Raw genomic sequence first — 144,179 nt, 5'->3', positions numbered from 1 at the left:
ATAAAATAAATAAATCATACAGGTGATGAAGAGGATACCAATTTCCCCAGTATCAGATTTTCTCTCACTTTCTGTAAGACTTGAGGAAACTTCTGGGTTATCTCCTACAAATTTCCAGGCCTCTTCCTCTGAAGCAAACTTCTTGTACCTTGCCGCTGGAAACCGATCTACTTGTTCTTTACATTCTGCCCTAGAAGGAAAAAAAAAAAAAACTACTTTATAACAGGCCTTTCACAAATTTTACCTGCTACCCATGAGGTCTTCAAAATGGGTCACTCTTTCACTTTACAAATAGCACTATAGCAAAGATCAAAATCCTGGGATATTTTTTCAATATTCATTTAATTATGATGTGATGGAGATGCCATAAATGCATTGGTTGATGTGCAAAGAAAAAAAACACCCAGCTAAATCAACAAAAAATGGTGAGCAAAGTAGATTTTTATTTTTAAAAAGTCATAAAAAAAATTAAAAAAGTAAAAATTTGACATCTGGTATTGTACGGACCAGTTATCTGGGCAAGAAAAATGAAAAAAGTAATATAGTATAGTAATAAAGTAATCCATTAATATGCTTGGATACAGCACTCTGAATAGCCAGCTTCTTTAGCAATGACCTTTTGTGGCTTACCCTCCTTGTGGCGTGGGTTAATGACTGCCTTCTGGACATCTGTCAAGTCTGCAGTCTTCCCTATGATTGTGGAGCCTACTGAAACAGACTTAGGCTATGTGCCCACGATGCAGAAATGCTCCAGATTTTTCCTGAGCGTTTCTGCATCTCCCTGGCAGAAAAAAACGAATGTGGATTTTACATGCGTATTTCCTGCCAGGTAGAAGCGTTTGTGAAGCGTTTTGCACATGCGATTTCGCATGCGGGTTGTCAAGCGCTTTTCCAAGTGATTTTAGCATCACTTGGAAAAGAACTTGACAACTTGGTCACACTATATAAATCCATACAACCGGCATGGATTTATATCGTGTGACCAAGTTACGATGCTGCATCAATAGTAGAAAAAAAAAAAGAATAAAAATGGTGAAAATAAAAAATAAACATTATTCTCACCTTCCCATTGCCCCCGGTCTCCTGTATGGTGCGTCTGGTGTCTTTGGCGGCTCGCAGTGGTGTAAAAGGACCTTCCATGATGTCATTCAGTCATGTGACAGGTCACGCGGCCGCCGACGTCAGCAGTCACATGACTAAATGACGTCATGGAAGGTTCCTTTACCACCGCGAGCAGCCGAAGACATCGGAGAAGGAGACCGGGGGCCATCAGAAGGTGAGTAAATGTTTATTTTAATTATTTTTTAACTACAGGTACTAAGGTCCGCAGGTCTGGAGGAGAGTCTCCTCTTCTCCAGACCCAGGTACCATCTGCGCATTGAACCGCATAATATCCACATGTGCAAGTGTAGTCATGCGGATGTTATGCGGTCCAATACAAGTCAATGGCAGCTAAAACGCCGCGATTCCGCAAAATTAACGTTAGTGCTGCGGATTTTGATAATCCGCAGCGGAAAGTTCCGCAGCATGTGCACAGCACATGAGGATTATCATTGGGGAACATTGCAGACCTCCCACCAAGCGTTTCCGCAGCGTTAGGGACCTTTTTAAATGGTTAGGAACCCTTTGCAGGTGTTTTTTTGTTAATTATGCTAATTTACTGAGATAATGACTTTTGTGTTTTCATTGGCTGTAAGCCATAATCATCAACATTAACAGAAATAAACACGTGAAATAGATCGCTATTGGTAATGGCTTTATATAATATATGAGTTTCACTTTTTGTATTGAAGAACTGAAATAAATTAACTATTTGATGATATTCTAATTTTGTGAGAAGCACTTGTATGTCCCACGAGGAACGGTTAGAGATTTTGGGAATGTTTATCTTGCAAAACAGAAGACAGAGGAGACTTAATAGCGGTCTACAAATATCTGAAGGGATGTCACACTGTAGAGGGATCAACTTTATTCTCATTTGCACAAAAAAAGACTAGAAACAATGGGATGAAACTGAAAGAAGATACAGATTAGATATTAGAAAACACTTTTTGTCAGTGAAGGGTGATCAATGAGTGGAACAGGCTGCCACGAGGGGTGGTGAGTTCTCCTTCAATGGAAGTCTTCAGAGGCTGGACAGACATCTGTCTGAGATGGTTTAGTGAATCCTGCACTGAGCAGGGGGTCGGACACGATGACACTGGAGGTCCCTTCCAACGCTAATATTCTATCCCTCTATGATACAGAATAAAGCTACCACATCATGTTTACAGCATCAGTAAATGCCATTCTGATAGTCAGTAACGTTTTTTTTTGTTTTTTTTTTAAGAAGGTAAAAAAAAAAAAAAAAGGCTGCACAATTTTGCATGTTAACATCAGTACAGTGTGGCGATTAACACTTTTATAACTGAGCCAGCTGCATGCCAGCGCATACACCTGGTGTGTCTATACCCATACAATGAGGGGGAGAATCTGCAGCTGCACATCCCTCCTCCCAGGTCTGCTATTTACTAAATTCCTAAAGACAGATTTAAAGGGGCTGTTCACTTTTAAGAAAATATTGGTCCTCGGGTGCCGTTTGGTATAAGACAGGCCATGCTATACTCCTAGTGCACCAGCAAGTCTCTGCCCCTGCCCCCAGTGTCTACAGCATGGAAGCCATGTTCATAATGCAGCAGCCAATGAGCTCAGTGGCTCTGCCCATGTAGACGCCGTTCTCAGAGCCGCTGAGCTCACAGACCGGCCGCCACGCTGTCGACATGTCAGTGGCGCAGCTAATGTCAGACACCGGGAGCAAGGGCAGAGACTCATCGGTGGACCAGAGGACGGTAAGTGTAATAGGTTTGATTTATACCAGACCATGCCCGGGAGAGTGAGATTTCCTGTAAGATGACCAGCCCCCTTTAATAGCGGCTGAGGAAGTTTCTATACATGTATAGAGAAGGGAACAGGCGGCTTCTGGCAGACAAGGCCTGGTGGCTGCACATCTTGCAACGGTGATGACAATTTTTCCATGGAAATTATATTACAAGGCTATATATGTTCACATCTTTGAACTTTACCAGTAGGTTCACTTTAAGGGCGTGTACACATTACTTTTTTAGTGCGATATTCCAAGAACACTGCCATGTTTTTGCAAAATGGAAAGAAAAGATATTGGATACACATTGTGTGAACATGGCATAAATGTTGTAGCTACAAAAAGCAAAGTACCAGGGACAGATCCATGGTATGACTGATACCAGCAGCACCATACAGACCCCACTGACTTGTAATAGGGTCCACCAGGCGTCTATCACTCCATGGTATTCGATAGCCCTGGGAGCAGTGAGTTATTTCTTACCAGGTCATGTAGACTCCGGGATTGCGTCCTTTCCGCACGGCATAAAACATTCTGGCGACTGAACTCCGGGCACGAGATAGCGCCGTACACAGCAGGTGAGCTGTAGATAAGACACCTGTTGAGATGTTGAACATGTCCTACTGAATGGGCTATGCTGTACCAGCTGCGCCAAGGGGCACACGAACACCGCACATCCTGCAGAGCGAAGGCAATCGTCACCACATGTTCACAATAAAGTCTCCATGTGCCATAAACACAAACAAGAAGTGATTACCCACCTATAAGACAGGTAAATTTGAGAACAGTGGGAATCTGACCATTGAGACCCCCACCGATCACAAGAATGGGGCACTATCGTACGCATGTTAGACCGCCACTCCATTCATTCTCTATGGGCCTGCCGGAGACAGCTAAGCAGTGTTTAGCAGTCCCCTAGAGGATGACTGAGTGGTGGGCAGAATACACACTTCCGCTTTATTCAGATGGGAGAAAAAAAAATGCCCCATTCTGGGGGTCAAAGTGGTTGTACCCCCAACTAATCTAGAAGTTATTACCTATACTGAAAATCCTTGAAGCATACCAGTATATGAATACCGGCACAATAGTAGTGTCAACTTAAAACTGCCCATATACATTCAAGTAGGCCAACCCTGCACATTGGCCAAAAATGTAACATGTATGGAGAAGTGTAAAGGTGCCCAAACAGATGTCACAGATGCCAGCTGAATACTTGCCTGGCAGACAGCAGCCCCTCCCTGCTGCTCCATACAAATGAATGATCAACTCCTCCATATAATGACAAATTAAAGGGAATGTCACCCCCTGGGAGATATCAGACCTCTACTATGGCCATACAGGGTATAAAAAAGTAAATCTATACTTACCTTTATGGCCCATAGTAGAGGTCTGATTGCAGATAAAAGCGCTTTAATCAATTCTTTTTTCCACAGGCTTGGTGTCCGGGGAACGCCAAGAAATCCCCGCCTATGAGCTTATTATTCCCCTAAATCGCCGCCTATATGCTTAATTATCATATCCCTCCTCCCCTGCACGTCACAGGGCCCTGTGATGTGCACTGTGCTCCCTGACTTCCTGGGCATGCGCAGAGCGCCGCTCACATACAGCACGCTTTGCTTCATCCTGGCCCCGTCTGGATTTTGTGCAGTAAAGGGAATCTGTAATAACGACTTGAAGAGCCGGTGACGGCAATGTGAAAAAACAGTTACTTTACTTAGCCTCATACAAGTGCACTGGTAGAGCATATCCATGCACTAGCAGCTCGTCACCCTTCACTTCTCCATAGGTGGCGCAGTCTTCCTGTAACCTGATTGACCTTGGATACAGAATCTATTATGCTGTGTGAGGTCATCTTTGCCTCTGGCTAAATCTTGCGCAAGTGTGGCATTCACTGGCTAAGGCTATGTGCCCACGATGCAGAAATGCTGCATATTTTTTCTGCTTATCCCTTGCAGGAAAAACGCATGCGGTTTTTACATGCCTTTTTCCCGCCAGGTAGAAGCATTTGTCAAGCGATTTTGCATGCGGTTTATCAAGTGCTTTTCCAAGCGATTTTAGCATCACTTGGAAAGTGCTTGACAACTTGTTCACACTATATAAATCCATGCAAAAGGCATGGATTTATAGCAGTGTGAGCAAGTTAGTTTACAAAAAAGAATAAGAATGGTAAAAAAATAAAGATTATACTCACCTTCCGATGTCCTCCCGGTGTTTTCGCTACTCCGTCCGGTGTCTTGGGCGGCTCGCGGTGGTGTGAAGGACCTGCGGTGACGTCATTGAGTCATGTGACGGGTCACATGACTCAATGACGTCATGGCAGGTCCTTCACAACAGCGTGACCCATACAGCAGACCAGACGGAGGGGAGAAAACACCGGGAGGACATCGGAAGGTGAGTATAATCTTTATTTTAAATTCTTTTTTTTACAGTTTCTATGGTACCCAGGTCTGGATGAGAGTGTCCTCTCCTCCACACCTGGGTACCATCCGCACATTAAACCGTGTGATATCCGCTTGTGCAGATGCAGTGATGTCACGAGGTCCAATGCAAGTCAATGGAGGCGATTAAGCTGCGTGTCCGCAAAATTAATGGACATGCTGCGGATTTTTCCGCAATGATAATCCGCAGCGGAAATTTCCGCAGCATGTGCACAGCACATGCGGATTATCATTGGGGACGATGGGGCACGTATTACCAAGCGTTTTTTAAGCTTTTTCGCTGTGGAAATTCCGCGGCAAAAACGCTTGAAAAACGTATAGTGGGCACTCAGCCTAAAAGAAGAGCATAATACGCGACTCTTTTTCATAATTTTGGGCAGAGTACACCAGTTAGTTTGATGCAAATTGTGACTTTTTGCACTGAAAATTTGCAATTACAAACCAAGATAAAAGAGGATTCTTGAATTTGCACAAGTTTCATAAAAAGTGTGTACCGTATGCGGAGGAGAGGAAAGTAACCATGGACTGAAAACAAAATCGATAATTGTGAAATTGCAATCTAATGTGCATAACTTCTGGTTGTCTACCGGAAATGTTGCAGACCGGTTCCCCTTAGGCTGGAGCTGCACGGCAACACAGGTCTAAGACACTGCATAATTCAAGCAGCAAGATATGTAAAGGTACGTGCACACAGTCAGAAATCGCTGTGGATTGGATGCAGTGCACTTTTGCTGCGTGCAAACCGCAGCAAACAGATGTTACAGCATAGTGGATGGGATTTCAAGGGCCAGGAGGAAGGGTGGGGGGGTCAGGCGAGGAGCCTCAAGGGCCGGGGGTCAGGCGAAGAGCCTCAAGGGCCGGGAGGAAAGGGGGGGTCAGGCAAGGAGCCTCAGGGGCTGGGAGGAAGGGGGGGGGGGGGGGGGGGCAGGCGAGGAGCCTCAAGGGCAGGGAGGAAGGGTGGCCGGGTGAGGAGCCCCAAGGGCCAGGAGGAGAGGGGGGTCAGGCAAGGAGCCTCAGGGGCTGGGAGGAAGGGGGGGGGGCAGGCGAGGAGCCAGGCGAGAAGCCTCAAGGGCCGGGAGGAAGGGGGGGGGGTCAGGCGAGGAGCCTCAAGGGCCGGGAGGAAGGGGGGGGGGGTCAGGTGAGGAGCCTCAAGGGCCGGGAGGAAGGGTGGCCGGGTGAGGAGCCCCAAGGGCCAGGAGGGGGTAGAAGGACCGGGTAGGAGTGTAAATTTTTTTTATTTTGAAAGGTATGTGCACACAGTCAGTAATCGCTGTGGATTGGTTGCAGTGCACTTGTGCTGCGTGCAAACCGCAGCAGCCAGATGTTACAGCATTAGTGGATGGGATTTCAAGGGCCGGGAGGAAGGGGGAGGGGCCTCAAGGGCAGGGAGTTAGGGTGGTCGGGTGAGAAGCCTCAAAGGCTGGGTGAGAAGCCCCAAGGGCCAGGAAGGGGTAGAAGGACCGAGAAGGAGTGTAATTTTTTTTATTATTATTATTATTATTAAACTTTTGATGGCCTTTTAAAGATGCCGACGGCCTCCATTTTGCTGAATGCATAAGCGAAATACAAAATCCACATGTTGGTGACTGTAAATCTCTGTAATATTGAATCGCATTTGCATAAGGAGCGACCACCATCATGTGTGACCCCGACAGACCCCGGAGCCATCACCGCACTCCCGGTCCTACCGCCCTGATACAGCGGATAAGGCAGACTGTGCGCCAGAGGCCTCCGCCATAGAGCGCGGCCTTATGTACTGCAGCAGTGATCTGCAGGTTATCGCTGAGAACCTACAACCCTCCTCATACACTGACAGGAGCATGCTGGGAGTTGTAGTTTCACAAGCCCTCAGTCTGCCAGACCGCACAGTCTCGCTCCCGGGCTCCGGTGGAGCCGCCATCATTAGCCGTCCTAACTCCCTGCAGATTCCCGTCCCGGTACCACCGGCTGCTTTCCCCGCACATTACCTCCAGTGTGCTCCTCCCGCAGTTTCCTGATTGGCTGCCAGTAGCAGCGGTCAGCTGACCCTAATAAAAGTTCGTGCGAGCACGCTGACTACGGAAGGAGGAGAGAGTCACATCCGTGCCAGACCGCGTGTAGTAGCTGTGGACAGTGCGGCGGGCGGATTATATACCTGTCTTGTACACATATATATTACACTATATCTCAGTGTTTAGCTGCAGGGAGCGATCGGTGTACGAGACCCAGTGCACAGTCCAGTGAGAGGAGCAGTGTGACTGCTGCATCCTACAATCAGGCAGATTTACTGTATAATGAAGTTACAACTTTTGTTTGCTCTTATTGAATGACAAACTACCAATATAAATCTGCCAATTCAATAACAGCAAGCAGAGATCTTACTAAAACCCAAACTATAAGGAATTGTGACACAAAGCCGAGGAGATAATTGTGTGAGGTTTCATTAAAAAACTAAAAGGTTATTCACATTGTAGGTATTTATGGCCCAGTAGCCGCGAGGGGAAATCAGAGACCTTTTTCCGCATCCATCAGATATTACACAACTGCCACAGGCTGTGCCTCAAATGTCCGACATGGGAAACCCTCTGTAAGGAGCTTTCCTGCAGACACAGATCCCTCTTGTCTGACAGTGGCTCAGTGGTTAGCACTATTTTGTAGCGCTGGGTTCAAATCCCACCAAGATCAACATCTGCAAGGAGTTTGTATGTTCTTCCCGTGTTTGTGTGAGTTTTCCCCCACACTCCAAAGATAAGGCCTGTAGATTGTGAACCTCAATGGGGATAGCGATGATGATGTCTGTAAAGTGCTACGGGATAGTAAATAAATAATAAATTGGTGGTAGTTTGCTAGGACACCTCACCCTGTCCCCCATTGAGGGTGGACATATCATTAGTGCAGCTGCACAGGGGCCCAAGAGGTAAGGGGCCCATTTTCACCTCCAAAGCAGGAGGAATTGTGCACTATGAGATTGCAAAGGGCCCAGATGTTGTTCTTGCACAGGGCCTCTTCTTTCTATGTCCGCCAATGCCCCACATGATCTTGAGGACAGGGTCATATGGGACAGATAATGAATACATCTGTTTTTGGCAGTCCACACAGAGAACAAGGATCTCCCACTCATGAACAGTGAAAGGGGTCGCTGTAGTCACCCTTGCCCTAGGATCATACATTGCATGGATCACTGATAAATGTTGGCTCCATTAAAGGGAATGTGACATAAAAAATGTATTTTCAATAATTGATATAAGGTAAAGTGTTAATGTATTAATTTATAAAAAAAATTAACATTTTTTAAAATGGTATAAAATCTGAAAAATAATTTAAACAGTTGATAGTTTACACCTTTGACACTAAGGGGAGCAGCTGCTGAACTCCGCCATGAAAACCTGGTGTAATGCTAGCTCACATTATGTCTATGACATTATGACCCTGCTCACATTTACAGAATGATGTATTACTGATGATTCTGTATATATATTACTTTGCAGTCTGCTTGTCTAGACAGGATATTAAATGACCTCAAAATATGCACAGATACAATTCTATGTACAGTGGGTACGGAAAGTATTCAGGCCCCTTTAAATTTTTCATTCTTTGTTTCATTGCAGCCATTTGGTAAATTCTAAAAAGTTCATTTTTTTTCTCATTAATGTACACTCCGCACCCCATCTTGACTGAAAAAAAACAGAAATGTAGAAATTTTTGCCAATTTATTAAAAAAGAAAAACTGAAATATCACATGGTCATAAGTATTTAGACCCTTTGCTCAGGCACTCATATTTAAGTCACATGCTGTCCATGTCCTTGTGATCCTCCTTGATATGGGTCTACTCCTTCATTGGAGTCCAGCTGTGTTTAATTAAACTGATAGGACTTGATTTGGAAAGGTACACACCTGTCTATATAAGAGCTCACAGCTCACAGTGCATGTCAGACCAAGAATCATGAGCTCAAATGAACTGCCCAAGGAGCTCAGAGACAGAATTGTGTCAAGGCACAGATCTGGCCAAGGTTACAAAAGAATTTCTGCAGTACTCAAGGTTCCTAAGAGCACAGTGGCCTCCATTATCCTTAAATGGAAGAAGTTTGGGACCACCAGAAGTTTTCCTAGACCTGGCCGTCCAGCGAAACTGAGCAATCGTTGGAGAAGAGCCTTGGTGAGAGAGGTAAAGAAGAACTCCAAGATCACTGTGACTGAGCTCCAGAGATGCAGTAGGGAGATGGGAGAAAGTTCCACAAAGTCAACTATCACTGCAGCCCTCCGCCAGTCGGGCCTTTATGGCAGAGTGGTCCGACGGAAGCTTCTCCTCAGTGCAGGACATCTGAAAGCCCGCATAGAGCTTGCTCAAAAACACACGAACGACTCCCAGACTATGAGAAATAAGATTCTCTGGTTTGATGAGACGAAGATAGAACTTTTTGGTAATAATTCTAAGCGGTATGTGTGGAGAAAACCAGGCACTGCTCATCACCTGCCCAATACAATCAAAACAGTGAAACATGGTGGTGGCAGCATCATGCAATGGGGGTGTTTTTCAGCTGCAGGGACAGGACGACTGGTTGCAATTAACCGGTTCCCGACCGCCCACTGTAGATAAACGTCGGCGCTTGCCGGGCTCTGTGCAGTGCCGACGTTTAAAAACGGTGGGTGGTCTCGCAGTGCTCAGGACCCCCAGGGTCCTGCAAGCACTGCGATTCCGGTGCAGAGCGTTAGCTCTGACAGGGTACATCATCGGGACCTGATTAGATCAGGTCCCAGTGATGTTAACCCTTTGCTGTCTTCTATATGCTGTGATCTATAGTGATCACGGCATATAGGAGACAGCAGGAACAGAGGGGGTCGTCATACTTACCTCCGAAGACCTCCGTTTCCTTCCAGGACCTGGGGTTGCTATGGCAGCTGGAGGTCACATGACCGCCTCCAGCTCTGCCATATATGGTGTCCTTCCTGTCTGACTTCAGCCTGTATGTAGCTGAAGTCAGACAGGAAACTGACTGAAACAGTCAGTGAAGATCTCATATAATGTAATATATGTGTATTACATTACATGAGATCAGTGATCAGAAAAATAAAAATTAATGTCCCATACAGGGACTAAGTAAAAATGTAAAAAAAAGTAAAAAAAAAGTTTTTAAACTATTAAAAAAAAATCACAAAATAAATAAAAATAAATAAATAAAATATTAAACCAATAAATCCGTAAATTATTACAAAACCAAAAAAAGTACACATATTTGGTATCGCCGCGTCCGAAACAACCCGAGCTATAAAACTGTCACACTAATTAACTCCTTCTGTGCACACCGTAATAAAAATAAATAAAAAACGAAGAAAAAAAATATGCTTTTTCATCATATCGCCAAACAAAAAGTGGAAAAAAATGCAATCAAAAAGCAGAATAGAAATAAAAATGGTACCACTGAAAACGTCATCTTGTTCTGCAAAAAAAAGCCGCCATACAGCTCCATCAGCCAAAAAATAAAAAAGTTATAGCGCTCAGAATAAAGCAATGCAAAAAAAATATTTTTTTTTCTATAAAATTGTTTTATTGTGTAAAAGCGCCAAAACATGAAAAAAATACAGTAAGTGTAGTATCGCTGTAAACGTACTGACCCGAAGAATAACGCTGCCTGATCACTTTTACCACACGCAGAACGGCATAAAAAAAAACTCAAAAAACAATTCCTGAAGTTTGTTTTTGTTAACTTTACCTCCCAAAAAACGGAATAGAAAGCGATCAAAAAATGTCACGTGCCCAAAAATGGTTCCAATAAAAATTTCAACTCGTCCCGCAAAAAACAAGCCATCACATGACTCTATCGGCCGAAATATGGAAAAATTATAGCTCTCAAAATATGGTGATGCAAAAACTAGATTTTGCAAAAAAAAGCGTATTTTAGTGTGTGACAGCTGTCAGTCATAAAAACCCGATATAAATCTGGTATCTCTGTAATCGCACCGACCCAAAGAATAAAGTAATCTAATCAGTTATATCACACTAGGAACGGCATAAAAAATAAATAAAACAAATATTCTTCACCTGCTACTGATTTGTTTATTATGTCTCCCAAAGATCCCAGTAAGGCTCTGCTCACATTTATCCTGTGTTCTGCGCTGAGCACTTACACCAGAGTTTCCGTGTAAATCTCTGAAATACGTGATTCAGCCAGAACCCATGACGGTAGATTCCCTGTAATGAGACAGATATAGGCCACTGTGGACGCCGTCTAGCCTGGGATCCCACGGTGTCATTTGTTTTAGGCGTGCATAAAAGTGCGGTTGGCCACAGTTTTGTGCACTTCTGAAAAAAAGGACACCACTAAACAGAGGCCAGACGGAGTCCAGAGTAACTCTGCTGCCTCATTACAGTGAATGGATCCTGCAGGGGTTTCATCTGAATTACATCACTTGGAAAATTAGATGGAAACCCCGATGTAAGTGCTCAGCCTAGAGCGCCGGATAAATGTTACGTAAAATGTTCCCAATAAAAGCTTCAACTCAGTCCTCAAAAAAAGCTAGTCCCCACTCAGGTCCATCATCTGTTAAAAATATAAGGGACTTCCAAGTTACTGGTAGCAGAAAGGCTCTGGAAAAGCAAAATGGTCCTTGCCCCCCAAAAGAAATTCAGAAAATTTTGTGCTCCCAAATCCAAATGCCTATTCTACAATAATTTGTTCTCCAATTGTCAAATAGCGCTCCGTCCCCCCCAGATCTCGCCGTATGGCTGAGCGGTACGATACAGCCACATATGGGGTATTGGCACTTTTAGAAGAAATTGTGTGACACATTTCGGCACCATTTTTACCCATTGCCCTGTGTGAAAATGTAAAATCTGAGGGTAAAACATTTTTTTGTGGTAAAAATATAATTATGCTTTTTTCACTGCCCAATGGTATAAATTTAAAAATTAAAAAATGCTCACTACTTCCCTAGATGAATTCCTTGAGAGGTGTAGTTTACAAAATGGGGTCACTTGTGGGGGTTTCTGCTGTTTTGGCATGTCAGCGACTCTTCAAATGTGACATGGCGTCTGTGCCTATCCCAGCCAACATAGCGCTTCTTTCTCTTCCGAACCCTGCCGTACACCAAAGCAGTGATTTTCACCCACATATGGGGTATCGGCGTGTTCAGGAGAAATTGCACAACAAATTTCATGGTGCAATTTTTCCTGTTACCCTTATGATAATACAAAATTAGGGAATGAAAAACATTTTTTGAGGGAAAAATGTGAAAATTTTATTTTTACGGCTCAATATTATAAACTTCTGTGCAGTAGCTGGGGGTGCAAGGTGCTCACCACACATCTAGATAAGTTCCCTAAGGGGTCTAGTTTCCAAAATGGTGGCACTTGTGGGGGGTTTCCACTGTTTAGGCACATTAGGGGCTCCCCAAATGTGACACGGCGTCCGCTAATTATTCAAACAAATTTTACATTCAAAAAGTCAAATGGCGCTCCTTCCCTTTCAAACCCTGCCATGCGCCCAAACAGTAATTTGCCTCCACATACGGGGTATCGGCGTGTTCAGGAGAAATTGCACAACAAATTTGATGGTGCAATTTATCCTGTTACCCTTATGATAATACAAAATTAGGGAATGAAAAACATTTTTTGAGGGAAAAATGTGAAAATTTTATTTTTACGGCTCAATATTATAAACTTCTGTGAAGCAGCTGGGGGTGCAAGGTGCTCACCACACATCTAGATAAGTTCCCTAAGGGGTCTAGTTTCCAAAATGGTGGCACTTGTGGGGGGTTTCCGCTGCTTAGGCACATTAGGGGCTCCCCAAATGTGACATGGCGTCCGCTAATTATTCAAACAAATTTTACATTCAAAAAGTCAAATGGCGCTCCTTCCCTTTCAAACCCTGCCATGTGCCCAAACAGTAATTTGCCTCCACATATGGGGTATCGGCGTGTTCAGGAGAAATTGCACAACAAATTTCATGGTGCAATTTATCCTGTTACCCTTATGATAATACAAAATTAGGGAATGAAAAACATTTTTTGAGGGAAAAATGTGAAAATTTTATTTTTACGGCTCAATATTATAAACTTCTGTGAAGCAGCTGGGGGTGCAAGGTGCTCACCACACATCTAGATAAGTTCCCTAAGGGGTCTAGTTTCCAAAATGGTGGCACTTGTGGGGGGTTTCCACTGTTTAGGCACATCAGGAGCTCTCCAAACGCAACATGGCGTCCGCTAATTATTCAGACAAATTTTACATTCAAAAAGTCTAATGGCGCTCCTTCCCTTCCGAACCCTGCCGTGCGCCCAAACAGTGGTTTTCCCTCACATATGGGGTATCAGCACGGTCAAGAGAAATTGCACAAAAAAATTTGGGGTCCATTTTTTCATGTTACCCCTGTGAAAATAAAAAAATTGGGTCTAAAGTAACATTTTTGTGAAAAAAGTTAAATGTTCATTTTTTTCTTCCACATTCCAAAAATTCCTGTGAATCACCTGAAGGGTTAATAAACTTCTTGAATGTGGTTTTGAGCACCTTGAGGGGTGCAGTTTTTAGAATGGTGTCACTTTTGGGTATTTTCTGTCATAAAGACCCCTCAAAGTGACTTCAAATGTGATGTGGTCCCTAAAAAAATGGTTTTGTAAATTTTGTTGGAAAAATGAGAAATCGCTGGTCAACTTTTAACCCTTATAGCTCCCTAACAAAAAAAAATTTGGGTTCCAAAATTGTGCTGATGTAAAGTAGACATGTGGGAAATGTTATTTATTAACTATTTTGTGTGACATATCTCTCTGATTTAAGGGCATGAAAATTCAAAGTTTGAAAATTGCAAAATTTTCAAAATTTTCGCCAAATTTCCGATTTTTTCACAAATAAACGCAAGTGATATCGAAGAAATTTTACCACTATCATGAAGTACAATATGTCACGAAAAAACAATGTCTGAATCAGGGGAATACGTTGAAGCGTTCCAGGGTAATTACTTCATAAACTGGCAGTGGTCAGAATTGAAAAAATTGGCCCGGTCACGAAGGCAAAAACAGGCTCTGGCGCGAAGTGGTTAAAGGAAACATGAATGCGGCCAAGTACAGAGATATCCTGGATGAAAACCTCTTCCAGAGTGCTCTGGACCTCAGACTTGGCCGGAGGTTCACCTTCCAACAAGACAATGACCCTAAGCTCACAGCTAAAATAACAAAGGAGTGGCTTCAGAACAACTCTGTGACCATTCTTGACTGGCCCAGCCCGAGCCCTGACCTAAACCCAATTGAGCATCTCTGGAGAGACCTGAAAATGACTGTCCACCAACGTTCACCATCCAACCTGACGGAACTGGAGAGGATCTGCAAGGAACAAGGGCAGAGGATCCCCAAATCCAGGTGTGAAAAACTTGTTGCATAATTCCCAAGAAGACTCATGGCTGTACTAGCTCAAAAGGGTGCTTCTACTCAATAGTGAGCAAAGGGTCTGAATACTTATGACCATGTTATATTTCAGTTTTTCTCTTTTAATAAATTTGCAAAAATTTCTACATTTCTGTTTTTTTCAGTCAAGATGGGGTGCAGAGTGTACTTTAATGAGGAAAAAAAATGAACTTTTTAGAATTTACCAAATGGCTGCAATGAAACAAAGAGTGAAAAATTTAAAGGGGTCTGAATACTTTCCGTATCCACTGTACAGTCATGGCCAAAAGTTTTGAGAATGACACCAAAATTAAATTTTCACATGATCTGCTGGCCTCTGGTTTTTATTAGTGTTTGTCTGATGTTTGTATCACATACAGAAATATAATTGCAATCATATTATGAGTACCAATAGGTTATATTGACAGTTAGAATGAGTTAATGCAGCAAGTCAATATTTGCAGTGTTGCCCCTTCTTCTTCAAGACCTCTGTAATTCTCCCTGGCATGCTCTCAATCAACTTTTGGACCAAATCCTGACTGATAGCAGTCCATTCTTGCATAATCAATGCTTGCATTTTGCCAGAATTTGTTGGTTTTTGTTTGTCCACCCGTCTCTTGATGATTGACCACAAGTTCTCTATGGGATTAAGATATGGGGAGTTTCCAGGCCATGGACCCAAAATCTCTATGTTTTGTTCCATGAGCCATTTAGTTATCACCTTTGCTTTATGGCAAGGTGCTCCATCATGCTGGAAAAGGCATTGTTGGGCGCCAAACTGCTCTTGGACGGTTGGGAGAAGTTGCTCTTGGAGGACATTCTGGTACCATTCTTTATTCATGGCTGTGTTTTTAGGCAAGACTGTGAGTGAGCCGATTCCATTGGCTGAGAAGCAACCCCACACATGAATGGTTTCAGGATGCTTTACAGTTGGCATGAGACAAGACTGGTGGTAGCGCTCACCTCTTCTTCTCCGAATAAGCTGTTTTCCAGATGTCCCAAACAATCGAAAAGGGGATTCATCAGAGAAAATGACTTTGCCTCAGTCCTCAGCAGTCCACTCCCTGTACCTTTTGCAGAATATCAGTCGGTCCCTGATGTTTTTTCCGGAGAGAAGTGGCTTCTTTGCTGCCCTCCTTGAAACCAGCCCTTGCTCAAAGAGTCTCCGCCTCACAGTGCGTGCAGAAGCACTCACACCAGCCTGCTGCCATTCCTGAGCAAGCTCGGCACTGCTGGTAGTCCGATCCCGCAGCTGAAACAGTTTTAAGATACGGTCCTGGCGCTTGCTGGTCTTTCTTGGGCGCCCTGGAGCCTTTTTGACAACAATGGAAGCTCTCTCCTTGAAGTTCTTGATGATGCGATAGATTGTTGACTGAGGTGCAATCTTTGTAGCTGTGATACTCTTCCCTGTTAGGCCATTTTTGTGCAGTGCAATGATGGCTGCACGTGTTTCTTTAGAGATAACCATGGTTAACTGAAGAGAAACAATGATACCAAGAACCAGCCTCCTTTTAAAGTGTCCAGTGATGTCATTCTTACTTAATCATGACTGATTGATCGCCAGCCCTGTCCTCATCAACACCCACACCTGTGTTAATGGATCAATCACTAAAACGATGTTAGCTGCTCCTTTTAAGGCAGGACTGCAATGATGTTGAAATGTGTTTTGGGGGTTAAAGTTCATTTTCTGGGCAAATATTGACTTTGCAAGTACAGTAATTGCTGTTAAGCTGATTACTCTGTAGCGCCGGCGTCCCTGCCCTCTGCTAGGCAGGGACGCTGTTCCCCTCACCCCTCTGCTCCGAGCCCGGCGTCCTCCTCCCGCTCTGCTGGCAGCGCGCGCTCCTTCCCGGCCACTGTGCTTAGGGCGCGCGCGCTCCCTCCCTCTTAAAGGGGCCGCGCGCGCCGTCCTAAGGAGTCCCCGGCCAATGGCCGGAGGACTTCACCATATATAAGGCACCTCCTCCAAAATGGAGGTGCCCGAGCAATGTTGTTGCACTGTTCACTACTCTGCTTCAGCCCTCAGGTCCCGTTGCCAGTTACCTGCCAGAAACCTGCCAGTTTGCTGTCTGTTTCCTGCCTGACATTCCTCCTACCTGCTTGCTAGCCTGAGGTCCGACGGTCTGCCTTCCTACTCCTGTCAGTCTGTCTATGGACCAGCTTGCCCGCTCACCTGGGAGCGCACATCTGCTACCTGCCTGTTAGCCTACCTGGAGGCTCCGCCGTCACGTGCTGTGACCACCTGCCATTCCAGAGACTCCTGCCCGCTCACCTGGGAGCGCACATCTGCTACCTGCCTGCTAGCCTACCTGGAGGCTCCGCCGTCACGTGCTGTGACCACCTGCCATTCCAGAGACTCCTGCCCGCTCACCTGGGAGCGCACATCTGCTACCTGCCTGCTAGCCTACCTGGAGGCTCCGCCGTCACGTGCTGTGACCACCTGCCATTCCAGAGACTCCTGCCCGCTCACCTGGGAGCGCTCATCTGCTGCCTGTCTGTTGGCCTACCTGGAGGCTCCGCCGTCACATGCTGTGACCACCCGTTTATCCAGAGACTCTCGCTTGCTCACCTGGGAGCACACATCTACCATCTGCCTGCTAGCCTACCTGGAGGCTCAGCCATCACAGGTCGTACCTACCCTTTACCCAGAGACTGCCCCGGTCACTTGCCGTGATCTCCTGCCCGTTCATCCAGAGACTGCCCCGGTCACTTGCCGTGACCTCCTGCCCGTTCATCCAGAGACTACCCCGGTAACTTGCCGTGACCTCCAGCCCGTTCACCCAGAGACTGTCCCGGTCACCTGCTGTGACTGCCTGCCCATCTTCCCTGGTCGCCACCCGCTCCCTTACAAGGACCGCCCCCTTGTATAGTAGCTCAGAGGTTCCGCCTCCCAGACCCGTTACACACTCTTTGACATTCAGGAGTATATGCAAATTGCCATTACAAAAAATGAAGCAGTAAACTTTGGAAAAATTACTATTTGTCTCATTCTCAATACTTTTGGCCATGACTGTACTTATCTCTGTACAGGACAATTCCTTGTGTATTTTTTATATTCTCAAAAATTGAGAAAACACAAAATAATTATCAACACCTTAAACATTCCTATAGCTTTCTCTAATAAAAACAAAGCTTTCTCTAATAAAATCAACTACAATGAACATATTTAGCAAGAATAAATAGCACCTGAACGTCATATTTTGTGATGGTCGCTGACACACCCTGAAGATTATGCCAGGAAAAAAAAATATATATATTATGGCTACTGAAATGTGGAGAGGCAAAAATGGAAAAAAACAAAACAATGAATCATTCCCACAATGAGCTTTTGGTGAAATTTTCTGCTCAATTTCTACACTAAGGCTGAGTTCACACGATGCGTTTTTCATGCGTTTCCGCGGCGTTTTTGCAGTTGCGTAAACGCCGCGGAAACGCATGAAAAACGCATGGTAGAAGGGCAGCAATGTTCCCCAATGGAAATCCGCATGTGCTGTGCCCATGATGCGGATTTTTCCGCAGCGTAAACGCTGCGGTCAAAAATCCGCAGCATGTCAATTAATTTTGCGGAAACGCTGCTCTTTTGCCGCCATTGACTTGCATTAGACCGCATGGAATCCGCATCACTGTATATGTTGATGCGCTTTTCATGCGGTCTAATGTGCGGATGGTACCCGGGTGTGGAGGAGAGGACTCTCATCCAGACCCAGGTACCATTAAAAAAAAAAGAATAAAATAAAAAATATATATATTCTCACCTTCTGACGGCCCGCGCTGCGTCCTGCCGGCTTCCCGCGCACTTCGGGGTTGAATGAAGGACCTTCGCTGACGTCAGAGTCATGTGACGGGTCACGTGACGCTGACGTCGGAAGGTCCTACAGTCTTCACTGCCGGCAGCCGGGACCGATGAAGCAGGACACCGGGGGCCATCAGAGGGTAAAGTATTATTTTTTATTTTTTGACATCACACACTATATAAATCCATGCTGGTTGCATGGATTTATATAGTGTGAAGTTGACAAGCACTTTCCAAGTGATGCTAAAATCGCTTGGGAAGCGCTTGTCAACCCGCATGCGGAAATGAAAGTGAAGACCGCTTCATTTCCGCATGTCCCTGGCAGGAAACCGCATGTACAATCCGCATGCGTTTTTTCCTGCCAGAGAGATGCAGAAACGCTCAGGAAAAAATCCTGAGCATTTCTGCATCGTGTGCACATACCCTTAGTAAGTAAAATAGGATACTTGCATTTTTTCAAAAATACGCAGCATAAAAAAGTCACCCAAAACTCATCATAAGAACGTAGCCTAAAAGAGAAGGAGATCCAGCTTCTGGCAATGATTATTAAAATTTGAACGTTTATTGAACCATACTGAAAATCCTTAAAATGCAGTGCAACAAACAGTGAGCAAAAAACATGGTGACGCGTTTCAAACGCTGTCTGTGTTTTTTCTCAAGGCCTGATGGGAAAAATCTCCCAATTACCCTAAATCCACATTGAATGAATCAAATTGGATAGAACATAAAACCAATCCTTCTCTTTATTAGGCCACAGCTCCACTATCAGTATTTGGTCAGTATTTTTTCTCAGGAAAGGGAGCCAAAACCAGGTGAGAAATCAGAGAAAATGTATAATAGAAATAAGTCACCAATTCTGCATTTATCACCCACTCCTGAGAAAAATACTGACTGAATACTGATAGTGGGGCCGTGGCCTCATCTTCAATGTTTTATCAGGACGTTATTCCGTGCACGCTGCACTACAGGAATGGTGAGCTAGTTAACCCTTCCCCCTTTTTTCTAAAAAAAAATTGACGCAAAAGGACATAATTGTACATTCATGCTGGGGTCCCCATGGATGTACAGACATGGGAGATGCTGGCTGTGTTATACGGTCGGCATAAGCAAGTATCAGTGGCAACTGGAGCTTTCACCAATTGATGTTGCTTAAAGGTATATTCCCATCTCCAAGATCCTATCCCAATATGTAGAAGGTATTTGCTAATATTATTATTACATCTTGTACATACTGGGATAGAATCTGGGAGACAGGAATACCACTTTAACTATTTAGATGCTGCTGTCAATTACTGATAGCATTGAAATGGGGTGGGTGTGCCCCTGCTCCCAACTGCACCACTCTCACTGTGACACTATTGGTAAGAGCCAATGGGTTACCATTAGTATTGAGCGAGTATGTTCTGGTAACCCTTTCGCCGAGTACGCTCGGGCCGAGCTCCAAGTATTTACAGCTGCTCGATGATATGCTTGAATCACTCCCGTGTGCATGATTTGCGACTGTTTGACAGTTTTATTACATGTGAGGAATGTCTATTTCTTACACATTCCTCACATGTAATAAAGCTGTCAAACAGTTGCAAATCATGCACACGGGAGCGATTCAACCATATCACCGAGCAGCTATAAATACTCGGAGCTCGGCCCGAGCGTACTCGGACAGAACATACTCGCTCAATACTAGTTACCATTAATGATGAGCGCAAGTGCTCGATACTTGAGTTTACCTAGGCTGCTCAGGTATGCACCAAGTATCATGTTAGAGGCCTGTGGGGACTGCCTGACATATACGTGCAATCCCTGCATGTTTTGTGGCTATCAGCTGCGAAACAGGTGGCTGTGGGGACTCGAACATGTCACTGGAGTACCCGAAATACTCAGCACCCTGTTCACACTGGAGTAACGAGCATGCTCACTCATCACTAATTGTAACCACTGAAACAATAAGAAAGAGATCAGAAGTTGGGTTTCTCTGTAATCGCACTGATCTGAAGGATCAGACTCCCATGTCACGTCTACCACCCAACCAACGCTGGAACAATGAAAGCTAAAGACCAATGCAGGAACAGCCCTACTTTCACCATTTCATCCTACTGGGAATCCTTCCCTGTTTTTTAGTCTATTCTAAGGTAACATGAATGGAGTCATTGAAAACTACAACTTAACTGGCAAAAAACACACCAAGCCCATGTCACCCAGAAAATACAGAAGTTATGGCTTTTGTGGAGGAAAAAATACTAAAATACAACAATTAAAAATCGCCAGGACCTGCAGGGGTCACATGAAATAATAGTCCTAGTACATGGCTGTAAGGGAATGTGCACACGATCAGGAACCGCTGAGCGCTTATACAGCGTCAAACTCACAGCAGCTCCTGATCGTGTGCACATTTCCTTACTGTACACTGACAATTTCCCATACTGCACTTATGGAAACAGCCAGTATGGAGCCCCTGCCAGTAGTCAGGGCTTCCTGACATGTACTGTAGCTTTATGAGGCGAGGGCTCAAGACACGGTCCTATAAGCGATTTCCCCAATCACTTCCGCCCTCACTAGCTCACTCACTTCCGCCAGTACTACAGCGTGAGGGCGGGGGACAACGGAATGACGTCGGCGCCTCGCGTTTCCCATGATCCTTTTCGCTCTGCCGAGATCTGGGCCGCTCTCGCGGGAACTCGCCCTCTTCCTAGGCCGTCACTGAGAGAGGACGGTGAGTGCGGCGGCTCCTCCGGACACAATGTCTCGCTTATTTGTTTCTTCCTTTGGTCCGAGGCACGAAATGGTTACACCGGCCGGCGGTAAAGGCTCCCTTCTTCCCGTAGAGGCGAGGCTGTGACTGCGCAGCGCTGTGTGCGGGGCGGATGGGGCCGGATGGCTGTACATGGAGTGTGGCTGCCGGAGGTGCTGGCGGCAGCGCTGGGAGGTCACGTGGTGTGTGCTGGGCTGCTGCTCCTGTATAGTGGCCGCTGTATACCGGGGGACGCTGTATTACCGCTCTGTATAAGTATGTGCACCCTCCTGCCATCCGAGTTGCTGCTTCATTATAGGGCTAATATTGGTGTGCAGTATTCCCAACCCCCCCCTCCACCAACGTGGATATCCCGCGGGGTCGCTCTCGCGGGCTCTGTCCTTGTGGCGTATGGGAGCGTAGCGTCTTGTGGCGCAGTGACGTACAGTCCCGTTCCACGACGTTGGAGATCATGTCCGTCCCCGGTCTTCCGGCTGGTGCGGACGACGTCCTGTATATTCCTAAAACTTCCCAGAGCTCTCGGGCGATTACTGGGGAGATAAACCATGCAGGATACACGGCTCTCGCGTGGTCGGATGGTTACGTGGCCGCTATTTGCTTCGCACCTTTACTAACGTGTCCCTCTCTCTTTCTTACAGAAAGGCCATGTTCAGCACGAGCGCCAAAATAGTCAAGCCGAATGGCGAAAAGCCGGACGAGTTTGAGTCTGGCATCTCCCAGGTGAGTGCTGTATCTAGGTGACTTGAGGCCACTTAAAGGGGTCGTCCATTGCTGTTCACGTCTGTATCTACACGTACCTGCTGGGTTGCAGGATGATCAGCAGAAATTGAGCCCCCCCCCATGTCATTTAAATAAAACACACAACGCGTCCCATGTGTGAATTTATCAGCTCCTGGCAATGTGATTTGTGCTGGACGACCCATCTCCAGCGCAGGCTCTCTCGCCATGATCTTTACATGTGGAGGAGTAGTAATCTTGGTATATAAGAAAGGTGCATGAGACTGGTTGGTAATGGGGTGTTTGCAGTGTGTCCCACTGCCCCCAGAAAAAGTGCTTAGTCTTCACCTGCTGCAAGTACACGCAGTGGATACGGTTTTTGTTGCCTCGTCAGTACCGCAAGAACCGTGCAGCACATGACCGCTCCCCCAAAAAAGTCATGATAGGATATGTTTCATCAGGGGCAAGCCCCTTTCACAAAGCCTCCACTGAGATCCCGTCCCCTGTACCTCTTGCCAGAGCTAGTGGAGATGTAAAGAGCAAAGCCTTATTGTAGCCAGAAGGTTAGAGGACCCCTGTCTGCTTGTAGAGAGGGGTCCCATCCTCACAAACTCCATATCCACTAATAGTAAAAACAAAAAAAAAGGAGGGGGTTTCGAAGGCGCATGTGTCGGTGGGGGGAGTTTAATCCATATTAAGGTGAAGAAAGGCGGTGAATTTGAAAGATTTTAGTATTTGCTGCAATAATGATCCAACACTCAAAGTGCAAACAAAGTGCACACATGAAAGGGATAAAAGGTAAAAACATGCTAAATTTGAACTGTTTAAAAAAAATCTGCACATATCCTCTGATAGGGTTTCTCTGCAGGGCACCACTTGGGTTTGGAAATCCTCACATGTCTAAGGCTATATTCACATGTGGCGTTTTTGCAGCACTTTTTTTCTGCAGCCAAAACGTTTACTATTGGCAGTAAAAAAAACTGTCTAAAAGTTTACTGCATTTTTTTTTTCTTTTGCTGTGGTTTGTCTATAAAGTTAGTTTCATTCATCAACAATGCAGTACAAATGTTTTGCTGCGTTCTTTGCAGCATTTTTACTCGCTATGCTTTTTATAGGTGGGAAAAAAACCAAGCGTGTGCATGAGGTTTCTGAAATCTGATTCAGATACAGCCTGTACGGTAAAAAGCAGCTTTTCTGCAGGAAAAAAAAAAATTGCTAAAGTGGCAGGTGTGAACAGGAGTGTCAGACGATTTGCTTTCTTACAGATTTTGTTGAACTACCACTGCAGATGTCTTTATTGCTTGACTTTAATGATAACCCAACGTGGATATCCCGCGGGGTCGCTCTCGCAGGCTCTGTCCTTGTGGCGTATGGGAGCTTAGCGTCTTACGGCGCAGTGACGTACAGTCCCGTTCCACGACGTTGGAGATCATGGCCGTTCCCGGTCTTCTGGCTGGTGCGGACGACGTCCTGTATATTCCTAAAACTTCCCAGAGCTCTCAGGCTGTGACTGGGGAGATAAACCATGCAGGATACACAAATGTCTTTGTAGGATGACTTGTGTTTTGCTCTGATGTGACCCACAGATAATTGATGGTTGCCCTTCTTCCTTCTAGGCTCTGCTGGAGCTGGAGATGAATTCAGACCTCAAAGCTCAACTAAGGGAACTAAACATTACTGCAGCTAAGGTACAGCCCGATCCCTCGTCCTGACTGTCTCCAGGGTCTCCCATCCAGAGAAATGGCCAGATTTGCGCTTTAACCTTTGCCAACATTCTAGGTTTCTCTCATTGATAATTTCCTAAACCTATTCCCGTGCATTGTGACGATTACCTACAGTGCTGATATATCTGGTATTTAGTAGCGGGCACTGTTGCCTCTAGACCTGAGATGTTGGCAGTGTGAGCTGCTCTGTAATTCTGTCCTGTAGAAAAGTAATAATGGCAAATGTGTCCTGCTATGTTGTATAGACTTCATGGTTATAAATAAGTGAGTGGTTTGTGGCCACATGTTTGCATAAAAGGCTTAACCCAACGTGGATATCCCGTGGGGTCGCTCTCGCGGGCTCTGTCCTTGTGGCGTATGGGAGCGTAGCGTCTTGCGGCGCAGTGACGTACAGTCCCGTTCCACGACGTTGGAGATCATGTCCGTCCCCGGTCTTCCGGCTGGTGCGGACGACGTCCTGTATATTCCTAAAACTTCCCAGAGCTCTCGGGCTGTGACTGGGGAGATAAACCATGCAGGACACACTTTTACTTCTATTTTAAGATGCCAAATGTCTGTGGCGCAGTAATGTACAGGCCTGTTTTTAAGACCATAATTATGGAATTATTTTTAAATTGTTTAATGCTTTTTCTTAAAGAGGCTTTCCTGGATTTACAACTAAGCTTTCGGCCTGTTTCACATAGCTGTATTAGAGGGGTTTTCTGGATTTGCAACCCCACAGACTTGTTTACTCACCATCTCCAGGTCCAGCGCTAAGTCTTCGCCTTTCCTCCCAGTGTGTTATTGTCTGGCTGCAGCACTGTTGACATTAGCGCTGCAATCTGTAAGCTCCACCTGAGTTGGCAGCATGATTGGCTGCAGCGCTTTCAGCGTAGATGGCAATCAGTGAGTGCAGTTGCTCATGCCATCAACTCAGATGAAGCTTACCGATTAGCCACAGTGTTGTCAATGTTACATCAGTGCAGCAGACAATAACACACTTGTAGACAGTGGCTAAACTCTGTCCTGGACCAGGTGAGGGTGAATAAAGTTTTTTTTTTTTAATCTTTTTAAACAAACTGCATCTGTGTATAGTGATTTTCCTGAAACTGGGAAAAAAAAACTTTTAATGCTCCATACAACCTTGGATCTTCACAGTATCTCTGTACATCAGGCATAGGCTTTTCCATCAAAATAGTATTCTAGTGGCGCATAGTGAGCATTTAACTCAAAGATTTAAAACTGGCAAAGAACAGATAGCAATTTACTATTACTGACGAGACGTCGCTCCCTCAGTCCTGGAGCTGCTGACTGACAGTGTTCTCACTATTGCTGTGCATAGGCTGAAATCTGTCAGTCAGCAGCTCCAGCCCACCGGACTGTGCATATCATGACCATCTTATCGCTTTGGGGAGCATGGCGCTGTAGCTTTCATTGTCTTATTTCTGGCAGGAAATTGAAGTTGGAGGTGGTAGAAAAGCAATAATCATCTTCGTTCCAGTCCCTCAGCTGAAATCTTTCCAGAAGATCCAAGTCAGGCTGGTGCGCGAGCTGGAGAAAAAGTTCAGCGGCAAGCACGTGGTCTTCATAGCTCAGGTGTGTGCTGCGGGACAATGGAGGGTTCTCATCTGGTGACTTGTACATCTAGGGGGCTCGGTGCTTGTGCACACTGGCTATTTTTCTCAGTGTCTGTTTGGATTTCCCAGGTGGTAAATCTGCTGTGTATCACAGAAAGTGAGATCTCACAATCTAGTCCACACACACAGGAGAAATTTTGCTGCTTAATTTGATTTTCTCTATGGATTCGACTGCAGATTTTTTTTTTGCCTTAACATTTTGTAGCGGAGGCGTCTCATGTCGGCAGTAGGGCTTCCCCAGCAGTTTTGTCTTTTCAGATTTGGAAACTGCAATAATTAGTTTTTCTCTGGCAGCTCTGTCTCTTCAGAAATGCTGGGATGGTAAATTCATCTTTTTAACTATTCACCCAACGTGGATATCCCGCGGGGTCGCTCTCGCGGGCTTTGTCCTTGTGGCGTATGGGAGCGTAGCGTCTTGTGGCGCAGTGACGTACAATCCCGTTCCACGACGTTGGAGATCATGTCCGTCCCCGGTCTTCCAACTGGTGCGGATGGCGTCCTGTATATTCCTAAAACTTCCCAGAGCTCTTGGGCTGTGACTGGGGAGATAAACCATGCAGGACACATCCAGACATTAAAATGTGCTTAAAAATGAGCTGCTCTTTATCGTCAGACTCTTACTTCTCATCCCTGGTGGCCATTTTTGCTTAATTTACAACAGAAAGTGACTCCGTACTATTTGTCGCTTTTCGATGTGTTTCAATCTAGTCGAAGCACCCTAGGTGACCAACAATATGGCTGTAATTTTGCTTCACTTTCGTGAAGATGGCTGATAAAATAAGATGCCGTAGGTAAAATAAGGAAATGATTAGTGTTGAGTGAGTATGTTCTGTTAACCCTTTCGGCGAGTATGCTCGGGTCGAGCTCCGAGTATTTACAGCTGCTCGGTGATACGTTTGAATCGCTCCCGTGTGCATGATTTGCGACTGACAGTTTTACTACATGTGAGGAATGTCTATTTCTTACACATTCCTCACATGTATTAAAGTTGTCAAACAGTCGCAAATCATGTACACGGGAGCGATTCAAACATAATACCGAGCAGCTGTAACTACTCTGTGTTCGCCCGAGCATACTCGGCGAAAGGGTTAACAGAACATACTCGCTTATCACTAGAAATGATGAATAGCAGACATGGATTACGAGAGTTCCTCCATGTAAAGGAAACGTGCCTGCAGGTTCACGCTGTCCTACACACATGTGGCATCACAAAGGTATTCCCGTCACTTTCCCATTAAACTCTACTTCTGTGGTTTCATTAAATTTTTACTACTTCCAACATTGCATCTCCATGGCGGAGAGTAAGGTCACACTCCTACATGCCAGGTTTGGTCGACTTTCCCTTTTTTTTTCTGGGCACCATGGGGTAAAGGATGACTTTCATTGCTTGCCATTGAACATATAGACAGTCTTTGCAAACAGTCTGTAATTATTCATTGCCCAGAAGGTATGACCTGACACTGGGGGAATTGAGGACCCTGATTTTGAATCAAGTGCAGCATTTGCTTTAATATGTAATTCTATTAGTGCAGATGTGATTTTCTGTGATGTTCAGCAGGCATTCATTACTTATGTTATCTGCTCCTACAGAGAAGGATCTTGCCCAAACCAACAAGAAAAAGCCGCACGAAAAACAAGCAGAAGCGTCCCAGAAGGTAAAGGATGATGATGGATGTGGGCACCTGAGTTGTGCCTGTCCTCAGCTACCGCGGTCTGCGTGAAAACGCCAAGTCACAATTTTTACACACCCTCGCGTTTGCACAAAAGAATGTTACTTCGCAAAGAATTTTTCGCCTAAACGAGCTTTGATAGTTTTTTTTTTTTTGTATGGGAAGACTGATTTTCATGATGTTTGTTTTTTGTTATATTTTTTTTTCATCTCCCCATATACAAAAAAATAAAAGCTTCTTTTTTTGTATTAGTCAGTGAAAAAAATGGAGATCACGATGATGACACGTGTGGCTCATTTTGTAAGCACCAACGTGGATATCCCGTGGGGTCGCTCTCGCGGGCTCTGTCCTTGTGGCGTATGGGAGCGTAGCGTCTTGTGGCGCAGTGACGTACAGTCCCGTTCCACGACGTTGGAGATCATGTCTGTCCCCTGTCTTCCGGCTGGTGCGGACGATGTCCTGTATATTCCTAAAACTTCCCAGAGCTCTCGGGCTGTGACTGGGGAGATAAACCATGCAGGATACACTTGTAGTTTATATTTTAAGCTAACAAAGTTCTGTCCAAAAGTAATGACGGCTTTGTAAGTTTACGTTGGGTAATTAAAATTTGTGCTGTAGTTTTGGCCATTTTAATGCAGTTTTGTGGTTCTGAATATTTGGGTGCTAATTTGTTCTTTAGAATCAGATTGTTTGATTTGTTTTTTTTTTTTCTTATTTAGCCGTACCCTGACAGCAGTACATGATGCCATCCTTGAAGATTTGGTGTTCCCAAGTGAAATTGTGGGCAAGAGAATCCGTGTGAAGTTGGACGGCAGTCGGCTCATCAAAGTCCATTTGGACAAGGCACAACAGAACAATGTGGAACACAAGGTAGTGGTTGGAATTGGGTTCAGATATGGTCACTGGGTCTTCTATCGTCCGATTCATGATGTGGTCTTCGATTGTAGACTTATATTTGTATTTTATACACTGCTCAAAAAAAATAAAGGGAGCACTTAAACAACAGAATATTACTCCAAGTAAATCAAACGTCTGTGAAATCAAACTGTCCACTTAGGAAGCAACACGGATTGACAATCAATTTCACATGCTGATGTGCAAATGGAATAGACAATAGATGGAAATTATTGGCAATTATCAAGACACCCTCAATAAAGGAGTGGTTCTGCAGGTGGGGACCACAGTCCACATCTCAGTACCAATGCTTTCTGGCTGATGTTTTGGTCACTTTTGAATGTTGCTTGTGCTTTCACACTCGTGGTAGCATGAGACGGACTCTACAACCCACAGAAGTTTCTCAGGTAGTGCAGCTCATCCAGGATGGCACATCAATGCGAGCTGTGGCAAGAAGGTTTGCTGTGTCTGTCAGCGTAGTGTCCAGAGGCTGGAGGCGCTACCAGGAGACAGGACAGTACACCAGGAGACGTGGAGGGGGCCGTAGGAGGGCAACAACCCAGCAGCAGGACCGCTACCTCCGCCTTTTGTGCAAGAAGGAACAGCAGGCCACAAATGTGCATGTGTCTGCACAAATGGTTAGAAACCAACTCCATGAGGGTGGTATGAGGGGCCAACGTACACAGATGGGGGTTGTGCTCACAGCCCAACACCGTGCAGGACACTTTGCATTTGCCACAGAACACCAGGATTGGCAAAGTCACCACTGGTGCCCTGTGCTCTTCACAGATGAAAGCAGGTTCACACTGAGCACATGTGACAGAGTCTGGAGACGCCGTGGAGAGCGAACTGCTGCCTACAACATCCTTCAGCATGACCGGTTTGGCAGTGGGTCAGTAATGGTGTGGGGTGGCATTTCTTTGGAGGGCTGCACAGCCCTCCATGTGCTCGCCAGAGGTAGCCTGACTGCCATTAGGTACCGAGATGAGATCCTCAGACCCCTTGTGAGACCATATGCTGGTGCGGTTGGCCCTGGGTTCCTCCTAATGCAGGACAATGCCAGACCTCATGTGGCTGGAGTGTGTCAGCAGTTCCTGCAAGATGAAGGCATTGAAGCTATGGACTGTCCCACCCGTTCCCCAGACCAGAATCCGATTGAGCACATCTGGGACATCATGTCTCGCTCCACCCACCAACGTCACGTTGCACCACAGACTGTCCAGGAGTTGGCGGATGCTTTAGTCCAGGTCTGGGAGGAGATCCCACAGGAGACCATCCGCAACCTCATCAGGAGCATGCCCAGGCGTTGTAGGGAGGTCATACAGGCACATGGAGGCCACACACAATACTGAGCCTCATTTTGACTTGTTGTAAGGACATTACATCAAAGTTGGATCAGCCTGTAGTGTGTTTTTCCACTTTAATTTTGGGGGTGACTCCAAATCCAGGCCTCCATTGGTTAATAAATTTGGTTTCCATTGATGATTTTAGTGTGATTTTGTTGTCAGCACATTCAGCTTTGTACAGAACAAAGTATTCAATGAGAATATGTCATTCATTCAGATCTAGGATGTGTTATTTCAGTGTTCCCTTTATTTTTTTTGAGCAGTGTATATTTGGTTTAGATCGGTGGTTGCCTGTGTCGTGAGGAACCCAATGATTGTTCAAAAGACTTTTTGCCGAGGCGCACAGTGGTCTATAGGTCCATGAACCTTTTTACACCACTCCTACAGGAGCTCAGTAGTTTTATTTGGTCTTTTGAACAATTGGTACTGATCCTAGAACCCGGACCCCCACTGATCTACAGCTCATTTAAAGAATACAAAAAAAAACACTGATCCCATTTCGTTATTTGGGTGTTTTTTGTTTGGTCACTTTTTTTGTCTTGTGGTATTTACTGACGTTTCTTGCATCAAACTCCTCCAAAATAACGCAAATGGTTCATGGATTTTGCACAAAGTAAAAATAAAAAGGTTTTGTTTTTTTTTGTCATCTTTGTAGCTTTTTGAGCAAAAAGTCACAAAAAAGGACTTTTTGAGAAACACGCATAAAATCACTCCAGGGTGGTACTGAGTAAAGTTGTGCCAGATTATGGGGAAAAGCCGCATTTAATGAATTGGGCAAAAATACCTGACTGCAATTGCTAAACTGCCCACAAAGCGGGAAACAAAAATAAAAAAACACAATGAGATGTATAGAATGAATTGGGCGCAAACAAAAACCAAAAGCACAAAACTAGACAACAAAACAGGCGCAAATGCAATGATGAATTGAGGTCTCAAGTTTAGTTGCCTTTTAAAGGGAGTCTGTCACCAGGTTTTTGCCACCTAATCTGAGCACCATGATGTGAAGCCAGGGACCCTGATTACAGTGATATATCACTTACTGGGCTCCTTGCTGTAGTTTTGATAAAATCAATTTTTTATCAGCAGGAGATTATCACTAGAGGGCTAGCAAACCTGCTGCCATGTAGTCCTCCATATTCATGAGCTCTGTATAATCCCGCCCCACCACTGATTGGCAGTCTTCTGCCTATGCACAGTGTACACAGATCTGCCAATCAGTGGTGTGAGTGGGGTTATGCAGAGCTCAGCATCCTGGGAATTGGTGGATCTGCAGCAGATAAAACGGATTTTATCAAAACTGCAGCAAGCAGCCCAGTAAGTGACACATTGCTGGACAGGGTCTCTGTCTCTGCATCATACTGTGCTCAGATGGGGTGGCAAAAATGGGCGACACATTCTCTTTAAACCACAATGCGACCAGTCACCGATTCCACATTGCTAATCTCTCAGCTTTCCCAGGCGCTGTAATTTGGCCAAATCTACAGTAATATATTTTCCATAACTCCTTGACTTATTTCTGCTAAAAGGACTTGTCTAATACTTCTAGAGATGGGCAGCATTCACACAACCGTATAGCTGCCAAATTTTATGTGGTCAGACCGGAGATTACGGCTGTAACATGGGCCATTATAATAGGGTCGTGTGAATCTAGCCTCCTAAATCCGGGGCCTTTTAGTAACTAGGTTTAGTGTGGTGTCTGACTGGAGGAGCCAACACATTGATAAAAACTACAAAATCTACTGATTTTAATGGCAGCTGTGATTCTTGGTTTGTACAATAACTTGCTACCTGGTTTCTTTGCAGAAATTTAGGGAAAAAAAACCCTGCCCTCCTCTGTACCCGGATTACCGGAGGTCCTAACGGGGATTGAGCCTTGTGCTTCTGCAGGACCTTGTAAAGGGCGAGTGAAGCTCATCTGGGTTGTAAAATTTTGCTTTCCCAGAAATTGAGACATCTGTGTTTTCCTACAGCTTCTTTGCCATTTCTAAATTAAATTTAAGCATCTAAAATGGTCATTTTCTCATTTTTATTAATATTCTGACCCCAAAGATATCGGCATTATTTAAATGTAGTGCATTTACCAGTCATTGAGGTTTGACGTTGTCTGTAGCGTGATTATAGAGAAAGTGTAATCTTAAGTGCAACAAATAAAGTCATAATGTTATGTCCCAACGTGGATATCCCGCGGGGTCGCTCTCGCGGGCTCTGTCCTTGTGGCGTATGGGAGCGTAGCGTCTTACGGCGCAGTGACGTACAGTCCCGTTCCACGACGTTGGAGATCATGTCCGTCCCCGGTCTTCCGACTGGTGCGGACGACGTCCTGTATATTCCTAAAACTTCCCAGAGCTCTCGGGCTGTGACTGGGGAGATAAACCATGCAGGACACAGACTATGAAACCTTTTTATGAATCTTTTTTTATTATATATACAGTCTTTATTTTTTGTAATAACCTGTTTTTTCTTCTTCCATTTAGGTTGAAACATTTTCTGGTGTCTACAAGAAACTCACAGGCAAAGATGTGGTTTTCGAGTTTCCAGAATTCCAGTTGTAAAGTGCAAATGTTCTAATAAAAAGTACTTGTTATGTTGGTTTCTGTTTCTTACTCAATGCGGTCGTCCTGGCGTCGGGCACAAATACTTCTTGTAATTTTCCTGTTTTCTTTCTGATGCAAAATAGCCAACATAAAATTAGCGGAGAGCCAAATATATGAAGGAAATCGCTAGTATTGACCTCAAAGTAAAGAGCATCTGAGCATCGCGGCTTCATTTGTCCTAAGAGATGAGAAACTTGCTTTGGCCGACGTCTTGCTCTTCGGTTGTGCCGGCCATTGATTAATTTCTCAGAATTATTACCTAGGGACTTGCTGTATTCTGGGATTTACTTGCCCAAGTCTAGTGTTTTAGTCCAGTGATAGTTGGATCAATACGGTAAGATGGAAGTAAGAGCCAATATGGTTGTATTTTTTTTTTTTTTAAATCCATATACCCACAGCTACATCCTGTGATGGAGTTGCAATTATTGCCTGTGATTTTTTTTAATTTGTCTTATGTTTTGAATGGGTTTATAATTCCCTTCACCAATGTGGATATCCTGCGGGGTCGCTCTCGCGGGCTCTGTCCTTGTGGCGTATGGGAGCGTAGCGTCTTGTGGCGCAGTGACGTACAGTCCCGTTCCACGACGTTGGAGATCATGTCCGTCCCCGGTCTTCCGACTGGTGCGGACGACGTCCTGTATATTCCTAAAACTTCCCAGAGCTCTCGGGCTGTGACTGGGGAGATAAACCATGCAGGACACATCCCTTCACTTGTTTAACCCCCTTAGATGCCACAATCAATAGCAACAGTGGTATTTACATGGTTAACGGAGGGGAGGAACGCTTCTTTCATCTGCATTTGTACCCCTGCAGTGCAATCACACTAGGGTTGCTATGGGGTCTGCCAGCTACGCCATAAGCAGAGTTTAACAGGCACGTCAGTGTAAATCTGACAGTTCTGATGCATTGCTGTATGATAGTATTGCTGGATATTAAATCAGCGTGTAATACATTAAATTCCCATAATGAGAAGTAAAAAAAAAAAAAAAAAAAAGTTTCACCATTAAAAATGCAGGTTTTTAAGTCCAAAACAAAATTACATGTAATTCATGTTGTGACATCTGGTCCCCTCTTTTCCTAAGCCTTAAGAAAAATGATGAGGCCAAAATTGAGTTGTTTTTCTTCAATATGCCACACAAATTGGAAAAAAAAAATTACCAATTTGTAAATGAAAAATTGTATCACTGAAAATGTTATTTAATCCTGCAAAAATAAAGCCCCTGAAATATAAAAATAAAATGGTTACTTCCCTCAAACATGCTTATCTATATTTTTTTTTTTTTTGCAAAAAATATATTTAGTGCATAAAAGTAATAAAACATTATAAAAATAAATCTGGTATTGCTATGTACCTACTGACCTGAAGAATAGAGTTGTCTTATCTCTGTTTTCCTGCAATGTGAACTGTGGAAAATATACAAATTCTTCCAATTCCTGTTTTTGTTCATTCAGAATAAAATGCAGTAAAAAAATATAAACCCCATTTTGGTTGAAATAAAAGTTTAAACTTTTGATGCAAATCAAAAAAAATATGTAAGCTCTTATATAACTGTGCTGTGTGGGTAGAAAAATAAGTTCTTTCTCTCAAAATATGGTAATGTGAAAACAATTTTTGGGTTTAAAAAAAAAAAATAAAGATGGGTTCAGTTTGCAAAAGTAGCAAAGAAAATTAAAAATCTGGCATTGCTGTACTCGTACTGACCACAAGAATAAAGTCTGGTCACTTACTCCACACTCTCTGAAGGAAAAAAAACAACACATTTTTTGAACTTCCTCCCCCAAAAAAAAATCTGTATAAGGGCGTGATATGAATGTATAACTCAGACGAGCACTCTGACAAATGTTATATAATGGGGCAGTGCAAATATATATATTTTTTTCCCCTGTGTTCCCCAAAGAAGGCTCAGAGTAAAGGATTTTTTTTTACAGTGAGTACCAAAAATCTTTTATCACATACTGCATCTGTGTGGGGGAAAAAAAAAAATCGCTGCAAGATGATGTACAAATTGGATCACACAGACCCTTTGAAGTCTATCACTCAGACAATGGAGAAATTAAGTTCTTTGCACTTTTGCTGCGAATCTGATCACTGTAAACGGACACTCAAATCAAGAGTATCATTACCATAATCAGATTCTCTTCAGAGAGAATCGATGCTTGTGTGACCCCGGCTTATGGCTCTTCATAAAAAGCCATCAAAAATATGAACATCAAAATGCTAGCCATGTAAACTTGCTCATCCCTCAAGTGCATCACCACTCAGTCATGCATTTGCCAATGGAAACACAAAGGCTCTGGAAAAGTAATGTTGCTCCTTTAAAAAAAAAAAAAAAATCCATAAAATCCGCACTCCTGAAATCAAACGGCCCCACCTCTCACTTGATACTCGCAGTGTCACCAAAGCAAAATTGGCGCCCACATTTGTCATTGCTTTAGCGCTGAAAGCCCACCGAATTTATGAGGTCTGCCTGTTTTTAGTTTGTCATTTTTGGGGGTTTTCACCTACTTAATCATTTGCAAAAAGATTTTTTGAAAACTTTCTGAATTTTTTTTTTTTTGCAAATGTACTCTAGTCCTCCACTAACGTAACGTTATCCATGCCAGAAAATGTTTGCTGCATTTCGTAAAAGATGCAACTTTTTATGCTTAAATTGAAGAAGGTTCTTCACCGAAACGTGCGTCGGGGTGACGCCAACAGCGGTTCATTTGGTGGCCTAGTGACGATCCAGGTATATCTTTCCCAAATAATTGGACATACATATATAAGTAATATAGATGGTGTATCTTGGGAATGTTAATATTCAGCATGTTGGGTATCCTGGATGTCATATGTGGACTTATATGTATTATGGGGATGTAATATTTTCTATTCTTGAGTTATTCAATCGTGTGGCTATACTATTGGCACCAATAGGATACTAATATTGTTGATTGAATACAGATATTTCCATTTTTCCCCATAGTTATCCGCGCTATGTAGGCTTACCATTTGTGGCTGTTGCGTCACATGATTTTACTATTTTTTGTGATCATGGTCTTTTTAATTCACATTTTTTTGGTCTTGGCACTCTGTTTTCAGGACATGTTTCGTATGTGTATTTACATGATGTGATATTTTTCAATAAAGAATTGTTTTTTACATATGAACAAGTGTGACCATCCTTTTCTCTGCTTTGCAGAGACCCCCTCTTTTCTATATTTACATGATGGTTTGTTCTTAGGTTAAATCGTATATATAATAACATGGGTCCATTTGGACTTGATATATTTCAACCTTGTTTATTGTGTTGGTTTTTCAGTCTCAAATTTTAAATTGTTGCAAAAATAATGATTTGAGCCCATAGTTATTACTCAGCATAGACTCTGCAAAAATACTAGTGCATGTCCTCATCATCTCCCGCCTCGACTACTGCAGCCTCCTGCTTTGTGGCCTCCCTTCTACCGCTCTCGCACCCCTCCAATCTATCCTAAACTCTGCTGCCCGACTAATCCACCTGTCCCCCTGCTATTCCCAGGCCTCTCCCCTCACCAATCCCTTCACTGGCTCCCCATTACCCAGAGACTCCAGTTCAAAACTCTAACCCTGTCATATAAAGCCATCCACAACCTGTCTCCTCCCATATATCTGACCTAGTCTCCTGGTACTTACCTACATGCAACCTTCGATCCTCACAAGATCTCCTCTACTCCCCTCTTATCTCCTCTTCCCTCAATCACATACAAGATTTCTTCCATGCATCCCCCACTACTCTGGAACTCTCTACCCCAAGACATCAGACTCTCAACTAGCGTGGAAACCTTCAAAAAGAACCTGAAGACCTACCTCTTCTGCCAAGCCTACAACCTGCAGTAACCACCACTCCACCACATTACTGCATGACCTCCTCTACCCCCACCTACTGTATCCTCACCCATCCCTTGTAGACTGTGAGCCCCCGCGGGCAGGGTCCTCTACTCCTGTACCAGTTACTGACTCCTTTTGTAAGATTATTGTAATTGTTTTTGTATGTACACCCCTTTTTTCACATGTAAAGCGCCATGGAATAAATGGCGCTATAATAATAATATCTTGTAAGAAACCAGCATGGGGCGATTTGTGACTCTTCCTCTTGCCATCATCTGTGATCTGCGTCTGAGAAAGTTTGTAGAAACCACCCTTCATGGACATCTGGTCCCTGCAAGAGTAGGTCCTGCATTTCTGCTTGTCATTAAAGAGAATTTGTCAGCAGGTTTTTGCTATGTAATGTGACAGCAGGATGATGTAGAGACTGAGATCCTGATTCCAACGATGTATCACTTAGTTTACTGGGTGCAGTAGTTGTTATACAATCACTGTTTTATCGGTCGACCATGACGGCACCACGAGAGAGGGGATCCGCCCACCAAGGACAGGAAACCTACAGGCTTAAAAGGGGGCGGCCCTCCCTCTCGCCTCAGTTTGGTTTCCTGTCCTTGATGGAGGGAACCTATTGCAGGCTCGTGGAAGATCTGGATGGCGACGGCTGTCGAGCAATGCCCCTATCTGGGATCTGCAGCTCTAGCGTTCTCCCTATGCGAGTGCACCCCTGTCTGGGAGAGGCACAGCATTTTTTTGCACCGGATATGCAGGGGAGCTGTGCCCCTATCTGGAGTGGCAGCCCTTTTATCTGCTTCAGCCAGATTGCGCTTTCTGTAGAGGAGTCTGCCCTGGTTGGGATCCGGATTGCAGTGGGACTGCGCCCCTATCTGGGGTGGCAAGCCCACCATCGCCCTGGAGATGCGAGTTGCATGGGGTGTTGTCCCCATCGACACCCGGCGGAGGTCGCGCGCCGGGTCTGAGGCCGTCTGCGAACCTCCGCCCTGACCAGGAGCGGGCCACGGGAGAGCGGCGCCCCGTCCAGAGGTAGCAGGCCATGGGCAGGGCCTACCTGGGAGCGCCGGCGGTGTATGAGGCATCCTCGCGTGAGGCTCGAGCGGGCACGCACTTCCGTCCTCCTGTAAGTCGCGGCCTGATGACGTCACCGCGCCTCGAGGACATCATGTGACCGGGACCCGGAAGTCCGGTTACCGGCATCTGTTTGTTAGTGCGGTATTAACCGCGATGCATGCGTCCCTGAAAAAAAAAAAAAAAAAAAGTCGGCAGCTCCAGTTCCGTGCATAAGTGGAGAAGCTGCTGTGGATCTGCGCCCGTCTGGGGTCGACAGCTCCAGTTCGGTGCAGCAGTGGAGAAGCTGCTGTGGACCTGTGCCCCTGTCTGGGGTCGACAGCTCCAGTTCCGTGCATCAGTGGAGAAGCCCTGCCTGGGATTGATCACCCCAGTATTGCTCAGGCATGGACGGATGGAGAGGAACAGGCCTGTGACTCGTTACTGCCTCCGAATCCGTACAGCTGGTGGTGAGTGATCTTCGTGAGTGTTTACCTTGATTATGGGGCCCTTTCCTTGTTATGGATACTAGGAAAGGCTGAAGGATGTTTGCGCAAAACTCAAAAATGGGTGTGTGCGCGCGCTCTGTAAGACCCCATCTGGGCCAAGGGCATCGTGCTTTAAAATTGGCTTCAGGACGGAAGCTGGACCTTAGACCTCTAGGCTAAAGTGAGCCACATGTCTGGGCCGCACAGAGCCTCATGATTGGCCTTCAGAATTTACCACAAAAATGAGCCTCAATCTGCTCAGTAAATGTTAAACTAACACTGAGGGTTTTACTGTTGTCCTCCAGTCTGTTTACTCCATCCATAGGACGGCACATGGTGTTAATACGGCACATGGTCTCTGTGAAGGTCTGCTGTCCAGCTGCGTCTCATCAGTTGGCTCCTTCGGGTGGGGCTAGTCTGATTACTCTTTTAAATATAAATCTGAGCGCAGTGCCTCACAGTGCCTTATAAAGCCTCTTTGCGCTTCACAAAAAGCACATCATAGTGCCTCATAGCATAGCGCTTCATAGCACATCATAGTGCCTCACCTCATGGCACATCATAGTGCGTCATGGCATAGCGCTTTATAGCACATCATAGTGCTTCATGGCACATCATAGTGCCTCATGGCACATCATAATGCATCATAGCATAGCTCTTCATAGCACATCATAGTGCCTCACCTCATGGCACATCATAGTGCCTCATGGCACATCATAGTGCGTCATAGCATAGCGCTTTATAGCACATCTTGGCACATCATAGCATGGTGCCTCTTGGCACATCATAGCATGGTGCCTCACGGCATAGCTTTCATGTCACTTAATAGTGCCTCGTGGCACATAGCGCTTCACAGTGCCGCATAGCGCTTCACAGTGCCTCACAGCGCTTCACAGTGCCTCATAACGCATGTTAGTGTCTCAAAGCACATCATAGTGCCGTATAGCGTCTCATAGTGCTTTATAGTGCCTCATGGCATAGTGCCTCGTAGCACTTCATAGCGCCTTATGGCTCTTCATAGCATAACATATCATAGTGACTCATAGCATACCATAGTGCCTTATGGTGCATTCATAGTGCCGTATAGTGCCTGTTAGTACCTCATAGCGATTCACAGTGCCTTTTAGTACCTAATGGGGCCTCATAGTATCTCTCAGTGCTTCAGGGTGCCCCTGTGTCTTGTAGTGCTTTTATAGGGTGTCTGTACCTCATAGTCCCTCTTTGTAAAGGTACTGGGAAAAAAAAAATAAAAAAAATGAGGAATTTGATTGAAATCTGGTGGCGGAGGGGTGGATCAAGGTCTATTTAACTGGCCAGGCACCACTGTTCAGGTCTTCCCAGCTTCATTCTTCCTATCATGGAGTTTGATAGTGAACAGCAGCAGCAGCTACTGCAGCAGCAAGTTGAGCAGCCGCCATCTCAGCGGCAGTTTGGGGAGCCCCAAAAGGTGCATCGCCCGCGTGTTTCTGGTAATACCCGGTCCTCAGGAAAATGAGGTTCGGTGTCTAAGGCCAGTCATCACGGCTCCAGCAGGATGGACGATTCTGTAGCCTCCAGGGATGATCCCCCGGCTGAGAAGGGTCCTTCCTCCAAATCGGTACCAGCCTTTTGAGCCACCTGGATTTCGGAATGCCATCTCCTTTCCTTAACGGCCCTCTACATCAAAGGAAAAGAAAACAATGGGGTCTTCCGGTGGTAGATCTCTTTGCCACAAGGCTAAATCGAAAGACCAAGCCATTTTGCTCCCTAAATCCCAGAGAAAACCCCCTGGCAGTAGACTCTCTCCAAATAGCTTGGGATTTCAGTCTGGCCTACGCCTCCCCCCCATTCAATCTCCTTCCCATGTTTCTAAGAAAGATCAGAGAGGACAAGGCGAGGGTCCTTCGGGTCGCCCCCTTTTGGCCCAGGAGGCCCTGGTTCTCATGCCTGAGGAACATGTCCATCTCTGATCCTTGGGTCCTACCAGAAATCCCGGATCTCCTCAGCCAGGGTCCGATACTCCATCCTCAAGCTCCTGGCCTCCACTTGACGGTGTGGAACTTGAGAGGTCCCTGTTACAACGCAAAGGATTCTCCTGAGATCTAGTGACTACACTAATGCATAGTAGAAAACCTGTCACGACCAGGATTTACGCTAGAACTTGGAAAACATTTTTTTTTTAATCTTTCTCTGGTTCTACAGTTGGTACGGGAGCTCCAATTAGTAAAATTTTTGAATTTTTACAGAAGGGCCTCGAGATGGGGTTAGCGACAAGCACCCTTAAAGTCCAAGTCTCTGCATTAGGTGCTCTATATAACTGTGACTTGGCAGGGAATTACTGGATTTCTCGCTTTATCAGAGCTGTGTTTAGATCCAGACCGGTTATCAAAAGCAATTTAGTACCCTGGGAACTAAATTTAGTTCTAAAAGCATTAACCGGTTCACCTTTTAAACCAATAGAGTCGGCATCTCTTAAGTCCATCTCCCTTAAAACAGCGCTTCTAATAGCTCTAACATCAGCTAGAAGGGTTAGTGAGATCCAGGCTCGGTCTTCACCTTTCACCCAAATCCTGGACGATAGAATAATTCTTAGAACGGACCCGGCATATCTCCCTAAAGTAGCTTCCCGTTTCCATAGACTCCAGGAAATAATACTTCCCTTGTTCTGTCCTAATCCAAGTAACCAAAAAGAAGCAGAGTTCCATACCTTAGATGTTAGAAGATGTGTGAAAGTACCTGTCGGTCACCCAGGCCTTCAGGAAAGATAGTTCCTTATTTATCTCCTTCCAAGGGGTGAGGAAGCGGCTTAAGGTTACTAAATCCACCATAGCTAGGTGGATCAAGGAGGCTATTACTCTAGCCTATGTCTCCAGCGGTGAGGAAGCGCCACAGGGGTTGAAGGCTCACTCTACCCGGGCGGTGGCAACCTCATGGGCGTGGAAGACTGGTGTCTCGATGGAAGACATATGTAAGGCTGCTACCTGGTCTTCTCCATCTACCTTCTATAGGCACTATAGACTGGATTTGGGTGTTTCATCCAACCTCACATTTGGGAGAAGGGTGCTCCAGGCTGTGGTCCCTCCCTAGACTTTTTGGTGCTGTCATGGTCGACCGATAAAGTCATAAGTTACTTACCGGTAACGGGATTTTTCGGAGACCATGACAGGACCCTTATATTCCCTCCCTTCACCTTATGGGAGCACTCCTCCTCTATTAATTACAACCTTTTCTCACTTACTGGTGTTGTATAAAAATGTTATTTTTATGATTGTTTTGCTATGTCTACTAACCTGGCGGTCCTCTCAATGCTCTGTAATCCAAACTGAGGCGAGAGGGAGGGCCGCCCCCTTTTAAGCCTGTAGGTTTCCTGTCCTTGGTGGGCGGATCCCCTCTCTCGTGGTGCTGTCATGGTCTCCGAAAAATCCCGTTACCGGTAAGTAACTTATGACTTTCTCAGCTGCAGAGCTAGCAGATGCTGAGCCCTGTATAACCCTGCACATACCTCTGATTGGCTGCTTTCTGTTCTCAATCAGTGCTGGGGTAGGGGTTGGACCAGGAGGCACAGGTCACCTAGTCCTCTAGAAATAATCTGTTGATAAAGCACTGATTTTATTAAAACGGCCTAAAAAGTGACACATCCTTGGAATCAGGGTCTCTTCCCCTATGTCATGCTGCTCTCAGATTACATAACCTGCTGACAGATTCCATTAGACTAGTCCTGGATATGCCATAATAATGGCATACTGTGCATGGAGAGTTACATCTCCGGATCCCGAGAAGGACAGAAGATGCCCGAACAACCTGAGAAAGTGGAAGGTTAATGTCAACGGATATATGACTATAAATAATTGCTTCTGACCAAAGGATCAGAAAAGTTCTAAAACAGTTTCAGCCACTTTTGCTGTACAAAAAAAATATCTTAGGCTATGTTCCCACATGTTGTGTTTTTATACGTCAGAAATCTGCAGCAAAACTGCTCTCCGGCAGGAAATTGGCTGCGTCAAATACGCTGGTTTTCCTGCGTTTTTTTTCACTGTTCTTCTGTCTCTATTTATGCATGTACATAAAGTTCTGTGAAAAAAAACACATTCTATTTTGCCATCAAAAACGCTGAAAAAATGTACCTGCATTTTTTCAGCATTTGTTTCACCACCCATTACTTCCTATGGGTGAAAAAACACTGAAAGAAGTGACATGCTCTGTTTTCCAAAAACCCAACCAAGGCACAAAATACGCAGCAAAAAACAAACAAACCAAGATGTGTGAACAGAGAATTCTGGTTTCTCATAGACTTTGCTGGTACTGCAAAACGCAGCTGAAAAATTGCATAAAAATCTGCAGCAAAATACACTGAAAAACCCAACATGTGTGAACATAGCCTAGGAAGAAAATGTAGAGATGAGCCATTTAATTTGTAGGACCCTACCAAGTCAATAGTCCTTGACCGCCAGAAGGGAGCCTTACAACCCACCTCTTACCTATTGTACTCCATGGTGTCTTCTAATTTGCAGACATGGCGTGATTTCATCATTTCAGTGTGACGCACGGATGACGCAGTACTGAAAGGATCGTGCAACATTTTACTCAAAAAAGGGGCAAATACATTACAATAGAGAGAAAAAAAAGTATTTGAATTTGTCAAATCCGCCAGAGCAAAAAAACGCAAATGATGAACAGAGCCAAAAGGCCCCATTTATTAAGACTGGAATTTTGTACGCCTGTCTTGATGAAGAAAGCGCAGGAGTAAGATGCAACAAATTCATTAAGAAGTGTGCGGATTTGCTGCTTTTTTTCAACTAACGTGCGAGTCCACTCGAAATGTGCGCCAACCAGGGGCAGTTTTGAGGCGTAAATTATGTTGAATTGGTTGGTTTCATCACACCCAAGCCTCGTCCACTTTGCATACATTTGGCAGAACTGGGCAAAAAAGATGCCAAAAGTCAACAATGCAAACAATGAGGAACAGTTAGAGAATTGGGAATATTTAGCTTACAAAAGAGAAGACCGAGAGGAGACTTAATAGCTCAAGTGACGTCACAGTGTAGAGCAGTGGTTCTTAACCGGTGTTCTATCGAACCCTAGGGGTTCGGCGGAGCCTCCGCCACGGAGGTCAAGACACACCTGACTCATTAAGTAAATTTGTGATGACACGCCCCGCTTGGCCATCACTTGCTACAGATGATCACGTTACATTAATTGGCCAGTCAGTGCTGCGGGGAATTTAGTGTGCTCAGTAATCCATACTAACTATGTCGAGCAAAAAAAGAAAGTGGTCGGACGAATATGTACAACATGGATTCATATGTATCACGGAACTTGATGGGAGTCAGCGTCCTATCTGCATGATTTGCAATGCCAAGTTGAGCAACTCTAGTCTCGCACCGGCAAAACTGAAGGAACACTTCTTGAAGCTGCATGGAGATGGGGAATACAAGAACACAACGCTTGCTGAATTCAAGGTGAAAAGAGCCAGATTCGATGAAAGGGCCACTCTGCCTGCTCTTGGATTTGTACCCGTGAACAAACCAATCCTCACAGCATCGTACGAAGTTGCTTACCTGATCGCAAAGCAGGGCAAGAAGCACACCATCGGTGAAACACTCATAAAACCAGCAGCGTTAAAGATGGCGAATCTGATACTCGGAACAGCAGCCGAAGGTAAATTATCCCAAATTCCTCTTTCAAATGACACAATCAGTGACAAAATAGAGTGCATGAGTAAAGACATCTTGGCTCAAGTAGTCGCAGATCTAATTTCAAGTCCGGCCAAATTCAGCCTTCAACTCGACGAGACCACAGACGTTTCTAATCTAAGCCAGCTTGCTGTTTTCGTGCGCTATGTGAAAGACAACATGATAAAAGAAGAGTTTTTATTTTGTAAGCCTCTTACAACAACAACTAAGGCAGCCGATGTGAAGAAGCTTGTGGATGACTTCCTCAGAGACAACAATCTTTCATGGGATATGGTTTCTGCAGTTTGTACGGACGGAGCTCCAGTCATGCTGGGAAGAAAGTCTGGTTTTGGTGCGCTAGTAAAAGCCGATGCACCACACATCATTGTTACGCATTGTAATCTGCACAGGCATGCGTTGGCAACAAAAACCTTGCCTCCAAAAATGGCAGAAGTATTAAAAACTGTAGTGGAATGTGTGAACTATGTGCGAAATAGTTCTCTGAGGCACCGCATCTTCAGAGAGCTGTGTAAAGAAATAGGCTCTGAATTCGAGGTACTCCTGTACCATTCTAATGTTCGGTGGTGATCCCGGGGACAGGTGCTGAATCGTGTTTTTGCCATGTGTGTGGAATTAGCCCTGTTTTTGCAAGAGCACCAACATTGTCATGCAGATTGCTTCAAAAATCCTGAGTTCATTCTCATTTTAGCGTACATGGCTGATATATTTGCAGCTCTAAATCCTGTCAATCAGCAGATGCAGGGTGGTGGAGTCAACATCATGGAAGCAGAAGAAAACCTGAAGGCTTTTAAAAAAAAACCCCACCGTTATGGAAATGACGAACAGAGAACAACAACTTCGCAAACTTTCCCCTTCTGGACGACTGTGTAAGTAAGATCGAAGATGTGTCTGGAATCGGAGACATTTCTGTATCCATGGAACTGAAGCAAACAATTGCCACGCACTTAGATGAGTTTGCAAAGTCTCTCGACGGATATTTCCCTACAAGAGAGTCATATCCAGCATGGGTGAGACAGCTGTTCACGTTTGGTGTTGAGACAGCAGATGTCAATTATTAATACCTCGGCAAAATCATTGAAATTCAGCAGAGCCAGGTTCAACAGCAACTCTTCAGAACAACAACACTGTCAACGTTTTGGTGTCGACAGTTAGAAAAGTACCCAATTATTGCTAAGAAAGCCCTGGAATTTTTTTTACCATTTGTTACAACATATCTCTGCGAACAATCCTTTTTGAGGATGCTGGACATAAAAACAAAGAAAAGGAACAGACTTTGCTGTGAAAATGACACGAGAGTAGCACTTGCCAAGGTGAAGCCACGCACATCTGAACTGGTCTCTCAAAAACAACGGCAGAAGTCACACTGATTTGCAGGTATGTAATTTGTTGTGAGTTCATGCACTGTGTTGTTGATCAAGGTGATGTTCATGCACGGTTCATTTTGTGTACCAGTAAAAAAACATATACCTATGTCTTGAATTTGTAAAAAAATCATATTTGATTTATCACTAAAGAAGGGTTCGGTGAATGTGCATTTGAAACTGGTGGGTTCGGTACCTCAAACAAGGTTAAGAACCACTGCTGTAGAGGGATCAGCTTTATTCTCATTTGCACATGGAAACGGGAAGCAATGGAATGAAACTGAATGGGAGAAGATACAGATTAGAAAAACTTTTTGACAGTGAGGGTGATCAATGATTGGAACAGGCGGCCTTGAGAGGTGGTGAGTTCTCCTTCAATGGAAGTCTTCACACAGAGGCTGGACAGATATCTGTCTGAGATGGTTTAGTGAATCCTGCATTGAGCAGGGGGTTGGACATAATACCCCGGAGGTCCCTTTCAGATCTAACATTCTATGATTCTATGAACAATTTTGCGACATTTCAAGCTATTTTTGTGCTGGAATTCTGGCCTAAGCTGCCTGACGATTAGGGGAAAATCTTCAAAAAATGTTGTGGCTTTCTTTGTGTCAATGATGTTTTTGTCAAAATACAGCACGCTCTGGGTTTTCTGGGATTTTTCCCCTTTGATGTCTATAGTAGATCTCAACTTCAGAAAGTTTGTTATAAATGGAAAAAACTTCATGAGATACTCTTACTGTGTATTCTTGCTGCATCAAAAGCTGCATCGTCTTAGGCTATGTTCACACATGCAAATTTTCAGCTGCGTTTTGCAGTACCAGCAAAGTCTATGAGAAACCATAATTCTCTGTTCATGGTTTTTTTTGTTGCGTATTTTGTGCCTTGGTTGGGTTTTTGGAAAATAGAGCATGTCACTTCTTTCAGCGTTTTTTCACCCATAGGAAGTAATGGGTGGTGAAAAAAAAACGCACCAAAATTTGCATCAGCGATTTCGATGACAAAATAGAATGGGGTTCTTTTTTTTCACTGAACTTTATGTACATGCATAAATAGAGACAGAAGGACAGTGAAAAAAAACCGAGCAAAACCTGCCAGAGATTAGGTTTTGCGGCAGATTGTGAAGCTGAAAAACCCAAAATGTGTGAACCGCTTCTTTAGTGTGTGATATATCCCATCCTCCATATTGCTGCATGAGAAAGCAGAGTTTATGAAAACGGACAGTGGGAGCTGAAAATTCAAGAATATTCCAGGATGATTTTTAGTTTTAAGGAAATTCTATTAAAACAGACACCGCCATCTAGTGGCCAGAAAGGTGACACAACAGCAGATTAACTAGTTCAGGACTGTGCTATTTACCCCTGTTCCTCACCAGGCACACTTTCAGGTTTTGTTCGTACATGTGGTTTAAAGAGCTGTAAAAATTTTGTCTCGTTCAGATATTCAAGTAACTTTTGTGTCTTTTTACGTTATACATGGGGCTTCATTTTTATGTCCTTGTCATATTTTTTTTTTTTGTACGGGGATGGGGATAGTAACATAAATTTTATATTGACAGTGGCATTTTTATTTATTTTTTACCTGTTATTTTATGTCTTCATTTATTTTACACATTGTGCCCCCCCATAAGGAAATAAATATTTTTACTCCTCATATTTCCCCTGTAACTGGGGCTGGTATATTGGCAACAGTTACAAGGGAAATGCAGTCTCCTGGATGCATGGCAGAGCTGTCTGGGTCTCCTATGACTAGCTCCCCGTACATGGCGATCATATGACTGGTGTGTATGGAGGAGGAAGCGCTATCAGCTCTTCTTTAGCACTGTTTATGCAGCGAATCGCAAAGGCACATATATTAATAAACCGTCTCTGCCTTCTCTATGGGGACTGTCAGAGACAGCCGGATCCCCAATCCTGCAGCACAATCACTCCTAGCGCTCCTAGAACATCATTGCAGAGTAGGAGTCGGACCGCCTGGACAGTTAAAGAGGTATTCCCATCTCCAAGATCCGATCCCAATATGCAGTAGGTGTAATAATAATAATATTAGCAAATGCCTCCAATTAGAAATGTAATATAGTTTTTCTGATTAGCTATGTTTCTTTTCTCATGTGCAGGCATTGCAGGACCTTAGGTATCCATGATTATGACCACTAGCAATTAGCTGTCACTATATCAGTGGTCGTAACCATGGATACCTAAGGTCCTGCAATGCCTACACACGAGAAAAGAGACAGTGAATCAGAAGAACTATACTATATTTCTAATCAGAGGTATTTGCTAATATTATTAAACCAACTACATATTGGGATAGGATCTTGAAGATGGTAATACCCCTTTTAAAGTCTCTGGATGGTCTTGAAGCAGTTAATATAGCTACAATATAAACTTTGTATAAGAAGAAAATAGATAAATCACTGTGTAACAATACTCTACAGTCCTTTTGGTTGTGGGTCATCCATATTGTCTCTCTAAATCCCTTTGCCATGTGTGTCAGGTCTGATAACCGATTCACACCCTTGAAGGAAAAATTTTGTTTCGATTTCTCTTTTGTTCTTTCCCTTTCCACTTTTTTAATTAATAAAAATAAACAATTTGCGTGTCTATATTTGAAAGCATTCTTACTTTTGCAGCATTCTAACTAACTAAACAGAACAGACGCTGGCTACTCATACACGGCTGAGCTAGCCCCAGCTCGGTCAAACCAAATGGCTATTGTCCATAGCAACTACTGATACTTGCGGTTCTCCGTACACAGCCGGTACATTTAATCATGATCACATGTCAGTGCGGGCTCACCCGGACAGGTTAAAGTCCTTTCTCCCAGAGCAGACTTCAAACACTAAAGAGGCTCGATCCCACTAGTTGTGGTAGCCCCTGAAGCCTGAGCTCCAGCAGATTCCAATGCCAAACAGAAGTGTTCAACTCCGGGCACATTTCACACTGAACAGGCTGCAGCTTCCACATGGTTCTCTGCAGCGCTCACAAACAGATTGCTTAGTGCTGTCTCCATTCAGAGAGTCTCGGCCACGTCTCTCTCCCATCTACAGCTCACATGTTGGCTGGCCACACCAGCAGCACACTCGACTCTGCTTCATTCAGCAGACTTCCACTACCTCAGGAGACTGCCACTCCATGAAGCTACTTCCTGCTTCTTAGAGAAACCCTGCAGGTGGATCTAGTCAAGAGCTACTGAGCTAGGATTTAACCATGTCCTTCCCAGCTATGCTACATCCTCTGTACTGCCCAATTTCTATACTGTGCTCCCTAATCACACTCCCCCTCCTCGGCATACTATACCCTCCTTGCTGTCGCCTCACACTGTCCCCCCATGCTGCCCCTTCTCCATACCACACTGCGCAGTCTCTATTCTGTGCCCTCACATTTTTCTCTTCCCATACTGTCTCCTCACACTAATTCTCTCAATAGTTTCCTGACACATCCCCCACTGCTCTCCATACTGTTTCCGCACTCATCCCCCCTCATACCACATACTGTGTCTGCACCCATCCCCTCTCGCTCCCAATACTGTGTCCTAAAACTTCTTCCCCGTTTGCTCCTCATACTGTGTCCGCATACACTCCCCCCCCCCTTGCTCCCCATACTGTGCCCACAAATATCTTCCTCCTTTCCCCTAATTACAATAAATCTTCGGTGTCTTCAGCTCCATTGGAGCACTTACCATTCCAAATTTCTGCCCCCTATGCAGCGTCGAGGAGTGACTTGAGCAGTATGATAACATAACCTGATCACTCTGCTGACGTCGCCCTGATCTGGAAGCGCCAGCGGTCAGGGCTTCATTTGTGCTCTCGACTGAAAGACGTGAGTACAATTGATCACTGGGAACTCTCCGGCTCAGAGAACTGCCGACTCCCACTACGCGGGGTAGTAAAATGCAGCCGCCGGGGAGACACCTTGGACTGCCGCATCAGGCGGCCCGACAATGCTCCCCTGCTGGAAGTGCTCGGGGCAAATGCCCTACCTGCCCTCCCCCAGATATGCCCCTGATTACAGATATCTGTGCTGCTGCGTTGGGCTATCTCGTTCCTACATCTGAATGTGACCCTTCAACCTCTCGACCCTAATTTTCCAGCAGAGCTTTTTTTTATTTCAGCAGCGGTTTCCAAGCTGAAACTACCAGAAGACTTGACCGACTGCTTCTTCTAGCAGCTTCACAGCTTTTGAAGCCTGAAGCGGTTAAAAAAAGTTACAAAACACTGAACATGTGCAGAGCAAGTCATTTTGACATTGCAGTGCATTATGTTCATTCTTTTTGGTGGGTCTTTAGTGCTTTTTTCAGGTGATATTCAGGCGGAATCCGCCTGAAAAAGACATCGTGTACACATACCCTTATATTGTGATTTTTTTCTTTTTTCCACAAGCTGCACTTTTAGTTTTCCTTTTAGATATGTGACTGGCATCTTTGTTCGGCATTTCCTATTGTTAATATACATAGGCAGACTTTGCATATGACCCTCTGGAGGGGAGTGTGAGCTGGATCGGTACCTGTTTGCTATTCACAGAATTCTAGGAGTGTAGAGGAGCAGTGGAGGCATCTACACCAGGGTTGTCAACTTGACTTTTTATGTTTTCAAAAAATCACTGACAGACAATATTTTTTATTGACACAGTGGAAACCATAATAAATCATTATGACTATCAGTGATACATATCTACAGCCCATAATTCTGATATAAAGACATCAGCTGCATTCACTGTAAACAGTAAAATGATAATGTATACAGCTAGTTTTGACTGTAATTGTTTCTTCAGCTTAAAAAAAAAATTTGGCCGCCTTCATTTTTTTTATGGACAGGGGAAAAAAAAGTGTCATATTCTTATGGACCATCCGAGAATTTCTGAACGCTGATCTACACCTCATTAGCTAATTTGGGTTTTCTATTCTAAGGTATGTAGAGTTGCAAAATGTGCAAAGAACTTTTGTTCATAAATCCGACTAGTTATATAAATAATAGGTCACTATTGGTTTATGTTCTGGTTTTATCATTAAAAGCATTTTCTGCAATCACGATGGACAACAGGCCTGATCTTCGCAAATGTATTTGATAGATAACGAGCTGCGATAAAGGAGAATATTGGCTCCGCTCTATCACTTTCTCTGCCTGGGTCTTATTGAAGTCAGTGCTGATCTCATCCAAACCTTGCGTTTCATCGACAACCCATTGCTCCTTACAGATGAGCTGCAGTGGGTCACATCATGGGCCATTCTCTTCGTTCCCACACTTTTTTTTGCCTAATTATCCAGCAAAGCAGCTGAAAAGTTTCAAACGGGAAGCAGTTTACAGATAACACTTGTGACTCCTTGAGCTCCAGAGCTGAAAGCATCTTTTTCAATTAAGATCTGTCAGCCTTCTGTAAACAGCAGCAATGAGGTTCATACGCCTTATGAGACAGAGGACAGTTCCAGACCCAAATCCTCACGGGAAATATCAGGTAGGAAACTTGCTCAACTTTTCTTTTTTTTTTTCAATTCACTTCTTCTGCCTGTATTTCTCCGTCTTTTCAAACATGAGGCTTTTAGGTCATCTCATTTTAATTGTTTCCTCCAACCTGCAATAATACATGCATAGCAATGATCATCGCTCCCATCATTGCAGCAATAAATCTTGGAAGCCAGAATCAGATCCATATCTTGATGCTTCGCACATATGTACCAGACAGAGACGACCAACATTTTGGTTGCAATTGCGGGGAAAAATTGGTTTAAGGTCGTGGGCTCCCATGATAGAATTTTTGTGACAATTGTAGAGTTGACAATCATAGAGAATGATCTTCACATCAAAGCTATAGAAAGTCACGAGTCAAAGTTATAAAACGTAGACATGTTGGGTGGCTTTTTTTTTTAGTGCAGTTTTTTTTAAACAAAAACTAGGAAGGGGTTAAAAGAAAAAGTGAAGAATTTACTTATATTCTATTCTTCCCTTTATTTGCTATCCATTCATATCATTGGCTTAAAAAAATTGCTCTAAAAGTGGCGCAAATCAACTGTACCTACTATGATACGAGGGGGTGAGAAGAGCCTAAGGAGTATTTCCTTAGATTTCAGTTTGTATATGACATTAATATGAGGCTACTTGTTTGGATATATTTATAGAAGTAGTTTTTGGTGCAATTTTTGTGAAAAATGTAGCAATTGCGGCAAGTCAGCACCATTAAGTAAAAAAAAAAAAAATCCTGTAAATGCACCATTATTTTATGTTGGTTGTTTGCATTAGGGCTCGCTCACACGACCGACGGGTGCAATCCGATAAAAAAGGGGATTCCACTTCAACCAATGTTAATAAATGAGGCTGTGCAGAGCTGCGGATTTTTTCTCAGCCGCAAGAAAAATATTGGATTTTTATAGATAGATTGCAATTCTGTAACATAGAAACCTGTAAATTATCAACTGCTAAGTAAAAAAAGGATTGCACACAGATTACAAATGAGAAAAAATTGTCAAACTTTTCTTAATGCAAATCAGACCGATTTTTTATTTTTTATATGCTCGTGTGACCCCGGCCTTAGCCAAAGTTTGGCAACTTCTATCAAAAAAATCAGACATGTTTCTTTCTTCTTTTTAAAAAAAAAAAAAAAAAAAAAATGAAAAATTGAGATGTTTTTGGTCTTACACATTTTTAGCAGAAAATAGGATATGGCCATTACTTTCTTTATATTGTAGAATTCAGAAAATACTAAATATCTACATACTGCCACTTGTGAATGCTGCCTTATACACAACCACTATTTATGGATGTTACATGCAAGATGCAAAAAAAAGCCTAATTTATCCTAATATCAAAAGGCTTTTATGCTTTTTTTATATTCACAAAGCTGAGCAGCTATTGTGGCGGGTGCACTTACTAATGTTTATTATGCAGCAGATGGAAAAGATACGACATTCTATTCTCCTTGTGTTTGCAGGATGCAGAATTTCACCGAAATTACCTTTTAGGTTAGTTTAAATGTTAAAATTTCTAATTAGTATTTCTACAGCAGAAAAATTTCTTGCAGCACAAAAAAAAGTAGAAAATGTGCCCATGAATATAATTAGCACTCAATTAATTGTAGCGATCGGAGAATTAATTTGCAGGTCAATCAGCCAGTTCAGTAATCTGTGACCGCCGGAATTCTCGGTTCTTCTTCTAATTAGCCGCGCTAATCATTGCATCATGACGCACGCTCAACGTCACCCCAGTCCAGCTAATCAAAGGAAGAGCCTGGGATGTTGGGTGGTAAGGAGATTCGTATGGCTTCTGTCCAGTGGTCACAGATTACTGATCTGGTGGACCTGCGTCCTGCGAATCGAAGTCCTCCTATCTCTACTTAAAGGGGTTTTGCAGCCAGGAATTTTTTTTTTTAAAAAAACAGCATAAATTGTTTTACTTTAAGAAAAGAAGCCATACTTGACTGATCGCGAGCTTATTACTCAGCTGGTTAAGCCATGTTACAGACAAGGTACAACTACGTAGGCTAAAATGGATCTACAGGTGCTTCTCACAAAATTAGAATATCATCAAAAAGTTAATTTATTTCAGTTCTTCAATACAAAAAGTAAAACTCATATATTACATAGAGTCATTACAAACAGTGATCTATTTCAAGTGTTTATAGCTATTAACCCCTTAAGCCCCGAGGGTGGTTTGCACGTTAATGACCAGGCCACTTTTTACAATTCTGACCACTGTCAATTTATGAGGTAATTACTCTGGAACGCTTCAACGGATCCCCCTGATTCTGAGATTCTTTTTTCATGACATATTGTACTTCATGATTGTGGTAAAATTTCTTCGATATCACTTGCGTTTATTTGTGAAAAAAACGGAAATTTGGCGAAAATTCTGAAAATTTTGAAATTTTCAAAATTTTAATTTTTATGCCCTTAAATCAGAGAGATATGTCACACAAAAGAGTTAATAAATAACATTTCCCACATGTCTACTTTACATCAGCACAATTTTGGAACCAAAATTTATTTTTTGTTAGGGAGCTATAAGGGTTAAAAGTTGACCAGCGATTTCTCATTTTTCCAACAAAATTTACAAAACCATTTTTTTAGGGACCACATCACATTTGAAGTCACTTTGAGAGGTCTTTATGACAGAAAATACCCAAAAGTGACACCATTCTAAAAACTGCACCCCTCAAGGTGCTCAAAACCACATTCAAGAACTTTATTAACCCTTCAGGTGCTTCACAGGAATTTTTTGAATGTGGAAGAAAAAAATGAACATTTAACTTTTTTCACAAAAATGTTACTTTAGACCCAATTTTTTTATTTTCACAGGGGTAACAAGAAAAAATGGACCCCAAAATTTGTTGTGCAATTTCCCCTGGGCACGCAGATACCCAATATGTGGGGAAAAAACACTGTTTGGGCGCACGGCAGGGCTCGGAAGGGAAGGAGCGCCATTTGACTTTTTGATTGCAAAATTTGCTTGAATAATTAGCGGACGCCATGTTGTGTTTGGAGAGCCCCTGTGTGCCCAAACATTGGAGCTCCCCCAAAAGTGACCCCATTTTGGAAACTAGACCCCCCAAGGCACCTATCTAGATGCATAGTGAGCACTTGGAACCCCCAGGTGCTTCACAAATTGATTCATAAAAATGAAAAAGTGAAAAAAAAAAATACTTTTTCATTTTTATGAATCAATTTGTGAAGCACCTGGGGGTTCCAAGTGCTCACTATGCATCTAGATAGGTGCCTTGGGGGGTCTAGTTTCCAAAATGGGGTCACTTGTGGGGGAGCTCCAATGTTTGGGCACACAGGGACTCTCCAAATGCAACATGGTATCCGCTAACAAATTGAATGGAAAATCGGCTCAAATTGTTAGCGGACACCATGTTGCGTTTGGAGAGCCCCTGTGCGCCCAAACATTGGAGCTCCCCCACAAGTGACCCCATTTTGTAAACTAGACTCCCCAAGGCACCTATCTAGATGCATAGTGAGTACTTGAAACCCCCAGGTGCTTCACAAATAGATTCATAAAAATGAAAAAGTGAAAAAAAAAACACTTTTTCATTTTTATGAATCAATTTGTGAAGCACCTGGGGGTTCCAAGTGCTCACTATGCATCTAGACAGGTGCCTTGGTGGGTCTAGTTTCCAAAATGGGGTCACTTGTGGGGGAGCTCCAATGTTTGGGCACAGAGGGACTCTCCAAATGCAACATGGTATCCGCTAACAAATTGTCGGCTCAAATTGTTAGCGGACACCATGTTGCATTTGGAGAGCCCCTGTGTGCCCAAACATTGGAGCTCCCCCACAAGTGACCCCATTTTGGAAACTAGACTCCCCAAGGCACCTATCTAGATGCATAGTGAGCACTTGGAACCCCCAGGTGCTTCACAAATTCATTCATAAAAATGAAAAAGTGAAAAAAAAAAACACTTTTTCATTTTTATGAATCAATTTGTGAAGCACCTGGGGGTTCCAAGTGCTCACTATGCATCTAGATTGGTGCCTTGGGGGGTCTAGTTTCCAAAATGGGGTCACTTGTGGGGGAGCTCCATTGTTTGGGCACGCAGGGGCTCTCCAAACGCAACATGGCGTCCGCTAACAATTTGAGCTGATTTTCCATTCAATTTGTTAGCGGACACCATGTCGCGTTTGGAGAGCCCGTGATGTGCCTAAACAGTGGAGCTCCCCCACAAGTGACCCCATTTTGGAAACTATACCCCTCAAGGATTTTATTAAGGTGTATAGTGAACATTTTGAACCCAGAGGTACGACACAGAATTTGTTTACATTAGGTCATCATATTCAATAAGTTGTCATTAGTCTTGAGCGCAAGTGCTCGCTACTTGAGTTGGCATCGGGTACTCAGGTATGCACCATGTACAGTGTGTGCTTGAGTGACATGCTCAAGTCCCTGCTCCGCATGTTTCACGGTTATTAGACACCCAAAAAAAAACATGCGGGGATCGCTCGTGCATGGCAGGCAATCCCCGTAAAGTTTTTTTGGCCGCGAAGCATATGGGGCAGAGACTCGAGCATGTCACTCAAATACCCACGATACTCAATGCATACCAGAGCACCCAATGCAAACTCAAGTAGCGAGCACTTGCGCTCAACACTAGTCGCCATATCGTCATCTTTTTTTCTTACTTTTGAAAAAAATCCCAACCCTAACCCCAACCCCAGCCCTAACCGTAGCACAACCCTAACCGTAGCACAACCCTAACCCTAGCACAACCCTAACCCTAGCACAACCCTAACCCTAGCACAACCCCAACCCCAAACCCAGCCCTAACCCTAGCCCAATCCTAACCCAAGAGTTTATTTTTGACGCCGTTCCTCGTGCGGTATAAGTGATTAGACGACTTTATTCTTCGGGTCGGTGTGATTACAGCAATACCAGAATCATATGGGGTTTTTATGACTGACAGCTGTCACACACTAAAAGACGCATTTTTTGTAAATCTAGTTTTTGCATCGCCATATTTTGAGAGCTATAATTTTTCCAGATTTTGGCAGACAGTCATTTGACGGCTCATTTTTTGCGGGATGAGTTGACGTTGTTATTGGTGCCATTTTCAGGCACGTGACATTTTTTGATCGCTTTCTATTCCAATTTTTGGGAGGCAGAATAAACAAAAACCAACAATTCAGGAATTGTTTTTTTTTATTTTTTTTTATTCTGTTCCGCATATGGTAAAATTGATAAGGCAGCTTTATTCTTCGGGTCAGTATGTTTACAGCGGTACCACATTTATATTGTTTTTCTATGTTTTGCACTTTTACATAATAAAAGCAATTTTATAGAAAAAAATTTTTTTTAGCATAGCTTTATTCTGAGAGCTATAACTTTTTTATTTTTCGGCTGATGGAGCTGTATGGCGGCTTGCTTTTTTGCGGGACGAGATGACGTTTTCAGCGGTACCATTTTTATTTATATTTGTCTTTTTGATCGCGTGTTATTCCATTTTTTGTTTGGCAGTATGGTGATAAAGAATTGTTTTTTGCTTCGTTTTTTTTTTTTTTTACCGTGTTCACTGAAGGGGTTAACTAGTGGGACAGTTTTATAGGTCAGGTTGTTCCGGACGCGGCGATACCAAATATGTGTACTTTTATTGTTTTTTTTTGTTTTTTTTTATAATAATATTTATTGATGGGTACATTATATTTTTATTTTTGGTGGATTATTTTTTTTATTTTTTTTTTAATATTTTTGCAATTTTTTTTTTTTTTTTTTTCCACTTTCTTATAGTTACATAGTTACATAGTTTATAAGGCCGAAAAAAGACAAGCGTCCATCCAGTTCAGCCTATTTCTTGTGCACTGCAGCTATTCCGCAGCGTTGATCCAGGGGAAGGCAACAAAAAACCATGAGGTATAGGCCAATTTACATCATTGAGGAAAAATTCACTTCCCGACACCAATCTGGCAGTAAGATTAAATTCCTGGATTAATTAACTAAGCATAAGATGTAATTTTATTGTTCTCAAGAAAGGCGTCCAGGCCTCTCTTGAACTCTTTAAGTGAGTTGGACATCACCACTTCCTCTCCCAGAGAGTTCCAGAGTCTCACGGCTCTGACCGTAAAGAATCCCCTTCTATGCTGGTGCAGGAACCTCCTTTCCTCCAGACGCATAGTGTGCCCCCTCGTCTTTGTCACCATCCTTGGTATAAACAGGTCATGGGAGAGATCTCTGTACTGCCCCCTGATGTATTTATACATGTTTATGAGGTCTCCCCTAAGCCTTCTCTTTTCCAATGTAAATAGGCCTAATTTTGACAACCTCTCTGGGTATTCTAGTCCCTCCATTCCCTTTATTACCTTAGTCGCCCTCCTTTGTACCCTCTCTAGCTCCAATATGTCTTTCCTGAGCACCGGAGCCCAGAACTGTGCACAATATTCTAAGTGCGGCCTTACCAGCGCTTTATACAGAGGAAGAACAATCTTCTCATCATATGCCCCTATTCCTCTTCTGATGCATGCCATGACTCTATTTGCCTTCGCAGCTGCTGCCTGACACTGGGCACTCCAATTTAATTTGCTATTAACCAAGACGCCCAGGTCCTTCTCCATGTCAGATTTCCCCAACGGTTTCCCATTTAATATGTATCGGTGACTGCTGTTTTTCTTTCCCATGTGCATGACCTTACATTTATCGGCATTGAACCCCATTTGCCATTTTTTGGCCCAACTCCCCAATTTATCTAAATCCTCCTGTAGCTGTGCCCTGTCCTCATCTGTATTAACTACTTTACAAAGTTTAGTATCATCTGCAAATATTGCTATTTTACTATGCAACCCTTCCACTAGATCATTAATAAATATATTAAATAATATAGGGCCCAAGACAGACCCTTGAGGCACCCCGCTAGTAACCCTGACACACCCTGAGCTTACTCCATTGATAACCACCCTCTGCTTTCTATCACTCAGCCAGCTATTTACCCACTTGCACACATTATCCCCCAGACCAAGCATTCTCATTTTATATACCAACCTTTTGTGTGGCACGGTATCAAACGCTTTGGAGAAGTCAAGGTGTACAGCATCCACTGACTCTCCCCGGTCCAGCTGTGAGCTCACCTCCTCGTAGAAGGCCATCAGGTTTGTTTGGCAGGAGCGATCCCTCATGAATCCATGTTGATATGGAGTTAGACAGTTATTATCATTAAGATATTCTACAATAGCATCTCTAAGAAATCCTTCAAACAATTTACCCACAACAGACGTTAAGCTGACTGGTCTATAGTTCGCAGGGTCACTTTTAGACCCCTTTTTGAATATTGGTACCACATTTGCTTGGCGCCAGTCTAGTGGGACAGTCCCTGTCCATAAAGAGTGCTTGAATATAAGATACAGCGGCCTGTCTATCACATTACTTAATTCTTTTAGTACCCGGGGGTGTATGTCATCTGGGCCCGGTGACTTGTCTATTTTGATATTATTTAGGCGTTTCTGAACTTCCTCCTGGGTTAGGTGGGTGATATTTAGCGGAGGGTTTACTTTATCACTCTGCATTTCCTCCGATAAATTGTTTTCTTTTGTGAAAACAGTGGAGAAGAAGCTATTGAGTAGGTTTGCTTTACCCTCATCGCCCTCTATGATTTTACCCAGGTTATTTTTCAATGGGCCAACGCCATCAGTTTTAATCCTTTTACTGTTTATATAGTTAAAGAACAGTTTGGGATTCGTTTTACTTTCCTTGGCAATTAGTCTCTCTGTCTCCTCTTTTGCTATTCTTATTTGTTTCTTACAGATTTTGTTTTTTTCCCTATAAGATATTAGCGCTTCCTCGCTGCCTTCTTGTTTAAGTTTACCGAAAGCCCTTTTTTTGTTTTTCATTGCCCTCTTGACTTCCTTATTTAGCCACATTGGCTTCCTCCTATTCCTAGCCCTTTTATTCCCTTAAGGTATGTACCTTCTACAGTGACTATGTAGGACTGTTTTGAAAATGTCCCATTTTCTATCCGTGCTCCTATTACTAAAGATACTATCCCAGTCTATAAGGTGAAGGGCATCTCTTAGCTGATCAAACTTTGCCCTCCTGAAGTTCAGTGTTTTTGTGACTCCCTTGCTGGGCACCCTACTGAAGCACATGTGGAATTGTATAATGTTGTGGTCACTATTTCCCAGGTGCCCCCCGACCTTCATCTCAGTTATTCTGTCTGGCCTGTTAGTTAATATTAAGTCTAAAAGGGCCGTCCCTCTAGTTGGTTCCTGCACAAGTTATGACAAATAATTGTCTTTGAAAATTGACAGAAACCTGTTTCCTTTCTGAGATCTACAGCTTTCGGTTTCCCAGTCTATATCGGGGTAGTTGAAGTCCCCCATAATAAGCACCTCATTATTTTTTGCTACTTCGTCTATTTGTCTCATTAATAGACTTTCCGTGGCTTCTGCTATATTTGGTGGTTTATAACAGACTCCTATGATAATTTTATTATTGTTTTTTGCCCCATGTATCTCCACCCATAAGGACTCGACCTCCTCATTTCCCTCCCATACATCCTCCCGTATTGTAGGCTTTAGACACGTCTTTACATATAGACAGACTCCACCCCCTTTCCGACTTCTTCGATCCCTTCTAAACAGACTGTAACCCTGTAAGTTAACTGCCCAGTCATAGCTTTCATCTAACCATGTCTCGGTTATTCCCACTATGTCATAGTTACCTGTAGATATTTCTGCTTCCAGTTCATCCATCTTGTTTGTCAGGCTCCTGGCATTTGCTAGCACGCAGTTTACACGATTTTGTTTTGTTCCAATCTTCTCCCTGTGGATTGTATTAGAAATTTTCTTACCTCCCTTCCAAGTATCTTGTCTTGGACCTTCTTTGTCGCACTTCATATCTTTCATTAGTATGTTCTCTGGTTTCATGTTCGTGTCCGGCGTTTTTCTTCCCATCCCCTCTTCTTCTAGTTTAACGCCCTCCTGATGAGTGTTGCGAGTCTCCTGGCGAATGTGTGTTTCCCGGGTTTGTTGAGGTGTAGTCCGTCTCTGGCAAGGAGTCCGTCATAGAGGTAAAGTTTATATACTTTTTTACTTTGTCCCACTGTGGGACTTTCACTTTTTTTATTCTGATCGCCTGCATGGCACAGGAATGCAGCACCATCCCTGTGCCATGCAGGCTGTCAGCGCTGGAAAGGGAGAAGATTGTTTGGAGATGCACTGCGCATGTCCAAACAATCTTCCTGCTGTCTGGTGACCCGACATCGAGTCGTCATGGCAACACCCGGGAAGCCTTTGCAGACAGCGCTGGAAGCCGGAAGAGGAGGTGAGTATCTGCGATCTCCTCCCCTTGCCCCCGCAATGCTGCGATCGACTTCGATCTCAGCATCGCGGGGGTTAATGTGCTGCCGCTCCCTGCACATAGTATCGGGTGTCAGCTGTGACAATCAGCTGACACCCGGCGGCGATCGCGCCCGCACAGCCTGTGTGCGCGCGCGATCGCCATGACGTACTAATACGGGTCTGGCTCTTAAGTCCCATGGCACAGACGCGTATTAGTACATCAGATGTTGTTAAGGGGTTAATGTTGATGATTATGGCTTACAACCAATGAAAACACAAAAGTCATTATCTCAGTAAATTAGAATACTTTATAACAACAGCTTGAAAAATGTTTTTAAAATCTGAAATGTTGTCCTACTGAAATGTATGATCAGTAAATGCACTCACTACTTGGTCGGGGCTCCTTTTGCATCAATTACTGCATCAATGTGGCGTGGCATGGAGGCGATCAGCCTGTGGCACTGCTGAGGTGTTATGGAAGCCCACGTTGCTTTGATAGCAGCCTTCAGCTCATCTGCATTGTTGGGTCTGGTGTCTCATCTTCCTCTTGACAATACCCAATACATTCTCTATGGGGTTAAGGTAAGGCGAGTTTACTGGCCAATCAAGCACAGTGATACTGTTGTTTTTAAACCAGGTATTGGTACTTTTGGCAGTGTGGACAGGTGCCAAGTCCTGCTGGAGAATGAAATGTCCATCTCCAAAAAGCTTGTCGGCAGAGGGAAGCATGAAGTGTTCTTAAATGTCCTGGTAGACGGTTGCGCTGACTTTGGTCTTGATAAAACACAGTGGACCTACACCAGCAGGTGACATGGCTACCCAAACCATCACTGATTGTGGAAACTTCACACTAGACCTCAAGCAGCTTGGATTGTGGCCCCTCCACTCTTCCTCCAGACTCTGGGACCTTGATTTCCAAATGAAATGCAAAATTTACTTTCATCTGAAAACAACACCTTGGACCACCGAGCAACAGTCCAGGTCTTTTTCTCCTTGGCCCAGGTAAGACGCTTCTGGTGTTGTCTATTGGTCATGAGTGGCTTGACACAAGGAATGAGACACTTGTAGCCCATGTCCTGGATACATCTGTGTGTGGTGGCTCTTGAAGCAATGACTCCAGCAGCAGTCCACGCCTTGTGAATCTCCCCCAAATTTTTGAATGGCCTTTTTTTAACAATCACTCTGTTTGTAATGACTCTATATAATATACGAGTTTCACTTTTTGTATTGAAGAACTGAAATAAATTAACTTTTTGATGATATTCTAATTTAGTGAAAAGCACCTGTATGTTGTATGGATCTGTTATGGCTCACCCACAGAAATCGATAAGTTTCTACTGTACGTCTGTCTGCCTACAAATTTATACAGATTGGTGTTGAGTGATTGTGCTTGTTTAACCCTATAAACAAGCACGATCGGATACTCACCAAGTAGTTTCGGCGTGCTCGGCTTCTCTGTTTGATCCGTCACGGCTGCATGTGTCGTGACTGTTAGACAGCTGTGACACATGCAGAGATTGCCTAAAAAAACAGGCAATCCCTGCATGTGTCACAGCTGTCTAACAGCCGCGACACATGCAGCCGCGGCAGATCAAACAGAGAAGTCGAGCCCAATCTGTTAGTACCCTTTAAACGAACACGCTCGCTCAACACTAATACAGATGTCATATTCCATCAGGTATTCTTTCCCAGAAGCAATGTATTTCTTCCAGGGAAAAATATGGTGACGTGTAGAAGCTTTTTACGGTTAAGTGCAGGGGCTTCAATTATAACCATGAAAAAAACTCATAAAAATCATATATAATATTCACAGCTTTACACCAAATTACACCTAAAAAATGCAAGACCATAATGGATCAAGTCATCTTCACAACCTCTACAGGACAGATACCATACAAGTAACTGGACACCATCTTACCGGTCTTCAGGAGCCAGTGACTGTATTTTGGATCTTGTGATTGTTTTGTTTCCTCATGTTGTACCTAGATAAATCTATCTCTTGATCAATTTACAACATATGGCTCAAAGAAGAGTGACCCCATGCAGGAACCTGTATACTACACTGCCCCTATGATTCCTTAGATTATTATTACTATGTGTTGGGTTAGCCTTTTTGGCCAACTCATCAGGGGCTCAAAAAGGTATAGGGAAAGAAGGCAGACAACCAAGCAGGACCTGTTACGAATCGTGGTTCTGTGCTCCCACCTGGTAATGGAACGGGTCCGGTACGGTGCTACTCAGGTCGCAAGTGCCCCCATTGCCCCGACCCGGGAAGTGGAGTTACCACGCTTGCAGGGAAATTGTCCCAGTCTTGTGGAGTGTCAAATTCTGGTATTGTGGGATGTGTGAGGACATGGGACACCGTATCCCTCACTGATTTCTTCGCCCAGGGAAAATGGGACGCTGTCTTCCCTGATTGCCAAGCAATGCAGGATGCTGTTTTGTTTGGCAATAAGGAATGATGGGATTTTGTCCAGGCTGCTGTTGAAGATAGCAGGGAGGGGCTGTCTGGGGATGATTGGGAGGTAGTCAGCACCTGATCTTTAGGTGGGCTATATAATCCTCCTCCCTGCTCAGTCCTTTGCTGTTTATTGCTGTTTCCCATGTGCTTGGTGGTTTGTGGTGTTAGCATTAGATTTTGCTATTACAGCAGGGTTTTCTCATTTTCTCCCCCATTCTGTATGTTTGGAGCAGAGACACTTCAAATGAAGTCTGAAGCATCATTTAAGGTAGTTCTGGCATCTACATTAAGTTTTGCAGTACGACCTTAATAAAATTTGCTGTGCCACCTTAAGGCTATGTGCCTACGATGCAGAAAATTTCTGCAGCATTTCTGAATTTCCCTGGCAGAAAAAACGCATGCAGATTGTTCATGCGTTTTTCCTGCAGAATACATGCGGATTCACATGCGTATCCACATGCGTTAACGCATGTGTTTCCGCATGCGGACTGACAAGCACTTTCCAGGCGATAGCATCACTTGGAAAGTGCTTGGCAACTAGGTCACACTGTATAAATCCATGCAAACGGCATGGATTTATATAGTGTGACCGTAAAAATAAAAAAATAAAAGCTATACTTACCTCCGATCCCCCGCCGCTTGTGCTGTCGCGCTCCTTCCTGGTTCCTTCCTGGCTTGCCGGGCTCTCGCGAGACAGCCTGCATTCACATGACCGCGACGTCATCTCAGGTCCTGGAAGGAGAAGTGCTGCAGGGGCCGCCGGACAGGTGAATATAAACTTTATTTATTATTTTATTCTTTTTTTCACAGGTACAATGGTACCCAGGTCTGGATGAGAGTCTCCTCTCCTCCAGAACTGGGTACCATACGCAAATTGAACCGCATATAATCCGCTTGTATAAATGTAGAGACACGGATTCTATGCGTCTCAATGCAAGTCAATGGCGGCGCTTCCGCTGCGCTTCCGCAAAATTAATGAACATGCTGCAGATTTATGAGCGCTGCAGAAACGCTGCGGAAAAATCCACAGCATGTGCATTGACATTGCGGAATGCCATTGGGGACCATGGGGTGCGGATTACCATGCGTTTTTGATGCGTTTCCGCTGTGGAAATTCCGCAGCATAAACGCATGAAAAACGCATCGTGTGCACGCAGCCTAACACCTCCTTCCTTCCCCCTCACACACAAATCTCTGTCTTCCTTGTTGTAAAGGCAGAGAGATGGAAGGGGTTTGCAGGCTGCAGATACACTGAGTGAAGCCTTTTTACCTGCACTCAGTAACTCAGCTGTAAAGTAAGGTTTTCTGTGTGTATATTTATTATGTGTACACTATGTATGAGCACTTACACTTATGTATAATGTGTATAGCTGTGAGTGAGGGGGGCTTCTTCAGTAAGGGGTGATATGGAGGATGGAGCCCTCAATCAGTTATGGGTGACTGTGGGTCCCCTATCCTCCACACCCGTATCACTCCTTACTGAACGAGAGGCCCCACACTCACACTGACAGTTATATACGCATTGTACATTCATACTCCGTATACACATGTATACACTTTCACTTACTGACAGCTGTGTTGGTTGAGCTATGGGCTCTCAATCAGTTATGACCTTATAGGTCAGGGGTCCTCAAACTTTTTAAACAGGGGGCCAGTTCACGTCCCTCAGACCATTGGAGGGCCGGAATATAGTTTTTAAAAAAAACTATGAACAAATTCCTATGCACACTGCACATATTATGAAGTAAAAAACAATACAAGAACAAATACAATATTTAAAATGAAGAACAAGTAAAGTTAAATCAACCGGTATTTCAATAGGTAGGTAACTGTACCCAATAGGCAGCATAGGTCCTCAATAGGCAGGTAAATGTCCCCAATAGGCAGCATAGGTCCTCAATAGGCAGGTAAATGTCCCCAATAGGCAGCATAGGTCCTCAATAGGCAGGTAAATATCCCCAATAGGCAGGTAAATGTCCCCAATAGGCAGGTAAATATCCCCAATAGGCAGGTAAATATCCCCAATAGGCAGCATAGGTCCCCAATAGGCAGGTAAATGTCCCCAATAGGCAACATAGGTCCCCAATAGGCAGGTAAATGTACCCAATAGGCAGCATAGGTCCTCAATAGGCAGGTAAATATCCCCAATAGGCAGGTAAATGTCCCCAATAGGCAGGTAAATATCCCCAATAGGCAGCATAGGTCCTCAATAGGCAGGTAAATGTACCCAATAGGCAGCATAGGTCCCCAATAGGCAGGTAAATGTACCCAATAGGCAGCATAGGTCCCCAATAGGCAGGTAAATGTCCCCAATAGGCAGGTAAATGTCCCCAATAGGCAGGTAAATATCCCCAATAGGCAGGTAAATACCCCCATTAGGCAGCATAGGTCCTCAATGGGCAGGTAAATGTCCCCAATAGGCAGGTAAATACCCCCATTAGGCAGCATAGGTCCTCAATGGGCAGGTAAATGTTCCCAATAGGCAGCATAGATCCCCAATAGGCAGTATAGGTCCTCAATAGGCAGGCTGTTTCCCCCTTATAATGCCATATGCAGGCTGTTCCACCCCTTATAATGCCCCATGCAGGCTGTTCCCCCCTTATAATGCCCCATGCTGGATGCCACCTCCCATATAATGCCCCATGCAGCATGTCACTCCTCCCATATTATGCCCCATGCAGCATGTCACCCCCCATATTATGCCCCATGCAGGATGTCCCTTTCCCCCCATATAATGCCCCATGCAGCATGTCACCCCCCCATATAATGCCCCATGCAGCATGTCACCCCCCATATAATGCCACATGCAGCATGTCACCCCCCCCATATAATGCCACATGCAGCATGTCACCCCCCCCCATATTATGCCCCATGCAGGATGTCCCTTTCCCCCCATATAATGCCCCATGCAGGATGTCACCCCCCATATCATGCCCCATGCAGGATGTCACCCCCCCATATTATACCCCTTGCAGGATGTCACCCCCCCCCATATAATGACCTATGCCTCCATACATTAAAAAAAAAAAAAAATCCAATACTCACCTCACTTCACACTTGCTGCCGCTGCTCTACTCTGGTCTGGACTCCAGCGTCTCGGCGTCGTCGTCCCGCTCTGCGCTGCCTGTGACAGCACTCGGGAGGGCGCGGTGTAAAGACTTCACCGCGCCCTCTGACCTGAGACGTCACAGGAAGAGCAGAGCAGGAAGACAGCGGATCTGCGGAGGCACGGGGAGAGGTAAGTATCCGCCTGCCGGGGCCCTGAGGAAGCGAGGGAGAAGGGCGGGCGCTGACACCGCTCTCCTCTCCTCCGCCCATAGCCCGGCGGGCCGGATAAAAGTCCTCCGCGGGCCGCATGTGGCCCGCGGGCCGTAGTTTGAGGACCCCTGTTATAGGTGATTGAGAAACAGAACTTTTCATGAATAGTTTATAATGGCGGAGAATTAGAAAAAGTTCACTTTTTATATTAATAAAGCCATAACTGGTTAAGGGCCCCCTGCCATCCCCTTTCTCGGTTAATAAGGGCTCTTTCACAAATCAGATTTTTTGGTGAGTGTGCTATCCATAATTTTGGCAGAGAGATCACAGACCTACAGTGGGTACGGAAATTATTCAGACCCCTTTAAATTTTTCACTCTTTGTTTCATTGCAGCCATTTGAAAAAATTCTAAAAAGTTCATTTTTTTCTCATAAGGCTATGTGCCCACAATGCAGAAATGCTCAGGATTTTTTCTGAGCGTTTCTGCATCTCCTTGGCAGAAAAAACGCATGCGGATTGTACATGCGTTTTTCCTGCCAGGGACATACGGATGTGAAGCGTTCTTCACATGCATTTCCGCATGCGGGTTGACAAGCGCTTTCCAAGCAAACGGCATGGATTTATATAATGTGACCTTAAAGAATGGTATAAAATAAAAAAATAAATCTATACTTGCCTTCCGATGGCCCCCGGAGTCTTGCTTCGCTCCGTACTGGCTGCCAGCAGCTCGCGGTACACTACACTGAAGGACCTGCCGTCAATTGACTATGACGTCAGCGCAGGTCCTTCAGTCCACCGCGATCTGCCGGCAATTGAAGACAAGGAGACCGGGGGCCATCAGAAGGTAAATATAATATCTATTTTTTATTTTATTCTTTTTTTCACAGGTTCTTTGGTACCCGGGTCCGGAGGAGAGTCTCGTCTTCTCCAGACCCGGGTACCATCCGCACAATGGAACGCATGTTATCCGCATGTACAGATGCAGTGATGAAGAATCCAAGCGATTCAATGCAAGTCAATTGCAGCGAAAACGCAGCACTTCCGCAAAATAATTGGTAGTGCTGCGTTTTTTTCCGCAATGATAACCCGCAGCGGAAGTTTCCGCAGCATGTGCACAGCACATGCGGATTATCATTGGGGAACATGGCAGACCTTCTACCATGAATTTTTTAAGTGTTTCTGCAGCGTTTTTGCCGCTGCGGAAACGCTTAAAAAACGCATCGTGGGCACACAGCCTTAAAGTACACTCTGCACCCCATCTTGACTGATAAAAAACAGAAATGTAGAAGTTTTTGCAAATTTATTAAAAAAGAAAAACTGAAATATCACATGGTCATAAGTATTCAGACACTTTGCTCAAACACTCATATTTAAGTCATATGCTGTCCATTTCCTTGTGATACTCCTTGAGATGGTTCTACTCCTTCATTGGAGTCCAGCTGTGTTTAATTAAACTGATAGGACTTGATTTGGAAAGGCACACACCTGTCTATATAAGACCCTACAGCTCACAGTGCTTGTCAGACCAAATGAGAATCATGTGAAAAGAAAAGAAAGGGCGCATGTGTAGACTCACAGGGCTATTTAATTAATTTAAAAAGTGCCAGTACACTCACCTGTGATGGTTGTGTACGTCTACACAACCAAGATTAAGCGTGTGATTAATGAGGCTCCGGGTCGCCTCTATTTGTAGTACCGTCCTGTCGGTGTTTGCCTCGCAACTCCGTGCTCCTCAAGTGGTCACACGATCCTGCTGGACCAGATACTACTTCACCGCAGGTCCTCAGTAGTTTAACCCGGTGGCTGGATAACCGCAGGTCCTCACACATCCAAATAGACCAGGCTGCTCCTGCCGCTTTGGCTCCGTATGGAGATATTTCACAAGTAAACAATGGTGCAGCGGTCTCAGGGAGCGCCAAAGGAATACTGGACAATTTAATAGATGGCAACCGACTTTTATTCTTCCTCCAATACCACTGGCAGTGGTATTGGAGGAAGAATAAAAGTCGGTTGCCATCTATTAAATTGTCCAGTATTCCTTTGGCGCTCCCTGAGACCGCTGCACCATTGTTTACTTGCAAATGAGAATCATGAGCTCAAAGGAACTGCCCAAGGAGCTCAGCGACAGAATTGTGGCAAGGCACAGACCTGGCCAAGGTTACAAAAGAATTTCTGCATTACTCAAGGTTCCTAAGAGCACAGTGGCCTCCATAATCCTTAAATGGAAGAAGTTTGGGACCACCAGAAGTCTTCCTAGACCTGGCCATCCAGCCAAACTGAGCTGTGGATAATAAGACTTCCCTTTGCACTCTAAAAATCCCAAATTTTTCTTGCCATGGCTCCGAAAGGTCCTGGGAACATTTCTTCCTGGTCCACATTGGCATGATACTGTGAGTCTCACAACGTGACTAGAAATTTGATATGTGCTACCTGGAGAGATGGTGACTGTAAAAGTGACCACCATATACTGAGTAGGTTATGTCCATCTTTGACTGTATTTTATAATCATCCTATGTCCAATGCATCCTTAATTTGTTGTGTTATTCTTTGCTACCAGGATTAGAAACTAATTTGGTCCTCCAAACCACTCCTTAACCTACAAACTGTTATGCGCTTCACAGAGGGACCCAACAAAACTGGCACCAAACCAGCACTTGGCACAAGCTGCCCAGCTAGGTGAGCCCTTGAGGGCTGGGAATACTCTTCACCCAGCTCCCATTAAATGGTTGGGGGACTTTCGCAGAGCCCTTCCCAGGCCCACTGTCGCCGGACTGCTGGTGTCTGGTGACGCGGCTGGTGCCTAGTCAAGAACCAGGTGAGTACCTCTGCAAGAACCCCAGAAAGTAAAACCAAAAGAGAAAATGAGAAAGCCCCTGAAAAGATAGCAAGACTAATGCTGGCACCACTCTCAACCAAACACATAGGGAACTGCAATAAACAGCAAAGGACTGAGCAGGGAGCAGGATTATATAGCCCGCCTAATGATCAGGTGTTGATTACCTCCCTATCATCCCCAGATAGCCACTCTTTGCTAGCTTCAATAGCAGACTAGACAAAATCCCACCATTGCTTAGTACCAGACAAAACAGCGTCCTGTGTTGCTTGGCAACCGGAGAAGACAGCGTCCCATCTTCCCCGGGCAGAGAAATCAGTGAGAGACACGGCATCCTGCGTTCTCGCACATCCCACAGCACCAGAAGGCAACCTTCCACAAGAATGGGACAGTTTCCCTGCACGCATAGTAACTTCGTCTCCAGGGTCAGGACAATGGCAGCGCTTGCGACCAGAGTACTGTAGCACTGGACCTACTCCATTCCCAGGTGGGAGCACAGAGCCACGATTCCTAACACAAACTTAACAGTCAGTGTCCCTCAGATCAGATCTCATTCCCATATTATTGTTTGGTCCGAGCAACACATAGTCATGGCAAACAGTGTTGGTACCCTTGAAATTGTTCCAGAAAATGAAGTATTTCTCCCAGAAAATTATTGCAATTACTCAAGTTTTGCTATATACATGTATGCTTAATTTGTGTGTATTGGAACAACACAAAAAATACAGAGAAAAAAAGGCAAATTGGACAAAAAAAAACCCAAAATGGGCAGGACAAAATTGTTGGCATCTTTCCAAAATTGTGGGTAAACAGCTTTGTTTCAAGCATGTGATGCTCATTCAAACTCACCTGTGGCAAGTAACAAGTGTGGGTAATCTGAAAATCACACCTGAAACCAGATAAAAAGGGGAGAAGTTGGCTCAATCTTTTCATTGTGTGTCTGTGTGTGCCACACTAAGCATGGAGAACAGAAAGAGGAGAAGAGAACTGTCTGAGGACTTACAAGTCCATCCCCAGAGATCTTCATGTTCCTTTGTCCACGTTGATCAACCTAATCAAGAAGTTTACAACCCATGCCACTATAGCTAATCTGCCTGGAAATGGACAGCAGAGAAAAATTGATGAAAGATTGCAACGCAGGCTAGTGCAGCTGATGGATAAGCAGCCCCAATCAAATTCCAAAGAAATTCAAGCTGTCCTGCAGGCTCAGGGTGCATCAGTGTGAGTGTGAACTATCTGTCGACATTTGAATGAAATGAAACGCTATGGCAGGAGACCCAGGAAGTGATTGATTGCAGTTATTTATTCCAAAGAGTGTATAATCAAATCGTAAGTTGAGGGTGCCAGCAATTTTGTTCCGTCCATTTTTGGGGTTTTGTGTGAAATCATGTAATACCTGCTTTTTTATCTCTGTTTTTTTTGTGTTGTACCAATACACACAAAGGAAATTAACATGTGCATAACAAAACGTGTAGTTGCAATAATTTTCTGGGAAAAATACTTCATTTTCTGGAACAATTTCAAGGCTATGACTGTAATTTCGGCCATGACTGTATATTTATTGAGTGTCTAAAGAAGTATCCCCAGTTTATGGAGTGATGGCATACTACTAGCACATGCCATTACTCTAGAACACCTAGTGATCACTGATCCTGTTGCCCCAAGACATGCAGCTGTGCAGGAAGCTTGTATCCCTACTTACCTGAATGGAGCTGCATTGACGGGGTAAAACTCCTGGCAAACGGCTCATTTTTCCAGAAAGAAGATTCTGTCAGCTTTAGGCCATGTTCACATGTTCAGTATTTGATCAGTATTTTACATCAGTATTTGTAAGCCACAACCAGAAGTGGGTGAGAAATGCAGAAGTGGTGACGTGTTCCTATTATACTTTTCCTCTGATTGCTCCCCTCCTGATTTTGGCTTACAAATACTGATGTAAAATACTGACCAAATACTCAGTGTGAACGGGGCCTTATAGCAAAACTCTCTGTTCGGGCTCATAGAAGAAAGTCCTGAAATGGGTAATGGACTGATATTGATTTCTTGGAACAACATCTTTAATGAATGGACGGTTCGAGTCTTCTCTCTAACTGGGAATATGAAGAGGTCTTAATTTTTTTTTTAGACAACTTGCATATCATCCTTATCAGCACAAAACGACTGTTCAAACCAAGGACATAGTCCTAATAAAAATTGGACCTGTAGGCCTCAATTCATCATTTGCTGTTTTTTTTAAAGTAACTTTCCTTTTTTTGTCTTGAGGTATTAGTTGCCAATTTTTGGCCCCAAATTTATCAAAATGATGCACGTGATTCATTAATTTGGCGCAAAGTAAAAAAAAAAGTTTTCTTTTTTCCTGTCTTCAACTGTTTTTGTGAGCATGCACCAGGTGAGGACCCGAGTGAAACTGCTCTACAATTTGCGACTTTTTGAAATTGGTGAATCAGCCACAAAAATTCCCAAAATGGGATGAGAACATGGGATGATCTGAGTCTCACGGATCCGAGACATGGCCCCTTTTTAAAAGTGATGTGTATATGGATCAGCAAAGCTCAATGGGTCCAACAAAATACCGCAAAGTACTAAGCTGTGTTCCATGGATGTGTGAATGTAGTCTAAAGCCTCATTCACATGTCAGTTTTTCACTTACGAGTACTATCTGTTTCTTTCACGGATAGCACTCGTACCTAGGACAGTCTATGGGGCTGTTCACATGTCCGTTATTTTTTGCGGACCAAGTGATCTGTGCAAAATTGCGGAGACATGTCCGACATTGATCAGCTGGCAATGAAACTCTATTGGTCTGTGAAAAAATTGGACAGCACTCGGATGCCATCCATGTGCTGTCTGTTTTTCACTGACTGATAGAAGGTGGAGAACATTTTTTTCCTCATCACAGTGATGAAACTCTAACCAAACTCTGATGAAAAGCACTGATAAAACCTGGTCCTTTTTTCATAAAAAATCCTGAGGTCTGAATGAGACCTAAGGCCATGTTCACACATTGAGTATTTGGTGAGTTTTTTACATCAGTATTTGTAAGTCAAAACCAGGAGTGGAACAATCAGAGGAAAAGTATAATAGAAACACGTCACCAATTCTGTATTTTTCACCCACTCCTGGTTTTGGCTTACAAATACTGATGTAAAATACTGACCAAATACTGAACGTGTGAACGTGTCCTTAGTATGAAAGAACCATCTGGCATAACTGGCCTGTCATACGAGCTGTTGGAGCTAATTCTACGATATCCATATAGTCACAATGTTGACCCCACTTCATAACTGAGAGAAAAATGGGAAGATGTGTTGAATAATATGATGTACGGCCAATATTTCTTAAACATAAGACGTTTCTGAGGACAGTTCTAAAGAAAAAGAAAATGGACGTGTATACCATTATAATACTATAGAGAAAAGATCAATTTAGTAATATTTTATTAGTCTGGCTATTGTTTTTCTTGAGGTCATGATAATTTGGAATGCGACAAAAATAATTCTAAGGCTACGGTCAGACTTTCAGTATTTGGTCAGTTTTTCACATCAGTATTTGTAAGCCAAAACCAGGCGTACACATTCATGTGAATAGTGGAGTCGGGAGAGAGAGCTGACAGATGAACAATCATTTAGCTGATAACTTTCTGAGGGTTTATTTATGCTGCAAAATAATCATGAAGGTAGGATTCCCAAGAATGCTCCTTTCACAATAGTCTTGCACTCTAAATAGGCAACCAATCACCCGATGAACAAGCAAACAAAGGTCACCTATGAAAGATCTATTGTATTATTGCATATGGGTGCTTTTAATCCTCTTAACAAGAAACTGTCAATTGCTCAAAAATTGAGTGAAATACTTTGTAAAAATCCCTGAACCCCTGATTCTACCACTCTTTTCTGTTTTGCGCTGCGTCGCTCCATTGCAGAGATATTCCCATTTGTTGCTTTTGGAGCACAGTATGTGAAATCTCTGATTATAGTGTAACTGGGCATTTCTTCAGAGTCTTCTCAGGTGTCGATCCATTGCAGAAGTAGTCACATTTGTTGATTTTGGAGAGCAGTATGTGAAATCTCTGATTGTAGTTCAACTAGGCTTTTCTTTAGAGTCTTCTCTGGGGGTATGCGCTTTCACCTCTCCATCCCAGGTGCTGCCACCTACAGCTCGGCAGCTGATCTAGCAGTCTATCAGTCTCAGACGCTGCTGAACTATGGGAGGGAGGGGTAAAACCACACCCCCCCAGAGAAGACTCTAAAGAAAAGCCTAGTTGAACTACAATCAGAGATTTCACATACTGCATTCTAAAATAAACAAATGTGAATATTTCTGCAATGGAATGGCGTAGAGCAAAATGGAAAAGAGTGGCAGAATCAGGGGAGCGCAGGTATTTTTAGAAGATATTTAACTCAATTTTTTGAGCATGTGAATGGTCCTCTTTTAAGTAAGAAAAACTATTCTGACAAGTTATCAAGAGGGTGTATTGTTAGCCATGAATAACTTTGCTACATCTGTATATGTGAATTTATATCAAAACAGAAGCATTAACACGTTATACAAATCTCCAATACTTTGGAATCCATAGTAATCCAGCACCTCGGTGCCCCTGTATATGCCAGATTATCGGAATTTTAGGAAAATGATAATAATAATAAAACAGCAACAGGGACGTAAACGTTTCCTATTGAAATGGGCAGAAAAACACCTCCTCCTGTTTTCCTGGTATTTGGCTGATCATGGGGCCTCCTGAAGGGTAGAATTAACAGATACACCTATTTGACATTCAGTTCTGGGTAGCTGCACGCTTGTGAAATTTCCTGCCTGGGCACGGTCGCTTAAGAGTTTCCTTATTTGAAAAACAATTTTGGGAATCTCGGCTTAAATCTTCTTTTCTGATGTGGCTCCAATTCCTGTAGTCAGCGGCAGTCCGTGTTTGGAGAGGAGCTCGGCCGGTTCCATCCCTGTGTTGTGCTTGGACCGTACTCTGTCCACAGTTCTCGGAAGAACTTTTCATAACATTATTTATTTCTCTTCTGCACCTCCATGCAAATTTCACTTGCGGAGAACAGGAAAAAAGAATGCAACCTTACATGTCATTAAAAGGCACACAAGACTCAAGTTCGATGGAGCTGCTGGAGGCAATAATAACCATATAATAGGGCCAGGCTCTACCCCGCACTACATGCATGGACTCTTGGTTGTAGCAGAGCCACTAGAACATTTTCTCTATTGTCTGCATTTGATTTGGCTAAATGCAGAAATTGGACAGAGAAGAAGGACTTGGACGTCTTTACTGGTTATAAAGGTGAGGTTATCTACTCTTTAGTAGTCATTTCGTACAGATGTAGCAGCGTTGGATTGGTTATGTAATGGTGCATTGCCATAACCGTCTTGGTTATAGAGTATATGCACCTTGCAACATCCTCTGACACATCCATGACACTTGTCAGAAAATGTTCCATCAATTAAGAGCCCCCCACCAAGCGTCACAAACTTTCTGATGGCTTCCTGGGATGCAGATGTCACATTACTATCTTATTGATTTCAGTGGCAGAAGTGGACATAGCGGAGTGAGGTTTATTGAAGATCCTTGGATCTTGTGTTCAGTGTGGTTTTCAGGAAAATGATCCCCTCTAAAAATGTCTCAAAGCTATGTCCTGAGATGTACAAGGGTGCACATACTCTCAAAGGGTTTGGGGACAATTTTCTTCTTTTTTTTTTTACTTAACTGCATGGATTTTTGGGGCAAAAGTAATGTTTGCAATCGGGTTTCATTAACAACGTTGCACCATCTGCCTTCCATAGCCTCGTCTATTGCTGGCTACTGAATGAGTTAACTGAGAGTCTGTCAGTCAGCTTGTTCTCACTGTCTGATAGGAGAGTGTGTAACTGTTTAATCTGTCTTTTTCTGAGCTGATTTATGACCGGAGGCGACATTAAAGCTGAATGTACAGGGGAAAAAAAGCCAAATTATGCAACATTTTTAAGGTAATCTAATATCCCAATTTTTTTTTTAGCCTGAAATACATGTATTTAAGTAAAAAAAAAAAAATTATTGCCCCAAAGATGGACAACCAAATGTTCGGTATCGGCTGCAGTTTATTATAAAATAACAAATTGAGCTGTACTCACCGTCCCCGGATCCAGTGCTGAGTCTCTGGCGCTGCTCCCGATGTCCGGTATTGGCTGCGGCACTGATGTCACATCAGGACCCCAATCAGTGAGCTGAGCGGCTCTATATGGGGCATTCCTTCTACTGAGCTGAGCTCACTTATTGGCTGCCGCGCTGTCAATATGACATCCGCATTGCAGTCAATACAGTTTATGTTATAATAAACTGCGCCCGGTGCCAAACATTTTCTGAAAGCTGGACAACCCCTTTAAGTGGCCATAGATTTGCAGTAATATATGTTAAAGTTTTTTTGGTTTCTGCAAATAAATAAAGTGTGTTCGTTGTGCAGTAATATGTTGTTGTGTGTCGATTCTGCACCATATTAAAGGGTAAATGAACACGTTCATTATTTGCTGCAGATGTTGTTGCAGAACTTTCTGAGAGTGAAAATTGATTCTATTCCTCTGAATGAGGTCAGTTCAGATGCAAAACTTTATACAGCAAAATCTACAGCAAGTAACTAACGTGTGGAGATGCCCTAAAAGTTATGTGACTGTACCAGGGCCTGAATCTGTGTAATCCTGATAAAGAAGGGGCTGCGGATATGATGTAGTTTTTAGGGCCTCCCTGCAGGTCCTTGTGCAGCAAGTGCTGGCAACAGCAGGGATTCAGCACTACATGAGCACTGTGGCCCCTTTAGGATTAGTGGTGGTCCCGTACCTCACCAATTGTAAATGAATGTTTTATCCAAGCAATGTCATAACTTTAATGGGTTGTCCACTTTATGTAACAAATGTGTTGGGGACATGATTTTGTGGCACTTGGTAATATGTAAGTATTATAGGTTCTTCTCCTTCTTCACAGGGTGCAGTGATGGAGGAACTTGTGACCAGACCTGTCCATCAGTCTCCTCCAATGGAAAAGCATTTTCCAATTTGCAGTGTGTTTTCTACTGGAGAAGACTGGGGGACAAATCTGGTCACTGCTCTTCCACCAGCAGCCATTTTTTAGAACAAGGGAGCGGGGCAGTCTGGGAGGGAGGAGAAATACCTATATGTGAGTATGTGGCAAAAAATCATGTACCCAACAAGTCTGATAAACTCAGGCTAAGGAGAACATCCAGGGATGGGGTGCAATTTATTAACAAAAGGCTCGCTGTTTGCTTGACTGAAGCAGGGCCCCTTTTTCAGGCCATGCCCCTTTTTGCAGACCACACCCAGTTAAACATCCCTTCCTCACCCATAAAGTAAAAGTAGGTAATGAGGTAGATGTTCTCTGCAGTCCTGTGTAACAGCACAAATATCACACAGTGATACCTCTTTGAACATAAATAATGTATTGGGCAATACTTAGGCTATGTGCCCACGTAGCGTTTTTGTAGAGACGCGCCCCCAGGGCAATGGGGTACTCGGAGTCCTGGCCGATAGATGCAGGGGGTGATATCACAGTGGCGGTGACCCGGTCCGTGACCCAGGGCGGTCAATAAAAAGAGGCTTTCTATTTATAGCAGATTTATAGAGTTCATGACGCCACCTGTGGTACCTGGTAAGGTTTACCAGCGCTGCTGCAGACCTCCGGGAGGTGATGGGATGGCAGCTGAGGTGTTTCGGCTCCCCACAGGTGGAGTTTGATGGTGGGTGGTAATGCTGGGGCTTGTAGTGCAGAGGGAGAGATGACGCAGCTGAAATAATGGACGGAGGCAGTGCAGTGCGCAATCCGAGTTTTTACTCACAGTTCTCATGTAAGTTCCACAGGTGCACTGTACGGGTGTCAGCCTCCCACGTCGCGCTGCGTTCACCAGACCGGGGGTTCAGCTCTTCCTCAGATGTGTCAGGAGTACTTGACGGAACCCCGCTTTCTTATGTTCCTTTCCTTGACCGACTTCACGCTGGGTCTTCTCCCTCCTGCCCTGCGTTTCCCCACTCACAGTCCCGCTCGGGTGCTCTGAAGTCCCTCTGGGCAACCTGGAGTTCCCGGACCTCACGGTGACTAAGATGAGGCTGTGGCAACAGCACTATAAAAGTCAGAAGCCTCCGGTTTTTCCAGCCGAGACCTGGAGTAACACGGCTGGTCCAGGGGCCGGTCCCCTTCTTGCGGCCTGATCCTTCTGACACCTGGCAGATTCGGGGCGTACGGGTGCCGTCCTGCACTCGCTGTACCCCCTGGGATCCCTTCTATAGAACGGAGCCTTCCTCCTCTGCTCACCTCCTGGGCCTCTATCACTAGGCCCCACTTGTGGAGCAGAGCTCCTGATGAGACTCTGCTCCCTGACTGACTGTGCTCTCTCACTCATCTACTGAACTGCCACCCTAAGATGGCTTCCCTTTATATACCTCCTATGATGGTGCTCCCCTACTCTACTTCCTCCACCCACACCCACTACTGGTTCCCCCTACCTTTGGTTCCCCCCACTCCAGCCAGGGACAGGGCTCAGCAGGAAAACACATTGCATCTTGCCCTTCCAGCCGGCCTGGAGCAGTGTAGTGTTGAATGCGGGTGTTGGGGTTCCGGGCAGCACTCCCTCCTTACCTGAGAGAAGGAGATACCATACCTCTGGGTGAGGTACAGTACCTCTGTGGCGACTGAACCCTCAGGGGCGCCACAGTAGCATTTTTAGGGCCGCGAAAACGCTTGTAAAACCATCTGCCATGCAAAGCAATGTGAATTCGGATGTGCTGTGCACATGATGCGCTAATTAGCGCGCCGAATTCGCATTGCGTTGCAAAACGCAGCATGACCATTTCTACCACGATTACGCTGCAAATTTGCGGCCATTGAGGAACATTGAAACGCAGCAAACCCGCATGTATATGTGGATTTGCTGCGTTTCAATTAAATTCAATGGCCGCGAATTTGCAGCGTAATCGCGGAGCGTGTGGTACCCAGGATGAAGAGGAGACTACAACTCCTCTTCATCCTGGCTACCATGCGGTGGAAGAAAGAAATAAAAAAGTTAAAAATAAAAGAAACCTGTATATTCACCTCTCCGGCGGCCCCCGGTCTGCTCCCTGCGGCGTCCTCTCTCCTTGGCGTCCCGTGGTGTACTTGCAGGACCTGCGGTGACGTCATTTAGTCAGCTGATGGTCACGCGACCGCTGATGTCAGCAGTCAGGTGATCATCGCATGACCATCAGCTGACTAAATGACATCACCGCAGGTCCTGCCAGCACACCGCGCGACAGACTGGGGGCCGCCGGAGATGTGAATATACATTTTTTTTTTTTTTTTTACTTTTTAATTCTTTTTTTTTATTTTTTTACTATGGATGCTGCATTTAAAGCATCTAAGTTGTTCACACATTATAAATCCATGCCGGTTGCATGGATTTATATTGTGTGACCAACTTGTCAAGCACTTTCCAAGTGATGCTCAAAATCGCTTGGAAAAGTGCTTGAAAAAACGCATGAGAAAACGCATGTAAAAACGCTGAAAAAACGCTTCTCTCTGGCAGAAAAAACGCATGTAAATCTGCATGTGTTTTTTTCTGCCAGAGAGAGGCAAAAACGCTCTGCATCAAATCTGCTACGTGTGCACATAGCCTTACAGTCCTATGTAACAGCACAGATAACACAGTGATAACTCTCTGTATAGATTATAAGGTAGATGTTACCTGCAGACCTATCTAACACCACAGATTATACAGTGATAACTCTCTGAGCAAGGGGGGACATATCATTGGTGCAACCGCACAGGAGCCCAAGAGGTAAGGGGGCCCAGTTCCACCTACAAAGTAACAATAGACAGAAGTAACAATAGACGGAACTATTGAACAGCAAAGAGCCTATATACTGTTTTTGCACAGGGGCCCTGTCCATTTGTGTCTGCCACTCCTGTGGGGGCTTCATACTGTGTATGGGGGAATGTACTGTGGGGGGCATTATACTGTGTGTGGGGGAATGTACCATGGTGGGGACATCATATTGTGTGTGGAGCACTACTGTGGGGGGCATCATACTATGTGAGGGAATGTACTGTGGGGGGCATTATATTGTGTGTGGGGTAAATGTACTGTGAGGGGCATCATATTGTGTGTGGGGGACTGTACTGTGGTGGGGACATCATATTGTGTGTGGAAGACAGTATGATGCCCCCACAGTACAGTGTGAGGTAATGTACTGTGGGGGGCATTATACTGTGTTTGGGGGACTGTACTATGGTGGAGACATTATATTTTGTGTGGAGGAATGTACTGTGGGGGGCATCATACTGTGTGTGGGGGACTGTACTGTAGGGGGACATCATATTGTGTATGGAGGAAATATACTGTGGAGCAGGGGGCAGACATATCATTGGGGCAAAAGGTGCTGCCGTAAAGGGCCCAAGGTAAGAGGGCCACTTCTACCTCCAAAGCAGCAATCAGCTTCCGTCATAGACAGAACTATTAGACTGTATTTGCACAGGGGGCCTTTTCTGTCTGTGTTCTCCACCTCCTCTGAGTACAGGTAATGTAGTAGACGTTCCCTGCAGTCCTATGTAACACCACAGATAACACAGTGATAACTCCTTGAGTCTAATAATGTAGTAGGTGTTATACATGTATGTCATGAGAAAAGAGAATCTATACAGATTACACACCACACCAAGGTACTTCCTTCAGCCCCCCATCAAATACTAAGGTTTAATGCTCATAGTATAGATACTTGCAGTAATCATTACTATATCACTACTACTTATATTACTATTTTATTGATGTAGTTATGTAGCATGCCATCTGACAAGTTATGGATTGCTTCATCTGTAGTACAGGATCAGTATATGCCGATAGCACAGACTGTAGTACAGCGATCAATTGCAATGTTAGGTCACCACTCACCATGAACATTTGGTTCACATCAATGTTAAATTCTCAGATTATCTCATACATTGATAAGGCGATACTGGTTGTCACCTGTCATCATCAGACACCGGACCACACAGGAACCACAGTACTAATGAGAAGTAGTCAGTATCACAAATAAACATTTACATCCAGGTATCTTATAGTTTACATCTTCTCTGATTGGAGTCATTCTTTTGCTTTTCTTCTTCATTTGGAACAGACCCCATGATGACTTTTCCCATCCATAGTTCATCTCTGCAGACTAACATCTTCTCCGGTCTTCTGCAACACATGGTGCCTTTAAAAATAACATTGTCATTTTAATGCTCCTGAATAAAAATATCTGCCCATTTTGTGTCCTAAATAATCCCTACGGTGTGTCTCTGAATAAATAATTGCCACTCACCATGTTCCCTACACAAAATATGACCCCCACTCTGTTGCCTTTATGATTTATGCCCTCCACACTGTCTTCTCAAATGAAATATTGCCTCCACACTGCCCACTCCCCCTATTTCATCTGCCCTTATGAAATATAGTTGCCACAAAACCCTTATAAGCTATGACTGCCATACGATCCTCCTTTATAAACCATAACCACAAAACCATCCTCCCTCATGAACTATAACCACCACACCATTCTCTCTTATAAACTATGACTGCCACACCATCCTCCCTTATAAACTATAGTCGCCACACCATCCTCTTATAAACTATAACAGCTACACCATCCTCTTGATAAACTATAACCGCCACACCATCCTCTCTTATAAACCATGACCGCCACGCCACCCTATCTATAAACTATAATCGCCACACCATCCTCTCTTATAAACTATAACCACCACGCCATCCTCGCTTATAAACCATAACCGCCATACTATCCTCTCATATAAACTATGACTACCACACCATTCTCTCTATAAACTGTGACTGCCACACCATCCTCCCTTATAAACTATAACCACCACATCATCCTCTCTTATAAATTATGACTACCACACTATCCTCTCTATAAACTATGACTGCAACACCATCCTTTCTTATAAACTATAATCGCCACACCATCCTCTTTTATAAACTATGACTACCACACCATCCTACCATCCTCTCTTATAAACTATGACTGCCACACCATCCTCTCTATAAGCTATGACTGCCACACCATCCTCTCTATAAACTATGACTGCCACACCATCCTCTCTTATAAACTATAATCGCCACACCATCCTCTTTTATAAACTATGACTACCACACCATCCTACCATCCTCTCTTATAAACTATGACTGCCACACCATCCTCTTATAAACTATGACTGCTACACCATCCTCTTTATAAACTATAACTGCCACACCATCCTCTCTTATAAACTATGACTGCCACACTATCCTCTCTTATAAACTATGACTGCCACACCATCCTCTCTTATAAACTATGACTGCCACACCATCCTCCCTTATAAACTATAACCACCACACCATCCTCCCTTATAAACTATGACTGCCACACCTTCCTCCTTTATAAACTATGGCATGAACTCTGTTACTCCTTATGGCCTCCACACTGACGTCCACTCCCGACCTATCACATCTCCACTCTATCCCCCCATAATGTCCCCTCTTCACATTGCCATCCCGAGTCTTTCTCCTCTCCACACTGCAATCCCCCAAACTGCTCCTCCCCACTGTCCCCCATATTGCCCCTCACCACTGTCCTCCCCATGCTGTCCACTCTTCACACTGCTCCCCTCCACTCTGTCCCCTCTCCACTATCTTCCACTCCACATTGCTCCCTCTCCATAGTTCCCTGTCCCAAAAAGGAGCTCCCCTTGGCCGCTCTCTTTTTGTCTGTGAGCCAGGCCCCTGCATCATGACACCATCGATTTTATGACATGTCCTCATCACGCTGTTAAGGCTCTTGAGCTGATGGTATCCATTAGAGCAGGGAGCTGATTACAGCTTTTCTGCCCTGCAGATCTTTTCAATTGTATCCAAATGTCATTAGCACTGATACCATTGATACAATTGAACTCAGACTGAATTGCCCAACTGACTGGTAATTTAACATCCGGTTTGGGAGAACCAGGGTGACCCAGCTGAATCTCATCACTTTAGACAAGCCATTTAAAAGGATGGAAATACCCCTTTAACTCAAATCAAAAGTGATGTAGCATGCAAACTGGAGACATAAATGCGCAAATATGTATAAACATTTTAAGAATTTGTCACAACTAAAAATACTTGAGATAACTGGTCGCGATGTGTCTCTGAAGCTTCTTTCTTTCCGGTTCATTATCTCATGGATAAGTTACATGGCTATTTAAGGACAAGTCATTGCCATTACATATTTTGCGTAATGCAATGAAATATACTAGTGATATAGTGATGCTTGTTCTCGTGTCTGAAATCCACTAGGCAAGGTGACCACACAATTTACAATTTTAGTCAGAGTCTATAGCTCTTCGAGGAGTTGTTCTGCAGCCACCTTAAAGACGATATAGTCATTAATCAGGTTGGCACAGGCTCAACCGGTGTTCGTATCCGAGACCTACAGTAGAGACCTGGACTTTGCTGCAAGTAGACTGCAGATCATGGTCCCAGGATAGTCCTCAGTAAATGGCCCAGTTGCAGGTGGAGGAATATAATTGAAATGGAGATCAGCCTTGGTCAGAGTATGCACCGCTTGGTTCACAGGAGAAAAAGATCAGCTCTGGCCACTTGTATACACACTTTGGTTAACTGGAGAGAGATGAAAGCCATGGTCCGGTGTATGCAGAGTGCGGCACACAGGGAAGCAGAATGACTGACAAGCCATAATAATAGGATGCAGGTAGTTCAACGCTGTGGGCAAAAGTAGGGCAGAAATTACTGTTATTGACAGTGGTGCAGCTTGAAGCTTGTGGGCCCCAATGCAAAATCTCCATCAGGGCCCCCAATTATTATGCGTCTTCAAAAGTATAGGTCTTCTTAAATAGGCCAAAACAAGTTTTGGGACTCCCCTAGGCTTAGGTTCCAGGGCCTGGGTGCAACTGCAACCTCTGCATCCACTACAGTTTTTTGTCAATGGTTTTTGGCCACAAAAAAATGTACAATCCATAACTAATCACCCAGACAAGCACATGGCTGGGCAAAGCTGCAGCAAGAAGAGTAGTCAAGGCTGTAAAGCAAGGTTGGGGTGTCCAAAGTACAGGTAGGGTTAAGTTAAGTTCCTGACAGATAATTTTGTTCAAAGCAAATGGGCATTCATCAAAGTATGATAGGTGGGGACAAAATCCTTAAGTGATTAGCAAACATTAGGTAATGGATGACGCATGACGGATCACACTGATGTCCAAGGATTTGATAGCAAACTAAGGGCTAATTCGGAAGTAATTTTTTCACATACGAGTTTGTCTATCATAGAATCATAGAATGTTAGAGTTGGAGGCGACCTCCAGGGTCATCTGGTCCAACCTCCTGCTCAAAGCAGGATTCACTAAACCATCTCAGACAGATGTCTGTCCAGCCTCTGAAGACTTCCATTGAAGGAGAACTAGCCACCTCTCGTGGCAGCCTGTTCCACTCGTTAATCACCCTCACTGTCAAAGTTTTTTTTAATATCTAATCTGTATCTTCTCTGTTTTTCACGGAGAGAATTCATACCCATTATATTCTATAGGGCTGCTTATATGTCTGTGTATTTTTGCATACAGAATGGTCCGCACAAAATCACGGAGACATGTCCGATTTTGATCCGAGTCATGGATCAAATTCGCCAATACAAGTCTGTGGATCCGTGAAAAAAAATCAGATAGCACTCAGATGCCATCCATGGACTGTCCATTTTTCACTGGCTGTTTGATAGAAGCTTCAGAAACTTCAAGAATTTTTTTTTGTGTATGAGAAAAACTGATGAAACACTGATGGTAAAAACTGAAACTCTGAATAAAATTGGACCAAAAGCACTGATGGTACTAGGATCGTTTTTGCATATGAGAAAAATCACTGACGTCTAGTGTGTATTTTACTCTCTCTATCATTTAGCATTGCATATTTATGGGACTTTGTTGCTTTGTGGTTAGATATGGAGGCTAGGAGAACTCTGTTGAAGGAAAGTGCCTGAGCCTAGAATGTGGTTTAGCTCCTACACTATGAGCCCCTACATTATTTTATATCATTGTGAGATTTTAATATTGAAAGTAATATTGGCTCCAGATATATTGCCTTGATTAATTTTGCTTGAGTGGACTTTACAGTACAAAAAAAAAAAATCACAAAAATTTCATAAAAGCCATAGCAGAAAATTATTTTACAATGACAACTAAGGTAGCCAAGATTTATGGATATATGATGTAATTCTGTATGTAACAGTATCATGGGAGACAAAGAAAATACTGATCACATCTGTAGGAGATAAATTTGAGGAGACCAATTTTTCTTATGTTGCTTAATAGCCAGTGATTTCTATTTCTAACCCCTGGGCCAGAGGCCAGACACTTAACTCCAAAAAAAGCCCTCAGCAGACATGCATTTCTGATAGCTACAAGTCCCAACTCCTGAGCCCAGACCTAACACATCTCACACCATTGGGAATAAAGAGGTGGTTGCACGTGCGCTGCTGTTTCGATTCCCTTCTATGGAAGTTCCCAAATTCTAGAATTCGGCAATTTTTGGAACTCCAATAGAAGTAAATGGAGAAAGCTGTGTGTGCACAACCACCTATCCATTAGAGATGAGCGTTGTTCTACTCGAACTGTTCGCCAATCTCAAATTCGAGCTGTTTTGGGCGGTGTTCGAGCCGTTCGGCGAACACGAACAATTTGAGAAAAATTCGGCTGTTCGAGGTTATGTTCGATAACTGTTCGTGCACCAAAATCATAACTGGATTTTTTCTCAGTAATGATGAAAATTAATGTTAATACGCAGTTTGAGTGTACAGCGGGGTGGGGGGAGGGGCAGGGGATGGATCTCTGCAGGAACAATGAAGATCTCCATTTTTTTTTCTCTTTCCCGCATTTGCAGTGGGGAGGTGCAATCTGTCAGCCTATCAGCAGCGCACACACGGAGCGAAGTGCTTTTTTTCACACAAGCAAGGGCATGTGTCATTGGCAGTGTATGTCACATGTCCTTGCCCTATAAGACCAAGCCATTTTCCCCGTCGCCACCATTTTCTCACTGCTGCAGCTGCGTGTTAGACGGCACCGCTGTTGCTGTGTGCGCTATACCTTGTTAATTTCAAGCCAATTTTCGCACAAATATACAGATAGCTTGGGAGTAGGGAATAGTTGTGATTGCAGTCCTTTTAAGGACTAGGTTACAGCATTTCCTACGACTTTTATCAGGGAGGTCTGTGCTCTTAAATAGATCGGTTGTGGGAGTAAAGACTAATTGTAATTGCAGTCCTTTTCAGGACTAGGTTACATGAGTTCCTATCAGTTTTTGCCAGGCAGGTCTGTGCCAGTGCTGTGCAAGTTTTTTTCACAGCATTTGGCTGAATCTAGCAAAGCTAATCCTTTTTGGCCTATTGCAGAGTGTGTTAGTCAGTGGAGTAGCCTATCTGTGTTGCAAGATATACCACCTGTGTATAGAATACCAATTTTTTTACTGCACCTAGTGAAGTAAAATCTTTTGGGCATAGCATCATTCTATTAGTCCATCTATACTGACCTCCATCAGGTTGCAAATTAAAACTAATTTTTATCTGCATCTACAGTACCTCTGAAAAAATATTGGGCTTCTAGCTGTGTGTGGGTCTTGTTCTATTAATCCATCTATACTGACCTCCATCAGGTTGCAAACTGAATATATTTTTTTCTGCATCTACCTCTGAAAAAATATTTGGCCTTCTAGTAGTGTGTCGGACTTTCTCTATTAGTCCATCTATACTGACCTCCATCAGGTTGCAAATTAAAACTAATTTTTATCTGCATCTACAGTACCTCTGAAAAAATATTTGGGCTTCTAGCAGTGTGTGGGACTTGTTCTATTAGTCCATCTATACTGACCTCCATCAGGTTGCAAACTGAATATAGTTTTTTCTGCATCTACCTCTGAAAAAATATTGGGCTTCTAGCTGTGTGTGGGTCTTGTTCTATTAATCCATCTATACTGACCTCCATCAGGTTGCAAACTGAATATATTTTTTTCTGCATCTACCTCTGAAAAAAATATTTGGCCTTCTAGTAGTGTGTCGGACTTTCTCTATTAGTCCATCTATACTGACCTCCATCAGGTTGCAAATTAAAACTAATTTTTATCTGCATCTACAGTACCTCTGAAAAAATATTTGGGCTTCTAGCAGTGTGTGGGACTTGTTCTATTAGTCCATCTATACTGACCTCCATCAGGTTGCAAACTGAATATAGTTTTTTCTGCATCTACCTCTGAAAAAATATTGGGCTTCTAGCTGTGTGTGGGTCTTGTTCTATTAATCCATCTATACTGACCTCCATCAGGTTGCAAACTGAATATATTTTTTTCTGCATCTACCTCTGAAAAAATATTTGGCCTTCTAGTAGTGTGTCGGACTTTCTCTATTAGTCCATCTATACTGACCTCCATCAGGTTGCAAACTGAATATAATTTTTTTCTGCATCTAGCTCTGAAAAAATATTTGGCCTTCTAGTAGTGTGTCGGACTTTCTCTATTAGTCCATCTATACTGACCTCCATCAGGTTGCAAATTAAAACTAATTTTTATCTGCATCTACAGTACCTCTGAAAAAATATTTGGGCTTCTAGCAGTGTGTGGGACTTGTTCTATTAGTCCATCTATACTGACCTCCATCAGGTTGCAAACTGAATATAGTTTTTTCTGCATCTACCTCTGAAAAAATATTGGGCTTCTAGCTGTGTGTGGGTCTTGTTCTATTAATCCATCTATACTGACCTCCATCAGGTTGCAAACTGAATATATTTTTTTCTGCATCTACCTCTGAAAAAATATTTGGCCTTCTAGTAGTGTGTCGGACTTTCTCTATTAGTCCATCTATACTGACCTCCATCAGGTTGCAAACTGAATATAATTTTTTTCTGCATCTAGCTCTGAAAAAATATTTGGCCTTCTAGTAGTGTGTCGGACTTTCTCTATTAGTCCATCTATACTGACCTCCATCAGGTTGCAAATTAAAACTAATTTTTATCTGCATCTACAGTACCTCTGAAAAAATATTTGGGCTTCTAGCAGTGTGTGGGACTTGTTCTATTAGTCCATCTATACTGACCTCCATCAGGTTGCAAACTGAATATATTTTTTTCTGCATCTACCTCTGAAAAAATATTGGGCTTCTAGCTGTGTGTGGGTCTTGTTCTATTAATCCATCTATACTGACCTCCATCAGGTTGCAAACTGAATATAATTTTTTTCTGCATCTAGCTCTGAAAAAATATTTGGCCTTCTAGTAGTGTGTCGGACTTTCTCTATTAGTCCATCTATACTGACCTCCATCAGGTTGCAAATTAAAAATAATTTTTATCTGCATCTACAGTACCTCTGAAAAAATATTTGGGCTTCTAGCAGTGTGTGGGACTATTTGTATTAGTCCATCTATACTGACCTCCATCAGGTTGCAAATTCAAAATAATTTTTTTCTGCATCTAGCTCTGAAAAAATATTTGGGCTTCTAGCAGTGTGTGGGACTTGGTCTATTAGTCCATCTATACTGACCTCCATCAGGTTGCAAATTAAAAATAATTTTTATCTGCATCTAACCCAGCCAATAGTTTTGGCCTAATACCACAGTTTGGCCACTCAGCTCTGCTCGGTTACCATCCATTGTTTTTTTGTGCAAACAACTCCAGAGTTGTGAATTAGTTAACCACCAAAATGAGTGGAAAAAGGCCTGCTGCTGGTGGAAAGGGGAATAGGCGTGTTGGGAAGGGGAAAAAAGGTTGTGTCCGTGGGGTAGGTGTTAAAGCAACAGTAACATCTGCAGAAGAAAGACCATCTTCCAGCCAAACTAAAATGTCTACTTCTTTTAGCGGACAATGTGATAAGATCCCTTTCTTACGGCCACGCCAATCGCTACAAATTCCAGATGAGGCACAAAAACAGCAGGTGCTTCAACGGATATCAAGTGCTCCTTTAAGTGGGCTCTCCTCCACATCAACTTCAACATCACAAATACTCCAGTCCTCAAAGGTGTCACCCAAATCGCACTTGCTTCCTCACAGCTCCCAAATCTCCAGCTGCCCGTCTGATTATGAGGTAGAACAGATGGTTGAGTCTGCAGAGCTGTTTACTCATACTATAGCCTGGGAATCAGAGGTCGACTCCAGCGCTTCTGTGAATCCAAACGAGGAAATGATCTGCACTGATGCCCAGAATCTTTATGAGTCGGATCCAGGACCAGACGCAGAAGGTTCTGACCATAATGTAGACCCTCATTCCCAAACTGTAACTCCTGTTGGTGGAGACAATGAGGAAGACGATGATAAGACTCAAATACCTGATTGGAGCGACAACTTTAGTTTTTTGTCAGGGCAGGAACAGGTTGGCTCTGAGGACGACGGGTGTGATAACGCACAGGGTGATGATGATGAGGTCGGAGATCCCACTTACTGTCAACCCACAGTCAGCCAAGAGATGAGGTCAGCAGAGGAGGTGGAGGAAGATGCTAGTGACGACGAGGTCAGGTTGCGCCTTCCTGGACAGAGACGTAGTACTGGAAGCACGTCAACAACTGCATCCTCAAACACAACTCTGCCTCTCACCACAAGTCGTGGTGGCTCTTCAGGTCGCATGGGTGCTAAGCCTTGCATAGCCTGGGCATTTTTTCAGATCGATAAAGATGACCCAACTCGTGTTATCTGTAACATTTGTCAGCAAAAGCTAAGTAGAGGCCAAAAAATACATAGTTTGAGTACTTCATGCATGAACCGGCACATGGACATGAAGCATAAGTTGCAGTGGGAAGCTCAGTGTGCTACAATGCGGCCTAGCCGGCCGGGCCAACCACCGTCTGCCATATCTAGTGCATCCGCGGCCTCTTCATCCTCTGTGACTGGGGGGACAGCAGTCACACCTGTTTTGGGGCGCAGACCTGCCACCTCTTTACCCGCAACAGCCAGCGTGATTGGCAGGTCATCATTTTCTTTGGAGGTGGTAACACCAGCTGGTGTTGAGCGCTGTCCGACATCGATAGCACCACCTTTGGATGAAGGCAACCTAACATGTCCGCCTGCATCTTCCTCACAGACCGGCAGTTTGCCGGGGACACCCTTATCAACCCCGTCTAAGCACAATAGCCAGCCCTCGGTCCCTCAGATGTGGACAAGTAAAAGACCATTTCCTCCTAGCCATGAGAAAGCTAAGAGGTTGAATTTCACCATCTGCAAGCTCTTGGCTACAGAAATGCTGCCTTTCCGCCTGGTGGACACAGAGGATTTTCGAGACCTTATGTCCGTCGCAGTGCCCCAGTACCAGATGCCCAGTCGGCACTACTTCTCAAAGAAAGGTGTGCCTGCGCTCCACCAGCATGTCGCACACAACATCACCGCTTCTTTGAGAAACTCTGTGTGTGACAGGGTGCATTTCACCACAGACACTTGGACGAGTAGGCATGGACAGGGGCGTTACATGTCGCTGACTGGGCACTGGGTAACTATGGTGACAGCAGGACAAGGGGCTGCTGTCCAAGTCTTGCCGTCCCCACGAGTTGTGCGTCAATCCTCTTTATGTCAAAGTTCCTCCACTGCTTCTGCCTCCTCAACCTCCTCTCGGTCTTCCACCTGCACCCAAAGCCTGTCTGGTCATGCCACAAGCTTTCTAACTGCGCAGAAGGGATCCTGCACACCTCCTTACTATGCTGGCAGTAGGGCTCAACGTCCTCAGGCGGTTTTTACATTGAAATGTCTGGGAAATGTGAGTCACACAGCTGAGGAGTTGTGGTCAGCTCTGGAGAACCAATTTCATGAATGGTTGTCTCCACTGGACCTGAAACCAGGGAAGGCCGTGTGCGACAATGCTGCAAACCTGGGTGCGGCCCTTCGCCGGGGCAATGTCACACACGTGCCTTGTATGGCTCACGTGTTGAACCTGGTTGTCCAGCAATTTTTAGCCCACTATCCCAGACTAGATGGCCTTCTGCAGAGGGCACGGTCGCTGTGTGCTCACTTCCGCCGTTCGCATCCCGCAGCTCAGCGACTTACATCTCTACAGAAGTCGTTGGGCCTGCCACTTCACCGGCTAAAATGCGATGTGCCTACCCGGTGGAATTCAACTCTGCACATGTTGCAGTGACTGTGGCAGCACCGACAAGCCCTGGTGCAATACGTTCTGACGTATAGCCTGGGCCAACGAGATTCAGAGGTGGGGCAAATCACGCTGGAGGAGTGGTCTCAGATCAGGGACCTATGCACCCTTCTGCACAGTTTTGAAATGGCGACGAAGATGTTTAGTGCTGACGATGCCATTATCAGCATGACTATTCCGGTGATTTACATGCTGGAGCACATGTTAAACAGAATTCGGAGTCAGGTGGTGGCACAAGAGGAGGTGGAGGAAGTAGAGGAGGAGGAGTTGTATGCGGAAGGGCTAACATCTGCAAGGTCCAGAAGGTCGGCAGCACCAAGGCGGCAGGCATGTGAGGGTGGGGGAGATGGTTTTACCAGGGCGCATGGTAGCAGCCAAACTAGTGAGGAAGGTGCAGGAGCCCAGGAAGAAGTGGAGGACGAACTGATGGAAGACTCATCAGATGAGGGAGACCTTGATCACATTTCTGTTGTGCGAGGTTGGGGGGAGAGGACAGAGGAAGGAAGCATGATTGTTACCTCGCCACCAACACAACAGGGACTTGGTGCTCCTGGATGCGCAACACACATGAGTGCCTTCTTGCTGCACTACCTGCAACATGACCCTCGAATTGTGAGAATTAGAAATAATCCTGACTACTGGGTTGCCACACTGTTAGATCCCCGGTACAAAAGTAAATTTGCAGAAATTATTCCTGCCATAGAAAGGGATGCACGCATGCAGGAGTATCAGCAGAGACTGTTGCAGAATCTTACATGTGCTTTTCCACAAAATACCAGTGGTGCACGTAGTGAATCTCACAGTTCCAACTTGCCAACCGTGGGACCGTCAAGTGTTCAGCACTCAAACCGTAACAGAACCACAGTATCTGCTGGTAACATCAATTTTGCGGAATCATTTCACCACTTTTTTTAGCCCATCCTTTGCAAGGCCACAGGAGACAAGAAGTCTGACACATAGTCAACGCCTAGAGACGATGGTACAGGAGTATCTCCAAGTAAACATTGAAGCCACGACTGTGTCACTGGACCCTTGCTCTTTTTGGGCTTCCAATCTGGATAAATGGCCGGAGCTAGCCACTTACGCCTTGGAGATCTTGTCATGCCCCGCAGCCAGCGTTCTGTCTGAACGTGTGTTCAGCGCTGCTGGTGGTGTGCTGACAGATAAGCGCACGCGGCTCTCCACTGATAATGTAGACAGACTCACGTTCATAAAGATGAACAAATCATGGATCCGAAACGACTTTTCTACCCCTGTGTCATCCTGGGGAGAGTAAAAGCTTGATGATTGGTTAAAATCACCCTACCAACCGTTTTAAGCTTTCAAATTACTAATCATGTTTATCTGTATCTTGACTGGAAAATAATTTGGGCTTTGTAGCAGTGTGCAGCACTGATCCTATTAGGCCATCTATAATAAGCTCCACCAGATTTAAAATTAAAAATAATTTTTAGCTGCATCTAGCCCGGAAAATAATTTTGGGGCTCCGAGATGCGCAAGACACATAAGTGCCTTCTTGCTGCACTACCTGCAGCATGACCCTCATATTGTCAGAATTCGAAGTAATCATGACTACTGGGTTGCCACACTCTTAGATCCCCCAAACTTTTCGATCAACCTTTTCATTTTAATAAAGACCAAAAAAATGGTCATTTTTGAAATTATAAGCATTAGCAGGTTGTTAGAAACTGAAATCAAACAGTTTTCAACTCAAAACTTTATTCTAGGTGATGTTACATTTTCACATAGGACCCCTTGTTCGAAAGGAGCTTCTGAACTCTCTCGTCCATTGAATTTGTCAGGTTTTGGATGGTTTCTGCTTCAATTGTTTTGCATGAGGACAGAATACCCTCCCAGAGCTGTTGCTTAGATGTGAACTGCCTCCCGCCATCATAGACACTCCTTTTAATGATGCTCCAAAGGTTCTGAATGGGGTAGAGGTCAGGGGAGCATGGGGGTCACACCATAAGTTTGTCCCCTTTTATGCCCATATCAGCCAGAGATGCAGATGTTTTATGTGCAGCATGAGATGGTGCATTATCATGCAGAAAAATGATCTTGCTGTGAAATACACGGTTCTTCTTCTTGAACCATGGCAGGAAGTGCTGTTTGAGAAAATCCACATACATTATGGAGTTCATCTTTAGCGCCTTCAGGGATCCTAAAGGGGCCGACAATCTCTCTCCCCATGATTCCAGCCCAAAACATTACTCCACCTCCTCCTTGTTGGCGCTGTAGCCGTGTTTGCGTGGGGTGTCCATCAACCAGCCATCCTCCACTCCATCCATCTGGACCATCGAGCGCTGCACGGCACTCATCCGTGAACAAAACAGTTTTGAAATCAGTCTTCATGTAATGTTTGGCCCACTGGAGCCGTTTCTGCTTGTGTGAAGTGGATAGAGGAGGTCGACAGGATGGCATATGCACAGCTGCAAACCTCTGAAGGACCCTGCATCTTGTTGTTCGGGGGACGTTGGAGGCACAAGCAGCTTCAAAAACTTGTCTGCTGCTATGACAAGGCTTTTTTGCCGCTGCTCTTTCAACCTGACGTAATTGCCTGTAGGAAAGAGTCCTCAATTTGCCCTTATCAGCACGCACACGTGTGTACTGTGAATCAGCTACATACTTCTTGATTGCCAAGACACTTCATCCTGATCATCGCACAATGTTGATTGTAGTCATGCCTTGACCTAAACACTCCACAATTTGTTGCTTCTCAGCAGCCGACACATCCTTTTTCTTTCCCATTTTGGCAGAAAATGTAGGCTGCTTAATAATGTGAGAGAGCCTTCTTAAGTAGTCTTGCCTTTCATTGGACACACCTGCCAAACTAATTAGCACAGGTGTCTGCAATTGCTTACAGTGATATAAAGAGCCCTGACACACATCACCATCAATGAGTTTAACTGACAAACAAACAAATTCTTCCCTTATCACTCCTAAACACTTTTTGCATAATAATTTGGAACGCGGTGTACATGTGCTTTTCCACAAAACACCAGCGGTTCACGTAGTGAATCTTACAGTTCTAACTTGCCAACCGTGGTCTGTATGGAATTGTTCAATAAAGGGCCCAAAATTAAGATAACATAGATGGGAGAGGTCTCTATGAATAGGAATTCCTAAGTATTTGATACCCTGTGAGGGCCAGGCAAAGGGAAAGTTGGACTGGATGGAATCCTATATGGATTTGGGGAGGGAGACATCGAGGGCCTCAGACTTCGCTGAATTGATTTTAAAATTTGACCATGTAACAAAGTGATCTATTTCAGCCATAACAGCATGGATGGATATATGTGATTGAGTGATATATACTAGGACATCATCAGCAAATAGAGAGCACTTGTACTCGGTGCCTCCCACCTCAATCCACCTAATATTGGGGTTATGGCGAATTGATGAGAGCAGGTGCTCCGTCACTAGGATGTATAAGAGAGGGGACAGAGGACATCCCTGCCTTGTCCCATTGGTGATTGTGAAAGGTGATGAAAATGTTCTGACGCACCCCCTGGGCCTTGGGACACCCGGAGCCGGACCCTTTTTGGTGGATGCTGGTGGTTGTAGTCTTCGTGGCGGCGACCCGGTTCCGTGGCTCAGGGCGGTCAAACCAGTGGCGGAACTATTTATGTGGTTTTGATGTTTAAATGTCCGACTACGCCACCCGTGGATTGCGGTCAGAGTGAACCGCCGCTACAGGGCAGACCGCTGAGGCTGGTGTTGTGGGTGCAGCAGAGCGTAGCATAACTCCCCACGGGAGGAGTATAGCCTCAGGGCAGTGTATGCGGAGGATGGGGGTGATGGTGCAGGGCAGCAGCAGTAACGACACGGAGTCAGTGATGCAGTCCAGGGCCTTTACTCACAGTTCTTATTATCCAGACCACGTCTGCAGGTAACGGCTGCCCACGTCGTACTGTGCTCACCAGGTGAGGGGCTCAGACAACTCCCAGATAACTTTGGAGCACTTCACAGGACCCCCTTTGTGTGTCCTTTGTCTGGCCTTTCTTACCAACACTTCTGTCCGGCTGCCTCGGGCCTCCTCTTGGTAAACTTGGCGCCAGTTTCCCTGACCCTATGTGGTGCCTTCCTAGCGGGTGTAGCGAGGGGCTGCGCCACATAAAATGTCAGAGCCTCCGGTTTCTAGCTGAGGGTCGTTTCCTGCCTCCACTAGTTCGGGGACCGGTCTCCCCCTTTGGCCTGACCCCTCCACGCAGGTGGATTCGGGCGTGCGGTGGCGACTCGCCCGTCCGCACCCCTGGGATCCCTTCATTCCTCGTTCCTGGAGCCTTCTCCGCTCCTCTTCCTTCCTTCTCCCTCTTCCAGGCCTGGGCCTCTGTTACTAGGCCCGCCTCCGGAGCAGAGCTCATGCAGAGCCCCTGCTCCCTGCCACTTCTGCTCAGACTTCTCTGCACTGAACTAAGATGGTGCCCACCTTTTATACTCCCTTCTCAATGCACCCAGGAACTGCTTCCTCCCTGCTCCTGCACTACAGGGTTCCCCTTCCTCAGTGTTCCCTCCCCCCACTCCAGCCAGGGACAGGGACTGTCGTGCCCATCTCAGGGGAATATTGGTCGCCCTGCCCCACGGCAATGTGGTGTAATGCATGCAGGTGTCGGGTCCTGATCCACACTCCATCCTTACCTGAGAGTGAGATATCACACCTCTGGGTGAGGTGCAATACGTCTGTAGCAACCGAGCCCTCAGGGTGCTACAGTTCCATTTATCTTCAGCCTAGGTGACGTATTGCGATACAGGGCCGTGATTTTGGCTATAAAAGGGTCCCCTAGACCCCTACCCCAAGCTTTTTAAGAGAATCATATATGGCGTGCCAGGAGACTCTATGGAATGCTTTCTCAGCATCCAACGAGAGTATCTAATTACAAATTTTTAACTGCATCTAGCCCAGGAAATACTTTGTGCCTAGTAGCAGTGTCTGCTAGTCAGCGGATTATCCCGGCTGTTAAGCAAGCTACACCACCTGTAGTTTAGACACTTAATTTTTTCAAAGGAAATGCTTCGGGACCATGGGATACTCAGTGAAGAGCATCAGGAGGCACCCCAAGGCATAGGGGCTGGGACTGGCAGTAGGATGCCTTGCGGTGGACAGCCGAGCTCGATCCTTATAAAAGCTTTTTAACTGCAGCAGCTTTAGTGGACGCTACTGGAGGTGGAATTACCGCGGCTGCTGGCATGAGACTTGCCCTCCAATAGATCCTTGTAAATGGATTTAAAGTGTATTCATTCAAATTAGAGAGACAATTTAAATTAAAAAGCTTAGAGCTGCCTCCACCACAGGGGGGCTCGCTCGACCCACCAGCGGACAGGCACCAGTATTGGGAGAGGGGGGCTGGCCATCAGGGTTCACCGCGGCTCTGGCACAAACCCGGCGACACGGAGGTGGCACGGGCAGGAGCAGACTGGCCGTGTCGGCTTCTCACTTTTTGGATTTTAGAAGGGCATGACATGCCTATATCTGTGTCTCCCCCTCCTTTTACTCCTCCACCTCTTTTATTTTCGCATGACTATATGTACTTGTCACTTTTCCATGTGTTAGTTGTGTCTTCTGAGCAGTTTGTCAGCTTTTGGACACCTTTGAAGGTGTTTTCTATGTGTTTCTATGTGTTTTTGTTTGCCTGCCATTGGTTTTAACGGTGTTCGAAGGTGTTCGACGAACAGTTCGACGAACAGTTCGGCGAACACACGGGTGTTCGACAAACCGAACCGAACTCGAACACTACGGGGGTGGCTCAACACTACTATCCATTCCTATTGGGGTGAGGCACCCATCTGTTCTTGAGGTAGGTGGGGGACTCAAAAGGTGACATCTACATCTAGAAGAACATCCTGTAGATTTGCCATAGATATTAGATAAAAATAATCCTTTACGTTTTAATGATGTTTCTTCAGAGAAGAGCAAAAACATCAGTGGCGCAGCTAGACTTAATGGGAACCTGTCAGAAGCTTAACAGCCCTCAAAACATTTATAAAAACTGTATAGTCCTTTAAAATAAAAGCCAGTCAATCCCATTATGAACCCAAAGTGCTTCTCCAGCAGCGAGAAATCATGTTTTGAAGTTTTGTCTGGAAGTGCAGACGCACTTACAGCTCCTCAACCTCCTGCTGTATTTCCTAACTAGCAGCACTCACCCTGGTTGATTGACAGGTCCTTTCCTCTGATATATGGCCACTCATCTGTAAATCAGCCAGGGGAGGGTGCTGCTAGTTAGGGAATATAGCGGAGGCTAAGAAGCTGTAAGTGCATTGTCACACCTCAGTGCACTTTCAGACACATGTATACTGAACTTCAAAAAAGGAATTTCTTCCAGCTGGAGCAGGACTTTGGGGTCATTAAGGGATCAACAGGCTTATTTTTTTAAAGCTACAGTCATGTAAATGGTTTTGAGGGGTGGGTGGGGTAAAAGTTTGATGGGTTCCGTTTAACTTCACATAGGGCAAAGATTCAGTTCACCGCCCTGATCCTTTATCTAAATGCCCTGCCAGTGCCGGACTGGGGTGCCAAGGGCCCACCAGTAACCTTGACTCTGGTGGTCAACTGCTTAGCTACATGCAAATATCACATTACCATTCACAAATTTGCCTGTGTTTCTATATAATAATAAACTGAGTTGTTTGTTAAATGAAGCTTGAGATGATGCCTTATTTTGTACATAATGAAACAAATGTATTGTGCCAACAACTTCTCATATAGGTGGAGTGGAGAGCCGATTCCTACATGAGGGCCCACCGGAGGATTCTCCTGTTCTCCTGTGGGCCAGTCCGAGCCTGGCCCTGGCCATGACAAGGTGTATTATTATTATTATTATTATTATTACACCCCTGGTAACCTGGTAGCTACTCCTCCGCAAAAAAAAAATAAAGATTTTGGGGCACCAGAAAACCCCATCTTCATTTTATAGCAGTCTCTAAAGGGTCTTTCACCAGGATTTCATTTTTTAAATGTAGGGAGATACAATGCCCAGCAGTATAGGCAACTTTTAAAGTAGCTCCATTGCTGGCAGATCCTGTGTGTGTCTTGTGTAATCTGCGACATGTGGATGACCAAGGAGCCCCAGATAAAAGTATAAATGATCATGACACAGTCGGTAAAATTCAGATAGTTTCCAGTAAAGGCTGTGGTAACAATGTGGCAGGCCTAATTTACTGAATGTTTATGCATTCTTGTGCGCAGGAGTCAACGACCTACAACGCCTCATTATGAAGAGTCTTCTGGTTTCTGTGACAACTCTGATTAACCTCCTGCTCCTGATATTGTCAGGATCTGGGTATTGTCAGCACATTACAGATGAGTCTTGTTCTGTTCAGATCCTCGTTCCTGGTTTAAAAGGTATGTCGCCACACGTAAAAGCTTTTATTTCATTGTTTTCTATTGTTACTTCGTTCTTCTATTGTTATTTCTATTGTTAAAAAGCTTTAAAAGGGTTGAATAGTTTAGTAGAAAAAATGTCGAAATAAATGTATCGAGAAATGTTCAAAATTTCTACAGGAATATGTGATGAAAAGACAGAATACGACAATCTGAAAAATTTTCAAAGGAGATCTTCAGGATTCCGATATGATGACCTAACGTTAGGATACATTCGCACACTCGTTTGTTTTCTCGCACACTGACCCCTAGAGTTTAATTCATGCATGCACACATCAGATTGAAAAAACGGGTTTGTGTCTCCGGATCAGATACAGGGATTAAAGTCTATGAGGATCTGTGAGACACGGATAAAAATAGGAAGACAGACTTTGCACTTAAATTTTTAACTTCTGCATGCAAATTGCCTCTTCGGAGAAAAAGAGAACTTATACTCTATAGCGCCACCTATTGGAAGTAGCTGTCCTACAAGTCACAATCAACCCTTTAACGAGTCGTGCAATATGACTTAGGATAAAAGCCAAATCAGAATCTCAAATTGCAGACACAGTGTTTCAGGCTGTTAGCCCTCGTCAGTGCAAAGTATGAGAACTGATTTGGCTAGGTGAGAGGCTCTGGACTGAGGTCTAAGGGGTAGCGTTTCTCCTTATGGAGAGTGACACACCAGCTCTGGCATGTCAAGGTAAGGAGGCTTATTCGCCATGCAATGCTCCTCTGGGAAATTTAATATGCAAATTGCCTCTTCGGAGAAAAAGAGGACTTGTACTCTACAGCGCCACCTATTGGAAGTAGCGATCCTACAAGTCACAATCAACCCTTTAACGAGTCGTGCAATATGACTTAGGATAAAATCCAAATCAGAATCTCAATTTGCAGACACGGTGTTTCGGGCTGTTGGCCCTCGTCTTAACTTCTGCATTAAATATGCAAATTGTCTCTTCAGAGAGGAAGAAGACTAGAACTCTAGCGCCACCTATTGGAAGCAGCAATCCTAAATGTCAATATCGACTCTAATGAGCCTTGCCATATGACTCAGGATAAAAGACAAACCAGAATCTCAATTTGCAGACACTGTGTTTCAGGGTGTTGCCCCCTCATCAGTGCAAAGTATGAGATCTGATTTGGCTGGGTGAGAGACTCTGGACTGAGGTCTAAGGGTTGACGTTTCTCCTTGTGAAGAGTGACAAGCGAAGGCTGACATGTCACAGTGTCAATGGATAAAAACGTTCAGACAGTCTACCTGATTTAGGGAAAAAAAAGGGATTAGAAAGAAAAGCAACTAGGCATGCAACTAGGATGACACCTGAGAAAAAAAAATCCATCTATTTCTCTTGGATGGCAACACTAACAGAGATGTGTGACCTTACTATAGGTCATCAATATCCGACACCCGGTAGCTCCATGATAAAAAGTTATTAGCTCCGCATCTGGCTGTAAACAGTGAACGGATCCAAGGCAACACAGCTTCGTCCACTTCTAAAGCTCAGCTCCTATTGAAGTGAATAGAAGCTGAGCTCCTGTCCCTGGGAACAACCTCTACGCAGTGCACAGAGCTAAGCTGTTCTGCTCCATTCACTGTTTACTTCCATCTGCTGCTAGAGCTGATAACAGCTGATTCATCCATCTGATGATATGGATGATGATCAATTTTAGAAACCTGCAGAATCATTTTAATGGGAATTCGGAAGCAGGTTTTTGCTGTGTTATCTGAGAGTAGCATGACGCAGGGGCAGAGAAACTGATTCCAGTGATGTGCCACTTGCTGGTCTGCATGCTGTCATTTTGATGCAATCACAGTTCTCTCTGCTGCAGATCTAGCAGTGCTCAGAATGCTGAACCCTATATAGCCCATCCTAGACCACTGTTTGGCAGCTTTCTGTGTACATTGTATATTAACAGAAAACTGTTAATCAGTGGTGAGGACTGGGTCAGAGCAGTTGACAAGGAGGCACGAGACACCTAGTCCTGTAATGATAATCTCCTGCTGATAAAACTCTGATTTTATTTAAACAGCAACATGGCCCAGTCAGGGGTGGATTAAGAGTAGCAAGGGCCCCGGGCAGTTTAGAAGGCGCGGGCCCCCCCTCCCCCACACACCTGATGTATCACGTGACATGTCACATGATCCCCTGTGATAGTTCTCGTGAAATTAATTTGGCACAATATTAATATATTAATTATAATAATTTTTTTTACATTAATTGTATTACTTAATATTGAGCACAATTAAGTATGCTGACATCCCCTATATACAGTATGAGACCCTACACACAATATGAGCTGCCACAATCCTCCCATACACAGCAGGAGGCCGCACATAGCCATCTATACACAGCGGCAGGCCGCACGTAGCCATCTATACACAGCAGGAGGCCGCACATAGTCATCTATATCCTGCGGAAGGCCACACGGTGCCATCTATACACAGCGGAAGGCCGCACATAGCCATCTATACACAGTGGGAGGCCGCACGGTGCCATCTATCCACAGCAGGAGGCCGCACAGTGCCATCTATACACAGAGGGAGACCGCATGTAGCCATCTATACACAGCGGGAGGCCCCACGTAGCCATCTATACACAGCAGGAGGCAGCACGTAGCCATCTATACACAGCAGGGGGTCGCACGGTGCCATCTATACACAGCAGGAGGCCGCATGGTGCCATCTATACACAGCGGAAGGCCACACGGTGCCATCTATACACAGCGGGAGGCCGCACGTAGCGATCTATACACAGCGGAAGGCCCCACGTAGCCATCTATACACAGTGGGAGGCCGCACTAAGCCATCTATACACAGCGGGAGGCCGCACGTAGCTATCTCTATACACAGCGGGAGGCCGCACGTAGCCATCTCTATACACAGCGGGAGGCCGCACGTAGCCATCTCTATACACAGCGGGAGGCCGCACGTAGCCATCTCTATACATAGCGGGAGGCCGCACGGTGCCATCTATACACAGCAGGAGGCCGCACGGTGCCATCTATACACAGCAGGAGGCCGCACGTAGCCATCTATACACAGCAGGAGGCCACACGTAGCCATCTATGCACAGCGGGAGGCAGCACGGTGCCATCTATACACAGAAGGAGGCAGCATGTAGCCATCTATACACAGCAGGGGGCCGCACGGCGCCATCTATACACAGCAGGAGGCCGCACGGCACCATTTATACACAGCAGGTAGCCGCATGGCGCCATTAAAAAACAGCAGGAGGCCACACGGCGCCCCCCAGATACAGCGGAAGGCAGCATGGCGCCCTCCCAGAGACGGCGGGAGGCAGCACGGCGCACCCCCAGAGACAGCGGAAGGCCGCACGGCACCCCCCCAGAGACAGCGGGAGGCGTCACGCACACAAACATATACAGACATATACAGTACGGACCAAAAGTTTGGACACACCTCATTTAAAGATTTTTCTGTATTTTCATGACTATGAAAATTATACATTCACACTGAAGGCATGAAAACTATGAATTAACACATGTGGAATTATATACTTAACAAAAAAGTGTGAAACAACTGAAAATATGTCTTATATTCTAGGTTCTTCAAAGTAGCCACCTTTTGCTTTGATGACTGCTTTGCACACTTTTGGCATCTCTTGATGAGCTTCAAGAGGTAGTCACCAGAAATGGTTTTCACTTCACAGGTGTGCCCTGTCAGGTTTAATAAGTGGGATTTCTTGCCTTATAAATGGGGTTGGGACCATCAGTTGTGTTGTGCAGAAGTCAGGTGGATACACAGCTGATAGTCCTACTGAATAGACTGTTAGAATTTGCATTATGGCAAGAAAAAAGCAGCTAAGTAAAGAAAAACGAGTGGCCATCATTACTTTAAGAAATGAAGGTCAGTCAGTCCGAAAAATTGGGCAAACTTTGAAAGTGTCTCCAAGTGCAGTTGCAAAAAGCATCAAGCGCTACAAAGAAACTGGCTCACATGAGGACAGCCCCAGGAAAGGAAGACCAAGAGTCACCTCTGCTTCTGAGGATAAGCTTATCCGAGTCACCAGCCTCAGAAATCGCAGGTTAACAGCAGCTCAGATTAGAGACCAGGTGAATGCCACACAGAGTTCTAGCAGCAGACACATCTCTTCAACAACCGTTAAGAGGAGACTTTGTGCAGCAGGCCTTCATGGTAAAATAGCTGCTAGGAAACCACTGCTAAGGACAGGCAACAAGCAGTAGAGACTTGTTTGGGCTAAAGAACACAAGGAATGGACATTAGACCAGTGGAAATCTGTGCTTTGGTCTGATGAGTCCAAATTTGAGATCTTTGGTTCCAACCACCGTGTCTTTGTGCGACGCAGAAAAGGTGAACGGATGGACTCTACATGCCTGGTTCCCACACTGTGAAGCATGGAGGAGGAGGTGTGATGGTGTGCGGGTGCGTTGCTGGTGACTCTGTTGGGGATTTAATCAAAATTGAAGGCATACTGAACCAGCATGGCTACCACAGCATCTTGCAGCGGCATGCTATTCCATCCGGTTTGCGTTTAGTTGGACCATCATTTATTTTTCAACAGGACAATGACCCCAAACACACCTCCAGGCTGTCTAAGGGCTATTTGACCAAGAAGGAGAGTGATGGGGTGCTACGCCAGATGACCTGGCCTCCACAGTTACCAGACCTGAACCCAATCGAGATGGTTTGGGGTGAGCTGGACCGCAGAGTGAAGGCAAAAGGGCCAACAAGTGCTAAGCATCTCTGGGAACTCCTTCAAGATTGTTGGAAGACCATTTCCGGTGTCTACCTCTTGAAGCTCATCAAGAGAGTGCAAAACAGTCATCAAAGCAAAAGGTGGCTACTTTGAAGAACCTAGAATATAAGACATATTTTCAGTTGTTAACACTTTTTTGTTAAGTATATAATTCCACATGTGTTAATTCATAGTTTTGGTGCCTTCAGTGTGAATGTACAATTTTCATAGTCATGAAAATACATGTCTTGGTTCTTCAAAGTAGCCACCTTTTGCTTTGATGACTTCTTTCCACACTCTTGGCATTCTCTTGATGAGCTTCTGTGAGACGCTCGCATCCCTACCCTGGGAGATGGGGAACTCGGAGAGGGGTCAGATGAAAGGGGATCAGTCATGGCCAGGACCCGTTCCGTGCCCAGGGCCGTCACATTATAAAGGGTTGGTACGGGCTATCAGGTTTGAGTGGTTGCTTTCGACTACGCCACCTGTGGTACCTGGTGAAGGCCACCAGCACCTCTGCAGTCCTCTGAGGCATGTTGTTGTGGCGACCAAGTTGACGCTACTCCCCACAGGTGGAGCAGGGCCTCAGGGCAGCGACAGGGATGGAGGGGGTTGTAGTGTAGGAGGTCTGGTGCTGCGTGGTACGGTGCAGTGCAGAAATAAAGAGTCCGGAGGCCATAGGGGTCGACTTCCAGGGTTTTTACTCACTGTGGAGAGTACAGCTGCAAGGCTTCTCCCTGCTCCTCACGGCGTTCTGCGGTCACCAGGGACGGGGATCCGACAACCTCCGAGTAGGTCCAGTGTTTAATCAGGACCCCGCAAGTCTGTTCCTAGACTTCAGACCGAGTCCGTTCCTGTCTGTGTGTGTGTGTAGATAGGCCGGGTCTCCCTCTGGACTTTGATCAGAAAAAGGGTACGGGTGGCAGCTCCGCTCCTTCCGTTACCCGGTGGGATCCTCTGGGCCTGCCGGGCTTCCCTGACTAGGACATAGAGTAGCAAAGTCAGGTGTCGGGGGCCGGTACCCCTCTTGCAGCCGGAATCCCTCTGACTAGGCCAGAATAGCGAGGACAGGTGGTGTATACCGCTCCGTCTGCATCCCCCCTGGGATCCTTTTGCAGTGGAGCTACACTCTTAAGCTCCGGGCCTTCTTGGTCATGGTCCTTGACCGGGTTGAGACATATGTTATCTGCAACCTGCCCCTCGACCCAAGGCCAGGGTACGAGGGCCGTGTCCCCATCCGCTGCAGTTTCTCCCAGAAGCCACGTTCAGGGAGGGAGATCACAATCAAAGAACGATGAGCCAAGATGGCTGTTTATTAAATATGAAATATTAAGTGTCACTAAATGTGAGTCCTCCACCCTCACCCACTAATTGGTTCCCCCTATCTCTTGGTTCCCCAGTCTCCCAATTTCCAGTAGGGGCAGCACTAGTGCCTACTTGCCCCCTCTGGTGGGAGAAGTGTGGTGTTGGATGTGGAGGTCGGGTCCTGACCATTGCACCGTTCTTACCTCAGAGGAGGAACACCACACTCCATTAAAGAGGTGCAGCATCCCTGTGGCGGTCGAACCCTCAGGGGTGTCACATTCCCCCCTGGTGAAACACAGCACATCCGCGGGCTGCAAAGAGTGCAAAACCTGGTACAGTCTTTTTTTTTTTTTTTCTTTTTTTTATATTTTGACAACAATAAACACTCTTCCCATTATGGGAGGTACTTCTCCTTTAACGTTACAAACTGTGCATAGTATAAAAGTATAAAAATATAAAACCATCCAGAGACATTTATGCATAGACAGACGGGTTAAAGTGCAAGGACGAAGAGTTAGTTCAGAAGCACGAGGGACCTGTCCCAAACCCCCAACGTAGGCCCTGGGGTGGCTGCAGGGCATGAAGATCCCGAGTTGGACCTCCAGTAGAGCCACTCCAGACAGGTTTTTCTTCTGAGGTCTGAGGTAGAGATAGCCGCGGTTTTACATAAAACCAATAAGGAGCACCTAAAGAGATGCAAACTATTTACAGATGAGGAGTCTGTCTGCTGCAAGTCCGCAGGGACAAATGTCTCTAGAAACCGAGGAAAGAAATTAAAACATAAACATCAATATAATAGCTTTGAACAGGTTACAGCCGCTGGGGCTGCTCAATTCTCGGGTCCCCATGGGGGAAAAGGCTCATTCCTCCTGACGGAGGCTGACCGATCCTCCCAGGCCGAACGCGAGGGGGCATCGCTTCCAGACACCTTGTGGACATCCAGGGCGTACCACCCCCGCACCCCGTGGTGGCGGGTGTATGTGACTATGTCACCCGGGAAGAGGTTCCGGCCAGGGTGTCCCTTTTTCAACCGCGGCTCGACGTCCCGCCGGCTGACGAAGACGTCGTGCTCGTGTTGGGAACTCCGTATGAATCCCCATCCCGCCTCATGGTGGAAGCGGACTATTTGCCCCTCCACGCGGGGACGCGGACGGCTTGCTTCTTCCTGGCGGGCCCGAGATTTTGCAGCCTTGGCGTGCACCTCGAGGTGCTCGCAGCGAACTTCCCTCTGGCGCTGCTCCCTGCTGAGCTGAAGGATCTGTTGATGGCACAACTCATTCCTCCTACGCGCTTCAGCCCGGGTCTCCCGGGGGAAGCCCATCAGGTCCCCCCCTGGTTGTCCCAGGCCCACTCTTCAGCCGCCGGCCAGGTGACTGTCGGCGCGGGCAGCGGTGACAGTAGGGGCTGCTGCAAGTCCTCTAGAAGTGCGGACCAGTTCGGGTTGGGGTTGGTGGATACCCCAGCAAACTCAGGCTCTTCCAAGCCGGGAGTTGGGCGACAGTGCCGGTCCCCGCCTATAGCAGAAGCTTCCAGCTCCGGGGCAAAGACCTGCACCCAGGTGACCGCACCGGGCAGCAGATACTCGGACATGAGGCTCAGGAGGGGCTCGGATGGCTCAGCAGCCAGCACAGGGGTAGCACACTCACCCGCCTTTGGGCTACACGCGACCTCTGTTGCTGCTTCCTCGTGAGCTGCTGCTCCTTGGCGGCGGGTCTGGACTGGATGCGCAGCAGAATTTCTTCCCGCCACGCCGCGGATGCCGCTTGCTGGGCCTCAGCCATTCTCCGAGCGAAACTCGGTGCTTCCTGGTGGAGAAACTCGATATCTCCCGCTGTCAGGATTGTGCCGCTTCACTCCCTGACGGGAGAAGAACCTGGGCCGGGTGAGGAAGGTTCCGCCTGACTCGCTCCAGCAGCATCCATGTCCGCTCGTGAAGATTGTGAGTCTCCAACTGCTATGGCCGCACCGCACCTTGTTGTTTTTCCTTTCCCTCCTCTTTTTGGGGAGGCTCCAGGGGGGTCGGCTGACAGGCACGCCTTCATTCAGCCCATCCATTTTGACGGGCATTACCCTGCGGATAGTCTCTGATGGAAGGGGCTTTCTGCTCTTTTGGCGTCATTATGGAGCCTGGCCCACGATAGGAGGTGCTAGGAGACTGTCTTTTTGATGCACTATGGCGTCCGTTCTTCTTGGGCGGGCGCCATTTTAGGTGGAAACGACAGTCTAAGGTGTAAGGCGCACAGTACCCGGTAGCAATGGGCAATTTCCTTCCTTTGCTGCGGGCACGCAATCCTGCCGACTACGCCAATTTGTGTGACGCTCGCAGCCCTACCCTGGGAGATGGGGAACTCGGAGATGGGTCAGATGAAAGGGGATGAGTCGTGGCCTGGACCCGTTCCGTGCCTAGGGCTGTCACACTAAAAAGGGGTGGTACGGGCTATCAGGGTTGAGTGGTTGCTTTCGACTACGCCACCTGTGGTACCTGGTGAAGGCCACCAGCACCGCTGCAGTCCTCTGAGGCGTGTTTTTGTGGTGGCCAAGTTGACACTACTCCCCACAGGCGGAGGAGGGCCTCAGGGCAGCGACAGGGATGGAGGGGGTTGTAGTGTAGGAGGTCTGGTGCTGCGTGGTGCGGTGCAGTGCAGAAATAAAGAGTCCGGAGGCCATAGGGGTCGACTTCCAGGGTTTTTACTCACGGTGGAGAGTACAGCTGCAAGGCTTCTCCCTGCTCCTCACGGAGTTCTGTGGTCACCAGGGACGGGGGTCCGAAAACCTCCGAGTAGGTCCAGTATTTAATCAGGACCCCACACCAGAGTGTTCCTAGACTTCAGACCGAGTCCTTTCCTGTCTGTGTTTGTGTAGATAGGCCGGGTCTCCCTCTGGACTTTGCTCAGAAAAAGGGTACGGGTAGCAGCTCCGCTCCTTCCGTTACCCGGTGGGATCCTCTGGGCCTGCCGGGCTTCCCTGACTAGGACATAGAGTAGCAAAGTCAGGTGTCGGGGGCCGGTACCCCTCTTGCAGCCGGAATCCCTCCGACTAGGCCAGAATAGCGAGGACAGGTGGCGTATACCGCTCCGTCTGCATCCCCCTGGAATCCTTTTGCAGTGGAGCTACACTCTTAAGCTCCGTGCCTTCTTGGTCATGGTCCTTGAAGGGGTTGAGACATATGTTATCTGCAACCTGCCCCTCGACCCAAGGCCAGGGTACAAGGGCCGTGTCCCCATCCGCTGCAGGTTCTCCCAGAAGCCACGTTCAGGGAGGGAGATCACAATCAAAGAACGATGAGCCAAGATGGCAGTTTATTAAATATGAAATATTAAGTGTCACTAAATGTGAGTCCTCCACTCTCACCCACTAATTGGTTCCCCCTATCTCTTGGTTCCCCAGTCTCCCAATTTCCAGTAGGGGCAGCACTAGTGCCTACTAGCCCCCTCTGGTGGGAGAAGTGTGGTGTTGGATGTGGAGGTGGGGTCCTGACCATTGCACCGTTCTTACCTCAGAGGAGGAACACCACACTCCATTAAAGAGGTGCAGCATCCCTGTGGCGGTCGAACCCTCAGGGGGGCCACACTTCAAGAGGTAGTCACCGGAAATGGTCTTCCAACAATCTTGAAGGAGTTCCCAGAGATGCTTAGCACTTGTTGGCCCTTTTGCCTTCCCTCTGCGGTCCAGCTCACCCCAAACCATCTCTATTGGGTTCAGGTCATCTGGCGTTACACCCCATCACTCTCCTTCTTGGTCAAATAGCCCTTACATAGCCTGGAGGTGTGTTTGGGGTCATTGTCCTGTTGAAAAATAAATGATGGTTCAACTAAACGCAAATGGTAGCCATGCTGCTTCAGTATGCCTTCAATTTTGAATAAATCCCCAACAGTGTCACCAGCAAAGCACCCCGACACCATCACGCCTCCTCCTCCATGCTTCACGGTGGGAACCAGGCATGTAGAGTCCATCCGTTCACCTTTTCTGCGTCGCACGAAGACACTGTGGTTGGATCCAAAGATCACAAATTTGAACTCATCACACCAAAGCACAGATTTCCACTGGTCTAATGTCCATTCCTTGTGTTCTTTAGCCCAAACAAGTCTCTTCTGCTTGCTGCCTGTCCTTAGCAGTGGTTTCCTAGCAGCTATTTTACCATGAAGGCCTGCTGCACAAAGTCTCCTCTTAACAGTTGTTGAAGAGATGTGTCTGCTGCTAGAACTCTGTGTGGCATTGACCTGGTCTCTAATCTGAGCTGCTGTTAACCTGTGATTTCTGAGGCTGGTGACTCGGATAAACTTATCCTCAGAAGCAGAGGTGACTCTTGGTCTTCCTTTCCTGGGGCGGTCCTCATGTGAGCCAGTTTCTCTGTAGCGCTTGATTGTTTTTGCAACTGCACATGGGGACACTTTCAAAGTTTTCCCAATTTTTCGGACTGACTGACCTTCATTTCTTAAAGTAATGATAGCCACTCGTTTTTCTTTACTTAGCTGCTTTTTTCTTGCCATAATGCAAATTCTAACAGTCTATTCAGTATCACTATCAGCTGTGTATCCACCTGACTTCTGCACAACACAACTGATGGTCCCAACCCCATTTATAAGGCAAGAAATCCCACTTATTAAACCTGACAGGGCACACCTGTGAAGTGAAAACCATTTCCGGTGACTACCTCTTGAAGCTCATCAAGAGAATGCCAAGAGTGTGCAAAGCAGTCATCAAAGCAAAAGGTGGCTACTTTGAAGAACCTAGAATATAAGACATATTTTCAGTTGTTTCACACTTTTTAGTTAAGTATATAATTCCACATGTGTTAATTCATAGTTTTGATGCCTTCAGTGTGAATGTACAATTTTCATAGTCATGAAAATACAGAAAAATCTTTAAATGAGAAGGTGTGTCCAAACTTTTGGTCTGTACTGTATATATTTACTGTTCACATTTAAAACAATTGGAAAAGGCATTTTATGTATCTTGGCTGTCACACACAGGTCTCTACATTGTACATACATACAGCAATTGTAAAATGCTGCGGAACATGTTGGCATTATATAAATTCAATCTTTATCAATTGTTATTATTTGTTTTCTGGAGAATGTATTAGTCTAGTCTTTTGACATTTCTCTATCAATAGACTGCCATTAATTTCAGCTGTCAAAGAGCGCATAATGCTGTGCTGTCTATTCAGGAAACACAAGACGGAATTGCATGTCTTCACTATGGCCTACCCCAAAGAAGATTTTAATAGGAACAACAGAATAACTACAAGCTAAAAAAAATGTCTTCCAATAGTCTTATTGTGTATTAGACACTTTTTTTGCCAACTTGTTTAATGGCTCGTGCACATGGCTGTATTCTCGGTCCGAGAGCGATCCGACACAACATCGGATTGCACTTGGACGAATGTTATTCTGTGGGGCTGTGCACAGGTCAGATGCATGTTACATGTGCATGCCAAGTTTGATCTGATACTTGGATCGCATTCGGCCATGAAAGTCAATTAGTCCACTGGACTGCACTCGAATGGTATCTGAGTGCAGTCCGATTCACGGACTGACAGAATGGAGAAGATGGAGACATTTTTTTCCTCCGTCTTCTCTTCACCTGAGAGAATCGGATCACACCCTGATCATAATTTGATCAAACTCCGATCAGAATGTGATGTGTATAATTGACCCGATTCTCCCAGATGAGAGAATACTCGGTCGTCTGCACTTGTTCTATCAAGGATGTATTGTCTAGCAGAAGGACGTGTGGGTGGTTGGGAAAGGAGCATGGTTCCAAATTGTCAACTTGGGCTAGACTGTCTAAGGAAGCACAAAATTTATCATCCAGCATGCGCCACTAAAATATATTTGGCACATTTTAAAAGGGATCTGTCATCATTATATTCCCCACACACCTAAACCATTTATATGGCCATGCAGCATCTAAAGGGGTTATTCGGTATCTGGACTGCCCCTTTTCAGTGAAATAGTCTCCCTTGTAAAATAAGAAAACATATACTCACCTCCTGCACAGGTGCCGTTTCAGTGATGTCTGCCGGGATTTGTGTGGCTTTGTTATGCCACAAGATCCCTTGGATGAATGTAGGACAAGCAAAAGAAGAGAGAGCATAGCATCTCAATAGCGGCTGCTGATTGACTGCAGGGCTCATGTAGCATAATAATGCAACACAAACCCCGGGAGACCAGGCACCGGCATCAAAGGAATGCTGCCAGTGCGGGAGGTAAGTACGAAAGTTTATTTTCTGTTTTGTTTTTTTTTGTCAGACATTGAAGCATTTTTCTCCTAGAGTTCCAAGTACTCTATAAAAGAACCGTCTGAAAATTGTGAACATTTTACTGATATTGAATTACATTCATAGGTGATACTGGTGAAAAGGGAGAGAAAGGAGCACCTGGAAGGCCAGGAAGGGTCGGCCCACCGGGAGATAAAGGTACACATGTCTTCCTGAGTATTTGCTACTTTCATAGTTTTATCATCAGTCCTGAGAGGGTTACTAAAAAGTTTTTTATAAATATAGTTTTTAAATAATATAACAAACTTTCCCTACTGACAAACTTGCTAGAAATATTCTTTATTTTTTTTGTTAGCAAAAATTGTAATAAAAATATTCACATATTTGGCAATGGGTCATAGTTCTGTATGATGCACATTGGACATGTTGATTAAAAAAGAATAATACGTGACCATTGCCTCTTATAGAGGAAGTTGGTGTCAAATGGCAGTGTACACGTATAATACCTGTGAATATATATGTATATAATATGTGTTCATATATACCCACACACATACAGGTGCATCTCACAAAATTAGAATATCATCAAAAAGTTAATTTATTTCAGTTCTTCAATACAAAAATTGAAACTCATATATTATATAGAGTCATTACAAACAGAGTGATCTATTTCAAGTGTTTATTTCTGTTAATGTTGATGATTATGGCTTACAGCCAATGAAAATACAAAAGTCATTATCTCAGTAAATTAGAATACTTTATAACAACAGCTTGAAAAATGTTTTTAAAATCCGATATGTTGGTCTACTGAAATGTATGTTCAGTAAATGCTCTCAATACTTGGTCGGGGCTCCTTTTGCATCAATTACTGCATCAATGCGGCAATGTGGCATGGAGGCGATCAGTCTGTGGCACTGCTGAGGTGTTGTTGATGAGCCCCCTGGGGCCGTGGGGTACTCGGTGGCCGGGCCGGTCCTGTATTGGGGTAGTCACAGCGGCAGTGACCCAGCCCGTGGCCCAGGGCGGTCAAATAAAGAATAGTCAATTGGGGAAATAAAGATTTGGGGATAATGTTTGTGACGCCACCCGTGGTATGCGGCAATATGTGGCCGCTGCTGCGGTGCATATCCACTGGGGCTGATGGTGACGCAGCAGAGTTGGTTCAGCTCTCCACGGACAGAGCTAAGCCCCAGGGCAGTATATGGTGATTTGAAAAGGTAGATGTTGCTGGTGTAGTGCAAGGCAGGTGATGGCGCAGCAATTATTCAAGAACACAGTGGGGTGCAGTCTTCATGTATTTACTCACAGTTGTTAAGTTCTCCAGGTTACAGTTACCGGTCTGTAACCGACCACGTCGTCCTGTGTCTTCCGGGGAAGTGATCCAGCCAACTCTCAGATAACTTAGAAGCACTTGAACGGGACCCTTTTCTGTGTATCTCTCCAGGTCATCTCTCTGCGCTGGCTCTCACCCTCCTGCCCTGCGCCTCACACACAGTGTACCGAGCCAGTGGCCGCGGGCCTTGTCGGGCAACGTCCGGTCTGTCTCCATGGTCCTATATGGCCACCTTTTCAGCGATTATGTGTGGATTTCGGCTACGGCACATGAAGATAGCGCAGCCTCTGGTTTGCAATCTGAGCCTTAAAGTACTCCACTAGTCTGGGGCCGTTCCCCTACTGCGGCCTGATCCCTCCACGATCAGCATGAACTCGGGTGCACGGGTGGCCTCCGCACTCGCCGTGCCCCTAGGATCCCTTCTCTCTCTGGAGCCCTCCTCACTGCTCCTGCCTTCTCACCTCACTCTCTGACTGAGCTCCTGCTCCAAGCACTGGAACAGGAGACTGGACTGAACTGCTCTCAACTCCTCTCTTGCTCCCCTGAGCAGCAGCACTGCACTGCGCTGCACTGCACCCCGTCTAGATCTTTCCAGCCTTCTTTTATACTCTTCTGTCTGTGCTCCCCTAAACTTCTTCCTCCACTCACCTCCTCCACTTAGTTCCACCCTCCTAACAGGGACAGGGACTGTGCTCTCCCTCAGGAGCAATCTCGCCCTCCCCTCAGGAGTGGTGTGGTGTTGGATGTGAGTGTGTGGGTCCCGTATAGTGCTCCCTCCTTACCTGAGAGTGGGACACCACACCTCTGGGTGAGATGCAGTACCTCTGTGGCAACTGGACCCGCCACATTATGGAAACCCAGGTTGCTTTGATAGCAGCCTTCAGCTCATCTGCATTGTTGGGTCTGGTGTCTCTCATCTTCCTCTTGACAATATCCCATGGATGGCATTACAATGCACAAACCGTACCTTAAACTTATCTATGATTAAACAAAATTACACCAACACACGTGACTTGCTTGGAAAATTAATTGGCCACGGCCTTTATTAAAATCATTTAATACAGGTACCAACTTCAATCAATAACGTAATAATTATAAACAACCGCAGCTTAGCCAAAGCTCAAGCCCGTTTACATTACCTATAACTTATTGTCCATTCGGTTCCCCGAATGACTAACCCCACCCAGCCATCTTGCCTGGATCAAGCAGGCGAACATGGCCCTGCCCCACCCAGGGCCAACTCTACCATTGCCTGTAATTCTAAGTTAAAAATGTCGTTACCCACTTCAGACAAATGGGTCCAATCACTTCTGAAAAGGCCTGGCAAACCTCCCTCCAAGTCAGTGTGCCGAAAAGAAAAACCTCCAATAGATGGCATAAATTTATTCATGCATCTATTCACCCTTTTGCAAATTTTTTCACAGAATTTGAGATCCATAGATTTCACCCACACTAAAAGGGGAACGATCTTGGAAAATATAACTTTGACACCAAAAAACAATATTTTTTAGCTCCATTAAACTTTTTTTCATTTGGAATAGAAAATCCACGGTACCTAATTTACCAATATCATTCCCTCCTAAGTGCACAATGATTATATCCGGGGACGGAGATCTCTCACTCATCATGGCAGCTTGCTCCAACAGTCCTTCCCATCTTTGTCCCCTGATTCCAAACCAAAAGATCCTTACGTTATTGGCAGACAAAGATAGATTCGGACCATAGCACCGCTGCTGCGCTCTCCACTCCGCCCAGTGCACGAAGGAATGACCCAAGATCCATACTGTTATACCTACAAAGACTACAAACAAAAAAAAAAAGGAACATTAGTACTCATTACTTCCGGATATACACACGATAACATCCTGAACTCCATCTTCCCAGCTTTTTGATTAAGCCCTCACTTAAACCCAGTCTGGCAGCCTCTGTCACAGCTCCAATCCTAAAAGAGTGAGTAGAGAAATATTTATTACCCATATTCAATTTTGACAAACATTTACTCAAAATGCTTCTGAGCTGGACCTGAGTCAAAGGCCTGCCGGACTGATGAAGTAAAAACTTCTCACCTCCCAGGGGGCGTAACCTTAAATAACGTTGTACCAAGCAAACCGGACAAATACCTTTACCCGCTAAACATTGCAATTTTAAAGACGTACCGTACCCTTACCGGCTTGATCAGTTTTGGATTTAGCAATAAAAATTAGTACTATCCCCCTCTTCAATGTAATGTGTTGAAAAGCCAAACCTTCAATACCGTCTCCGCCCCTCGGCAATAGCTCGCCTATACGCAAAGCTCCAAAAACCAATAGTGCAGCTGCTGTGGAGAATAAAAGGGCTTCATAGTTATCGTAACAGCAAGAGAATGACACTGTACATAAATTTACCAACATTTCTGGAGAAATGGGGCGTCTGCCATCCCGAACTACCTTCTCTTTCTTGTAACCCTTTAGTACCTGCTTTATTAAAAAATAATCGTTGCATGCCTTCTGGCCCATAACCTTCATAAAAAATGACACACCAGATAATGTTTTTATTACTGTGGAATAAGTGAGCCCTCGGTCAAAAAGCGATAATACAAAATGCAAAACGGACTGCTCTGAAAACTTATTAGCATCCATTTTCATTCTCTTACAAAATTTAACCCATGAAATCCAAGTCGACAAATAACCTTTCCATGTAGAACTGGCCATAGACTGCTGTAACAGCTCCATTAACCTGACCAAATCAATCCCCAGAGATACTCCGGACACTCCACTCCCCTCTCCTGGGTGCCTGGGGCGATACTGAAGAAACTCTTGAACTGAAAATGAGAAAGCGAAACAGCCACTGAAGGATCACTATTATCAACCTGTACCGCCTTCAGCCAAATATTCCATTTCAAACACAGCAGTACTAGATGTCTAAGGATCCTAATAACCAAACCACATTTGCATGACAAATGGTTCACTGCAAGGACTACCCCTTTTTTACTAGATTTAATGATGATATTTCTATTAGCTAGCTGACTGCCCCAAACCACTATAACCACTAAAATAGTAAATAGTTCTAACAACATTTCATTCTTTAACACCCCATTCTTACGCCAAGCCCAATGCCATTGGCCCGCACACCAATTACCATCCCAAAAAGCACCAAAACCTGATTCAGGAGCCGCATTCCTGTACAAACTGAACTCCTCTTCTGCGATAAAAGGCTGACGCCACAAAGCCTGACCATTAAATGACTCTAAAAACTCCAACCAAACTTGTAGGTCCTTCCTTACTTCCTTTGTGACTCTAACATGAAATACAGGATTCCTGATTTCTGCGATATGTGCTGACAGGCGTCTACAAAATACTCTGCCCATAGGCATTATTCTAGACGCAAAGGCTAAAAGTCCTAGCAACGACTCGACCTCCTTCACTGTCACTTTCTTCCTCCTTATCACTGCTAACAACGCTTCCCTACATTTAACAATTTTAGCTAGTGGCAACCTAAACTCACCTTTACCTGTATCAATCACTATACCTAGATACTCTAAACAATTGGTTGGGTGAACTGTTTTTCCCTCCGCTAGAGGAATACCAAACTGCTTGCAAATTAATTGAAAAGTAGACAAAAGCTCAACACACGCCAATGAATCGCCAGTTGCATGGATTTATATTGTGTGACCAACTTGTCAAGCACTTTTCCAAGTGATGCTCAAAATCACTTGGAAAAGTGCTTGAAAAAACGCTTCTCTCTAGCAGAAAAAACGCATGTAAATCTGCATGTGTTTTTTTCTGCCAAAGAGAGGCAAAAACGCTCTGCATCAAATCTGCTACGTGGGCACATAGCCTGATGCAACAAGTTTTTCACACCTGGATTAGGGGATCCTCTGCCATTCTTCCCTGCAGATCCTCTCCAGTTCCGTCATATTGGATGGTGAACGTTGGTGGACAGCCATTTTCAGGTCTCTCCAGAGATGCTCAATTGGGTTTAGGTCAGGGCTCTGGCTGGGCCAGTCAAGAATGGTCACAGAGTTGTTCTGAAGCCACTCCTTTGTTATTTTAGCTGTGTGCTTAGGGTCATTGTCTTGTTGGAAGGTGAACCTTCTGCCAAGTCTGAGGTCCAGAGTACTCTGGAAGAGGTTTTCATCTAGGATATCTCTGTACTTGGCCGCATTCATGTTTCGTTCAATTGCAACCAGTCGTCCTGTCCCTGCAGCTGAACAACACCCCCATAGCATGAGGCTGCCACCACCATGTTTCACTGTTGGGATAGTATTGGGCAGGTGATGAGCAGTGCCTGGTTTTCTCCACAAATACAGCTTAGAATTATCACAAAAAGTTCTATCTTTGTCTCATCAGAGCAGAGAATCATATTTCTCATAGTCTGGGAGTCCATGTGTTTTTGAGCAAACTCTATTAGGGCTTTCATGTGTCTTGCACTGATGAGAGGCTTCCGTCGGGCCACTCTGCCATAAAGGCCCGACTGGTGGAGGGACCAAGTGATAGTTGACTTTGTGGAACTTTCTCCCATCTCCCTACTGCATCTCTGGAGCTCAGCCACAGTGATCTTGGGGTTCTTCTTTACCTCTCTCAGCAAGGCTCTTCTCCCACGATTGCTCAGTTTGGCTGGATGGCCAGGTCTAGGAAGACTTCTGGTGGTCCCAAACTTCTTCTATTTAAGGATTATGGAGGCCACTGTGCTCTTAGGAACCTTGAGTAATGCACAAATTCTTTTGTAACCTTGGCCAGATCTGTGCCTTGCCACAATTCTGTCTCTGAGCTCCTTGGGCAGTTCCTTTGAGCTCATGATTCTCATTTGTTCTGACATGCACTGTGAGCTGTGAGGTCTTATATAGACAGGTGTGTGCCTTTCCAAATCAAGTCCTATCAGTTTAATTAAACACAGCTGGACTCCAATGAAGGAGTAGAACCATCTCAAGGAGGATCACAAGGAAATGGACAGCAAGTGACTTAAATATGAGTGTCTGAACAATGGGTCTGAATACTTATGACCATGTGATATTTCAGTTTTTCTTTTTAAATAAATTTGCAAAAATTTCTACATTTATGTTTTTTTTTAGTCAAGATGGGGTGCTGAGTGTACTTTAATGAGAAAAATAATGAACTTTTTAGAATTTACCAAATGGCTGCAATGAAATATAGGAGGCCAAATGCGTTGTATATGTCATATAGGAGGCAGAGAGAGCGGTCTGTTTGTCATATATGAGGTAGAAAGTGCGATCTATACATCATATAGGAGGAATGAAAAAGACAGCAGTCACCAATGGATGCCAAAAAAAGATGCTTTTATTTCAGATCCAGCATACAGACATTGCAGCTGGTTCAGGGGTGCGGGGATGAACCATACTGGACCCGTGGTGGAGCTGTTTGTGCGCGAAACGGCCGTCGTCATTTTTTCACCCCCGCACCCCTGAACCAATACTTCCTTGGACATTTGATTAGCACTGCTTATTTAGACATTGCATCTCCTGATGGGGATAGCCAAGGGCTAAAAAACCCGTCATAGAGGTTTTTATGACTAAACAGGCAAGATTTGGGAACTGGTGCCGGCATACTTCACTTCTATCATCATATAGGCCCCACACATGACATATATCACACTCTCGGCCTCCTATATGACGTACAGACCTCACTTTCGGTCTCCTATAATATATACTTTATATATGAGGCTGAGTGTGTTGTATACGTCATATAGACCCGCACTCTCAGCCTCCTATATGACATTTACACTGTATATGTCATAAGAGGCCAAGAGTGTGGTCTATATTTCATATAGGTTGGTAGAGAGTGTGATCTATATGTCATATAGGCCCATATATAACGTATACCGCACTCTTGGTCTCCTATGTGACATACAGACTCTCGGCCTCCTATATGGCATAGAGCTCTTTCACACATCCGGATACTTCCTGTACTGGAAAAAACCGTACCGGAGATATCCGTGTCTGTGTGGCATACGTGTGCTGCATCAGGATCACACATCCCATACCGGCGCCTGGGAATAAGCGGTACAGTTTGTGCTGTTCCCAGGCACCGGGTGCTGAAGGAATCGCTCATCATTGTCCCCTGCCTGCGCTGCAATCAGTGTTAGCAAGGGACAATCAAGAGACAATGTCGAGAGTAGTATTCACCTCCAAATGTCTCCAAAATCTGTAAAAATAATATTAAAATAAAAAAAAACATTATACTCACCTGGCTTGAAGTGACCACACACGCTGAGGAGCGGAGGAAAATGACTTGCTGAGCTCAATGAGCGATGTCCTGTCACTCAGTGAGCTCAGCGTAGGGGCCTGCTTGCTGCAGGGAGTCATTCTCCTCAGCGTGTGTGGTCGCCTCAAGCCAGGCAGGGGACAATGATGAGTGAGTCCGTAAGCACCTGGGAACAGCATGAACCTTACCGCTGATTCCCAGGCTCCGGTATGTGTCACACGGACGACACACGCATGTCACCTGTGTGTCATCAGTGTGCACGTGTGTGGGACATTTTTCGGCCCGTGCAGTGTATAAAAAAACTGACATGTCAGCGTGTTTTGCCCACGGACACATGGTCCGTGGAAACACTGACATGTCCACAGACCCATTCATTTGAATGTGTCTACCTGTGTATGTGTTTCCGGTGTGGAAACTGTCACCACATGAACTAGAAACACAGAAGTGTTAAAGACCCTTTATAGACTATATATATCTTATAAGAGACCAAGAGTGTGATCTATATTTCATATAGAGAGTGAGATATATATATCATATAGGCGGTGGCCCCATAAATGACTTATAACGCACTCTCTGCCTCCTATAGTCTATACTTTACTTTATATATGAGGCCGAGTGTGTTGTACATCATGTAGGCCCGCACTTTAGGCCTCATATAAAATGTATACCGCACTCTTGGCCTCCTATATGACATATAGACTGTATACAGTATGTCATAAAGAGGCCAAGAGTATGATCCACATTTCATATAGGAGGCCTATAGTGCAATGCATAATGTATAAAATAAATTATATTATTGTTGGCCAATGCTGGGAACACTCACCCATAAAAACTTTATTGAATATTTGGCACAGTGCTCTTGACTTGAAATTGAAGCAATGAGAGCTGTAGGCCTGCAGCCTTTGTTTCCAATTCCAGGCCAGGCCAGGTTGGAGAGTTGAACTGTAGAGTGCTGCAGGTCACCGTCCACATATCCAGCCCAGGTATAAAAAAGCCCAGAGTCAGAGCAGGAGAGAAGAGGGCGGTGCGCCAGTGCCGGTGCCACCACCCAGTCCGGAGCCGGAGTTACTACAAGGGAGCAGGCCAGGGCAGGTAAGGAGCCGGGATGGGACCGTATAAGAAGCCCGGGAGCAGGGAGAGGAGAGCGAGACGTCGGCTTCGGTGGCGCCGACGTATCAGAGGCCGGCCCTGGAGTAGAGAGAGAGCACTGCAGAGCGCTGCTGCGGCATATCAGAGGTCAGAAGAGAGCGGCGTCAGTGTCACCTGACACCACACCACAGTCTGCCAGCCAGCGGGAAAGCAGAGCGCGGTGCGTGTCACCGCCCAGAAAGAGTGGAGTATTGTGGCGCCCCTGAGGGTTCGGTCACCACAGAGGTATTGCACCTCATCCAGAGGTGTGGTATCTCACTCTCAGGTAAGGAAGGAGTATGGCTCAGGGCCCTAACACTACATCCACTACACCACATTTCCGGGGGACAGGGCGACAATGCTCCTGTGGGGAAGCACAACTGTCCCTGATCCCTGGCTGGAGTGGGGAAGAACCACTAGAGAGGGGGAACTAGGTAGTGATGGGTGGAGGACGTAGATCCTGGGAGCTCATCAGTAGGAAGTATAAAAGTAGGAACCATCTTGGTTCAAAGGGAGAGAGTGTGGAGAGGAGTTGGTGTTTGGGAGGAGAAGTGCAGGAGCAGGGGCTCTGTACGAGCTCTGCTCCACAGGCAGGCCTAGTCAAGAGGCCTGAGCCTGAAGGAGGAAGGAGAGGAAAGAGGGAGCAGGAAGGCTCCAGGAAAGGAACAGAAGGGACCCCAGGGGTACGGGCCGTGCAGCTGCCACCCGTACGCCCGCCGCTGCCAGGAGGTAGGGGGGTCAGGCCAGAAGAAAGGGAACCGGATCCCTCAGCCAGCAGAGACTACAGGGCTCAACTGGGAACCGGAGGCTGCAGCACTTTAAGTCAGCAGGCCGCCCACACCAGCCACTAGGAAGGTAGCCACATAGGGTCAGGGGACGAACACACGTCGCCCGCCAAGGCCCGAGGACACTGGACAGAGGTGCCGCTAGGTGTGAGGTACAAAGAGAGAGGCCAGAGAAAGGTACACAGAACGGGGTCCTGAAAAGTGCTCTGGAGATACCTGAGGGTGGACTGAGCCCCTCACTGAGTACGCACAGCACGACGTGGGAGGTTATGATCTGCAGTGTAACTTGGAAGCTGATAACCGTGAGTAAAGACCCTGGGGCTGCATCATCTTGTCTCCATGTTTCTTTCCGCACCAGCACTCACTGCACTGGGACGCCCCGCACAACCACCATCATTCACCTGCGCTGCCCTGAAGCTACACTCTTCCTGTGGGGAGTTATACTATACTTGCTGCGCATATCATCAGCTTCAGTGGACTGCTCCGCAGCGGCGCTTCTCCATAACCGCAATCCTCAGGTGGCGTAGTCGGACTATCTATAACTGAGACACATAGACTACCCTGGTTTGACCGCCCTGGGTCACGGACCGGGTCGCCGCCACGGTGATTACAACCCCCAGCATCTACAAGGCCCGGCTCCGGGTGTCCCTACTGCCCAGGGGGCGCGTCAGTATCACGGACTCACGTGGTAAGTATGCTGCATGCACGTCACTGCAGGCCCGCTGTCACCAATGAATGTGCCGTGTGCGCGACGCTACATTTGCTTCAGCCGCACTTTTAAAGGGCCCCCGCCACCAATTTTCTCACTCTCATATGGGGGCCCACCGGGAAATTTCCCGATTTCCCGCCAGGCCAATCCGACCCTGCTTACACTGCTATCAATGCTATCGTTTAAAGAGGTACCATATGGATAAGACAAATGATGAATCAATCTGAAAGCATTCATCTCTTTCTTTTGGAACTACACCCAGAGGAGATGCCCGAAAATTACTAAATGGCTGCTCCTTAAAGGGGCCCGCCACTCTTCCTTCTGCTAATTCCTTTAACAATTTTGCTTCTACCACCTCTGGGTGCAGCTCCACGGATTTCAAATTCTTTACCCATATGAACCCTTTGCCTGAAAAATGTGGAAGCGTAAACCCATGTGTAAACCCATCAATTATTAACTTGCTGTTTGGGTACTGCTCTAACCATGGCCGCATTTTCTCCAGATTTACTGGTGTCAATGCTTTTACCAAAGTATTCCTTTGTGGAAGGTTGCCCACTTGCTTTTTTAAAGCATCTGGACATATCGTGCGACCCTCCACAAAAGGAGCACTCGTGTCTGTATTTACACATATTCGGCCACTTACATTGTGCCTCATTAAACGCAAAAAATGTACCTTTCCTAAAGGTACTAGTCTGAGCGGGTACATTACGCTGAACATTATTAGGTTTATTTGGCAGCATTAAATTAAGCCATAAACCTACATCTTTAACTCCCCATTTCAGGGATGGATATACTGCCATCTTCTGGCAAAAGTTTTCGTCATAAAAATACCAGCTTAAACTACCAAAATATTTGTAAGCTTCTAACACTATCTCGACATGCTGGAAAAGGCCACAACACTTGCTGGGAAACTTTTCACCCATCGCACTGGCGTAAATACAAAAAGCCTGCAACCAGTTATTAAAGGACCGAGGTACCGGCCTACGCCTATCCTCGTCTTTGTCCAGCCTTGCCAAAAATTCCTTGGAGGCTGGTAGCGAAGACATGATATCAATGAATTCATTACACCATATTTTTTCTTTAACTGTCATGGACAAATGATATCCCAGCGGCGAGACTGGACATACCAGAATCTCCTTATACCATTCCTCACCCACCCCTTTGACACCTGATGCCAATGGGGTTGCTATGGAATCTTGCTCCCCCCCGCCAGTCTCTGGGCCACTGTCTAGGTGCCTCCAAACTCCGGGTACACCTGTGGCCCCAGAGCACTGGCTAGCTGACATAGAAGTGACAGCAGGGGGTTGCAATATATCCCTAAGGGATAACAATACGTGTGATAGCTGTTCTAATGTGTGATGTGCGACAGGTGGGCTATACTCACCACCACCCTCAGATGCAGGGTCCTGGGTCTGGTCATGCTGGATGAAAACCCCTGCCATGGACATTCCGTTCTCCATACCGGCAGCCTCAGGACCAGCAACGGCTCCCTCCAGCCGGTGGTCAACTGAAGCCAGCCTGGTCCTGCTGTCCAGTGATAAGTCAGCTGTTCCCCTGCGACTTCTTCATCCCCCCTGGGACCTCTGTGGGCACACTGGAGATGGGGAATATAGCACTCTCCTCCTTTTGCTTCTACCGCCAGTGCGCATGTCCGCGCCGCTGGATGATGTCATCTGGGGTTCCGGCGCTTCCACTGCGGCTGGCTCTTCCTGCGCTTCCGGACCTCTGCTCAGTCTCACAGCCGCGCTTGGCCCCGGAACATCGTCACTCGCTGTCTCCAGACAGCGATGAAGGCAGGCAAGGACTCCCTCTTCTCCTACCCAGCTGTGCAGCTCCTCCAAGACGGCCTCCATGTCATACAGGTACGGCAGCAATTTCTTATGGCAGCGCCGAGGACTGACAAACTCCTCGGCACTGCCAGTCACTATATACCCCCACCGCTTCCCTTTATTTACAAATAAGTCCCCTATCAGCAAGTGTCGCCAGGGGAAGAAAAGCAATCTTTCCCTCGACACTTCACTACTGGCTGGGATCCTTAGCCAATGAAGTCCATGCTGCTGCGGCCGTAAAACCCAGCTGGAAGAACCTATTTCCGCCAAAAAACCCTAATTAATTTAACCCTTTAGAAGAAGAGCATGTGCATGATAATGCCAAATGCTCCCCTCCTAAAGGTCCGGGTCTGTCATTCTCTATGGGGTTAAGGTCAGGCGAATTTTCTGGTCAATCAAGCACAGTGATACTGTTGTTTTTAAACCAGGTATTGGTACTTTTGGCAGTGTGGACAGGCGCCAAGTCCTGCTGGAGAATGAAATTTTTGATTGTGGAAACTTCATCTGAAACAACGGATACTGGAAGCCTGTGCTAGCATTTCTTCTGTGGTGTTGCTATCAGTGTGTCAAGAGTGGAAGAAGAGGGTTGCATTGACAATCCAACACAATGGGCAGCACTTTGAACACATTTTATAAGTGGTCATAAACTTGTAAAAAGACTCATGAAAGAATAAAGTTACATTAAAACCAAGCACACCATTGTTTTTCTTAAGAAATTCTCAATAAGCTTGATGTGTCACATGACCCTCTTCCCATTGAAAAAAATAAAGTTGGATCCAAAATGGCCGACTTCAAAATGGCCACCATGGTCGCCACCCATCTGGAAAAGTTTTCCCCCTCTCATATACTAATGTGCCACAATCAGTAAGTTGATATCACCAACCATTCCCATTTAATTTGGGTGTATCCATATAAATGGCCCACCCTGTACATGAGTTTTACTTTTTGTATTGAAGAACTGAAATAAATTAACTTTTTGATGATATTCTAATTTAGTGAGATGCACCTGAGAGGTGAGGGACAGAGCCAGGTGCATGATCTGATGAACTTAATTAAAGATAAAAGCACAATTACATTTTTGATTATCGCAGTGACCACTATCAAGCTGAGGGCTTGTGCACTTGACCGGAATAATCGGACAAGTGCATGTTATTCAATGGGGCACTTGTCCCCATGATGAGTTTTTGTTGAGTTTTTGATGTTACAGAATTTCTGCACTTATTATTTAAGTTAGATTTCTGGGGCTTTTTTACGTGAATTTTTATCGCATTTTTGATTTTGACGATGTGTCATGCTTTAAATAAAGCTGCTTTGTTTTTGATACTTCCTGGTATTTGGCTTTGACAAAACTTTATTGGCATACTTAGGTGCAGATTACATGTATTTTTGATGTGTTTCCGTCACGGAAACGCACTTAAAATGTTATTGCCACTGCAGTTTTTAAGATAAAACATAGTTTGAAAATCTGGAAGAGCACTATGGCCCCAATTCATTAAGAATGGTGTTTTGTGCTCCAGTCTTAATGATGGGCATGCAGGCATAAAATGCACTGAATGCATTAAGAGGCGCACACCACTTAATGAATTTGGGGCATCTTTTCACTGGTGGGCGCCTCGATATGAGTGTTACAACATTTCTGATGAAAGGATCAACCCCAGTTTTAATGACTTTGTCAAATGGGTATTTCCTTCACCCCAGCTCCTCTCATTTTGGCAAGAATACACACAAAACTTTGTGTTGCTCAAAAGTTTTGTGACATAAGAAGGTGTTTTACATCAGAATTCTGCCATAAACATGAATCCAGGCCAATGTGTCTTGAATGACTAGCCCGAGGCAGGTCACTGATGGCTTCTCCCTGCCTGCTCTCCCAGACTGTCGGATTTCTCACTTTGATTTATAGGGAGAGACCTGACAATCTAGAGGAGCAAGTTCGAAAGAAGCCACCAGGGACCTGCCTCAGACTAGTCATCTGAGATACATGGTCCCCAGACCGGCTTTTCACAGTATGTTTTCTCTTCGTTTCAGAGTAAAGCATTCCCGGCTGTGATATCGCAGCTCCCTAAAGGGAACCTGTCACCAGGTTTTTCCCATATAACCTACGGCCACCACCTTTCAGCCCCTTGTAATAGCATTCTAAAATGTAAGTGAAAAAAACACCTTTTATTATACTCAGCAACGGTGTGGTTCTGGTCCGATGGGCATCTCTGGTCTTGGTCCGGTGCCTCCTCTCTTCTTGCAATCGTCGTCCTCCTTCTCTGCCCTCCACCTTCACGCTCCTGCGCATTACAATTCTGTAGTATAGGAAACTATAAATGGTCCTGTAAAAGATTAATAGCTGCTGAATAAAAAAATGGATTGCAGACGGACGGCACACGGACAGTATCAGGAGTGCACACCGACTGTACATGGACAGCATCGGGACTGCACATGGACTATACATGAACAGCACACGGACAGCATGCGGACTGTACACTGACTGCACATGAACTGTACATGGACTGTACATGGACAGCATTCGGACTGCCACATGGACTGTACATGGACAGCACACGGACAGCAAAGGGACTGTACACGGACAGCACATGGACTGTATACGGACTGTACACTGACTGCACATGGACTGTACATGGACTGTACATGGACAGCATTCGGACTGCCACATGGACTGTACACGGACAGCACACGGACAGCAAAGGGACTGTAGACGGACAGCACATGGACTGTATACGGACTGTACACTGACTGCACATGAACTGTACATGGACTGTACATGGACAGCATTCGGACTGCCACATGGACTGTACATGGACAGCACACGGACAGCAAAGGGACTGTACACGGACAGCACATGGACTGTATACGGACTGTACACTGACTGCACATGGACTGTACATGGAATGTACATGGACAGCATTCGGACTGCCACATGGACTGTACATGGACAGCACACGGACAGCAAAGGGACTGTACACGGACAGCACATGGACTGTATACGGACTGTACACTGACTGCACATGGACTGTACATGGACTGTACATGGACAGCATTCGGACTGCCACATGGACTGTACACGGACAGCACACGGACAGCAAAGGGACTGTAGACGGACAGCACATGGACTGTATACGGACTGTACACTGACTGCACATGAACTGTACATGGACTGTACATGGACAGCATTCGGACTGCCACATGGACTGTACATGGACAGCACACGGACAGCAAAGGGACTGTACACGGACAGCACATGGACTGTATACGGACTGTACACTGACTGCACATGGACTGTACATGGACTGTACATGGACAGCATTCGGACTGCCACATGGACTGTACATGGACAGCACACGGACAGCAAAGGGACTGTACACGGACAGCACATGGACTGTATACGGACTGTACACTGACTGCACATGGACTGTACATGGACTGTACATGGACAGCATTCGGACTGCCACATGGACTGTACACGGACAGCACACAGACAGCACATGGACTGTACATGGACAGCACACTGGCAGCACACAGACTGTACATGGGCAGCATACGGACTGTAGACTGACTGCGCATGGACTGTACATGGATAGCACACGGACTGTATATGGACAGCACACGGACTGTACATGGACAGCACACAGTCAGCACACGGACTGTACATGGACAGCATACGGACTGTACACTGACTGTACACAGACTGTACATGGACAGCACACGGACTGTACACTGACTGTACACAGACTGTACATGGACAGCACACGGACTGTACATGAGCAGCATATGGACTGTACACTGATTGCACACGGACTGTACATGGACAGCACACTGGCAGCACACGGACTATACATGGACAGTATACGGACTGTACACTGATTGCACACGGATGACAAGTGAGAAAAAAATCATCCCCCTCTCCTGAATGAGAATGGGACAGATTTTTTTTTATACACTATTGTTAGTGAATTCTTAATAGAGAAAGCACTCCGTCATTGCAGACGCAGGTTATTAACAAATCAGCAGAAAATAAATGATCCCACATTAACCTAGAGGAGATGCTAGTCCATTCTGCTCATACAGAACATAAAATAACCCTGCAGTTACTGCTTTACCTTTTGTTGCTTGTGCAGTGAATATAGTAACATAAACCTGACATGGAGGTTTTATTAAGAATCTGTGTATTATGATTCTGGTGTCTATAAACCGTGACACTTCATACATCACATTAACAGGAAACATCGGCGCGGCATCTGCTTACACACCGCGCTTTTATTGGCTGCACTTTCACATATGTCGGCTGTGCATGCAAAAGTTTTATGTAAGAAGACATAATTACTAAAACCAGAGGATACCGAAATCAAACACACAAAAAGCACAAATAGGGATTTTTTTTAATTTGCACCTTAAGTACTATTTAATTTGCGCCTCTTTGTACTTCAAGGGGTTTTCCCCTTTCAGAAAATCTTGTTCCTGGGGCACGGTTTATGTCCGATTTCAGCTCCGAGTCTCTGCCGCTGCTTCAGGGTACGGCACTGACATCATTTCGATAGCTTGATAGCCAATCAGTGAGCTGTCTACATGGGAAGAACAACTGAGCTCACTGATTGGCTGTCAATGTGACCTTAGTGCTGCAGCCAATAACTGACACCAGATGCAGAGGCAGAGACTCAGTACTAGACCTGGGGACAATGAGTAAAGCGCAGTTTGTATGTTTTTTTTTTTTAATAAATTGCACCCGGGGACCAAGATTTTTCTGAAAAGTGACAACTCCTTTATCTTTACTTGGTTATGTCTGTTTTTCTTTAATTTTGCATCATGGGCATGGTCCAGATGTATCCTGATGTTTTTAGCCTAATTCATCATTTGCGACTTTTTGAAATGGCGCAATTTTTTTGCAAATGTACTCCAGTACCCAAATGGAGTACAAAATCTATATATTTTTTGTGTATTTGAAGACTAACATGAAACGTTTTAAAGCTTATCGAATAGATTATACGCCTTTTGTTTAAAAAGGGGCAAAAATGCCAAAAAATAAGTCTCTTTGAATTTACACCAATTCATCAAACATTGTGAATCCATTTTGATGGATTTGGGGCAAAATCTGCCAGTGCAAAAAGAAAGACGAGACAAAAAAAAAGACTTAAAATCCCCCTCAAATGATGAATTTTGGCCAAAATGCTTAATGTGACTTACTTTGGGGTCTATGATGGCAAAGTCACATGCAATTTTGAGCCAAAAATTCATCAGGTTTGGATATTTGGACACATTTGCGTCATAGTCTTGTTATGTCACATCACGTCATGTAGCTCTAGTTTAAAATACTTTTTCAAAAACGTTTCCTTTACATACATTTAATATGAGATTTTATAATAAGAGTTGACAAAGCTGCTTAGACTTGGCCTTCATGGCTCTGAATCTATTGCCAGGATGAGAGTTTCCAAATTAGAAATTTCCAAATTCAATGATTCTCACCAATCATACATCTCCAAAGTGAAAAAAGCCTCATAAAGGGTTTATCCAGGACTATTTTTTCACTATGGGCAGAAGAACATACAGGGAGGTAGCTGCTAACTATTTACTAGTTGTGCCCAACACCGATCTCTGTCTGCGCGAAGTGGTCACAGACCCCTTCTGCCAGCGATTCATTGGCTTCCACTGACGTCACATCGACAAAGCAGTAGCTTCACATCTGCTCTGCTCTGTTGATGGGGCGTGACTGCCGACGTCATGATGATTGACCATGGGCTCCCCACTGCTTAACTGCGGGGAGCCATAAGTCAATCAGCATGACGTCAATAGTCATGTCCTGTCGATAGAGCAAACCGGAAGAGGAAGAGCTGCTCTGTTGATGTGGATCAGCTGAATCACTGGCAGGAGCTGTCTGTGACCGCTCCAATTTGGTGCCAGGTACAACAGGCAGGTGGTTGCCTCTGTTAGCAAGATCCTGGACAACCCCTTTAATTATACAGTATATGGGTTGTAGGACAGAGCCTCTTCTATATTATTGGGTTCTTTAATTGAATAGTGCCATTTTTTGGAGGCAGAAATATCCAAAGTCGTTTTAAGGGCAATCCACTTCAGGAATTGCTGTTTTTTTAATATTTATGCAGACATTTTTTTCAAGTGTGTTTTTAACGCGATATTGACATGGTTTTGAGGAGTTTTTTTTCATCACACCATTTGTTGTAGCCCTTTGACTTGACAGTGTCCACAAGAAATCCACCTAGGAGAAGTGACACGTCTCTTCTATTTTCTCCATGGTGAGATTTTCAAAACCTTATTGGAAAATTCGCTCAACCTCGCCATATGAGCGGCAAAGTGGATTTTTAATCGAAATGAATAGAACGATTTTTCAAAGCAGTTTTTGAGTTGGATCTGAGTTTCTTCAAAATCCTTGTTAAAAAAAAGTGTGAACATATTTATTGAGGAAGTGTACAATAATCTATCACATGTGGTCTTGTTTTCCAGGTGAGTTGGGCGACAAAGGAGTAAAAGGAGGCATAGGACGTCATGGGAAGATCGGCCCTATTGGTTCTAAAGGTATCTAGCCTGTGATTTGTATATCTGGTATGACTTAGCTTTCACTACAAATAACATGTTTGTAGAATAGATTCTTCTAACACGCAGTAAGTCACTGAATGAATTCCAAATAGCACAAAATTAATGTATATTACTTTTTCATCCTAGGTGAGAAGGGCGACATTGGTAATATGGGTCCTCAAGGTGCCAATGGAGAACCAGGTATATTTCCATTTCTACTTCACGAATGGTCCATCATATGTTCACATATCACCACGAATGATCCATCATATTTCAAAAATAGTATGACAACCCCTCCCAAAAAAAAAGAAATGGTAATTAGAAGAGGGTTCTATGTTATCCATATAAAGTAATATTACATTTGGAATGACTTTGCCATGATGGGACAGCTCATTAAATCCTTATATTAGTAAAAGGTGACTGGTGCACATTGAATATCATCCTGAGATACTAGGTCACAACATTTTAAAATAAAGATTTTAAAACTCTGGTTGTACCCTCAAGACCATATTCCTAATGCTTTACCAGTTTGATTGTCCTATCTTGCGCTTCTTTAATTGTTAGCCCTTTACATCGTGCTCCCCATTATTATTTTCGATTGATGTATTGGATATGTTCATATGTTGTTATAGGGATCCCATGTGAATGTGGTCAGCTGAGGAAAGCCGTGGGCGAGATGGACATCCTGGTGACACAGCTGACCACAGAGTTGAAGTTTGTCAAAAATGGTATGTGTCACGTCGTTCTCTTCACAAATGTATATATATAAAAAAATCAATTCTAGAAAAAAATAAGACATCTAGTACAACAATGAGAGACTATCATTAGCACAAGATCGTAAAAGTTCTGGAAGGTTGAAGTTGTTTCCAAATAGAGTTACCAATTATGCAAAGAAAAGTAGTTGCTAAAATCCGTGTGAATCTCCACTTCTTATCGTAATGTCCTTTTAAGATGATAGAAAGCTCCAAATCTTCTGTACAGACATTAAAGGGGTTGTCCGGCCTTATGCTACAAGTCTGCAGTCACTCTATGACTGCAGACTTGTGAATCCTCACATCGCGCGAACTGCTTGCTGTGAAGATCCTCTGGTGCCGGGAGTGGTGGGCACGTGACCTCAAGTATGTGATTTGCATACACACAGTCATGTGCCAACTAGATGGGCGCAGCCTCGCTCAATGCAAGTGTATTCAGCGAGGCCAGACACAGTCTAGTCGGAATGTGGCCATAAGTATGCAAATTGCATAACCTCCCACTCCTGGTGCTGTAATCGGAGAATCCTCACAGCATGCATTGTGAGGCTTCACAAGTCTGTAGTCACATAGTGTAACTGCAGACTTGTAGACTAAGGATGGATAATCCCTTTAAGACAAAAGTAGCCAGTTTCTGTTGTTACTTTATTCACACTGTTCCCCTGAGTATTCAGTTTTGTTTTTTTCAAATCCACCATGCGGTTCCAGGGATATAGGCCTTTTTATTCAGTGCTACTTATTATGATCTTTACTAAGGGGGGGGGGGGGTGAACAGGGGTATAACTACAATAGATGCAGGGGTTGCGATCGCACCTGGGCCCCAGAGCCTAGGGGGCCCAAAAAGTCCCTTTTGCCTATATAAAAAGACCAATGCTATTAAAGTCTCGCAATAATTAGGGGCCCCGTTGGAGCTTTTGCATCGGGGCCCATTAGCTGCAAGTTACGCCACTGTGCGTGACTCACAGGGTATTAATGAAAAGCAGCCTAAAGAAACACCCCCAGGAAATCCTGTGATCCACACCCCACACATCATAAAATTAGCATCAGATATAAAGGCCTATATCTCTAGAACCGTATGGCGGATTTTAACGCCCCCCCCCCCCCCCCCCCACAAAAAATGGAATACTCAGGTTAAAAATGGGAATAAAATGAGAGCAAATACTGACCACTTTTGACCTGGTGACAGGTCCCCTCTAGACTCTAACCGCCTGCAGTCTCCAGTAGAAGGAGCTTAGGAGCACAATTTCAATGGATCCCTTTGCAGTAAACTCCAAAGCTCCCTCTAATGGTGGCTCCAGGAGGTTATAATGTATTTTTTTACCTTTTTTTATATTTTATTCTGTCTATACAAGGCAGTTGTAGATATACATCAATAAGACAAAGGTGTGAATATTCAAAGAAGTATAATATAAAATTATCCATTGTAAAAACTTGACCCTATTTACATTGTTAATTATTGTGCTTTTTTGTGGCCTTGTGTGCTCCTGATCCTCTACTGAGGAACTGAAATAATTATTTTTTTCACTAAAATCCTGAATACTGTAGTCATTTTGTATGCCACTTGTGTATTCAGCCAGATTTTATGGAATCCTGTGAGGTCTCTAATGACATGAAGGGGATTGCCAGTGCACAGGGGGCTCAGAGGGATGTTTATGTATGTAATGATTATCTAATAACGTATATCCATTAGATTGGATATTGGCAGAGCGCACAAAAAAAATCATTTTCTTGAAGCCTGTGCCCCAGTAGTGAACAAAAATACATGAAAATATTGGAAATTTGAAATAAAATGTAAAATTAATACAATAGGAAGAATATGGATGGGGCTGCAGCGTTGGATATGACATGCGGCCAAAGTTTGTAGTATCACAATGCTACAAGAAAAGTGAATGAGATCGTGTTGCGACCCACATGTTACCACATGCCAGATGCAATTTTGGTAATTTTCATGTCCCTTTATAATATTTATCATATAATATATTACTTAGCTGAACTGCTGAAAGGGTCTGAATGTTGACTTCCAATCTTTTAAGAATATTGCCTAAAATAAAGGTGGTGAGAAAGATCATAGGAAAAAAAACATATATATGTCTACTTTTCTATGTACCTAAACTGCTTTATTGTACATTAAGCCTGTTATCGAAATACGAGTGCTCACTTTTCAGCACTGCCCTCCCCCGCAGTTGTTGCTGGAGTGCGAGAGACGGACACTAAGATTTACTTACTGGTGAAAGAAGAGAAGAAATATACTGAGGCCCAAGCCTATTGCCAAGGAAGAGGAGGAACGCTCAGCATGCCCAAAGACGAGAGCACAAATAGTCTGATTGCATCTTACATCAACCAGGCTGGCCTCAGCAGATTGTTCATTGGGATCAATGACCTGGAGAAGGAAGGTCACTATGTGTATTCTGACCGCTCACCGATGCAGACCTTCAACAAATGGCGGCAGGGAGAACCAAATAACGCATACGATGAGGAGGACTGTGCCGAAATGGTGTCCTCAGGAGGATGGAATGATGTCTCCTGTCTCATAACTATGTATTTCATTTGTGAGTTTGATAAAGAGCACGTGTAAATGTTTCCCCATATATATTATTACCAGGAGGTTCTCCAGCCAGTTATACATTATTGGTTAAAAGAGTCTCCCAAGAACATAATAAAATGACCTTTGTCATGTAATACAAATGGCAGCAAATTCTAGTCATATGTCATGATGAGCTGCAGTCTGAAGAAACACAGTTCCTGAGACCTGAGCCTCAATGACAGAGGAGCTGTAACAGAAGACACGTACCTCCGTGAGCCAAGTAGAAGGGATGTGGCATTAGAAGAAATAAATCCTATCCTCAACTGAGCACGGAGAATGGACAGTGGAGATAAAAATCCTTTGTGCTCAGTCAGCTGAGGAGAAGATTTATTTATTCTACTGTCACAGCCCTTCTTCCGGTTAACAGCGCTACGTGGGTTTATAATACAGTAATACAATATTCTGTCAACTGAGACACAGATCTCGTGAGCTGTGTGTTTCTACAGACTGCAGCCCACCTTGACACGTGACTAGGACGAGCTGACATATTAATTATGTGACGGAAGCCATTTTATTACATTTTTGAACAACTACTTTAATATGGCAGGAAACAATTCACTAAAAAACATCAAGTCCAAGGACATCACAGAAAGAAATAGACCATACTTACAAATACAATGGCAATATACTGCAGGATACAAACAGGCCCCAAGGTCTATATTCGTAGTGTGGCCAGTAATTGGTAAATATGACCTCTCTTTTCTTGTGATGTGTAATAGGCATGGAGAAAGACTTGGTTCAATTCTTAGTGTCCCATCATTGCCCTTAGTTTGTTCATTTAAGGGCAAATTTGTTTTTATTTAAAGATTTGAGCCCTACTGGTAAACTGGTTGCAAGGGATATGCTGCATAACAACCCTATTGAAAAGACTGTGTTGTTAGGCAGCATATATATATAGTTACCAGCCTGTCAACCCTAAAGTGGCCATTCCCCATCACTGGAAATATTAATTGGATTAATTAGATAAATTTATGTGGAGAACCTTTTTTTTTAAGCAGGTGTCTGAGATTAGAAAAAATAGTTACAGGACCCGTGCCACTGTTGTACAAGGGCTGTGTCTGGTATTTCATCTCTGCCCCATTCTTTGAACAAGAAGTGCAAGCCCACCCTTTTTCCTAATCTCAGACAACCGCTATAAGAACATATGAAAGCACACAGTTGTAGCCCATTTTTTACAAAGGTCGCCCTCTTTTTAAAATTTATTGTACTCAACACTAACAACTTTATATGAGGAGACCAAGGGTTTTCACATTTTGACAGGCTCTACACTTACCCTTTTTTGTTATTAGGGAGGTTTATTGCTTTAAGCCATCCCTTCTTGTCAGAACTAACCCCTAAAAATAAGCTGTTGACCTGGGCGTTCTATTCCTCTGAGCCCCAGTGATCACCTGTAATCTCAGGTAGAATATGCCAGTAAATGTTCAATTCTCCTGCAGCACCTCCGCAGGAAACATGATGCATTACATGGTGCAGGAAGAAAGAAGGGAAAAGGAGGAAATAATTAAAACTTTTAAATATGTTAAAGTTAAAAAGGTTGTCCATACTTAGGTCAGGAATATCAGAGTGGATGGGGGTCCGACACACAGCAACCCCGTCGATCAGCTGCTTTCAGCTGAATAGGAGCCAAAGCTACAGTTCTGGTTAACAGCCTTTACAAAGTGAATTGGAAGTGTTATTTAATAAGAAGCTAAACTTTTGAAAAAATGCTTATAATGTAAACTTAGTCTTGGGGGGGATCACGAGCAATGTCAGAAAATATTATCTTACTGACATAGTAGTTAGGAAAACCACAGTAAGTGAATTTACACAAGCCTGGAATAAATGTATATCTATCCTAGGTTAGAAGGAAAAATTACACAACATATGGGAATGGATGGACGATGGGGTCTTTTCATAGCACTCTAGTAATCTCTTTTTCTTATCGAAATATTGAGCAGTCCATGTTATGCTCTGACATGCCTGGTCCTCCAGCGTGACTTTGTTATCGCCCCTTTGCACTCTTGGCTAGCTAAAGATTACATTAAATGGTCGGATTTTAGTCCATAGCGATCTCAGAGCCATAATATAACAAGTAAAATAGTAGGCACTCACCAATACATTTTGGAAGATTAATTCTAAGGCTCCATCTTCAAAGAAGTCGGCACTATGACTGTTTTGTGTTCCATGTGACGCTTCTACACCTATTGAATTGAGCCTATTAAACCTGATGTTGGAGAATATAGTGCGGACCCTGATCTATAAATATAACAAGTTAATTGTTGCTCTTCTAAAGGCCCTTTTACACAGAGGTGTAGCTAGGTTTTCTGGCACCCGGGGCGAGAATTCAGTTTGCCCCCCCTCCCCTCCCACCACCACCATCATCAATCAAAGCACATAAACGATTTACACTCTCACAGTCACATGCCGATAAGATGCTCTTCCTAATTCTCTCAATGTTTAGTGAAAAACTGAGAGAAGCAGGAAGAAAAGTAGTTGTCACATGACCGTGTGAAAATCGCATATGAGTGAAGTAGCCATGTGATGACGGCTGGAACCAGCAAGCAGAGCTGAATCCTGACAGTGAGTATATTACACGCTGTTAGGATTGGCTACAGGGCTTTATTTTATAGTTAAAGGGTTCGTCCAGGTTTGAGATGAAAGTCTGCAGTCACTCTATGTGACTGCAGACTTCTGAATTCTCACAGCGCATGCACTGCACACTTTTAGGATTCTCCCTTGCGCAAGTATGCTATTTGTATACTTCTGGCCACATTACGAATTGACTTCTCCTGCCTCACTCAATTCATTGAGTGAGGTCACGCATGTCTAGTCAGCACGTGACCGCAAGTATGCAAATCGCCAGCATGAGAGAATTCTGACAGCGTGTAGTGCGCACTGTGAGAATTCAGAAGCCTGCAGTCACATAGAATGACTGCAGACTCATCACAAACCTGGACAACCTCTTTAATGCTCTTAACATAAATAAAAGTATGAGAATTAGTATCACAAAAATTTTTTACATCCAGGTACCTTTATAGATGAACAACTCCAGAGACAACGTCTCTTTCTTTTCATCTTCATCTTGTCCAGACTCCATGATGACTTTTCTCATCCACAGCTCGTCTCTGCAGACTTCCATCTTCTCCGGTCTTCTGCAGCACATCCCTACACGATACCCTTACAGATAGCAGTGCCATTATAATGCTCCTGAGTAAAAATATCTGCCCTACGCTGAGCCCCTGAATAAATGATTGCCCCTCACTATATTCCCTGCACAAAATATGACGCCACATTGTCCTTCTTATGGTACAGGTCCTCCACACAGCCTCCTCCTTTCCATACTGAGCCCACTTTTCACACTGTCCTCTCACACTGTGTCCCCCTTATAGGGCCCGGTCTCTATTCTATGCCCCCTCATCACACTCACCCTCTTTAGCAAGCTGTCTCCTCCTGGCTGCGCCCTTACACATTTTCCCCATGCTACCCCCCCACACTACTCAGTCTTTATTCTGTGCCCACTCACAATTTTCTCCCCCATACTGTCTCCTCACAAATTCCCCCGACTCCCCATACTGTGTGTGCACCCATCCCCTCACTCGCTCCCCATACATTTCCCCCTTCACTCCCCATACTGTGTCTGCACCAATCCCCTAACTCACCATACTGTGTCTGCACCCATCTCTCCCAATCACTATATTGTGAATTCATCCATCCCCCCATACTATTTCCTCATCTATGCCCCCTATCTCCCCACGTTCTCCTCATACTGTGGCTTCAAATTTCTCCTGCTCTCCATATTGTCTAAACCTGTCCCTCCCTTGCTCCCCAAACTTGTGTCCTCAAATATTCCTTCCCGTAACACTAAATCTTCCCCACCCCTCTCCCCCACACTAAATATTGCCCCCACAGCATAAATATTCCCCCCCACAGCATAAATATCCCCCCCAGCATAAATATTCCAACCACAGCATAAATATTGCCACCTCTCTTTTCATTGTCTTCAGCTCTAGTGTGGAGCACTTACCACCATCTCTGTGTGCAGCTGCGCCGACCAGTGACGTCAGCAGCGTGATCACATGACCTGATCATGCTGCTAACGTTTCTCTGACCCGGCAGTCAGAGCCTCAATTGTACTTGCGTCTGAAAGATGCAAGCACAATTGATCACCGGGAGCCGGCACTCTGTACGTTCTGTGAGCTGGGTGTCAGCTTGACACCCTGCTCAAAGAACGGCCGAATCCCAGTCCAGGGGCTGCAGAACGCGGCCGCTGGGGGAGACACTTTGGACCGCTGCATTAGGTGGACCGACTGCCCCCCCTCCCCCGCACATGCCCCGGCTGCCCCCCTCCTAGATAGGCCTCTGCTGTTACATGTCCTCAGGCAAACCATATGGGGATGAACAACCATTAGTACCATCCTTCAACTCCCATGTGGTTTGCATAATTTTGGAAGTAGATCTCCAGTTTACACAGGAAGATGTGCTGCTGCTGACAATACATATCTTATGCTGCTATAAAAATAATCAGTCATCGAACAAGTCATTGCTCGTTCGTGGTCTGATTCCTACCTTTTTACATAGACAAATGATCTGTGACAAATATTCATAAAAATTCCTTAGAATCTGAGAAATCATAACTTCATGCTTTATTACATACGTATAAGAATGAAATTATGTAAAAATACATAAAAAATTACACGTGAATAGAGTCACTCTGTAGAACTTTAAATTGACACCCTAGATTGTGAATGTTAAAGTACCCATTACTACATTTAAAGGATGCCCCCATTTTTATCTTATTGGATGTCATTGGAGTGAGTTAGAAGGTAGCATCTACTAGGGTAAGTGAGCTGGGACTACAACCACCAATAGATCGGGGAGGGGTCATTGCTGTGCCCCTTCGATTCAGAGCTCATGGATTTACGTGTCCGTAAAGCTGGCCATTTACATTACAAGTTGTCGGGGAAGCAATCATTCATTTGACATTTCTCTCACGATTCACCCCATACATAGGAACACTTTGCTTGGCTAAGCGTTCCCATGTTCTCTATGAAAGAGCTGCTACCAGGTTCCTCCGGCAGAGGCTTATCTCTGTGTTGAACAAAATGACCGGCCGCTGAAATACAAAGGGCTCTATTCTTCTCTCCCCCAACATCATCTTTTTAAGGAAAGTTGGGAAACTTCCATACACATTAGATGGTTGGTTGATCCCACTGGAAACAGTGGGTTTGGCTGACATGTACCTAATGTGTATGGGGACCTAAAATTATGATGATGAAAAAGTTCAGTAGATGTAATGTGCATTCCGCTCTGAGCGATCAGACATATCCCCCCCTTTGTTCTAGTGATTGGGGAATGTCAGCTCATGGACACTACTTGTCTCAATGACATGTCGGAGATATATGGAGGCAATATTTTGTATCCACATGGGACAGTGTAGAGTGGAAGCGCCGGTGGTATTAACTCAGAAAAGGAAGCATCTTGTATGTCATATCAAATTAAGTGTTTTTTAAGGTCCTCTGTGTGCTTTTATATGTGCCTTATATGTGTTTATTTCTATGCTATTTAATGTGTTATCATAAGTAACCACTTTTTATACAAGAATATAGTAGATATTGTAGATGTGTAAATATAGTCGAATTATGTAAATGATGCCAAATCATATGATATTCAGCTTTCACTTTAAATGTATTATTCCTTATTCACTAGCTATACACTAGCTTTCATATACACATTTGCACACAGTTGAAATGATAATTTGGTATAATAGGTGTAAATGTGCATCAGCCTAAGATGTGTACAGAGGAGAAACAACTCCCATACAATAGGTAAAAATGGGATTCCTCCTCTCAAGTGCTAGGATTAGATAAAAAATAAACTATCTGAATGTTGTAAAATTATAACATATATAATGTACTTCCAGCTCGACAGGACACCTGACCATTTAGCAAATTATTGCCTATGTGTTGGTCACCGTTGTGGTCACTGATTGGTTGCAGGAGTCACATGTCTGTCAAAAATGAGTCGGAAGTACAGAGACCAGCAGGGGACTCAGGAAGTGTTGAATCGGGTGTGGAGATCGTTAATGTGGCGATTTTTACTTATTTTATTATTTCAGAGCATTCTGATTTTTTTAACTAAGTGGCCATAACCCCATTAACCAGAGTTATACTGGCCCACCAGGGTACAAGCGGATCCTTGGGTAGGCCCTGGCTTTAACACAATAAGGAACCCTACTTGCACTTTGCTTTCACTTACAACTTTATTGAAAGCAAAAAACTGACCAGCACCTCCTAACAGAATAAAGCAAGTGTGAACAGGTACAAAGCTGCAATGACTGCATAATATACAAATAGAAGAATACAGCAGCCTCTGTAAGTGCTAAGATGTTTGCAAACGTTGAATATATTAAATATACACTGCAGTACTGCTATATGGAATATACTTATAAAATGAAAGTACTTAGCACACAAATTAGCCAATTCATGAGAGCCCACCAACCATGACAAGATGACTTTCTTTGATGGGACCCTAAACCGTATATTTATCAAACATGCCTCTCCCATACAGGTTCAAAAACAACCTTTTATGCACTAATGGACTATTTTTTATTAGTGCTGGGTCCTTTCTTCCTTTTAAATTTGTAGGTTTATAGCCTGGAAAAGGCATGTTAATAAATATTAGGTTTATGGTTCCATCAAAGAAAAGTCCCCCTTGTCATGGCTGGTGGGCTCTCATGAATTGGCCAATTTGTGCGCTAAGTGTCTTCATTTTATAAGTATATTTTATAAGGCAGTCAACATTTCATATATTTAATGTTTGCATACATCTTAGAACATACAGAGGCTGCTGTATTGTTTTGTTAGACTTTATTGATTCGGTATATGCAAAGATAATAAAGACCACAATAAAAAAAAAGTGTACATGTATTTTAAAGAAATAGGATCATTTTTTCCTGTTGCAAGAAACCCTAGTATAACACTGCTTTTACTCCATGGACCCTATGCCATGTACTACCTTGACAGCAGTTAGGGTTAGATAATGGTATGAAAATATTTAATATTATATCCAAGTAATCAATAAGTTTTAATTGATTCCAATATATATCTATTTTTCAATCCAGAATAATCCACACAACACGTCACAGCAAAACATCTGAAACTGTTTTTCTGCCCTATTGGTTTTATGGTATATACATAACTCTCAATAAAGAAGTAACTTTAACCCTGCGTCTGTGATTATAGTGAATGTGTTCACCTTGTAAGTTATTGTCAATTATTGCGATGCAATTAAATGTAGGTCTAGCTGAGTAGTTTGCGTTGTGGTTTCCATTGTAAAGTACCGGCCTTATGTCTTTTAGAAAAAAAAAATGGGATTAGTTATAGGGCTTTTGAACAATTTCACATCACAACTTCGAATTTCATAGGGAAAACGTTGACTCATCAGAGATAATTAGGAGCTGCAGCAGAGTTGCTGAATAAGAACATCAGACATCTTTGTGGACATCTAATTTAGCAAAAAATCTCTTATTGAACAGTAATTTTTAAAATTTTTCTTATTTGACTAGTAACGTTGTCAATCCCATGCCACCTGACTAACCAGGATGCCCGGTATCCTCATTTGCCCAAACATTGGGTTCAGAACTGCTGTTTAACATTCGTTAAATGAAATCCACAATATGTTAACAGCAAAAATCTACGGCACTCCGGGCCTGAGTCAGATAACACTTGAGCGGGCCGCTGCTCCTCACCCTGCACTGCCTTTGTGATATGGTATCCGTGGCCCAGGATGAACAAGAACAACCTTACTTACCTTTCCCTGAAGATATCCTGAGATATGTAGATTAAATGTACGTTACTCTGTATAAAATATGGTGCCAGGATAAGATACCACTCCATATACTCAGTAAAGAAAAAATCCGGCACTCATAGAGATGCAGAAAGAATTAGATTTCTAATCAATCTTACCATCGGGTGCAACTCCCTCCAGAAACAAAGTAAGTCACAATTCATACATGAAAAAAGCGAGGTGGCACACCGATGTAATAAAATCTTCTTTTATTCCATTTCCATTAAAAATGCAGGGAAGCGGCGCCTTTTGCGGGCGACGGCCGTTTCGCGTGTCTATCACGCTTCTACGGGTCCAGGCATGGACCCGTAGAAGCGTGATAGACACGCGAAACGGCCGTCGTCCGCAAAAGGCACTGCTTCCCTGCATCTTTAATGGAAATGGAATAAAAGAAGATTTTATTACATCTGTGTGCCACCTCGCTTTTTTCATGTATGAATTAATCTGGCTTTTTTATGTTTCTTTTGGAGTAATGGCTTCTTCCTGGCAGAGTGGCCTTTCAGCCCATGTTAATACAGTACTCATTTCACTGTGGTTATTGACACAATATTACCAGCTTCCGCCATCATCTTCACAAGGTCTTTTGCTTTTGTCCTTGGGTTGATATGCACATGTCGGACCAAAGCACGTTCATCTCTGCAACACAGAACCCGTCTCCTTCCTGAGTATGATGGCTGGACATTCCCATCTTGTTTTTACTTGCTTATAATTGTTTGTACAGATGAATGAGGCACCTTCAGGTATCTTGAAATTGTGCCCAAGGATGAGCAAGACTTATGCATGTCCACAATTCTCTTCCTGATATCTTGGCTGATTTCTTTAGACTTTCCCTTGATGCTACACAAAGAAGCAGTGTGTTTCAGATGTGCATTAAAATACATACACAGATGTGTCTCTAATTAACTCAGATGTTGCAAAAAAAACAGAAGCTTCCAAACAAATGACATCATCATATGGGCAGTCCATTAAAGGCATAGTAATCTTATTGTATGTAAACTTTTGGCTTTGCAGTAAGCAGTAAAAATGCTTTAAACATTCTCTCTCTCTCATTATTCTGGCATTTGGTAAATATTAAAAATTATGGTAATCCTAATTGACCTAAAATGGGAAAGGTTTATTCTGATTTCAAGTGAGATATTGAGAAAAACATGCATATGTGTCTTTTTATATAGTATATGTAAACTTCTGGTTTCAATTGTAGGTATACCAGCCTTCATATAACAGATGGCATTCTTTTGCAGATCGTTCCATTTTGGTGTGTCTTTGCTGTCTGAAAGCAAGCTAGAAAATATGAAAGCAAGCGGCATGGTACTCAGCTTGTAAAGGGATTATCTGGCCTTAGGGTTACAAACCTTGAAGACTTGCGAATCCTCACACCATGCACATTACGGGCAGTCATGTGACCGCAGTATGCGTTTTGCATACTTCTGGCCACATTCAGACTAGACGTGTCCTGCCTCACTCAATACGTCTAGTCGGTACGTGACTGCATGTATACAAATCACATACTTGCGGTCACTCTCACGGCGCCGTCACTGAACAATCCTCACAGCAAGCAGTGCACATGCAGTGACTGCAGATTTGTATCCTATGACTGGACATCCCTTTTAAGAAATGCTTTCTTCCAAAAGCATGAAACCTGTACAAAATGCCATAAGCTATCCTAAAAGTCCATGGCCCCAATTCACCATTGCCTTGGCACCTTTTTTGTCTAGCTTTTGTGTTTTGCACCTTTTTTTTTCAATTTTTTTTCAACCAATTCATTACTCTGTTTTTTTATTTGTCCCCTTTTTTGAAGTTTATTTTATCTGTATTTGCCTGTTTTTTTTCTCCTTTGTGGGCGGAATATAGCGATTGCAGATGTTTTCGCCTGATTTAATCAATTGCGCCTCTTTAAAAGGTCGCAAAATTTGCCGCAACTGTACTCCAATTCCCCCTGGTATATTTTTGTGTATGCCAAAATTTTGGAGCAATTTTTTGGGGGTTTTATCTCCAAAGAGTGACTTTTGGTTCCAAAAATCGTTAAAACAGAAAACAGGTCCATATGGAATAAACCAACCTTCTTTTTACTTTGCACCAAATTCATGAATCATATGCGCCATTTTTATGAATTTGGTACCAAAACCTGCAACTAACATCACACAAGACAAAAAGGAAAGTCAGTTAAAAAATGCAAATGATGAATCGGGGCCAATGTGTTACCGGGAAAATGTGTCTTAAAGGCGAAGATTATGGAAACCTTGCAAGCCAAGTTTTTCTGATTTTGGTGTTTCTCTTCCAAGATTTTATGCGGTCTTCAGAATTAGAACAAATAGGTACCTTTTCCTCTGGAGACAGATACTTTGTTAATATGTTGGGCCTCATGAACAATTGCTATAAAAATTATTCAACCCTGATTGCTAATTTGGCTTATTAGCAAACTGTACAAACCTTCTGTTGTTTGTAATAAACCAATTATTATTATTTATTTATATAGCGCCATTGATTCCATGGTGCTGTACATAAGAAGGGGCTACATACCAAATACAGTTATCACTTACAGTAAACAAACTAACAATGATAGACTGGTATGGAGGGAAGAGGACCCTGCCCTTGAGGGCTTACATTCTACAGAAATGGGGAAGGCGACTGTAGGTTGAGGGGTTGCATTAGCTCCGGTGTTGTTGAGGTGGCAGCAAGCAAGGTCAGGCTGTAAGCTGGTTTGAAGAGATGGGTTTTCAGGTTCCGTCTGAAGGATCCAAGTGTGGCGGATAATCGGACTTGTTGAGGCACAGAATTCCATAGGACAGGGGATATTCGGGAGAAATCTTGGAGGCGATTGCATGAGGAACGAATAAGTGTGGAGGAGAGAAGGAGGTCTTGAGAGAACCGGAGATTACGTGAGGGAATATATCAGAAGATTAGTTCAGTGATGTACGGAGGAGAGAGGTTATGGATGGCTTTGTAGGTCAGTGTTAGTAGCTTGAACTGGATACGCTGGGCAATTGGGAACCAGTGAAGGGATTTGCAAAGGGGGGTAGCAGAGGAGTAGCGAGGTGAGAGATGGACCAGTTGCGCAGCAGAGTTAAGGATGGACTGGAGGGGTATGAGAGTGCTAGCAAGTAGGCCACAGAGGAGGATGTTGCAGTAGTTGAGGCGGGAGATGATAAGGCCATGCACAAGCAGCTTAGTAGATTGAGGGTTGAGGAAAGGACGGATTCTGGAAATATTTTTTAGCTGGAGGCGACAGGAGGTGGCGAGAGCTTGGGTATGGGGTTTGAAGGACAGGGCAGAGTCAAGGGTTACTCCTAGGCAGCGGATTGTCGGTACAGGGGAAAGAGTAATGTCATTTATTGTGATAAACAGATCAGGTGGGAAAGATATGCGAGATGGGGAAAAGATGATGAGTTCAGTTTTGTCCACATTGAGCTTGAGGAAGCGGAAGGAGAAGATGTAGGATATGGCTGCTTGACATGCTGGGATTCTGGACAGCAGAGAGGTGACATCTGGGCCAGAGAGGTATATCTGGGTGTCATCAGCTTACAGATGGTACTGGAAGCCATGGGATTTTATGAGCTGTCCCAGGCCAAGGGTATAGATTGAGAAGAGTAGGGGTCCTAGGACAGAGCCTTGAGGGACTCAAACAGAGAGGGGGCGGGGTGAGGATGTAGTGTGGGAGTGGGAGATGCTAACTGTGCGGTTAGAAAAGTATAAGATCCAAGATAGGGCAAGGTCTTTGACGCCAAAGGAAGAGAGGATCTGTAGTAGGAGGTAGTGGTCAACTGTATCGAAAACAGAGGACAGGTCAAGAAGGAGTACAGAGAATTGTCTGTTAGCTTTGGCTGTAAGTAAGTAATTGGTGATTTTGGCAGTTTCAGTGGAATGGTGGAGGCGGGAGCTGGATTGTCGGTAGTTGAAGAGAGAGTTAGATGAGAAGTGGGAGGAAAGTTCAGATTGAATGTTTTGCTCATGGAGTTTGGAGGCAAATGGGAGCAGCGCTATGGGGCGATAGCTGGACAAGGCGGTTGGGTCGAGGAATGGCTTTTTGAGGATGGGTGTGATTGTGGCATGTTTGGAGGCAGCGGGGAAGGTACCAGAAAATACTGATAGGTTGAAGAGATGGGTTAGGGATAGGATGAGTGTGGGGGTGAGGTTGGGGAGGAGGTGGAATGGGATGGGGTCGAGTGCACAGGTGGTGAGGTGTGATTTGGAGAGGAGACGAGTAAGGTCTCTTTCCGTGATGTTGGGAAGGGAGGTTATGGGGGTAGGGCAATGGTGTGGAAAGCAAAGGGGTTGGGGTGGTCGGACAGTAAAGACTTGCCGTGTTTGGTCAATCTTGTTTTTGAAGTGTGTGGCAAACTCCTCAGCAGAGATGGCGGAGGTCGGAGGGGGCAGTGGAGGGCAGAGGAGAGAGTTAAGTGTTGAATAGCTGTTTGGGGTTGTAGGATAGGGAAGATATGAGGGTTGTGAAGTAGGCCTGTTTAGCAGATGTGAGTGCTGATTTGAATGCGAGTGTTGCTTGTTTGAACGCAGTGAAGTCCTCTTGAGAATGTGTTTTCTTCCAACGCCGCTCCGCCACCCTGGATGCTTGACGAAGCTGTTTAGTGAGGTTGTTGTGCCAGGGTTGCCTGCTGACTCGTCGTGCTCTGCCATGCATAAGAAGGGCGACCGAGTCAATAGCTGATGCAAGAGTGGCATTGTGGAAATCAGTGGCGCTGTCTGTGTCATGAAGATATGGATGTCAGTGGTAGAATAGAGTCAAAGAGTGTGTGGGTGTCTAGATGTGCAAGGTTTTTGGGGATGTGTTAGTTGCTGGACATGGATGACAGGTGAGGAGGACTGGGATGAGAAAGTGAGTAGATGGTGGTCAGATAGGGGTAGGGGGGAGGTTGTGAGGTTAGATAGGGAGCAGAGTCGGGTGAAGATGAGGTCTAGTGTGTGTCTGTCTATGTGGGTGGCTGAGGAATACCACTGAGTAAGTCCAAAGGATGATGCAAGCGACAGGAGTTTGGATGCTGCTGACTGGCGAGTGTCAGTGGGGATGTTGAAATCACCCAAGCAAGAACAATTTAAAGAGCTTAACACAACTAGTATAACAAGTTGTTTCTCCAAACTCAACACAGAATGCCACTTTTAATGACTGCTGAAGTCTCAGAATGGATGACAAGCGTCTTTATTACTTCGTAGAGCCCCTTTGGGTCTTATGACCTGCTGAAAGCGTGATACATAGCCAGACACCAGCATCTGGCAGCATTCCTGAGGAATCTTAGACACTTCTTTATAGGTAATAGCATCATTTTCACAAATATCTTTGGGTTTGCGGCAACTGCCTTCTTCAAATCACACCAAAAATATTTTATGGGGTTAATGGCAGGGCACTGGCAGCCACTACATAATGTTCCAGGATTTCTTCTGAAACCAAACTTTGGTGGTCCAATGATGCCCAAGCTTCAACTTTCTCACTGAATGTTATTCTCTAGTGGGATTCCTGTTATGAACGTAATACACTCTCACGGGTAATGGAAAAAGTAAGGACCTACCTATTACAGGTTATATATACTAGATTTCTTGATAGGGCGTTGATCAAGGGAACTAGTCTGATTGCCGTATGTGGAGTCAGGAAGGAATTTTTTCCACAATGTGGAGCTTAGTGTTTGCCACGTGGGTTTTTTTGCATTCCTCTGGATCAACATGTTAGGCTATGGGTTGAACTAGATGGACTTAGTCTTCCTTCAACCTTAAAAACTATGTTACTATGTTACTACAATGAGATGCCGCACCCACATCCAACTGGTCTCTGTACAGACTAGAAAGACCTAGCCGCACAATTCAAAACACCACCTAGGACCTGGCTCCCTAAAAGACCATCGAGGGTTTCTAATACCTCCTAAGGAACCAGAGGGAGGCCACAACACACTGCCAACAAGAGGAGAGGAAAATCTGCAGAAAGATATGAAAACCCAGGATGAGAAATTTAAAACACATTCATATAAAGTACAGAGGAAAAGCTAAGGAGAGCCAAAAATAAACAGAACAAGAATAACCTCTCAGAAACTTGCAGAGTTGAAAAGAAGAGGCACTTTGAAGGAAAACAGATAGACTCATTGCAGGAATTCAACTGGTGCTTGCCATGAAAGAAAAACCTCTTAGCTGAAGGGTTGGAACGTCTAAACCCAAGTCCACCTAGAGGTATAGCCAGCAAGGAAATGCAGTGAAGGTTGAACATATAAAACCCCACCCAGAATGTGATAGGACAGACAAAAATGGGAAAAATGGAAAGCACATGGAGAGGA

At 44.6% G+C, this 144,179-nt stretch overlaps 3 protein-coding genes and 7 non-coding genes across 16 annotated transcripts in view; 9 read left to right on the top strand and 1 right to left on the bottom strand.

The window, feature by feature from the left end:
* Nucleotides 1–10,155, bottom strand: part of RNASEH1 (ribonuclease H1) — an 18,757-nt gene extending 8,602 nt beyond the window's left edge. The window contains exons 1-3 of one of the 3 annotated variants that reach the window (XM_073672978.1): nucleotides 10,131–10,155; nucleotides 3,344–3,538; nucleotides 21–190 (exon numbers count right to left, since the gene is read on the bottom strand). In XM_073672978.1, coding sequence (XP_073529079.1) covers nucleotides 21–190; nucleotides 3,344–3,477 — 304 coding nt within the window. In that variant the 5' untranslated portion in view covers nucleotides 3,478–3,538; nucleotides 10,131–10,155. Of the gene's footprint in view, nucleotides 1–20; nucleotides 191–3,343; nucleotides 3,539–7,265; nucleotides 7,419–10,130 lie in introns of those variants that run through there. The other 2 variants (XM_073672977.1, XM_073672979.1) reach the window with 2 other exon arrangements.
* Nucleotides 10,156–21,040: 10,885 nt separating this feature from the next.
* On the top strand, nucleotides 21,041–31,740 carry RPS7 (ribosomal protein S7). 2 transcript variants are annotated; one of them, XM_073674202.1, is made up of 7 exons: nucleotides 21,041–21,150; nucleotides 21,828–21,909; nucleotides 23,523–23,594; nucleotides 25,062–25,205; nucleotides 26,837–26,901; nucleotides 27,636–27,789; nucleotides 31,631–31,740. In XM_073674202.1, the coding sequence occupies exons 2-7, from the start codon at nucleotides 21,835–21,837 to the stop codon at nucleotides 31,706–31,708; spliced, it is 588 nt and encodes a 195-aa protein (XP_073530303.1). In that variant the 5' UTR covers nucleotides 21,041–21,150; nucleotides 21,828–21,834; the 3' UTR covers nucleotides 31,709–31,740. The 2 variants fall into 2 exon arrangements, with proteins under 2 accessions (XP_073530303.1, XP_073530302.1); XM_073674201.1 differs by lacking the exon at nucleotides 21,041–21,150 and having other exon boundaries at nucleotides 27,636–27,786.
* Nucleotides 21,528–21,749, top strand: LOC141260625 (small nucleolar RNA SNORA73 family). Its single transcript, XR_012319366.1, has one exon. It is a non-coding gene; the product is annotated as a small nucleolar RNA SNORA73 family (small nucleolar RNA).
* Nucleotides 23,225–23,446, top strand: LOC141260630 (small nucleolar RNA SNORA73 family). The gene has a single exon (XR_012319370.1). It is a non-coding gene; the product is annotated as a small nucleolar RNA SNORA73 family (small nucleolar RNA).
* Nucleotides 23,936–24,157, top strand: LOC141260623 (small nucleolar RNA SNORA73 family). Its single transcript, XR_012319364.1, has one exon. It is a non-coding gene; the product is annotated as a small nucleolar RNA SNORA73 family (small nucleolar RNA).
* On the top strand, nucleotides 25,594–25,815 carry LOC141260624 (small nucleolar RNA SNORA73 family). Its single transcript, XR_012319365.1, has one exon. It is a non-coding gene; the product is annotated as a small nucleolar RNA SNORA73 family (small nucleolar RNA).
* Nucleotides 27,224–27,445, top strand: LOC141260622 (small nucleolar RNA SNORA73 family). Its single transcript, XR_012319363.1, has one exon. It is a non-coding gene; the product is annotated as a small nucleolar RNA SNORA73 family (small nucleolar RNA).
* On the top strand, nucleotides 31,325–31,546 carry LOC141260626 (small nucleolar RNA SNORA73 family). Its single transcript, XR_012319367.1, has one exon. It is a non-coding gene; the product is annotated as a small nucleolar RNA SNORA73 family (small nucleolar RNA).
* A 493-nt stretch (nucleotides 31,741–32,233) lies between the features above and the next one.
* LOC141260627 (small nucleolar RNA SNORA73 family) lies at nucleotides 32,234–32,455 on the top strand. The gene has a single exon (XR_012319368.1). It is a non-coding gene; the product is annotated as a small nucleolar RNA SNORA73 family (small nucleolar RNA).
* Nucleotides 32,456–49,441: 16,986 nt separating this feature from the next.
* COLEC11 (collectin subfamily member 11) lies at nucleotides 49,442–130,567 on the top strand. Of its 4 annotated transcripts, none has more exons than XM_073674198.1 (8): nucleotides 49,442–49,624; nucleotides 95,330–95,423; nucleotides 95,810–95,965; nucleotides 108,359–108,430; nucleotides 126,679–126,750; nucleotides 126,898–126,951; nucleotides 127,383–127,478; nucleotides 129,665–130,567. In XM_073674198.1, exons 3-8 carry the CDS (start codon nucleotides 95,836–95,838, stop codon nucleotides 130,072–130,074), a joined length of 834 nt encoding a protein of 277 aa, XP_073530299.1. In that variant the 5' UTR covers nucleotides 49,442–49,624; nucleotides 95,330–95,423; nucleotides 95,810–95,835; the 3' UTR covers nucleotides 130,075–130,567. The 4 variants fall into 4 exon arrangements, with proteins under 4 accessions (XP_073530299.1, XP_073530300.1, XP_073530298.1 ...); XM_073674199.1 differs by lacking the exon at nucleotides 95,330–95,423 and adding an exon at nucleotides 72,532–72,767; XM_073674197.1 differs by lacking the exon at nucleotides 95,330–95,423 and having other exon boundaries at nucleotides 49,444–49,624.
* Nucleotides 130,568–144,179: the final 13,612 nt, after the last annotated feature.

The sequence above is a fragment of the Phyllobates terribilis genome, unplaced genomic scaffold (genome assembly GCF_046119375.1).
Source record: "Phyllobates terribilis strain yellow unplaced genomic scaffold, ASM4611937v1 Scaffold_3__8_contigs__length_932513732, whole genome shotgun sequence".
Taxonomy (NCBI): domain Eukaryota; kingdom Metazoa; phylum Chordata; class Amphibia; order Anura; family Dendrobatidae; genus Phyllobates; species Phyllobates terribilis.
The sequence above is the reverse complement of the archived record's forward strand: the minus strand, read 5'-3'. Positions and strand labels throughout refer to the sequence as shown.

Coding starts and splice junctions, on each gene's coding strand:
- RPS7 (XM_073674202.1), top strand. CDS start 21,835: ATGTTCAGCACGAGCGCCAAAATAGTCAAGCCGAATGGCGAAAAGCCG. Junction 21,910..23,522: donor TTGAGTCTGGCATCTCCCAG/GTGAGTGCTGTA, acceptor TCTTCCTTCTAG/GCTCTGCTGGAGCTGGAGAT. Junction 25,206..26,836: donor ACGTGGTCTTCATAGCTCAG/GTGTGTGCTGCG, acceptor CTGCTCCTACAG/AGAAGGATCTTGCCCAAACC.
- COLEC11 (XM_073674198.1), top strand. CDS start 95,836: ATGAAGAGTCTTCTGGTTTCTGTGACAACTCTGATTAACCTCCTGCTC. Junction 95,966..108,358: donor CCTCGTTCCTGGTTTAAAAG/GTATGTCGCCAC, acceptor TTACATTCATAG/GTGATACTGGTGAAAAGGGA. Junction 126,751..126,897: donor CGGCCCTATTGGTTCTAAAG/GTATCTAGCCTG, acceptor TTTTCATCCTAG/GTGAGAAGGGCGACATTGGT.